The sequence below is a fragment of the Nerophis ophidion genome, linkage group LG13, assembly GCF_033978795.1.
Source record: "Nerophis ophidion isolate RoL-2023_Sa linkage group LG13, RoL_Noph_v1.0, whole genome shotgun sequence".
In the NCBI taxonomy this organism is placed as follows: domain Eukaryota; kingdom Metazoa; phylum Chordata; class Actinopteri; order Syngnathiformes; family Syngnathidae; genus Nerophis; species Nerophis ophidion.
Genome location: NC_084623.1, coordinates 40,175,137 through 40,319,315, shown reverse-complemented (window position 1 = coordinate 40,319,315; position 144,179 = coordinate 40,175,137). Strand labels below are relative to the sequence as shown.

General features: G+C 39.3%; 5 protein-coding genes across 10 annotated transcripts in view; 3 read left to right on the top strand and 2 right to left on the bottom strand.

Moving 5' to 3' along the window:
* Positions 1-12,189, top strand: part of fbxo46 (F-box protein 46) — a 21,863-nt gene extending 9,674 nt beyond the window's left edge. For all 3 annotated transcript variants that reach the window (XM_061918917.1, XM_061918916.1, XM_061918915.1), the window contains exons 2-3: positions 8,009-8,609; positions 8,721-12,189. In XM_061918917.1, the coding sequence (XP_061774901.1) occupies positions 8,130-8,609; positions 8,721-10,550 (2,310 nt within the window). In that variant the 5' untranslated portion in view covers positions 8,009-8,129 and the 3' untranslated portion in view covers positions 10,551-12,189. The remainder of the gene's footprint in view (positions 1-8,008; positions 8,610-8,720) is intronic.
* A 12,644-nt stretch (positions 12,190-24,833) lies between these two features.
* Positions 24,834-45,980, bottom strand: si:dkey-260j18.2 (uncharacterized protein LOC325231 homolog). 2 transcript variants are annotated; one of them, XM_061918910.1, is made up of 5 exons: positions 45,433-45,980; positions 42,295-42,445; positions 38,088-38,166; positions 32,006-32,233; positions 24,834-31,935 (listed from the first exon to the last, which is right to left on the bottom strand). In XM_061918910.1, the coding sequence occupies exons 2-5, from the start codon at positions 42,443-42,445 to the stop codon at positions 30,441-30,443; spliced, it is 1,953 nt and encodes a 650-aa protein (XP_061774894.1). In that variant the 5' UTR covers positions 45,433-45,980; the 3' UTR covers positions 24,834-30,440. The 2 variants fall into 2 exon arrangements, with proteins under 2 accessions (XP_061774894.1, XP_061774895.1); XM_061918911.1 differs by lacking the exon at positions 45,433-45,980 and adding an exon at positions 43,473-43,587.
* Positions 45,981-46,135: 155 nt separating this feature from the next.
* Positions 46,136-60,307, top strand: sars2 (seryl-tRNA synthetase 2, mitochondrial). 3 transcript variants are annotated; one of them, XM_061918912.1, is made up of 16 exons: positions 46,138-46,607; positions 47,320-47,415; positions 50,705-50,734; positions 50,828-50,974; positions 51,046-51,100; positions 51,194-51,257; positions 53,303-53,408; positions 53,516-53,563; positions 54,147-54,255; positions 54,386-54,431; positions 54,509-54,596; positions 54,739-54,851; positions 58,056-58,149; positions 58,229-58,321; positions 58,391-58,456; positions 59,690-60,307. In XM_061918912.1, the coding sequence occupies exons 1-16, from the start codon at positions 46,338-46,340 to the stop codon at positions 59,828-59,830; spliced, it is 1,566 nt and encodes a 521-aa protein (XP_061774896.1). In that variant the 5' UTR covers positions 46,138-46,337; the 3' UTR covers positions 59,831-60,307. The 3 variants fall into 3 exon arrangements, with proteins under 3 accessions (XP_061774898.1, XP_061774896.1, XP_061774897.1); XM_061918913.1 differs by having other exon boundaries at positions 46,141-46,607; positions 50,828-50,968; XM_061918914.1 differs by lacking the exon at positions 47,320-47,415 and having other exon boundaries at positions 46,136-46,607.
* Positions 60,308-68,889: 8,582 nt separating this feature from the next.
* On the top strand, positions 68,890-93,837 carry LOC133564539 (uncharacterized). Its single transcript, XM_061918909.1, has 6 exons — positions 68,890-69,057; positions 75,883-75,923; positions 76,014-76,083; positions 79,783-79,848; positions 79,915-80,789; positions 86,127-93,837. Exons 1-6 carry the CDS (start codon positions 69,012-69,014, stop codon positions 86,193-86,195), a joined length of 1,167 nt encoding a protein of 388 aa, XP_061774893.1. The 5' UTR covers positions 68,890-69,011; the 3' UTR covers positions 86,196-93,837.
* A 2,082-nt stretch (positions 93,838-95,919) lies between these two features.
* On the bottom strand, positions 95,920-117,469 carry LOC133564971 (inositol-tetrakisphosphate 1-kinase-like). Its single transcript, XM_061919477.1, has 10 exons — positions 117,212-117,469; positions 117,055-117,079; positions 116,541-116,663; positions 105,864-105,981; positions 105,687-105,788; positions 100,987-101,027; positions 100,737-100,902; positions 100,531-100,598; positions 98,602-98,764; positions 95,920-96,259 (listed from the first exon to the last, which is right to left on the bottom strand). The coding sequence occupies exons 1-10, from the start codon at positions 117,292-117,294 to the stop codon at positions 96,120-96,122; spliced, it is 1,029 nt and encodes a 342-aa protein (XP_061775461.1). The 5' UTR covers positions 117,295-117,469; the 3' UTR covers positions 95,920-96,119.
* Positions 117,470-144,179: the final 26,710 nt, after the last annotated feature.

The following is a 144,179-nucleotide window of genomic DNA, read 5'->3' as shown; positions in this document are numbered from 1 at the left end:
AAATCGGTAAGCAGAATCCATAGTGGAATGGGAACCAGAAAACTCTTACCAATTTCTATCTCTAGTTAGCTATCCAAATCGCTATCATTGGCCAACACCACACAATATTACTGCACGTGAACATGTTATGTACTGGCGTAGTCACGTCATTACGTGCTGAAAACCGTAAGAGTGCGAGATATATTGTCTACATTACATTGGATAGTTAGCACACCAAAGGTATCAGTGTAAAGGTTGCTAACAGTCCCTTTAATGCTGTCTCTCTCCAAGCCACAATAGCTACCACTTTGCACTGTAGACATATAAATTACTCGAGATTAGTACATTAAAGTGAGGGTGGGTAAATTGTGCCCACAGCCAGTACAATTCCAAAGACCTAGTTGTGGGTACACCCTGTATGTGCTCAATTGCAGTTTGCAGTTACATATATTTTCAAGTCATCACAGTTTGAATTTAAATTGCACCACCTGAAACAAACCTCAAGAGTAACAAAGGTAGTATGCACAATATGCATGAACTACTACACAAGTCGCAATGTCAGGCAGAAAAATAACAATAAAATAAACTACTAAAGATATCGTTTAGCTTGTTACCCCGGTGGGTTTAAATGTCGTAAAAAACCTTTATCACCCGTTCACTGGCTGCCATCCACAATTTTGTTCCTGTGCGCCTGTAATGTTCCATATTTAAACCATATTCAATGCTGTATACTTTTGCCGCAGCCTAAATTTACTGCAAGTGGACTAAATTTAAGTTTTTTTCTTTTCTAATTATTTCAGCTTCAATCCATATTTAGACTGCATATTTCACATAACTGCACTGGAGAGAAACATATTAACTCGTTTTCAACAGCAGCTTTAATCCAACATTTGTCTTTGTAAACTCACAACCAATACTCATATTGACAGCATTGATGAAGGTATAAATTCTCAGGAAGAAAAGGCCCTAAGAGACTATCCAATTTTACCATCAATACCCAGTTGTTTTTCGTTTGTCAAGCTTAGAAATGACCTCAATGTCCAAGCTGTTAACAAATGTACCTTAACGTGTTAGTCAAGTTTTGACCAACCTGTGACTAGTCTGACTTCTCGGTTTTTACTTTTACAACAAAGCATTTAGTTCTGTGCAGGCAACGTTCTCACACGTTCAGGAGAAAACTGTGTTGCATGTCTGATGCATTACTGCACAGACAAGGCTAGTCAGTTTTTCACCATCAACTTTTAAGATGCCAGAATTCACTGGCAGCCAAATGTCAGGTCACACAATTAAAATTCCAGTTTGGTCATTGAGCTTTATGTTTGGTTATTGATTAAATATTTTTAATGATACTTAATCTTCTCTTTGCAACCTTAACCTTAAAAGAAAATTGGCATTCTGCAGTCTATTGTACATTATATTCATCTGACAAAAAAAAAAAAAAACAGCTTCATTTTTAATTGAGACTCAAAATATAATTGAAAATAAGTAATTTAACAGGTTGTTACACTTGACATCATCAAGATTTTGGAGGTCTTTGTTGAGACCCATAGTATGAACACATAGCAAGCATTTTAATCTCCATTGCAAATTGCCTTTTTCATTGATCGGATCAGGAAGTCGAACATTATATTGGATTTCACTAATTCAATATTTATATTAATTATCAGCCAAGACAGTTGGTGCCGATCGGATTTATGGAAAGTGTAGTTTCCATCCATTTTGTCATGGCTGATGACAGGATGTTTGGCAATAAAATAGTCCTGAGTGAAGACAGTCTGACAGAGCAGTAAAGCAAGGTACATTAGCTGTGTGTCTCTGAACAGTACAGCCTGCTGTTCTTTGTCGAGCCTGTGCTGTTGGATTATGCCAGAAGCAATTACCTTAGTACACACTCAGTACGTGTCCATGCAGTCAATTTCTGAAATAGTTTGTCTCTAAATAAGCATCCTACAATCCATGGAAACATCCTAATTCGATCGTGTTCGGTTTTTGAGAAGCCGGACTAACACACCTGGATTATGCGATTTAGAACCAGATTTCATGGCTGATGACAGGATGTTTGGCAATAAAAGAGTCCTGAGTGGAGACAGTCTGACAGAGCAGTAAAGCAGCTACATTAGCTTTGTTGGAGGCACATGGTGTATGACCAATAGTCGCATTATCGAGTGTGCATGGACACTGGGACTTCAAGTACATGTAGGTATGAAAATGTAAAAAACTGAACTATTTAAGAAATCAGACTAATTTAGCGCATGGAAATGTAGTGACTATAAGGATCAGAGCTTTTTAACTTTAAAAAAACATTTTTTACGAATATGTTTTTACAAATAAACACCAGTTTGCAATCGTACTCCTCCTGGAATGCCTTTAACATAGGTTAAAGTCATGGATTTTTCTGAAGCCAAACTTATATAAACTTACGGATATTTGTGATTTGGTTGTAGGAATTCAACAATAAAAGTTCCATCCATCCATCTTCTTCCACTTATCCGAGGTCGGGTCGCGGGGGCAACAGCCTAAGCAGGGAAACCCAGACTTCCCTCTCCCCAGCCACTTTGTCTAGCTCTTCCCGGGGGATCCCGAGGCGTTCCCAGGCCAGCCGAGAGACATAGTCTTCACAACGTGTCCTGGGTCTTCCCCGTGGCCTCCTACCGGTTGAACGGGCCCTAAACACCTCCCTAGGGAGGCGTTCGGGTGGCATCCTGACCAGATGCCCGAACCACCTCATCTGGCTCCTCTCGATGTGGAGGAGCAGCGGCTTTACTTTGAGTTCCTCCCGGATGGCAGAGCTTCTCACCCTATCTCTAAGGGAGAGCCCCGCCACACGGCGGAGGAAACTCATTTCGGCCGCTTGTACACGTGATCTTATCCTTTCGGTCATGACCCAAAGCTCATAGGTGAGGATGGGAGCGTAGATCGACCGGTAAATTGAGAGCTTTGCCTTCCGACTCAGCTCCTTCTTCACCACAACGGATCGGTACAACGTCCGCATTACTGAAGACGCCGCACCGATCCACCTGTCGATCTCACGATCCACTCTTCCCTCACTCGTGAACAAGACTCCTAGGTACTTGAACTCCTACACTTGGGGCAGGGTCTCCTCCCCAACCCGGAGATGGCACTCCACCCTTTTTCGGGCGAGACCCATTGGCTCGGACTTGGAGGTGCTGATTCTCATTCCGGTCGCTTCACACTCTGCTGCAAACCGATCCAGTGAGAGCTGAAGATCCCGGTCAGATGACGCCATCAGGACCACATCATCTGCAAAAAGCAGAGACCTAATCCTGCGGCCACCAAACCGGAACCCCTCAACGCCTTGACTGCGCCTAGAAATTCGGTCCATAAAAGTTATGAACAGAATCGGTGACAAAAGACAGCCTTGGCGGAGTAATACCCTCACTGGAAATGTGTTCGACTTACTGCCGGCAATAAAAAACAATAAAAGTTAAAATAATAAACTGCAGTAAAACTTACCATGGTGAGCATTACCGTTTTAAAGTAAAATTATAGTAAAACCATGATTTAGAATGATTTTTCTCATTTACTGGAGAAGCAAGCTTGCGCCAGCTAGTTTAGATGCTGAATTAAAAAAGAGAGACTAACGTTTTTCTTCATTAAAAAAAAAACACAATTCCCCAATCTTAACTTGTATAAACACATTACTGCCTAAGCACTTAAGTGTGCACATTAAACTTACAGGCTGTGCTCATTTAGAGCGATCAATCGATACTCAAAGCAATATAACAACAGGAAGTGAATTTGCATGACATCCCATAAACTGAATGTGATGCAACAAACATGTTTTTTTCTTTATCACTAAAAAACCCAAAAACTTCTACAAATTAAAACAGAAGAGGATAGTAAACATATTTAAACACTCAAGACCAGAAACAATTGTGTGTGGTATATTTATTTGATTTAATTTTTTACAAATAAAAGTCTGTTATAATTAGGAATGGATATCCTTTGGATTTTATCGTTACTGATACCGATATCGATATTCTTTAACAATACCAGTACTCTTATTGGTACTATATGTAATTTGTGTAAATTAAGAATTGAAAACATGTTTTTTTATTAGATATTTTTGTTAGCACAAGAGGTTGTACACCAGCAACATCATAATATATCATATCATAGTAGGAAAGTATTTTATCAACACCTGCGTTTTCGGTCTTAAACAAGTCAACTATGTGTGCATGTGTAAGGTGCAATGCAATTATGTCATCATCTCGGAAAGGCTACAAAGATCCATCACTGTTTCTATTCATTACAATTACACTCAGTATATCCATCCATCCATTTACTACCGTTTGTTTCTACAATAACATTTAAAATAATATTAATGTATGGTATTCATGCTTATTCACAGACTTTTAATATGATGTATCAAATAAATCAATACAATCAATTAGCATGTTAGGTGGTTGTAACAAAATTACCGATCGCAGTATCATTAGTCCAAAATCTCAACAGTCTTCCATGACCGACCCAATTAGAAACCGGTACCAAAAAATATCGATACAAAGTATACATCCCTAGTTGTAAGTATGTATGAATACCTTCTGCGCACATTTTACAATACCATAGTAATAATGATAACCGTGAACATTTTGGTGACAATAACCGGCGAATATGACATTTTCATATCGTTACATCCCTATTAGGTTGTAATGACTGTTTTTCGGTGTAAGATATTTTTGAGATATATACGGTAGTATTAGAAAAGTGAATGTCAGTGAAAACTCAAGTGAAATGGCTTTTTTTTCTATAAAAGCAAGATGCATGCATTGTATGAAAATGTTAATAGTTTGTTTCTTTGCAGAATTGGACATGTAGTGCTATGGTAACTGTGTATTTTTATTGTCTAAATGTATTTAGTACATGATTTTAGGAATGCTATCCAAAAAGACACCATTCATCAGGCACATTTAAATGCACAATGAAAAAGTATATTCTATTCTATTCTAAGACCTATTATTCTAAGTCTGAGGGAATAAATAGGGATAAAGAGCGAAAATCAACAATTAGGTTAAATAGTTCTGTGTATAATAAAGATCTGGAATTTCCATAAGATGTACCTGTATATGTAATTAAAAGTATGTATGTATATATGTATATGTATATATATATATATATATATATATATATATACATATACATATATATATATATATATATATATATATATGTATGTATGTATGTATGTGTATATAAAAACAAACATCTTTAATTGTAAAAGAAAAACCTACATTGGACCTAAACATCCTAATTTCAATAAGTACTAATTAGGAATGTAGCGAAAATTTCAGTTAATTGTGACCAAAATTATCATGGTTATCGTTATTATTACAATATTGTTCGGGTTCAAAAAGTACTTGTATAGACATTGACATTTTTTAACCAAATCATTAATTTTAAAAAAAAATAGTCATATACTTTCTTGGCGGAAGAAAAAATAAATATTGTTCTAACTTCTTAAGGGGCAACTGCAATTTGTATTTGGAATTTTGCCTATAATTCACAATCCTTATGAGAGACCACTTACAATGGAGCCAGTAGGATCGATGACGTTATTGCGTCTATTCCAACTGTTACTCTTTGGGTACCACATGATTTGATTGGATTAAATTCTATAGCAATACACGAAAAGACAACGTCCGACCTCATTACAGTACAATGGGAAACAATTGTACGGTGATGATGAATACAAGTTTATCCTTTTAAGTGGTTTCTTGCATTATCATTCTGTATTATAAGTACATTACATTATAAACACTACAGTTGTATCTAATATTTCTTCAGTTAAAGAGTAATTTAGACCTAAGGTCTGAGTCTATCTACATAAAATGAAATATTTTAAATATAAGTAAACTGTTACACAGTGTTTCAATGTGTGGCACATTGAGACAAGAATATGTTGATTGACAGACTAAAAGGAAGAAACTTTTATTTTTGCATGAATAAAATAAAATACAAACATTGTAAATCGTATCGCAATTGCAATTTTGGAGAGATAAATCGCAATTAGGTTTTCCCCCTTATAAATAACCATCCAAAAAGCGCCAACAATACTACCATTTACATTTCATGGCCTGAATATTAACCGAGTATTAGCAGTATTTTTATAAGCGCTAACATTAATGTTTTCGGCATGTTGATCGGGGGAGAGGCAACTTTCTATGCTGGCTTTATTGACATCCTTAGCTGGTAAGCTGCTTACTCGCTTGTGCACTCGTGAAAGGTAATTCTAGAGTAAAAATTATGCCTCTCAACTTTATGTGAACATAAACTGAGAAGTTGGTCAAGCTTGACAGCCAATTTAGTCTCTGAGATGGTGAGAAAAGACATACAAAATACGCTGGTTTGCACCCAGCAATTAAGGGAAGTGTAAGGCTCCGCCTCACCAACAATGTTTTACCCCGCTTTTTTGTCTGCAGGCGTCTGAATGAATCGTTCGGCCACAGAGACATGGTTCGTACACAGAGGCTTTTTTGGCTTGATCTTAAAGTTTGTAAATCGAAGTTTGCATATGGAGGGGTTTGTGAATCGAAGTTACCCTGTATGTTCATCTTCTTTTGTTTTAATTTGTAAAGGTTGTAGTGTTATTTATTAATAACAAAGATCAGATTTAGATTAGGGTATAGCGTTTATTAATAAGGAAAGACGTTAATGTCTCTTGTAATCATGTTAGCACTTAAGCTAGCGCTAGCTTTCTTCTCCAGTAAATGAGCATAGTCACCGTTCTGTGAGTCTTCATCAGATATTAATCACGTTTTTTACGATAATTTAAATTTAACTGTCAGGATTTCTACCGCGGTTGGTCATTAATACCAGTATTGTTACATCCCTAATGATAAGATGTACACAGATATGTTATGGCATTAACCATAATGACAAATGCATTATTCTCTGAGAAGTTAACTAAAAACAAGCAAAACAAGTGTTTGCAATCATGCTTTCAACAATGACCATAGCCAGAAAAAACTAAAGTATTCACTTTCAAAGGTGTAATTCAGAATCTGTCAGGGGTTATTGATTTCATTGGTGGGTATATCTGCAAGTGACACACAGCAGTTTCACCGTAATTTTTCATACAAGCATTGAGCACCATTATCTCAGCTGAGGAATAGTTAATGAAAAACACACAGTTGCTCTTACATGACATAACTGAGCTATAGTTGCACGTTTTGACTTGCACATGTGGAAAAACACTGCACAGACTTGGCTACTGAGACTGGGTGTACATTCACTCACCCATTTCTTAGCATCTCCCTTTCAGACATGTTTTACTGGACACCCACCGCTTTAGGTACATATTAGAATTTAGGTCAGTGTGATTAACGGCCCGGTATTTTGTTTTCAAGTTCCAGACAGAATAGGTGCGGTTGCTGGATGAGCTGTTTATGTGGGAGTTTAATATGTTTCTAGCAGCCGAGGAAGGTCTTTTTACAGTGAGCCAAACCCGTTGCTCTAATGCAACAACATTCTGACAAGTGTGTCTGCACTTTCCTGACAGCACCTACTGCTGGTATTAATGCGAAAAACATTTTGGGTGCACTAAAGTCCCCCCTGGCATGGAGCATATTCAGAAAAAGAATGATACTACAGAAGTTTCCCTACTACCCCACGCCCTTTGACTGTTTTCTAAAAATAGGTCCAGCATTTGCCTGCATGCTACTCCCTGTGTTGCCTTCTCTTAGCAAGTCCTCTTTGGACCACAGAGATGCAGTAGAGGAGTCCATTTCACACCTTATAGTTCAATCGCAGACACAAAACCTGAAATCCCTTTAAGTTGATTTGGAGGCTTAGCTGCAGGCAGGGAATGCAATTGCAAATTGAGTATCACTATCATGTAGGAAATGGCTACGCAGTCTGATATGGTCCAGATACAAATGTGTTTTATATCTTTTGAGATATGGACTTTTCCTGAACATTTAAATAATCATGCTGTTGTACTGTTTCCTCTGAATATTTTTTCTCTGTCCTTTTCCCTTTCTTCCTACTTCTGACTGTCCTATTATTGCAGGTTGCATCCCTGTAAAGGCGAGCACGTTGCACAGGACATAGGAATTTGACAATGAAAGCACTGGCTCTGGGTGCCTGCAGGCCAGCGTAGGTGCTGGTATGTTACAGAGGTCCGCATCCTGATGGACCGAGACACCTTCTCCCACATCCGCCTTTGGTGCCCACGGCCCTTTGGCACCTACTCTCAAAATAAAGCTAAGAGTCCTGGCACAGGGAGTAATGTGATAGCTGTAAGTGGGGCAGGGTCTCCCACCCTTTGCAAAGGGGATCCCTCTCCTGGTGCCAGGAAGGCGGGAGATGGAGCAGAAGATAGTGGGATTCTAGTCGGCGTGCAGGAGGACAGTGTGGAAGTAGAGGATGTGGGCTCAGAAAACACGCCACCTGAACCTGAGCTCAGCTCAAGTTCCCTGCCCCAGAGCCAGCCCTCTATGCCTATTTCGACCCCTTCATCAGTTCCCTCTTCCGGGGCCCAAATGGAAGATGGCCGAGTGCTGCTAGACACCTGGTATGTCATTAAGCCAGGAAACACTAAGGAGAAGATTGCCTTCTTTGTGGCACACCAGTTTAGTGGAGCAGGGCAACCCAGACCGAGCGCAATGAAGGTAAGGTGCTAAACAAAATAAGAGATCTGTTTTATTTTGCTTGAAATACTATATATATATTATAGTTATTTGTGTATATATGTTAATGCTGGAGCCTTTGTTTTAACACAGGTTAAAGGTAACTGGGCGACTGACTGTAGTAAAGCAAAACGACGAAGAAGATGCTCATCCTATGACCCACCGAATCGTGCCCATGCCTCAGAATTGCATCTCAGCCATGGTTCCACCGATGCAACCAATATACCTCCTAGCCCCGATCAACCAGCACTTGATGGGGCCGATGAGACAGACCTGCTGTCAGTGGCTCAGATGGTGGCCTTGGTTGAACAGAGGACAGCCTTGGCCCACCGAGATATTGTGGCTGTTCATATGAACCACCAGCAGCACCCCTCCATTACCAGCGATGAGCAGGGACTTACCCCACACCAGCACACATTGTTCCAGGGAACAGAATCGGACCCCTCTCCTTCGGGGTTTGTGTCGGACCGTTCAAAAGGCCAACCTTCCAAAGAGGCCAAGGAATCCTCATCTCCCATTCAGACAGACCAGGAGATCGAGGAACAACAACAATCATGCTGGGTAGCACAGGCCATTGCACATTTTGAGTCTCAGAACCTGGAGAATCGCCTCCATATCGGCGCTGGCTTTTCTAATCGGGATAGGGAGCCAAGAGGAGGACCAGAGCCCAATATTGTAACACCTAGTCCACCCCCCAACCACAGCCACGGTGAGGTGAGAATAGCTTTCCGAGTGTCAAATCTGGACCCACGTTCTCAGCTAGAGCCAACAAGCCGGTCCCGCTGTATGTTTATGAGCTGTGGAAGCGGGAGTAACCAGGCGGCAGCAAGGTCCAAAGAGAAAATCACCTGTGACCTCTACCAGCTTTTTAGCCCCACTTCAAGAGACCCCAGTAGTCTGCTGCTTGCTGCCACAACTGCTGCCCCCAAACCAGACGGAGACCTACATCACTCTGATAGGCAGGCCCGTGGCAGTTCGGAAACAACTCAGGAGCCTCCTTCTGGAGAGAAAAAAACTGCGGGTGTGGGTAGGGAGCGTGTGACTGGCTTTCATGTGGAGGTGGTGGTCACAGGTGCTGTGGACCAATGTGTCTTTTATGGCAAGGACAGTACAGAGAATGTGCAGGAGGAGACTGTGTGTTTTGCTATGCCCGGTGGGGCAGGAGGTGTTGGGAGTGTATCCAGCTCTACTGACCACTCAACAGATGATCCTCCTCCGGGACAGCTCTTTTTTTTCCCATCCTCACGAGGGGCGGAAGAGGAATCAAAAACAACAGGTTCTGGCAGAGGGTCAGGATTATGCTCTCTGGACTGTGCACACAGCAGCAGCAACAGCAGCCAAGGAGCTGGAGTCGTTGTAGGCTCAGGAGACCGGGCACCTCGACCAGACTCTCCCCTAACCAGTGGAGATGAGTGTTCGGACCCATCCCTGTGTCGCCTCTACCGCCACGTCTCCCATGATTTTTTGGAAATCCGCTTTCAGATTCAGCGCTTGCTTGAACCTCGCCAGTACATGCTGCTGCTCCCCGACCACATAATGGTCAATATCTTCAGTTACCTGCCTACACGCTCCTTGGCAGCCCTCAAGTGCACCTGCCACTACTTCAAAGCGCTGATCGAGACCTACGGCGTGCGGGCAGTGGATTCTCGTTGGAACCAAGACCCTCTATATCGGGATGACCCTTGTAAGCAGTGTAAGCGCCAGTACGAGCGTGGGGATGTTTCACTTTGTCGTTGGCACCCTAAACCCTACCACCATGACCTGCCTTACGGACGTTCCTACTGGATGTGCTGCCGGCGTACTGACAAGGACACTCCAGGCTGCCGTGTAGGACTTCATGATAATAACTGGGTTCAGCAGCCTGCCGACGGCTCTCAGCCCATCCGGTCCAAGAGGGAGGACCGACGGGAGGAGGCTAGGTAGAAGAAAAACTGTATTGCCTCAAAGATACTGCTCCTCTTTTTTAGCCCATGCTATTTCTTTGAGAATGAGCATGGAAACGGAGTACAAAGAGAAAGCCCTCACTCCAGGACATTCTTGATTCCACCTCTCATCTTGTGTTTAACATCGGGAGGTGTGCAGCACTCCATGCCTTTTGTGTCAAGTCCTACAGAATTTCTCTTCTCCCACTCCAGAGTGGCACCTTTTGAAAAGTGTGCCTACCAAGGTCAGGGTGCCCTCTCACTGCTGTCAGTTTACCCTGTTTTTTTTTCAAGATTTCAGGATCACTGCTCAACTCCATACATGGTTGTCAGACACTCACCATGACAACTCTGCAGTGTATTCCATTGAGATTAGCATTAAATGACAAATAGAAATGTAACGCCCTAGAGCCTGCTCATTGTCCGAAGACTTAGTCTACATTCTGTGTTTGTGTGTTTCCACCACAAACTACCATAATAGTAACCCCATGGAATCAAACTGGGCTCAGTGCAGCTGATTTGAAGAAATAGCCTTTACCGATTCCAACATATGTAAAAGCATTCAGTGTGGAATGTTCAGCGTTTCCTTAGAAATGTGATTGTATGAGGCAAACTTGAAATTCCAACTGTTCAAGTTTGCGATGTATCTGTCCCTCGCCATGCATTTCTATTTCTCTGAATGTGCTGTATTTATTGTATGTCGATCAGTCCCCTGATAATGCTGCTGAAATCTTTGCCTGTGTCACTGATATCATGTCTGAACTAGCCATAACATCGGTGGGATACAGTCTTGCATAGATCACTTTCTTTTTTTTTCAAACCCTAACTTAGTTGACCAGCCATGAACAAAGTACTTTCTGGTTTACAGTATATTGTGGGAGATATAATTTATAGATTACGAACAGTGGGATGATGTTGCTTTGTATGGTTTGACTGACTTGCTTGTTTGCCTTTTTTGGAAGGGGGTGGCTGTTTTATTGGGGTGTGTCATAATGTTTGCTGTTCCACTACTCTCTAAATTGTATTTGGACTCCGCTACACCTTTATCAGCTGGTTCCTCTACCCAAGTTTTTACTTCATCATTGTTTATCTTCCACATCTCATTTATTCCCCTCCTTTCTCCTCCCAAACTCGGCGAAGGGCAGTTTTAGCCGAAACTGCCAATTCTCTGAGCGTAACTAACACACAGAAACTACACCAGCCTCCAGCCTTAAACTCCCCCTACCTCTTAATCCCCCTGCAGGATTGAGGCATTAGATACCTCACAGATGGTCAAGAATATTGGGAAGTTGCACAGAACCCTTTAGGGCTTTCATAGAATTTATCCATCTTGGTAGGATCCACCCATAACTCTTAATTATTTGGGTGAAAGATCAGTGCCTGGTGACAGCTCTGACTCTATTCATGCAAGGAAAAAAAAAAACACTTCACAATATTTTTCCCTGCTTTTTGAACCCCCTCCTCCCTGAACAAGCTGACTGGCCATTATAGTGATGCTGAAGCTCTGCATGAAGGTGGGGAAACAAGTTGGGTAGTCATGGGAGATATCTGTAGGTGTCCGATACAGTATGTACAACTCTAATGGGAAATATCTGCCTAAATATAAAAGAATTGATTAAAAACTGGAAATCAAAACGTGACCTGGTTTCTGTGTTTAATAATATAAGACCTCTAACAAATGACTATTGAGAGTACATAAATGATAGTAGCAGATGGGTAATACAGTACCTCCAGAAAGTATTCACAGCGCTTCACTTTCCCCACATGCTGTTTCAGCATTATCCAAAAATGGAATACATTATTTTTTTGTCCTCAAAATTCTACACACGCTACCGCATAATGACAATGTGAAAATCATACTTATAAAAAAAACATTTTGCAAAATTAATTTATAAAATTACAAGTATGCACAGCCTTTGTTGATGCACCTTTGGCAGCAAATTCTATACACAATAAATACCCCATGATGGCATTGTGAAAAGTTTTTTTTTTAACTAAAAAAATGTTTTTGTAAGAGAGGCAGAGACGTGGGCACGGTTTTGAGGCCTCGGATTGGTGCAATGTTGACATTCTATAAATATATTTTTTTACACTTGGCCAGAGATTTAGCGCTCACATCTAGGTTTAACATTTAGGTTTAGATTTAATATTTAGGACTCACATTTAAATTTAACATTTAGGTTCGGATTTCATATTTAGCGCACACATTTAGATTTAAGATTGAAAATTAACACTAAAATGGCCCTGTGTACCCCGCCTTCCGCCCGATTGTAGCTGAGATAGGCGCCAGCGACCCCAAAAGGGAATAAGCGGTAGAAATGGATGGATGGATGGAATTAACATTTAGGTTTGGATTTTAGATTCAGTTAAGATTTAACATTAAGGTTCAGATTTAACATTTAGATGTAGTTTTTGACGTTTAAGTTCAGATTTAACATTTAGCGCGCACATTTAGATTTAAGATTTAAATTTGACATTTATATTTAGATTCTAATTTTTTAAATGTATTTAACATTTAGCGATTACATTTAGATTTTAGATTTAACATTTTGGTTTATATTTAATATTTAGATTTAACATACCGATTATTTTTATGATTTAGGTTTAAATTTAACATTTAGATTTAGATTTTACATAGGTTTGGATTTTACATTTTGCGGTCAGATTTAGATTTTAGATTTAACATTTAGGTTTATATTTAATATTTAGATTTAACATACAGATTTCATTTTATGATTTAGGTTTGAATTTAACATTGAGATTTAGATTTACATTTGACATTCTGCAGTCACATTTAGATTTTAGATTTAACATTTAGGTTTATATTTAATATATAGATTTAACATACAGATTTATTTTCATGATTTAAGTTTAAATTTAAGATTTAGATTTAACATGGGTTTAGATTTGACATTTTGCAGTCACATTTAGATTTAGATTTTACATTTAAGTTTATATTTAATATTTAGATTTAACATACAGATGTATTTTTATGATTTAGGTTAAAATTTAATATTAAAATTTAGATTTAACATAGGTTTACATTTGACATTTTGCGGTCACATTTAGATTTAAGATTTAGATTTAATATCTAGGTTTACATTTAGATCCAACATTTATATTTACCATTTAGGTTTAGATTTAACATTAAGATTTAGTCTAAATATTTACATTTAAGATTTAGATTTAACATTTAGGTTTAGATTGAACATAGATTTATATTTAAGATGTAGGTTTGGATATAACATTTAGATTTAACATTTAGATATGTTTAGAGTCAACATTTGATTTAAACTTCAAGTTAAACGTAGTGAAAATGAGCTAAATGTGAGAAAAGTGAGTTAAATCTTTGAAATATATCTGCTAGGAAAGTGTGACTGAACTTTGGAGCCCCACATGTGTTGTCATCCGGTCCATGATCAGGTCAAAGCATATGCTAATGCAAAGATGAGTGGGAGACTCCGACTGTGCAAATTTCACCTTAAAACACACCCGGATGGGACATATTAAAACATTTTACTAGGTTTTTAGCAAAATAAATCCGTGCATTCAAAGAAAACCTTTAAAAATGTTCCTGTATGTCATTCTATACACGATTGCACTTATGTCTAAATATGGGGCACTTTTTTTAAAATGAATAAAAATCATACAAGTAAGTAAAACTTCTATTTATCATATTTTAATAGTATTTATTATAGTTATGTACAGATTCTATGATAACTTGCTTTGAAATCATAAGTGAGGTTGACAAGAAAAAATGTCGGTAATTTAATTTTATTTAAAATGTTGGAATATATGCTAATGTTTGTTGCGTGATTAGATATCCATCCATTTCCTACCGCTTGTCCCTCTCAAGGTTGCAGGGGTGGCTAGAGCCTATCCCAGCGACATTTGGACCCTGGATAAGTCGGCACCTGGGGATAGGTTGATTGGCAACACTAAATGGTCCCTAGTGTGTGAATGTGAGTGTGAATGTTGTCTGTCTATCTGTGTTGGCCCTGCGATGAGGTGGCGACTTGTCCAGGGTGTACGGCGCCTTCCGCCCGATTGTAGCTGAGATAGGCTCCAGCACCAGCGATATTTTTTTTTTAACTCCCCAAAAATCTCACATCATTAAATTTTAGTTGCATTTACTATGCATTAAGCATAGTAAATTAGGAATACACCCCCCAAAAAAACAACAACAAAAAACTGCAGCTGACAGCCTGATGAGATCATTAGCATCCACTCCGTCACCTACTTTGATATCTCAGGTCCTCCCCCAGACCCTGACAACCAGGTGATAGCAACCACATCCTTCTTCCTGACAAGATTGCAGGTATTTGGACAATACGACAAATGTAAATATTTTACATATATATATATATATATATATATATATATATATACATCCATTTTCTACCGCTTATTCCCTTTGGGGTCGAGGGGGGCGCTGGTGCTACAATCGGGCGAAAGGCGGGGTACACCCTGGACAAGTCGCCCCCTCATCACAGGGCCAACACAGATAGACAGACAACATTCACACTCACATTCACATACTAGGGCCAATTTAGTGTTGCCAATCAACCTATCCCCAGGTGCATGTCTTTGGAGGTGGGAGGAAGCCGGAGTACCCGGAGGGAACCCACGCATTCACGGGGAGAACATGCAAAGTCCACACGGAAAGATCCCGAGCCTGGGATTGAACCCTGACTACTCAGGACCTTCGTATTTTGAGGCAGATGCACTAACCCCTCTACCACCGTGCTGCATGGATGGACATTAATATATATATATATATATATGTGTGTGTATATATATGTATATATATATAATATATATATACATATGTATATATATATTTATATATATACTGTATACATGTATGTGGATATATACATATATAACATCCATCCTTCCATCCATTTCCCACCACTTATTCTCTTTTGGGGTCGCGGGGGGCACTGGGGCCTATCTCAGCTACAATCGGGCGGAAGGTGGGTTACACCCTGGACAAGTCGCTACCTCATCGCAGGGCCAACACAGATAGAAAGACAACATTCACACTCACATTCACACACTAGGGCCAATTTAGTGTTGCCAATATATGTATATATATATATATATATATATATATATATATATATATATATGGGAAAAGGTATGTGAAGCTCCAAGCCCTAAGTGTCAAAGTCAAGGTTTGCGAACTAATTATTTATGGCCTCCGGGATGACATTTCTTTAGTATTAGATCCAGCCCGCAGGCCACAGCCGCCTGCTGCTGTTTTGCATGCACCAATACTCCATCGGTGTTAACGCTAGGAATGTTCAAAATGGGGTCCCAGGGACCCCATTAAGTCATAAAAACTTTTGGAGTCCCACTTTTTTGTAACCGTTTTCAAAACAAATGATGAATGTAAGCATTATCCTGTTATATCTCACATTCTATGTTGTGTTTTGGAAAAAGTTTGTCATAAACATTACTTGATGCATTACAAAAAAAATAATACAAAAGAAAATATATTCATGCATATGTACATTTATTTAGTTATAAACATTCATTCACTTTCTTCTTTCCTTCATGGATCTAAACTTTACCGCTGCCTGTACTTTTTTCCTTTACTTTTATTTTAATATTTTCACATTTGTTCTATTTTTGGCCATAGTAAGACAAAGAAAACACTCTGAAGTTGTCTTTATTTTTTAGTTTTAATGCCATGATTTTAATACAGTAGATTGCCATATTTTCCTCCATGTGGCCCCTGAGTTAAAATGAGTTGAACACCCCTGCTCTAAACTGATGACTTTTCTAAGAGTCAATTGGATCCAGGAGTCAGCCAACCGAAGCGATGCGGTTGCAGATGTTGCTTGATGCCTTGTAAAAACCAACCCGTTTTGAGTTGGCCGTTCTCAAGAAGTATTGCCTGACGTGAACAAAAGCACTCTCTATAGACCTGCGATCACATTGTTAACTAACCAGGGGTCACCAACGCGGTGTCCGCGGGCACCAGGTAGCCCGTAAGGACCAGATGAGTAGCCCGCTGGCCTGTTCTAAAAATAGCTCAAATAGCAGCACTTACCAGTGAGCTGCCTCTGTTTTTTACATTGTATTTATTTACTAGCAAGCTGGTCTCGCTTTGCTTGACATTTTTAATTCTAAGAGAGACAAAACTCAAATAGAATTTGAAAATCCAAGAAAATATTTTAAAAGACTTGGTCTTCACTTGTTTAAATAAATTAATTTATTTTTTTACTTTGCTTCTTATAACTTCCAGAAAGACAATTTTAGACAAAAAATACAACCTTAAAAATGATTTTAGGATTTTTAAACACATATACCTTTTTACCTTTTAAATTCCTTCCTCTTCTTTCCTGACAATTTAAATCAATGTTGAAGTAAATTTATTTTTTTTATTGGAAAGAACAATAAATACATTTTAATTTAATTCTTCATTTTACCTTTCGTTTTTTTCGACGAAGAATATTTGTGAAATATTTCTTCAAACTTATTATGATTAAAATTCTAAAATATTATTCTGGCAAATCTAGAAAATCTTTAGAATCAAATTTAAATCTTATTTCAAAGTATTTTGAATTTCTTTTAAAATTTTTGTTCTAGAAAATCTAAAAGAAATTATTTGTCTTTGTTAGAAATATAGCTTGGTCCAATTTGTTATATATTCTAAAAACGTGCAGATTGGATTTGAACCTATTTAAAACATGTCATCAACATTCTAAAATTAATGTTAATCAGGAAAAATTACTAATGATGTTCCATAATTTTTTTGTTCTCTTTTCTTTCAAAAAGATTGGAATAAGCTAGTTTTTCCCTTCTTTTTTTCGGTTGAATTTTGAATTTTAAAGAGTCGAAATTGAAGATAAACTGTTTCAAAATTAAATGTTCTTTTTTTCCCTGTTTTCTCCTCTTTTAAACCGTTCAATGAAGTGTTTTTTCATCATTTATTCTCTACAAAAAAATATACCGTAAAAGGAAAAAAAATGTACGACGGAATGACAGAGAGAAATACCCTTTTTTTAAAATATATATATAGATGTATTTATTAAAGGTAAATGGAGCAAATTTGCTATTTCTGGCAATTTATTTAAGTGTGTATCAAACTGGTAGCCCTTCACATTAATCAGTACCCAAGAAGTAGTTCTTGGTTTCAAAACGGTTGGTGACCACTGGTCTAAATGAAGCTGGAGATGGTTACACAGAATCTTTCTTCAAGACTCCATGTGTCCATGGTAAGACAGATGGGGAAAGTTCAGCACGGCTGCAACTCTAACGAGGCGTGTTGGCCCTGTGAAGATGACTGTGGGAGCACAGCGCGGAACGCTCAGTGAAGTGAAAACAATAATCCGAGAGTGTTATCTGAAGATTTACGATAAATATTTTCTGGCACACGCTAACATTGTGTTGATTAATCAACAATAAGGAAAACATTGCACAAGGATGGAGTTCATGGGGGAGACACCACGGAGCAAGCCGCTACTGTCGAAGGAAAACATTGGTGCACGTTTGGGGCTGGCAAAACCTGCTCAGTGGCCTCACGGTAGGTCATGATTTCAAACCCCCGGCCAAGTCATACCAAAGACTATGAAAACGGGACCCATTACCTCCCTGCTTGGCAATCAGCATCAAGGGTTGGAATTGGGGGTTAAATCACCAAAAATGGTTCCCGGGCGCAGCCACCGCTGCTGCTCTCTGCTCCCCTCACCTCCCAGGGTGGTGATCAAGGGTGATGGGTCAAATGCAGAGAATAATTTCTCCACGCCTAGTGTGTGTGTGTGTCAATCAGTGGTACTTTAAAGGCCTACTGAAATGAGATTTTCTTATTTAAACGGGGATAGCAGGTCCATTCTATGTGTCATACTTGATCATTTCGCAATATTGCCATATTTTTGCTGAAAGGATTTAGTAGAGAACATCGACGGTAAAGTTCGCAACTTTTGGTCGCTAATAAAAAAGCCTTGCCTTTACCGGAAGTAGTGTGACGTCATGGGTTGTAGGGCTCCTCACATCCTCACATTGTTTACAATCATAGCCACAAGCAGCAAGAGCTATTCGGACCGAGAAAGCGACAATTTCCCCATTAATTTGAGCGAGGATGAAAGATTTGTGGATGAGGAAATTTAGAGTGAAGGACTAGAAAAAAAAAGGCGATTGCAGTAGGAGCGATTCAGATGTTATTAGACACATTTACTAGGATAATTCTGGGAAATCCCTTATCTTTCTATTGTGTTGCTAGTGTTTTAGTGAGATTATACAATACCTGAAAGTCGGAGGGGTGTGGCCACGGGTGTGTTGACGCCAGAGTGTCCGAGGGAAGTCACGCGCTGTAGCAGGACGAAGCTCCGCTGGTGTCTCTGGTAAGAGCTGACTTATTACCGCAATTTTCTCACCGAAAAATGCCAGTTGACGTTTGGTCGGGATCCATGTTCGCTTGACCGCTCTGATCCATAGTAAAGCTTCACATTCGGGAATTTTAAACAAGGAAACACCGTGTGTTTGTGTGGCTAAAGGCTAAAGCTTCCCACCTCCATCTTTCTACTTTGACTTATTTGTTATTAATTGAACAAATTGCAAAAGATTCAGCAACACAGATGTCCAGAATACTGTGTAATCGTGCGATGAAAAGAGACGACTTTTAGCCGCTAGTGGCGCTGCGCTAGTATGTCACCTCCAACTCGAGACGTCACGCGCAACGTTTCAACAAGAAACTCCGCGGGAAATTTAAAATTGTAATTTAGTAAACTAAACCGGCCGTATTGGCATGTGTTGCAATGTTAATATTTCATCATTGATATATAAACTATCAGACTGCGTGGTCGGTAGTAGTGGGTTTCAGTAGGCCTTTAACTTTAACTGTAAAAGAGCACTGAGATGTTCCACAGCACTACTGGTTAAATGTTTTGTGGGCAGATGAAACCAAAATCAAGTTTTTTTTTTGTTTGTTTTTTCCAAGATGACGCCGCTGTAGTGGCTGCTGGTGGCAGGAGCTCTGTGCTCTTGTGTCATCCTTCTCTGTTCCTGGGGTTTCCCTCTTTGTTTTTTGCGTTTTGGTTCGGGACCCTTTGGGACTGTGTAACAAGGGGCAGCACTGTCGTGACTTCTGGTGTGCTTTTTTTTGTGGACTTCTGGATCTACCTCCCGGGAGCCTTTTGGCCATGAAGACCAGATGCTGGGTCTCTGCCACACCAGAGTCTGTTTGGAGAGACTGGAGGAGATGTGGATGAAGAGACAGGGCTGCGGAGAAGGTACTGAGCGCTGGATTGGACAAGCTTCACAGTGTCTTGGCTGAATGAGCAGGTATCGGTCACCTCGGTCTCCTTGGACGCATCCTCGCTCATCCATGCGGACTGGACACTGGCCGAGAGTTAGTGGGCAGCCGAAGGTGGAGTCGGCTGTCTTGGTTGCTTTGTTGGGTCTTCTCCTGTCTCTGGCCATGCTCCCTGCACCCCAGCGGACGATGGCGTGGAACACAGCAGAGGCCACCACAGTGGATGTTTTTTTTGTTGTTGTTCTTTTGCGGCTTCTGTGTAGAAATGGCTGGTTGCATCAGCTCTGCTCTTTTAAAGGCCTACTGAAACCCACTACTACCGACCACGCAGTCTGATAGTTTATATATCAATGATGAAATATTAACATTGCAACACATGCCAATACGGCCTTTTTAGTTTACTAAATTGCAATTTTAAATTTCCCGCGAAGTGTCGTGTCGAAAACGTCGCAGAATGATGACTCGTATGATGACGCGTGCGTTTGACGTCTCGGGTTGTAGCGGACATTATTTTCCAGCCCGATCCAAGCTATAAGTAGTCTGCTTTGATCGCATAATTACACAGTATTCTGGACATCTGTGTTGCTGAATCTTTTTCAATTTGTTCAATGAATAATGGAGAAGTCAAAGTAGAAAGATGGAGGTGGGAAGCTTTTAGCCTTTAGCAACACAAACACAGCCGGTGTTTCCTTGTTTGAAATTCCCGAAGTTGAAGCTTTACTATGGAACAGAGCGGTCAAGCGAACATGGATCCCGACCACATGTCAACCGGCAGTTTTCGGTGAGAAAATTGTGGTAATAAGTCTGCTCTTACCGGAGACATCAGCGGAGCAAGCGTCCTTCTGCAGCTGCGTGACTTCCCTCAGAGACTCTGGCGTCAACACACCCCTCCAACTTTCAGGTACTATTTAACTCACTAAAACACTAGCAACACAACAGAAAGATAAGGGATTTTCAGAATTATCCTAGTAAATGTGTTTAAAAACATATGAATCGCTCCCACTGCAATCGCCTTTTTTTTTTTTTTCTAGTCCTTCACTCTAAATTTCCTCCACCATGAATCTTTCATCTTCGCTCAAATTAATGGGGAAATTGTCGCTTTTTCGGTCCAAATAGCTCTTGCTGCTGGAGACTATGATTGTAAACAATGTGAGGATGTGAGGAGCTCCACAACCCGTGACGTCACGCGCACATAGTCTGCTACTTCCGGTACAGGCAAGGGTTTTTTATTAGCGACCAAAAGTTGCGAACTTTATCGTCGATGTTCTCTACTAAATCCTTTCAGCAAAAATATGGCAATATCGCGAAATGATCAAGTATGACACACAGAATGGACCTGCTATCCCCGTTTAAAGAAGGAAATCTCATTTCAGTAGGCTTTTAATGTATTCAATGTCCTTTGATGTTTCCCTCTTACACAAATGTTTATATGGGCTATGGCCATACTTGCCAACCCTCCTGATTTTCCCGGGAGACTCCCAAATTTCAGTGCCCCTCCTGAAAATCTCCTGGGGCAACGATGCTCCCGAATTTCTCCCGACTTCCACCTTGACAACAATATTGGGGGCGTGCCTAAAAGGCTCTGCCTTTAGCATCCTCTACCCAGAATACCCAGAACCCCTTGCAGCACAAACTCTTTCGGGACGCTACAATATACATCCCCCGCTACCACCAACCCCCCACCTCAACCAATAGCAATAACCTTTTCAGCAGCATGTACGATACGTATTACACCCTGGCCTTAATACCGTGACTCTGACGATCCTGCTGGGGTCTGGTGTATCGGAGAGGGACAAGAATTGGGAGTTCTTAACGTGAACAAGACCAAGGTCATCGACTTCAAAAAGAAAATGACCCCTGTGGAGCCCACCGGCATCCAGGGCCTGGAGGTGGCAGTAGTGGAGCAGTACAAGTACCTGGGAGTCCACTTGAACAGAAGACTGGACTGGAAGGACAACAGCAAAGCTGTATACAAGAAGGGAATGAGCAGACTCTTTTTCTGAGGAAGCTTAAGTCGTTTTATGTGTACAGCAAGCGGTTGGAGAACTTTGTTCAGTATGTTGTGGCCAGTGCCCTGTACTTTGCAGTGGTTTGTTGGGGGAGCAGCATCAGCAAAATAGACGTAAACCCGATTGAAAAACTGATCCGGAAAGTTTGCCAAACTATTGGCACACAGTTGGAGGCGTTTGTGTCAGTGACGGACAGGAGGTCGCTGGACAAACTGCTCGCCGTCATGGACAATCCACCTGACAACTGAGGGTGTTGTGTACCAGGCAAAGGTTTCGAAGGTTTATTTAAACCTTTGATGAATGTGTGGAATGTGTATGCTACCCCTAGTGAGTGAATGCAGACGATGTGTGGAATTAACGTGGGATTTACCAGAGGGTGTTGTCGGTGTGTGTTGGATGTATCTTTCGTCGAATCCAAAGGGGAAGGCGAAGAGGCAGTCAGCAGGGAGGCAAGCAGCCGGGGGCTGGAGAGAGGCAACGATGTCCGGGTCCAAGCAGTGGTCGAGGATCGGGGAAGGCAAGCGAAGATCGGGGAGGAGGTCGTGAGGAAAGACACGATCACGGAAAACACTGTGAAAGACACATAGGACATCAAGATGGGATCGAGGAAGAGCACAAAGAAGGGGAGCAAGGAACGAGGGAGAGGTGCCAGGCGTGACGCTTACTCTGGCAAAGGTCTCCTGGCTTCGCTGACTCTTTATGCCGCTCCCTCTCATCAGGGCCAGGTGCGCTGATGCGTGATTGCCCGCAGCCTCGACGCTGCGTGGGCGTGCTGCGCCCAGCGCGACCGGGGGGGCGTGTCCAAGCAAGCAGCCAGAGGAGAAATTGTGACACTCAGTAGCATGAGAAACACGGGTTCAAATCAGCGCCGTGACAGAGGGACAGCGGAGCTCATACTCCGAACGGGCTCCTTCAGCTTCACTCCCACACTGAGCGATTCAAAAACTCCTTCATTCCGCGGTCCATCACTCGCCATACAGCAATAGATATCTGTCTATTACCAGACCACTTCTAAGTTAGCTACCTCTCTTCGTTTATTTTTATGCTGCCCCATTTTTAAGTTTTGCTGCAGCTGTTACATACAGGACTGTCTCAGAAAATTTGAATATTGTGATAAAGTCCTTTATTTTCTGTAATGCAACTAAAAACATGAAAATGTCATACATTCTGCATTCATTACACATCAACTGAAACATTGCCAGCCTTTTATTATTTTAATATCGCTTATTATGGCGTACAGCTTAAGAAAACTCAAAAATCATATCTCAAAAAATGTAAATATTTCCTCAGACTAAGTAAAAAAAAAAGATTTATAACAGCAAAACAAAATTAAACATTTGAAAATGTCAATTAATGCACGCAGTACTTGGTAGGGAATCCTTTTGCACGGATTACTGCAGCAATGCAGCGTGACATGGAGGCAATCAGCCTGTGGCATTGCTGAGGTGTTGTGGATGCCCAGGATGCTTCAATAGCAGCCTTTAGCTTATTTGCATTGTTGGATCTGGTGTCTTTCAGCTTCTTCTTCACAATACCCCACACATTTTCTATGGGGTTCAGGTCAGGGGAGTTGGCAGGCCAATGGAGGACAGTAATGCCATGGTCAGTACACCAGTTACTGGTGGTTTTGGCACTGTCGACAGGTGCCAGATCATGCTGGAAAATGAATTAATCATCTCCACAGAGCTTTTCAACAGATACAGCTACAATAGCCGTATTCCCATGGTCAAGCCGCTCCTGCACTCAAGACAACGGAAGAAGCGTCTCTGACTTGGGCTATGGAAAAGAAGCACTGGACAGTTGCAGAGTGGTCCAGAGTCCTGTTTTCAGACGAAAGCATGTTTTGTATTTCATTTGGAAGTCAAGGCGCTAGAGTCTGAAGGAAGGGAGAGGAGAAAAATCCAAGTTGAAATCATCTCCATAGAGCTTTTCAACAGATGGAAGCATGTAGTGCTCTAAAATGTCTTGGTACACAGCTGCATTGACTCTGAACTTGATGAAACATAGTGGACCAACATCAGCAGCTGACACGGCTCTCCAAGCCATTGCCGACTGTGGGAACTTCACACCGAATTTCAAGCAACTTGGATTTTGCTCCTCTTCATCCTTCCTCCAGACTCTAGCGCCTTGAGTTCCAAATGAAATACAAAACCTTGCTTTTGTCTGTAACGAATCCAGAATGTACGACATTTTCATGTTTTTAGTTGCATTACAGAAAATAAAGGACTTTATCACAATATTCTGGCTTACTGTTCCACTCAGGATTGAATTCAAAATCTCCCTACTAACTCACCAGTGCCTCCAAGGAAATGCCCCCGTCTACCTCAAAGAACTGCTCACCCCCAAATCCTCCACACGACACCTCTGCTCCAAACAGGCCAACCTCCTCCAACCTCCAAGGACAAAGCTACGAACTATGGGACACTGGGCTTTCTGCTCCGCTGCTCCCAGCCTGTGGAACGCTCTCCCTGACCACCTGAGGGCACCTCAGACTGTGGATGCTTTAAAAAAAACTTTTTATAGACATACATGGTGATTCTAGCTATTGGACTGTTTCTAGTTTTCTATTCTATTTATTTTTATTGTCTTTTTATAATTATTATTATTACTTTTTTTTTTTTTACACTGTGGCACTTTGAGGTTGTTTGCTCAACGTAAAGTGCTTTTTTACAAATAAAATCTATTATTATTATAATCTTCTGAGACAGTCTTGTATACTGTAATATTGTACATGGTAATTGGGATTATTAAATATTGTATATATTATAGAAATATCTATCAGTATATATTATATATTGCATATATGTGTAAATATTCCATATATATTTTATATTGCTACTATGGTACATTTTTTGTCTACTTTATACTTGCATTATCCTTTCCATACTTTTTAACTGAGCTACCGTGAGGAACAATTTCCTTTGTGGCTCAACAAAGTTTGCCTAAGTTTAAGTCACAATATCATTACTGTACATCCTTAGTAGAGTTTAGTCAGACAAAAAACACCAGCAAGAAATTATAAATATTTCATTTGATCCTTGAGCAATTCACAAACTTTATTGATGTCAAAGAGCGCATTCTTGGTGTGTGTATGCCGTGTAAAGAGCTTGTGGTTGGCAGATTTATTACCCGGCATAGAAAAACTTGCACATTTCACGCATACAGCAACTAGTATACACACACAAAAATGCATTTACACACTTTAAAATGGCATGACATCAATTTTCTGTAAGTTGAACCATGTTGATCCCACTGCAAATCAAACTAGTTGGCCTACAACTTTCATAGAAATGAGCATGAATCTACAGTTGTGCCTATTAAAAAAACCTTCAGCTATATCTAACGAGTGGATACAACAACTAATGTGTAGTAATGAACGTATCGCTTCAAACTTTCACTTCTTGCTATCGTAGCACGAGAGTGTAAAATAAACATTGTCATTCACTTCACTTAATATTGCTGTTGCTTTCTCTTTCACTTAAGTCGGGGATCACCAACACGGTGCCCGCGGGCACCAGGTAGCCCGTAAGGCCTGTTCTAAAAATCGCTCAAATAGCAGCACTTACCAGTGAGCTGCCTCTATTTTTTACATGTTATTTATTTACTAGCAAGCTGGTCTCGCTTTGCTCGATATTTTTAATTCTAAGAGAAACAAAACTCAAATAGAATTAGAAAATCCAAGAAAATATTTTAAAGACTTGGTCTTCACTTGTTTAAATAAATTCATTTATTTTTTTTTACTTTTTCATTTATTTTTTTACTTTTTAGTTATAGAGAAAAAATACAACCTTAAAAATGATTTTGGGATTTTTAAACACATATACCTTTTAAATCCCTTCCACTTCTTTTCTGACAATTTAAATCAATGTTCAAGTACATTTATTTGTTTTATTGTAAAGAATAATAAATACATTTCAATTTAATTCTTTATTTTAACTTCTGTTTTTTCGACGAAGAATATTCAAAAAAATTATTCTGGCAAATCTAGAAAATCTGTTGAATCAAATTTAAATCTTATTTCAAAGTCTTTTGAATTTATTTCAAAATGTTTGTTATGGAAAATCTAGAAGAAATAATGATTTGTCTTTGTTAGAAATATAACTTGGTCCAATTTGTTATATATTCTAACAAAGTACAGATTGGATTTTAACCTATTTAAAACATGTCATCAAAATTCTAAAATTAATCTTAATCAGGAAAAATTAATGATGTTCCATAAATTCTTTTTTAAATTTTTTCCAAAAGATTCCAATTAGCTAGTTTTTCTCTTCATTTTTTTCGGTTGAATTTTGAATTTTAAAGAGTCGAAATTGAAGATAAACTATGTTTCAAAATTTAATTTTTTTTTTTTTTTTCGTGTTTTCTCCTCTTTTAAACCGTTCAATTAAGTGTTTTTTCATCATTTATTCTCTACAAAAAAACCTACCGTAAAAGGAACAATAATGTACGACGGAATGACAGACAGAAATACCCATTTTATATATATATATATATATTTATTTACTAAAAGGTAAATTGAGCAAATTGGCTATTTCTGGCAATCTATTTAAGTGTGTATCAAACTGGTGGCCCTTCGCATTAATCAGTACCCAAGAAGTAGTTCTTGGTTTCAAAAAGGTTGGTGACCCCTGACTTAAGTCATCCCTTGAAAAATGTTGATGACATTTTATCAGGTTCAAATTTTGGGATTCTGTCTGGAAAGCGCACAAGAAAGTGACATTTTGACATTTGGGAAAAGTGTTTGAAATATTGCTCTGTCGCATCTTTATGGCATCATCACTCGTTACATTCGTTAACATGAATTGATTAACGTGGACCCTGACTTAAACAAGTTGAAAAACTTATTCGGGTGTTACCATTTAGTGGTCAATTGTACGGAATATGTACTGAACTGTGCAATCTACTAATAAAAGTCTCAATCAATCAATCAATCAAAACACCACGTCTGTGCTTTAAAAAAATTAAAAAAAGAGAGAAAAATTAAATTGAGTACGGCTGCAAACTGAGCCAGCGTGTGGTCAAAGACGGTTGCGAGCGCCAGAACTTTGATAAAGGTGGGTGAGAGGGTGAAAGTCGAGATGTTCCCCAAAAAAATAAAAAATCACGTAACTAAATATTGTAATGACTTGACTCGAGATGTTAAAGTTTATCAGCCTTCAATGGAAGTTGTCACAATCAGACGACTGTTGGCAACGCCAAAATAATGTTATTTTTAATGAATACTTAAGCCTACTGTGCTACTGTATTTTGATGCTGGTCCTAGTTTTCTGAGGCGGTACTTTTGTGTTTGGGAATCACTACACTAGACTTGTCCGCAGTTAAGTCACTCCAGACAATTCAACTGAAGATGGGCGGACCTGCTTGGATTAGACTTTTTCCTCACAAATTTTTGTGCTTATCAATACCCATCCATCCATTTCCTACCGCTTGTCCCTTTTTTGGGGGGGGGGGGGGGTGTCCCTGGAGCCTATCTCAGCTGCATTCTCACTGTTATGTTAGATCCACTATGGACTGGACTTTCACAATATCATGTTAGACCCGCTCGACATCCATTGCTTTCGGTCTCTCCACATATGCGGTCCTCTCCAAGGTTTCTCATAGTCATTGTCAACGACTCCCACTTGGGTGAGTTTTTTCCTTGCCCCTATGTGGGCTCTGTACCGCGGATGTTGTTGTGGCTTGTGCAGCCCTTTGAGACACTTGTGATTCAGGCATATATAAATAAACATTGATTGATTGATTGACTGACTGCATTCGGGCAGAAGGCGGTGTACACCCTGGACAAGTCGCCATCTCATGACAGGGCCAACACAGACAGACAATATTCACACTCTATGGCGAATTTAGTGTTGCCAATTAACCTATCCCCAGGTGCATGTATTTGGAGGTGGGAGGAAGCCGGAGTACCCGGAGAAAACCCACGCAGTGACGGGGAGGACATGCAAACTCCACACAGAAAAGTGCGGGATCAAACCCAGGACCTTCGTATTGTGAGGCAGACGCACTAACCCCTCCTTCACTGTGCTGCCCGTAACGCTTTCCACTCAGCATAATTAATTCCTGCACTGAAATGGATGAATTTTGTCAAAATTACCCCTTTACTTTAATAGTCTTTGCCACTTTGATGTGTAATTTTCAGCTCAAGAATCAAAATCAAATATTTGTTTTTTTACAACAATCAGACCTATCTTCAGCTCAAGAATCAAAATCAAATATTTGTTTTTTTACAACAATCAGACCTATCAGTTGGTGCCACCGTCTTGGGTTGTCTAGACTGGGTTTATGGCCCGTGTAGCAAAAACGACAAAAGCCTTCCAAAAAAGAAAAAGGTGCAATTGTTATATTTGAATATCTTGCATCTTGTATACATTCACATGTCTCTAGTAGGAATAAAAAATATTACGACTCTAGGTGCTATGTAAACACGCATATGAAATAATAACCGTTAGAATAGTTTGCCTAGGAAGGTTCTATTTAGGTAATGCCGAGGCTGGACTGCTTTAAGTAAGACAGCTAATGTGATTAGTCTATTCAGTGATTCTCAAACGGTGGTACGCCAAATTAGTCTGTAAATATTTACTGCATATGGATTATCACTGTTAATGTTTGTGCATTGTGTATTGCATACACATGTTAAACAAAACCTTTGCCTTGTTTTTAATGATTACTTAGGCCTACTACCCTACTGTACTTTAATGTTGGTCATTATGGTGATACTTGGAAAGCCAAAAGGTTTTCTCCGGGAATACGTGGTGAAAAATGTTTGAGAAACACTGGGTTTTGAACCAAATAACTATGTATTTTGGGGCTTACTGCTTATTTAGGGGGGATAACATCGTCACACCGTTAATTTTTTATAAGTTTAGCCTCAGAAAAAAATAATCATTAACAAATGACATTAAAGAGGAAATACTTCACTTTGTGTGTAATATTACAGTGGCCGAAAATATTGCATACACTTGTTAAACAAAACCGTTGCCTTGTTTTTAATCAATACTTAGGCCAAACTTGCCAACCCTCCCGGATTTTCCGGGAGACTCCCAAAATTCAGCGCCTCTCCCGAAAACGTCCCGGAAGAAATTTTCTCCCGAAATTCATCTGGAGCTGGAAGCCACGCCCCCTCCAGCTCAAACATGCACAGTTCAAAGCTTGAAAAGGAGGATTGCAGGCGGATCTGACGGCATTTAAAGTCATTTTTAAAATCGACTGCTAATCCTCCTCCTTTTTGACCGGATGACCGCGGAGAATTAAAGTAGGAACACTCCTGAGGCAGAAGTTCATTAAGAGGGGCGGACTCACCGGCTCTCAGCCATGTTTCCATCACACAGAGGAAGTCAATGCCGCCGCCCGCGGGAAGTAAAGAAATCCTTCAGGATAAACGTTGTTTGTCAAAGATTTTGCGTTCACAAGACTGAACCTGGCGGGGGCCAGCACGTCCAAGGGCGCAGCTAATCCAGGTCGGGCCTGACACACAGCCCGCAGGTGGTGGGGGAGAGGAGATGAATGAACAGAGCTGACAGCGAGAGACGCCAGGGTAAAGCACATACTAGTGCCATCTTCTGGAAACTCGGAAGTGACGTTACTCAAATAGTGAAAGGTACGTGTTGTTTTTTAGTACCCAGCAAGCACAGTACAGTTAGTAGAACTGTGTTTTTATTACTGTGTATTTGATAGGTGCCATCTGAAATTCAACTATTTATTTTATTTATATATGTAATGAAATATATATAGCTAGAATTAATTGAAAGTTAAGTATTTCATACATATATATATATTAATTATATAAATATATATTAATTATATATAAATATATACATATATATTAATATATATATATATATATATTAATTACAGCCATTATACAAATATTTGCTGTAAATATACTCCTCTTAACCATGCCCTCCGCCCCAACCACGCCCCAACCCCGACCACCCGAAATCGGAAGTCTCAAGGTTGGCAAGTATGACTTAAGCCTACTATGCTACTGTATTTTAATGTCGGTCATTATGGTGGAACAGAGTACTTGGTGAAAGTTTGAGAACCACTGGGTTTTGAACCAAATAACTATGTATTTTGGGGCTAACTGCTTATTTATGAGCGATAACATCGTCACACCGAGATGCCGTTCATTTTTTTTATTTTTATTTAAGTTTAGCCTCTCAGAAAAAAACAAATCATTAACAAATGACATTGAAAAGGAAATACTTCACATCATTCACTCCAGCCACACTAAAGTGTTGGGACTATAAACGGTGGGGACAGTCGGGAATTAACTCCATTAATACTTTGAAGCCCTTGTTGTAAGATGAACATTATAAATAAGAGGGAAAAAAGCTAAAATTTGAATTCATACTTGTACTACATGTAATAGTACACAGTACTACTTTGCAACGGGCTATTCAAGTTTCCAAAAGGCGAATTCAAGTACATTTTCTTGCAACATAATTATCCAGCAGGTTGAAGCTTTCTGTCACCTCTAAAAGCTTCTATCCAATGGCTTCATGATGAGAGGACATTCAGTTCGGGTAAAAACCTAATCGAGACGTTCGATCTGGACCCATTTGAATCCATCTCGCATGTAACGTTGACACCCCTGAGCGCATCTCGGGTGCTCAACTTGTTACTTGTCCACAACGCGGCTTTCTTTGGCTCTTCTCAGTCTGTACAGGATGTGTTTCTTCGGGAACTTTAGCGTGGTGCATCCAAAGCGGCTGACCCCGCCCGTGTCTCCGGGGAGCTTCTCGCGTCTCTGCACCCAGCTGCGCCAGCCGGGTTTCCAACAGTACACGCTGTCGTAGAACCGGGAGCCGTTTTCCCCCCCCAGAACGTAAATCCTCCGTCTCCACCGGGCCACACCGCCGGCCGCGATCCGCCGCGGCAGCCCTGGGAAAACCACGGGGCTAGGAGCTCTGTCGCTGCCCCCGCCTGCTCCGCCCCGCTGTTCTGCAGAAACCGCCACTCCTCCGTGGGTCACCTCCCGCTCCACGCCGAACGCCCTTCCCTCCCGGAAAAACAGCACGCGACCGGTAGCGTCTAAAGCATCCAAATTGGTGTAGTTTCCATCCAGGAACTTGCTGGTGTCCCTCATGTAGCCCCCGATAGCACAGATTCCTCCACGCACCGCCACACCACCGGCGAGGCATGTAGCGCCCGAGTCCAGAGCCACACGAGTCCAGCAGTCTGTCAGGGTGTGATATATAAGAACACCCGAGTGGACCACGGCGCGGTTTTGTTCGAGCGTGGTCCCACCTAAAAGGTAGAGTCGTCTCCTCAGGGCTGCGCAGGCAAAAGCCCGCAGAGGGACTGGTAACCGAGGACCAGGTGCCCATTTAAGAGTCGCCAGCTCCAGCATCTCGCTGGAGTCCAGAAGTGCTGAGCGATTGCTTCCGCCCAAAGCAAAGAGCAACTCTCCACAGCCCAGTAGGCCCAACATACAGCGAGGTTGGCCCATTGAAGGATGCTCTATCCAGCGGTTCAACACGGCATCGTACTCATGGACAGCAGCCGACACGGAGCCCGTCCCCAGAATGCCTCCAGCGACAAACAGTCTGTTGCCTACAGCCGCGCAGCCAGGACTTGCCAGTGAGTCCAAAGCCGCGAGCTTATCCCACTTCCCTGTCCGAGGATCAAAGCAGTCCACAGTGTAATCTTGTGCAACTAAATTCTCATCGTCTCTTGGCGTCAGGTCCATGCACACTATTTTCTTCTCGAACATCCCCTCCCTTGGACGCAGAGGGCCCCCAAGACCCTCGCCGGCCGCCGCGGGGCCCAACTCCTTGCTGAGTCGCCGACTCTCGTCCTTGGACAGCAGGCCCGGACGCAGGTGGTGAAGCAGCGTCGGCATGTGGACGTAGCGATCCAAGGGCTTGTGCTCAGCCCATCGGCGTGCGGCGTCGTACACCTGCGCCTCAGAGTCCACGCCCAAGCGGTCGGAGCTCAGGAGGCTGCCTAAGGTGCCGTGATCGAGCAGGAGGAAGTCCTTATGGCGGGACACACGAGGGAAGTGCTGGGCCACCAGCCTGAGGGAGGCACGGAGAAGCAGCTGGTCGTGGTGAGAGCGGGCTAGAGAGTACATACCCAGACAGTTGTCCACTGAGAGGTGCTCAAACAGAAACCTGCAGTGGCAGAAGAACAAGGCAACATTAAAATGCACATAAAAACAAGTGGACCCACATTGAACATCACCTGGAGCACAGGTCCTGCAGGGGCATGACCTGAAGGCGATTGGCGGCCACAAATAGATCCTCAGCAGTGTCCAGAGAAAGCCCTGCCTCTCCGGTGTACACAAACTGGATGACGGTCTCCATGATAGACGGCGTCACTTCTTCCAGTCGGATCTCGGTGAGGCGAGACTCCACGAGAGGACTGGTGAACATGGCCCGAAAGTATGGACTCACCGCTGCTAGGAGCACCCTAAACAGGCGAGGGAGAGGAAAGTTTTATCTTGTGAAGACATCGGGTTTGGAGTTCCTGCCCCAGTAAGGACCGCAATCCCAGAAAGGCAGAATACACCTTGGATTGGTCGCCAGCCAATCAATCACAGGGCGATCATGATCGGATTGCGTGGGACTTCATCTCTCTAGTGTGAAAATCAGCTATGTGAACCACTATACCAGGGGTGTCAAACTTGCCTTTAATAAGGGCCACATAGCAGCTGTGGCTATTCTCTGAGCGGAATGTTTTACAGTCATTACACTCTAGATTTATAGTTTCTAATCGCCTCAGTAGGTTATTACACAATTCCCAATGGATTTAATTTTTCTTTTCCATGTACAAATTGATGAATAACTGACTAGCTTTTGAAATCATAAGTCAGGGGGACAAGGATTGTATTCTAACAAAAAACATTTTGAATATATGTCAAAGACCTACTGAAATGAGATTTTTGGGGATAGCAGGTCCATTCTATGTATCATACTTGATCATTTCGTGATATTGCCATATTTTAGCTGAAAGGATTTAGTAGAGAACATCGACAATATAGTTCGCAACTTTTGGTCGCTAATAAAAAAGCTTTGCCTTTACCGGAAGTAGCAGACGATGACGTCACCGGTGTGAGGGCTCCCCACATCCTCACGTTGTTTATGATGTGAGCCTCCAGCAGCAAGAGCTATTCGGACCGAGAAAGCGTCAATTTCCACATTAATTTGAGCGAGGATAAAAGATTTGTGGATGAGGAAATTTAGAGTGAAGGTCTTGAGAAAAGAAAAACAAAGTTTAAAAAAAATAATTAAAAAAATAAGGATAATTCTGGGAAATCCCTTATCTGCCTATTGTGCTGCTGGTGTTTTAGAGAGTTAAAGAGTGCCTTAAAGTCGGAGGGGTGTAGCCACGTGTGTTTTGACGCCAGAGTCTCTGAGAGAAGTCACGGCAGCAGGAGGACGCTGGCTCCGCTGATCTCCGGTAAGAGGCGACTTATTTCCACTATTTTCTCACCGAAAACTGCCGGTTGACATGTAGTCGTGATCCATGTTTGCTTGACCGCTCTGATCCATAGTAAAGCTTCACCTCCGGGAAATTTTAACAAGGAAACACCGTGTGTTTGTGTGGCTAAAGGCTAAAAGCTTCCCACCTACATCTTTCTACTTTGACTTCTCCATTATTAATTGAACAAATTGCAAAAGATTCAGCAACACAGTTGTCCAAAATACTGTGTAATTGCGCGATGAAAAGAAACGACTTTTAGCCGTAAGTGGTGCTGGGCAAATATGTCCCCTCCAAACAATAACGTCACAAACACGCGTCATCATTCCGCGACGTTTTCAACAGGAAACTCTGCGGGAAATTTTAAATTGTAATTTAGTAAACTAAACCGGCCGTATTGGCATGTGTTGCAATGTTAAGATTTCATCATTGATACATAAACTATCAGACTGTGTGGTCGAAGTAGTGGGTTTCAGTAGGCCTTTGATAACACAGGGGTGTCGATACTTTTTACAATAAAGGCTGCACATAGAAAAGTCAAAAGTACTATGTGGGGGCTATTTTGATATATTTTCATGTTGCAAATAAAATTACATATATTTAAAGACAAAACTTATTGTCAGCTTTTTGTTATAGGTGAGAGAGTTTACTATTATTAAAGTGGTTAAAAAAGTAGACGTAAAAAAAAGACCAAAAAGATGTAATGTAAGGTAATGTAAGATACGAACAACTAACAATAATAATAATAATAGTCGCTTTTAACACAAGGTTTTGTCTTTAAATACTGTATATACAATAACAATTTTTGGGGGGGAATAAAAAAAATCAAAATGGCCCTCGCATACTTTAACTTTTCAGTGTCAGTGGAAGAAGTTTGGACACCCTTTAGTTATTAGTATCAAATATAATTTTTTTTCCGCTTCACATCACAAATTGCTTTTTTTTTTACATTAAAATTGGGCTGCACTTTGAACATCCATCCATCTATTTTGTACCGCTTGGCCCTTTCGGGGTCGCATGGGGGTGCTGGAGCCTATATCAGCTGCAGTTCGGGCGGAAGGCGGCGTACACCTTGGACAAGTCGCCACCTCATCACAGGGCCAACACAGATAGACATATAGGTTGATTGGCAACACTAAAGTGGCCCTAGTGTGTGAATTTTTCAAGTACAACAACTGTGATAATTTTTGGTCACATATTTCATATTGTTAGATCCCTAAATTGTCTGAATCAAATGTTAGCAATAGAATGGTAAAGCTAATATCGCACAACCATAAATCAGAAGTGATGCTTATGCCATTATTTCCACGTGTCACTTTTTAAGCTCACCCTAACCCACCTATAGCATACTACGGGTAATCTCATCTCATTGGAGCATTTTCTTTTTAATTGGTTACTGGGGATATTTTTCGATGTTAGCAAATTTATCGGTGTGACGTCATAATTGCAATAATTATTGTTTTGATGACATTGTTTCATACCTACTTAGCATGTCTCCTTCTGGGTTTGACTCTTGCAGTAGATTGCCTGGCGTTTACCATCAACGTGCGCTTGTGTTCTTTAGGAACTTTGGTTTCATCCAACAGTCCAGAAATATACAGGTTAATTGGACACTTGTATGTGCCAATCGGTGTGAATGTGATTGGCTGACAACCATTCTACGATGTACCCCAAACTAGCTGGAATTGGCTGCAGCTCGATTGTGACATAAAAGGCTACGTTCACACTGCAGGGTCATATCCCCAATTCAGATTTTTTTGGGTCAAATTCCAATCTTTTTATGTGGCCATTCACATTTAAAAAAGAACTGCGATTTCTAATGTGAATGCAACCTGACCTGTATGCAGACATGACGCCACACGCACTGCAGTGTTTACGCAAGTAAACATGGTTTTGGCTCGAGTCGGTCTCAGTACTCTCAAGGCATTCAATCGATCGGAACTGTTTGCTTTTAAAAACCAAACAGTCCAGTTGCAATCGATTGAATGCCCTGAGAATACAATGACCTGGGTGAATGAGAACATCCATAAACAGATCTCAAGTGATGGCGAATGTGGTAATTATAAGGATTTTTTTTTTGCAATTAAAGTCAACATTTTCTGAACAGAATTATTGCAGTTAGAAGATTAAGAAAGAGGGCAAGTATTTTGGCTCTCGCAGTTTTACGGGATATTTTGTTTTGATGTCTGCTTGAATAGTGTTTCTGTGGGCGAGCAGTCGGGAGACAGTAGTTGCGGAACTTTCACGTGAGTTCCTAAAACATATATTATTGTCAACTGTTTTCTAAATTAAAGTACCAATGATTGTCACACACACACTAGGTGTGGTGAAATTTGTCCTCTGCATTTGACCCACCTCCTGGGAGATGAGGGGAGCAGTGAGCTCGGGAATAATTTTGGTGATTTAACCCCCAATTCCAACCCTTGATGCTGAGTGCCAAGCAGGGAGGCAACGGGTCCCAGTTTTAGTAGTCTTTGGTATGACTTGGCCGGGGTTTGAACTCACGACCTACCGATCTCAGGGCGGACACTCTAACCACAAGGACACTGAGCCTTTCTGCAGAATGTGATTTCTGCTCTGTTGTTTACTATTTATTTTGTAATCATCTATTATGGCGAATAATTATGAAGCTCGTTGCTTTTTGATGATGTTTTGGTCGGATGAATGCGACCTGATTGTGGGAGTATTCACATTGAGGATTTGTATCTGATTTATTTCCATGTGCGTAAGAGGCCTGAGTGTGGAAGTATTCACATTGAGGATTGGTCACAAATGTATCTGATTTATTTCCATGTACACTGACATAAAAAAATCGGATAGAGATTGCATACTTATAAGGGGGGTGAGGTGGGGGCCCATTTCTTATGTGGACTTTTGAATCTACACTTTAACCACATAAATACCTGATTATGGGATGACTGAAAGTTTTTACTATCCTGCAGCGAGAGCGAAATTATTCATGTTTTTTATTTTAAAGCATTGGAGTAGGGAGGCCATGCTTTTGCTATTTCTAAACTACAATACAGCGTACTGGATCAATGTTAATTTAATTAGGTGGAAATACTGCGGGAGACCTCTGCCTTGAATTAAAATGCATTTGTGGGCTGAGCCAAACGTGTCATCACCTAAATAATGGAGACAAGACGTACAGTGCCCTCCATAATTATTGGCACCCCTGGTTGAGATGTGTTTTTTAGCTTCCAATTATTTTATTTTTTTTCTAAATAATATGGGACCTTAATGGAAAAAAAGAGAAAAATCCAACCTTCAATACAAGTGCATTTATTCAGTGGGGAAAAAATCCCACATAAAGAAATAATTATTTGACATCAAATAATGTGTGTCACAATTATTAGCACCCCTGGTGTTAATATTTTGTACAACCCCCTTTTGCCAACAAAACAGCACCTAATCTTCTCCTATAATGTTTCACAAGATGGGCAAAGACAGAAAGAGGGATTTTCAGCCATTCCTCTTTGCAGAATCTCTCTAAATCATCCAGAGACCTGGGTCCTCTCCTCTGTACTCTCCTTTTCAGCTCACCCCACAGGTTCTCAATGGGGTTGAGGTCAGGGGACTGAGATGGCCATGGGAGGAGCTTGATTTTGTGTCTGGTGAACCATTTCTGTGTAGATTTGGCCATATGTTTAGGGTCATTGTCTTGCTGAAAGACCCAGTGACGACCCAGCTTCAGCTTTCGGGCAGAGGGCAACAGATTTTGATTTAAAATGTCCTGGTATTTCAAAGCATTCATGATGCCATGCACCCTAACAAGGTTCCCAGGGCCTTTGGAAGTGAAACAGCCCCACAGCATCACTGACCCACCCCCATACTTCACAGTGGGTATGAGGTGCTTTTCAGCATGCGCATCTTTCGTGGTACGCCAGACCCACTTAGAGTGTTTGTTGCCAAAAAGCTCAATCTTGGTCTCATCTGACCAAAGCACACGGTCCCAGTTGAAGCCCCAATACCGTTTGGCGAACTCCAGACGCTTGCGTTTATGATTGTGAGTGAGGAAAGGTTTTCTCCGTGCATGCCTCCCAAACAGCTTGTTGGCGTGTAGACAGCGCCTGATGGTTGATTTGGAGACTTTGTGACCCCAGGATGCTACCATTTGTTGTAATTCTGTAACAGTGAGCTTTGGAGATCTTTTGATTTCTCTTACCATCCTCCTCACTGTGCGTGGTGGCAAAATAAACTTGGGTCCTCGTCCAGGCTTATTTACCACTGTTCCAGTTGTTTTGAACTTCTTAATTATTCCTCTCACAGTGGATATGGGCAGCTGCAGTTGAGTGGCAATCTTCTTGTAGCCTCTGCCTGACCTGTGAAGGTCGACGCACATCTGCCTCACTTGTATGCTGTGTTCCTTTGTCTTTCCCATGTTTAAGAGTGGATAAGAGAAATGGCCTCGGTGTCACGTCATATTTATACCCCAGGGAAACAGGAAGTGATGAATTACTAATTAAATGTTCTTACGTACTCTGGTAAACTTTGTAAACTACTGTAGAAATGACAGAAATGCTTCAATTATATTTATTTCCTGGGAATTGTTAAGGGTGCCAATAATTGTGGAACAGGTGATTTAATGAAAAATAATTATTTTTTAGTCAGGGATTTTTTTATTTTCTTACAATTCATTTGAGTTGAAGGCTACATTTTCCTACAATTTTCAGTGTGACAGTATTCTTCTGCAATAAACACTGAATTTATTTTAAGGCTTTTAACACATCTCAACCAGGGGTGCCAATAATTATGGAGGGCACTGTATATAAAATGGATGGATGTCTTCAAATGGTCTTTTTAGTATGTGATTACAGTTTGGCAGGTAGTACAGCCAGCTTACCTGTGACACATGAACTTCTTTCCCTCAACAAGTAGAGTCACGTCGCACAGCTGCTGAGCATCCAGGAGCTGCTTCAAACCTGAGGAGTGATCAAGAAGAAATTAAGGAAAAAAATCAGAGCAGGTAAGATCCCGAGGGGGCGCTAGGCTGTGACACTTTTCTAAATGAACTTCCGTATTTTGAATGCGTTCACACAGAAGTACGGGAACATGCTGTGCCCTGAATGTTGCACTAAAAAATGCCAAAATGGGGGTAATGGACACCACCCTCAATAGTTGCTATTTTGGCTGAAAGACTTATCTGAAATAATGAAGAGCGACCCATAGTATTGACAAGTAGAAAAAAGATGAAGAAGCAGGTAAAAAGTGTGATTTTCTGTTAAGTCTGCGACGACAATGGATTTGGGACAGCACTACAATCGTCCATCGCAACAAAGTGCTTAAAAAATATTGTGGCTTCACTATAACGCTAATCTTTGCGCTATCGACACTGCGACAATCTCAAGTTGACCAACGTTTGGCAGAACAATCTTTTTGATGGACTTCATCTTCAATAACACTGCCTCATCAATAACACTTCTCCACATTGGTGAGACATTGACATGAGCGAGGTCAAAAAACAACAGTAGCCTCGGAGTTGGTGCATTTCATTTTTGACATCAATCAAATCATCTGTATTTATAAAGCACATTTAAAATTTACCACAGGGGTAGCCAAATTGCTGTACAATTGGCAGGTTAAAAGATAACACAAGAAAGACGGGCAAACAAAACACAACACAATAAAAAAGAACAAACAAAAGGGAGATGCAAACAAAATACAAAAACTGAAACAGTTTCATAGCAGGTGCATTAGGGGACGCCATAGCAGGATGGATATCGCAGAGTGTTAAAAGCCAGGTAATACAAATGTGTTTTTAAAAGCGATTTAAAAACAGGAAGAGAGGGGGCCTGTCTAACACTAAATTGTAAGTTGTTCCAGAGCTTGGGAGCAGCGGCGGCGAAAGCTCGGTCACCTCTAAGCAATAACAGCGATGTGGAATGACAACGCATATATATAATATAAACACATGATACCACTATTTAGTACTTAAAAAATAATTAGTCAAGTAGATAGTTATAACCACTACTCAAGCCCGTTTGCCCTGCTTCTGAAAAGTTGCCTTTTATTTTAAAAAATGTTTTAAACTGCAGCACTTACGGGGTTCCTTACGAGGAAATCTTATTATGTATTAAATTCATAATCTGCTATGAGATTGTATAACATTGATAGTGTTATTGTGATGCAGGAAAATCCCCTATTTTCTATATTTTGAAATGCAAATGTTGATGCTCCCTGTGATGAGCTGGCGACTTGTCCAGGGTGTACCCCGCTTTCCGCCCGATTGTAGCTGAGATAGGCACCAGCGCCCCCCGCTACCCTAAAGGGAATAAGCAGTAGTAAATGGATGGATGGATGGATGGATGGATGGATGTTGATGCTCCTCTGAGCCGTAGTATTAGACACACACAGTAAAGATGTTTGTGAAATCCCCTGATGTTATTTGCTGCTAAATTAACCACAACGTTGGCGCTGCATTAAATGTTATGGCGCTACGAGGCCGACAAATCCTAAAAAATAAAAAAACTTATCGATTATCGGCTTTCTTGACTACTAATAATCGGTATCGGATTTGCTGTTTTTAGCGATGAGATGGCGACTTGTCCAGGGTGTACCCTGGGAGGGCTGGAGCCTATCTCAGCTGCATTCGGGCGGAAGGCTGGGTACGCTCTGGACAATTCGCCACCTCATCACAAGCCAACAAAGATAGACAGACAACATTCACACACTAGGGCCAATTTAGTGTTGCCAATCAACCTATCCCTGGGTGCATGTCTTTGGAGGTGGGAGGAACCCGGAGTACCCAGAGGGAACCCACACAGTCACATGGAGAACATGCAATCTCCACACAGAAAGATCCCGTGCGCAGGATCGAACCCAGGACCACTCAGGACCTCCGTATTGTAAGGCACATGCACCACTGCGCTGCCCCTTGTGTGCAATCAAAGTCAACATTTTTTGAACAGCGGAAAAGATTATGAAAGAAGATGTATCCTGCAGTTTCGGGGACATTCGCCTTGTTGTCTGCTCTGAAGAGCGTGTTGGCGATCCGTGATAGAACATTGATTGACATGAGTTCCTAAAAAATTATTTTGGTCTGTTTCTGCTAATTTGTCAACTATTTTGTATCAGTCTATTTGGGTGAATAATGATGACGCTTATGATAAGCGTCATCATAACACTATCTGATTGATTTGTAATATAAAACTCATAATAATTTCTATAATATTGCTGACAGAAAAATAACTTCAATACTGTATATAAGCAAAGCACACTATTACAGCTTTGCAGTATAGGTATGCTCCTTAAAACTTGATTGATGTAGTTTAATAGCCTTAGTGTTATTTTAGAGTAGTGTTTTGGGGGCTCTGAAGACTGATAGACATTGTCAAAAAGTTGAAGTCCTATGTGTTTTTCTATCTTCACTTTTGTCGTTTTCCCCTTAAATGCCAGGTTATTTTTTTAGTGCTTCACTCTAACTTTCCTCACCCACAAATCTTTCATCCTCGCTCAAAATAATGGGGAAATCGTCGTTTTCTCGGTCCGAATTGCTCTTACTGCTGGTGGCTCACTTTATAAACAATGGGAGGATGTGAGGAGCTCTCACACCGGTAACGTCACGTGCACATCGTCTGCTACTTCCGGTACAGGCAAGGCTTTTTTATTAGCGACCGAAAGTTGCGAACTGTATCATCGATGTTCTCTACTAAATCCTTTCAGCAAAAATATGGCAATATCGCGAAATGATCAAGTATGACACATAGAATGGACCTGCTATCCCCATTTGAATAAGAAAATCTCATTTTAGTAGGCCTTTAATACAGTAACAACAAGTTGTAAGCAAAAAATCTTGCATGTGTAAACATTCTGAATCAAATAGGTTGTGCACAGACACTTTATATTTGGGTGGACATGCAGCCCCTGTTTTGCAGACAAGAACATTTATTTCCACCAGAACCTCCTCTGTTTTCAAGTCTACTCGTTAGTACTGTGCAAGTTTGTTTACACTGCTTTCATCTGTGCAAGTTGCCGGCCATGTCATGCTTATTACTAAAGATGACTGTACCTGTTTTTACAATCCCACTTTCAACCATTTAGATGTGTTCAGTTTTTGTTTTTAATTCTAATACAGGGCCAAAAAGTTGTGAGCGAAAAGACCTTGCAAGTGCAAAAAAAGTTTTGTTGCGCGTTGTGCGTGCTTGCATCAAAGAACCTCCTGGGGCCTTAAAAAAACATATCGGTTGATTCATTTACAGCATGTATATAAAATGTTGGTGGAGTTGTTTTGGATGTTTATTAGAGCGCTCTATCGGCAGAAGAAAGTTAATCTTCTGTGTGCAGCAGAAATGATCATGGAAGGCCGTTTTGACCACGCTATGGATACTTTCTGAATGTTTCAAACAACACATTGTTTCCCATTGTCTATTGCTTTCTTTGGACTCATTTTGAGCTATCAAAACTAAAAAAAAATTCTACACAAAAGCTAAAAAAAACCCCTTAAAAAGCATGTGTAGATAACAGCAAAACTGCTATGAACACCTGAGAGTGGTCTGATCGCCTACAATGCATGTGCTGCCGGGTACAACGGCAGCACACAACGGGTGGATGAAACGTTTGTGCACAAAGTCATGGTTCATTTTTTGATTGATTGATTGAAACTTTTATTAGTAGATTGCACAGTTCAGTACATATTCCGTACAATTGACAACTAAATAGTAACACCCAAATAAGTTTTTCAACTTGTTTAAGTCGTGGTCCACGTTAATCAATTCATATTGTTTTATTTAGTAAATCGAAACGTTTGTTCAATGAGGGGCACATACACCGAGGTTCCACTGTATTAGATTTAATATCAACAATCCTACTTTACGAAAATCTGTTTGCCACGATCATGTCCGGTAAAAATTAACCGTGACTGCAGCTGAGATAGGCTCCAGCACCCCCTGCCATCCTGGAAGGGACAAGCGGTAGAAAATGGATGGACGGATGTACAATGTCAAAAATTGCACCCAACTAAGAACGCAGTACACTCGCTATATTGAAGTGTACGGAAGAATTTGATTGGAGACTCATGCCTAGGAAGGGACTACCTTGCGAACATGTCTCACCAAGAGTGATGTAGTCTCCCAAAGGAGTGGTGCTGTCATCAGGAAAGTCTTCTTCTTCTGAGTCGCTGTCCGACAGAGGGTCTCCTCCTCTGTCCCCGTCCTGCCATGGCTGGGGGCGCCAGGTGATTTTGCCCCCGCGCACAGCATTCATCTACGGTGTAAACATAAACACAGTTTACGAAATGTCATCAGGACAGAAGGGCTATTACAGCTACTAGCTAGCATATTTCATCCAATTCCTAGCCAAAGTTAAATGACACCTTAGGACAGTGTTTTTCAACCACTGTGCAATGGCACACTAGTGTACCGTGAGATATTGCCAAGTGTGCCGTGGGAGATTATGTAATTTCACCTAATTGGGTTAAAAATATTTTTTGCAAACAAATAATTATAATCTGCAAATGTGCCGTTGTTGAGTGTCGGTGCATTCTAGAGATCGGCAGATTAACCTTGTAATACTCTTCCATATCAGTAGGTGGCAGCAGGTAGCTAATTGCTTTGTCGATGTTGGGAACATGGTTTGTCGTGATCACGACATGCAAACGACAGCGGGAGGCAGCGTGCAGGTAAAAAGGTATCTAATACTTAAACCAAAGGAGAAAGAAAATACATTTAAGCTTAGGGATGGCTATGCAAAACAAAGCTAAAACTGAACTGGCTGAAAAGTAAACAAAAACAGAATGCTAGATTACAGCAAAGACTTGCATCGCATGGAGCAGCAGACGGCGTCCACAAAGTACATCCCAACATGACATGACAATCAACAACAAAATAGGAGCGCAAGACAAGAACTAAAACACTACACACAGGAACACCCAAAAACACCAAATAAGTCACGGCGTGATGTGAGAGGTCGTTACAGTACACCTACTTTGAGACAAGAGCTATAGTGATGCATGGTTGGTTGTGGTTTGAATTCAAATCCAACAATTGCGAGAACTACTTTTTATTGTCAATATCGGCTGCTGAGCTTAATTTTTTTTAGGTTTTCTGCTGGCGGTGTGCCTCGAGATTTTTCTAACGAAAAAAATGTGCCTTGGTTTTAGAAAAGGTTGTACAACACTGCCTTAGGAGTACTTGAAAGCATCAGGTAAGACAATTTGATGAAGACTTGACCTTAAATACTCCAACAGCTGCTTTTATGTTGTGCTATTAGTAGAGTTTGTTGCTAACACTACCTTTGCTCTTCGTCTTGTTTATACTCTGAAGGCCGGTTGTGTCTCACTTGTACAGAAATGTGAGGCAAGTCGGAGAGAGGGCTTGTTTGTAGCCGAGAGTGTCGGTGCAGTCTAGAGATCGGCAGAGTAACCGTGTAATACACTTCCATATCATTAGGTGGCAGCAGGTAGCTAATTGCTTTGTAGTTGTCGGAACATGGATTGTCGTGATCACAACATGCAAACGACTGCGGGACGCAGCGTGCAGGTAAAAAGATATCTTAATGCTTAAACCAAAGGAGAAAGAAAAGGCATTGAAGCTTAGGGATGGCTATGCAAAACAAAGCTAAAACTGAACTGGTTGCAAAGTAAACTAAAACAGAATGCTGGACAGCAAAGACTTGAAGCGCGTGGAGCAGCAGACGGCGTCCACAAAGTACATCCCTACATGACATGACAATCAACAACACAATAAGAGCGCAACAGTACACACAGGAAAAGACCCAAAAACTCAAAACAAGTTACGGCTTGATGTGACAGATTTGTGACACTACACCTACTTTGAGACAAGAGCTATAGTGATGCATGGTTGGTTTTGGTTTGAATTCAAATCCAACAATTTTGAGAACTACTTTCTATTGTCAGTATTGGCTGCTGAGTTTCATTTTTTTAATGTTTTCTGCTCGTGGTGTGCCTGGAGATTTTTTTAACGGAAAAAATGTGCCTTGGTTTTAGAAAAGGTTGTACAACACTGCCTAAGAGGCCTACTGAAACCCGCTACTACCGACCACGCAGTCTGATAGTTTATACATGAATGATGAAATCTTAACATTGCAAAACATGCCAATACGGCCGGTTTAGTTTTCTAAATTGCAATTTTTAATTTCCCGCGAGGTATCCTGTTGAAAACGTCGCGGAATGATGACGCTTATGTTGACGTGTGCTTGTGACGTTATTGGTTGGAACGAACATTTCAGCCCAGCACCACACACGGCTAAAAGTCGTCTCTTTTCATCGCATAATTACACAGTATTTTGGCCATCTGTGTTGCTGAATCTTTTGCAATTTGTTCAATTAATAATGGAGACGTCAAATACAAATGCTGTTGGTGGAAAGCGGTGGATTGCGGCTGCCTTTAGCAACCGAAACACAGCCGGTGTTTCTTTGTTTGTTGTGAAGCTTTAACACAGAGTGGTCAAGCGAACATGTTTCTCTACGTCAACCAGCAAGTTTTTGGATGGGAAAATTGTGATATTAAGTCGGCTCTTACAGGAGACTTCAGTGGATTATGGGACCTCCTCCTGCAGCTCAAAAAGGCAGCTGTGAGCTTGGCTCCTCGACTTTTCTCAGAGACACTGGCGTTCACCGCAGCCATCCGACTTTCAGGTATGACTTTATAGTCTCACTAAAACACTATTAAAAACAATAAGCGGATAAGGGATTTTCCAGAATTACCCTAGTAAATGTGTCTAATTACATCCGAAACGCTCCCACTGCCGCCGCCTGGAGCCGTCGCCTTTTCTTTTCTTTTTTAATATCACAATGCTTAATGCTTCACTCTAACTTTCCTCACCCACCCATCGTCGCTTTCTCGGTCCGAATAGCTCTTGCTGCTGGTGGCTATGATTATAAACAATGTGAGGGTGTAAGGAGCCCCACAACCGGTGACGTCACGCGCACACCATCTGCTACTTCCGGTACAGGCAATTAGGCTTTTTTATTAGCGACCAAAAGTTGCGAACTTTATCGTCAATGTTCTCTACTAAATCTTTTCAACAAAAATATGGCGATATCGCGAAATGATCAAGTATGACACGTAGAATGGAGCTGCTATCCCCGTTTAAATAAGAAAATCTCATTTCAGTAGGCCTTTAGTACTTGAAGGCGTCAGGTAAGACAATTTGATGAAGACTAGACTTTAAAAATACACCAACAGCTGCTTTTATGTCATGCTATTAGTAGAGTTTGTTGCTAACACTACCTTTGCTCTTCGTCTTGTTTCCACTTTGAAGGCCGGTTGTGTCTCACTTGTACAGAAATGTGAGGCAGGTAGGAGAGAGGGCTGCTTTGTAGCCGAATACTTTTTTTGTTGGTTTTTCACAACACCGCTTGGTCTTCGCGGTCCCCACCGGCGTGTTTAGTCGCTCCGGGCTCAGCCGACAGACTCGTCCGGCCTGCGGTGAAGACACATCCAGACGACACGCTGCTCATCCAGCCCCATACACAACATCAGCAGCGGACATAGCAAACATTAGCATTCTGCTCCTGTTCATGCCGCCTTTGGCTTTTATGTCCCTCCTCCGGTAGGTGAGGCTCAATGGTGAAATAGTTAGGATTTTTTAATGGCGCCGCATGCCTAAAACACCATCTTGTGTTGAGTTGAGGTCCAAGCGGCCGCACTTGTCATGTCCCAACCGGATCACCGCAGTGCTTACTGCTTAGTATCCGCTCGCCTGATTGGATGACCTTTAGCTGGTGACAATCGCTTGGCTTTGTGTCCACTGCTGTTAAAATATTAATAATTTCATCCTGCTTTTAAATAGAACACATTCATCATTGTTATTGAATAATTGTATATAATACATATAATTGATGAAAACAAACACAAGGAAACGGTAATAGTTTTTTTCTGCTTCCGGTGTGGCGCTGCCTTTACAAACAGCGTCCCTGTAGTTGAAAGGAGTACTCTAAGCTTTTCACAAAGGCGGACAATGACCTGCGAACGGCCTTTGTATCATTAAATTATAAAATTGCGTCATGTTTTCCAAGACGTCATAATCTGCATATTCTGTGTTAAATATGGCTTGGTCAGTCGTGAGCATCAAAACGCTTTAGTACTGCCAATTCCAATTTCTAGTGAATGCAACACCATGCCGTATCTCAAACATGGCGACGTGTTTAGTTACGAGTGCGGCAACTAGACGCATTTTTGCGTTGACGCCGGTGTTGCGGCGTTATTGTATAAAGAACATAGGCTTCGTCGTTCCTCGTCGCTTTTCTCATAGATCTGCGAGCAGCTTGTATGACCATGTCCTTGGAGGATACAGTGACAAGCCGGAGCTGGACATGAGAGCGGTGTGTGAAGACACCGACAAAGTCATCGCCAATGTAGAAAATAGGAAGGGCGAGCTACGCGGTGAAGACGTCAAACTCATTGTAGGTGTAATACACTTTTCTAAAATCCATCCATCCATTTCCTACCGCTTATTCCCTTTGGCGTCGCGGGGGGCGCTGGTGCCTATCTCAGCTACAACGGGCGGAAGGCGGCGTACACCCTGGACAAGTCGTCCACTTATCGCAGGGCCAACACAGATAGACAGACAACATTAGCACTCACATTCACACACTAGGGCCAATTTAGTGTCGCCAATCAACCTATCCCCAGGTGCATGTCTTTTCTAAAATGGTACCATAAAATACGCTTACCGTATTTCCTTGAATTGCCGCCGGGGCGCTAATTAATTTAAAACCCCTTCTCACTCCTGCGCTTACCAAAGGCATGTGGTAAAAGTAAGCATGCGCTAATTATTTTAAAACCTCTTTTCACTACGGCACTTACCAAAGGTATGCAGTGAAAATTTAAGTGTGATGTAAGCTTCGACCTTATATCCTACTGAATAGCTCTTAATCTTCTACCCTTTATGCGATTTCAAATTACCGGTATTGAAGTCAGCCTCCTCCATTTTGAAAATGATGACAGGGGAAGTGTCACTCGTGACGTCACAAGTTTGACCAGGCGGTAATATTAAGCATGCGCTAATTCTTTTTGGGAAGCGAGTTTGACTCAAGGCAGGTGCATAAAATATGCCCTGCGGAAAATCAAGGAAATACGGTAACTTTAATTTTTTTTGTGTTTCCCTTATTGCAGGTGTCTGTTTGGCAGCAGCTCCATGCAGTAAAAAAAGAAATTTTAGAGCTGGAAGAGCAGAAGCAGCAAATTAGTGGAACAGTCAAAGCTTTTGTGGTCAGTATTAATGTGATGTTTGTTATGATTATTGCATTAGAAACTGATGTCTGCAGGTTTATACATTTCCAAGTAAAGCTTAAAGGCCTACTGAAATGAGATTTTCTTATCTAAACTGGGTTAACAGGTCCATTCTATATGTCATACTTGATAATTTCACGATATTGCCATATTTTTGCTGAAAGGACTTAGTAGAGAATATCGACGATAAAGTTCGCAACTTTTGGTCGCTAATAAAAAAGCCTTGCTTGCACCGGAAGTAGTGGAGCTCCTCACATTGTTTACAATCATAGCCACCAGCAGCGAGAGCGATTCGGACTGAGAAAGCGACGAGTTCCCCATTAATTTGAGCGAGGATAAAAAATTTGTGGATGAGGATAGTGAGAGTGAAGGACTAGAAAAAAAAGGCGAGGGCCGTGGGAGCGATTCAGATGTTATTAGACACATTTACTAGGATAATTCTGTAAAATCCCTTATCTGCTTATTGTGTAATTGGTGTTTTAGTGAGATTATATGGTACCTGAAAGTCAGAAGGGTGTGGCCACGGGTGTGGCGACCGCCAGTGTCTCCGGTGGGAGGAGGTAAGAGAGTCCGCAGCTCCAGGAGTACACAAGCTCCGCTCATGTCTACGGCAAGAGCCGACTTATTACCACAATTTTCTCACCGAAACCTGCCGGTTGACATGTTTTCGGGAACCATGTTCGCTTGACCGCTCTTTTCCATAGTAAAGCTTCACCTTCGGGAATGTAAACAAGGAAACACCGGCTGTTTGTGTTGCTAAAGGCAGCTGCAATACACCGCTTCCCACCTACATCTTTCTTCTTTGACTTCTCCATTATTAATTGAACAAATTGCAAAAGATTCAGCAACACAGATGTCCAGAATACTGTGTAATTATTCGATTAAAGCAGACAACTTTTAGCCGTGAGCGGTGCTGGAAGAACATGTCCGCTACAACCGGTGATGTCACGTGCACGCGTCATCATACGCGGCGTCATTCCACGATATTTTCAATAGGGTACTTCGCGGGAAATTAAAAATTGCAATTTAGTAATCTAAACCGGGCGTATTGGCATGTGTTGCAATGTTAATATTTCATCATTGATATATAAACTGCGTGGTTGGTAGTAGTGGGTTTCAGTAGGCCTTTAAGTCATTGTAATCGCTGTTGTGAATTATGTGCGTGTGGAATTTACAGACCAACATTAGATTAGTTTATTTCAAAGGGGACAATGCAATTTCATAAAACACATGACTTCACATGGTTAAAAAAGCCAGAATTAGCCACAAGGCTAGTTTTCATCTGTAGTCCCCTGGCCATGATGTAAAAAACGCAGTAAAAATACAATTAAAAAGAAAAGAGAGATAAATAGGAAAAAAGCACTCAATATATATACAATATGATAAAAAAATAAAATACAACAGAACATTTATCGTGGCATCAACACGGGCTCATCTTTTAGTGTTGGCAGCTGTAGGTGTTGATAAGCCACATTTAAACATTTTTGTAAAGGCCATCTAGATTAGATCTGCCAATTTTTTGAAAGTCGATGCATGTTGCGATATTTATCCATCCATTTTCTACCGCTTGTCCCTTTCGGGGTCGCAGGGTGTACTGGAGCCTATGTGTTGAATAATTTGAGCCTGAGCACTAATAATGAGCTTATAATTTTTTAAATGACGTTAAAGGTCATGAATATGTACATTATATTAATAAAAAGAATGGATTTGATTTTATGTCGCACTTTTCTATTATGACATACATACTTGTAGCTAGGGATGTACCGTTAAACGGTATAATGATAAACAGCGGTAAAACTCCCCACGGTTAGTATTACCGTTTTACATTCAAACTATTGTAAAACAAATTTAAACACTTTGGTAAACTCACAAACCGGTGACAATGCTCATTTCTTAGATACACATTAAGCTACCATTATACAAGCGACATTAACTATTTTCCCATTAAAATAAAAAAATTCCCTACTCTAAACTTGTATAAACACATTACTGTGTGACAACTAAGATTTTAAATTGTGTACATTAAACCTACAGGCTGTGTTTTCTTAGACTGAGAGCTCAATTGAAACTCAACAGTTTGACAACAGGAAGTGAATTTGCGTGATGTCACATAAATCGAATGAGATACATCCAACATATATTTTTTGCTTTATAATGTAAAAAAAATTGTTCATACGAAATAAAACTGAACACTCAAATGAAAATAATATGGCCTTTAAGTAGCCAGAACAATATTATAACATATTTTTTCTGCCAATAAAGTATAATGTGTGGCTATTTGTTTATCGTATTTATTTTTTTATATAAAACTTGGTCATAATTGTGTATAATTACTATTTTAGCACATTAAACAAAACCATAATAATTATAACCATGATCATTTTGGTAACAATACCTATGACATTTTCACATCATTACATTCCTACGTACAGCATGTATATATATATATATATATATATATATATATATATATATATATATATATATATATATATATATATATATATTTATAAAATGTTGAATAGCTCATTTCCATAACTGTATTGTTAGCCACCTCTTGCTAGCAGATTTTCGGTATTTAGAATGCGCAAAAATCGAAAGATACGAGTGTTCTTGCCTTACATAAGGATTTTGAATGATGGGCAAAATTAAACAAAAGTGCAGTTCTGCTTTAAATTCTGTAGGTCACAAATTGGTGGCTGTCTATTAGGTGCTTGCGTTCGATTGACGTGCTATCTCCCCCTCTTTCTTGTCCGACCTAGTCCACTATTCCCCACTAATACACACATAGTATAAAAAAAAAATATTTTATGTTACAAAAGCAGTGTTTTGAAAAGCTTATGGTTTCACTCATTGATTCAACAATATAGAAACCTAATAAACAAACTAGACAAGTTGGCCATTTTGTTTCGGAATAGGCTTTTTACCAGGTGTCGTACTTAGAAAAACTCCTCCTAGGGATACATCAAATAAAAATCATTGATGCTAGACAATGAACTAGAATATATTGCAAACATTTTTAGCTCATGCCATGGGTAGGTGGACTTGGCGACAAGCTTCAGCGACAAAAACGTGAAAGTAAATTAACTCCACTACACCACCTGGTACCTGATTCAATGTCAATTGAGTGTGATTGATATCTGCGTACACCCTTTGATGTAATCAATTTAAGATAGTAATTTGTAATATTCACTTGTATGTGTTCAGGGTCAAAAGTCACAAAAATATGACGCTGAATCATACATTTGACAAAATCATCTCTTCTTAGGCAAAGCACCCAAAGCAAGTTCTCACCAACGTAAGTCAAACTTTCGGACTCTTGAAAATGATCTTTTACATCCTAAACACTGCTTTTATATCCATTTTGAGCTTCTTTCTGTTCATCACACAGCTTCCCGAGTACAACCAGGCTCTGCTAAAAGGTCGAGATATCCGCAGCAGACTGAACCAGCTGTATAGCAGAGAGACAGAGCTCGATCAGGAACACTATAGCCGAGCGCTTCGTCTGCCCAACACCACCCACCCTGATGTTGTGAGAGTGAATATGTGTACAGTGACCTTATTCATGTGAATTTCGTCGTTTGAAATGTCAAACTTTTCCTTTCCCAGCCCATCGGAGACGAGAGCCAGGCGAGGGTAGTGGAGCTGGTTGGACAGAAACCAGGTTAGTGTTCTGAGGAATAGGTTATTGCCAACTTCACTTGCTGTTTCTACATTAAGTAATTGTGTTTAAAAATAAGTTATTTTTTTCTTATAGAATTTGACTTCAAACCCAGAGGCCATGTTGAACTGGGGGAGGAGTTGGGTCTCATCAGACAGAGGTGACAACTCCTAGCACTTGTTCCGACTTGAAAAGCCATTCTGTACATGCTTAACATCCAGCTTGAGCTCTACTGTATGATTATTAACTGCACCACATTTTGTTTTGCTGTTCAAACATGCAAATTTGGTACAACAAATGGGGAAATCCTGCCATAGGGTTGCACGATATAGACAATATAAATTATATAAATTTGGCTGATGATAGAGCTTTTAATACTATCCTTTAGAGGTGGTAATATTTGGGCACCCTACAATTCAGGAGCTACGATTAGAATAAAAGCAATTATTGATGCATCTATAATGTATATGTATTGATGCAGTTTTACAATTCTTTTTGTTTTCCTAAATAAGCGTTTATCACTTGCAACTTTAAAAAACAATGCATTTGTAATAAGAGACAGTTAGATTAATTCTCACATTTATTAAATTAATGGAAATGTGTGCAAAATTGGACTATAAGTGCCCTATAATAAAGGAGCTGGTCGGATTTTCCGATAGGTGGCTTGCTGCAGTCAGCCAAATTTTAAAACTGTCTGCATTACTTTTATTTACAATAAATACATTGATAATCGATTATTGATGTTTACTAATCGATTTTATAATTGTCCATATCCGAATTGCGACGCATCTAAAAAGCGATTATTTCCCCCACCTCCACTAGCCTTATATCATGATAATGTATTTTGATGATACATTCTAGTTGTGTCAGCACATTTGACAGTGACAAGCCAACGACCGCGTCACCAACAAAATGTAGCATCCTCGCCGGCGGCTAACGTCTTTCCACAGTGCAAAGCCACTTATAAGTAAGTAATCCTCACCTCCATGGCGGCAAATAAACTAAGTTTTTTGAAAAATATCATCTAAGGAGCACGAGGAATAGCTAAACATGCTACATTACACACTGTAGGAAGATATGCTAACCGCTAGCTAGAGCTCTTCAATGTAAACAAGTTGGCGGCGAATTGATACAAATATCAAGAGTAATGATACACCAAGTAGTATAGTTTTAAGTTGATACCACATTGGTTAAATTAATCATTTTACTATCAAAACATCTTTTATTTTTATTTTTTTGTTGTTTACAAACTCAGGAAATAAGTGCCTTGACACAGGAGGGCTTTAAGTGCAAATATATTTATATATATATATGTGTCTTGATTGGATTATCCAGAGAATAGTGCTCGATACCGTGGTAGAGCGCTATATATATATATATATATATATATATATATATATATTTTTTTTTTTTTTAAATCAGAGCCAATAATAATTTCCAAACGTAATTGTAATTGGTAAACCGCCCTCCTGTGTTTTGTCTGATCATAATTGTGATAAAAAAATTTAATCGTTCAGTAATCTTTTATAGTGTAGATGTTCATTTGGCCTTCTGATAATACATATATATAAACATGGTTTGTGTATAAAAGCCTAAATAGTAAAATTGTTTGTACGTTACAGCAACATCATGTGACACCTCATGAAGAGGCAAGGTAGCCAAAACTTGTCTGGTACAACCCATTTTACTATTCAGGCTTTTATAGATTAACCTTGTTTCTATGAATTCAATGGTCTTGGATATGAGCGTTGGTATGACTAATACTGCCCCTGTAACTACTTGATATTGGTTCGTTACCCAAATTTGTTGTATTGCCCAAAACTAGAGTAAAGAATCCAATGAACAGAAGAATAAGTGTTTATTACTTGTTAAAACCATGTTACAACAGAAAGTAATCCAATACCAACTGTAAATCAACAAGTAAATTATAATAGTTTTGAGAAAGTAATAACCGTAATTGATTTAATTTGTTACTGCCAATGTTAGCAGGTAAATTATTATCCTTTGTGATCCATTTTAAAATTGTTTTATTATAATTTTTATGTTCCAAATGATATATTGGAATATACATCGATATTGCAGGAGGCTGCAATATGTATCGCGATGTAGATTTTGGCTGTATCACCCATCCCCTATCCTGTCATTTTGAACGCACATGGCTATACCTTCCATATAATTATAATATACATCTTTGCTTACCTGCAGGCACCTAGCTCACATCTCAGGCCACAGATCCTACTATCTGAGGGGAATGGGTGCCAGACTTCAGATTGCGCTCCAAAACTTTGCGCTTGACACACTGCAACGGCGTGTAAGCAGCATAAATCTTAGACATTGGTGGAAAAAAAATCTACAAAAATTCACATAAAAAGCAACTAAATATTAGGTTTAAATACTTATTTTTTGTGGCTGCAACAGGGCTTCATTCCCATGGTTGTACCGGACATGCTGAAAGGAGCTGTTTTTGTAAGTAACACATTTTTCTGTCAATTTGATCGGTATACTAACCTAAGCTAGCCATGGCCATGTCCACATTTGAAAAAGGCCTCTCAATCACATGCAAACAAGGTCCTTTGTCCATAAAAACTGAGCTTTTGGAAAACTCCAGCCAGGGTTCAGATTTTCAAAAACGTCACACTATAATGCGGAGGTCAGTCAGTGTATTAAAAAGATACAATATTTTCTGGATTTCCTGTCCAGATCTGCACCAACTTTGTATGCTCCTTTTTGAATATGTCACATAGGTATCCGTTGGTTAAGAGATTAATTAGTTTTCTATATAGTGGGAAAAGCTGCAAGCTATTTCTTATATTTTGTTCACCTTATTTCGCTACATGACCGCAGCATAATTACAGAAACAGTTCAAATACAGTGCAGCTCTACACATCTTCAAACTATTAGCTAATAGTGTGTCATTCAAAAGGGGCATTGTTACATTTTACAAATACATTTTCTGTGCTGCTCATGCAATGGTTTCTCTCTGTGTTTCATCTGCCCATGTCCCACCTTGCCACTCATTGTATACTCTTTATGTTTAATGCTCGTCCAGGAGGGATGCGGCATGCAACCCAACGCCCATCGCTCTCAGGTCTATTCACTGGACCCAGCTCGTTTTCCCAACTTAAGTCTGGCTGGGACGGGAGAAGTTGGAGTGGCTGGTATGACTTTTTTGCCTCTAGTGACAATCAAAGATGGGTTTTAAATAAAAAGTTGTCTTTGAAGTTGTGTTTTTGCGGGAATACAAGTTGATTTTGCTGATGCTCATTGTGCGATGCCTTTTTTCATTAGGCTATTTCATGGATCACGCAGTTAACTTCAAGGAGCTACCTGTCAGGTGACGAGCGCTACCCCCCTCACGGTTTAGTTTTCCAAATATTTCTAGCTGACCTGCTGTGTCGCTTCCTACTGCAGGACTGTGTGCAGTAGTACATGTTACAGAGCAGAGACTGACACAGGAAGAGAGACCTGGGGCCTCTATAGAGTTCATCACTTCAATAAGGTCAGTGAAGCACTAGCTAAGCCTGCAAAATATAATGAGCTGTATCAAGCCTTCTGTTACATTCTCAATCATTTTTTTTAATAATGACACAGTCACTCTTGAGTGCTTAGACACAATGTGAATGAATTGTGTTCTTTTTTAGGTCGAGATGTTTGGAGTGACCGCAGATGAGACAGGAGATGAGAGCACTCAGATGCTAGAGGAGTTTGTTTCTCTGCAAAAAGAGTTGTTTTCTTCATTAGAACTTCACTATAGGTTTGAAAACACACAAAAAAAATCACATCAGTGTTTCCCATACAATTATTTTACAAATACATTTGGACCATCACAATTAGATTTAATGCTGCCTATTACATAGCCTTTGCTCATACACACAATACAACTCTGCACAATAGATGGTGTCATAACTATGTGTCTTAACGCTTTAATTATTGCAATTAATCACAAAACACTATCACATCAATCATATATAATACCATATTAATTGCGCAGTTTATTTTGACCACACTCCTTTGAACAGTGGATGGTTACCAGAAAGGCGGACAGGTTGTTTTACGGTCAGTGATCAAATCAATGCATACGTCACTGCAGATTACTCCGACTGGTTTGTATGCTGGCAACTTTTATTTCAAAATACACCCCGACAATACTTTTGGTATAACTGTTAGCTTGTTATGAACAAATGAATGACATGCATTCAAGTAAAAAGATTCCTGCATGGCTTTCTGACAATGGAATCGCATTTGTGTCAAAATATTGGGGTTTATTTTTTTACAGTTTATTGAAAGTATGTGCGCTTGTAATTTATGTGGTTAATCAAAAAGAGAAAATAAGTAATCCAATCGTTTGAAAGCACTAGTCATAAATGAGTCATATTGTGATTTTTTTTTTTTCTCCATTTAAAACACTTCCTTGTGTGGTTTAAATAACATGTAATGGTGATTCTTTGCTCTAAATGTTGCAATGATAATTTTTACAGAACATTGTCAAACCGCTTTATGACTCTCTTCAGAATGCTTCGTTTTGTGGGCGGTCTTATTTACACGCCAAAGCCCTCCCCAAGGCCATGCTCTCTTGCCTGTCTCCATCACATTTAGCGCTTCCATATGAAGTCTATTGACAGATATAAGTTGGAACTATATGCAACTTTTTATTAGAGGCAACAGCGAAAGATTTTAGCATGCATGCGCATGTACAAGCCACTGCCTCGCAACAAGAAAATAGAGAAAAATAAGTGATTTATTTTAGGTTGATTGGCAACACTAAATGGTCCCTAATGTGTGAATGTTGTCTGTCTATCTGTGTTGGCCCTGCGATGAGGTGGCGACTTGTCCAGGGTGTACGCCGCCTTCCGCCTGATTGTAGCTCAGATAGGCAACAGTGCCCCTCGCAACCCCAAAGAGAATAAGCGGTAGAAAATGGATGGATGGATGGAAGTGATTTATTTGGAGTACAATTGAATAAAAATGGCTTACTCACTCAAATCTCTTCGGGTAAACATCTGCCATTTATGGGAGATATCTGTTGATATAACTAAGGCAAAGTACGTCACGTCTGAAATTACAAATGGCTCGTTTGGAGGAGGGCAAGATTGTTTTATCAATATTGCCGCCATATCTCCATGGTTGATTACACATTTTCCGTGTCGTCTTCCAGAGAATACTAAGCAAGGATCGACTTTGAGGCTAGATTTAGCGAGTATTCAGACACCTCATATATGGTTTTTCAAAAAGCAGCCAGCAACAAATACAGCTCCATTTTCTGGTCTTATTGAAAATGTTTGGGGACTCTTAACAAAAAAGCATGTATTGCTCTTAAAGGGGAACTTAACTTTTTGTGGAATTTAGTGTATCATTCACAATCATGAAAGACATGACGATGGATGGATTTTTTTAATGCATTCTAATTATTAAGTAAAGGTAATACTCCATTTATTGATTTGAATATTAACCAAGTATTCGTGATAGTGTTATTCACGATAACGCAGGCAAACTATTTATAGCGACGCCGTGATGAAAAACTTTTGTACACTTTTGACATGATCGACTGGTGAGGTGTTTCCTTGCTTCCTTGCTCCCTAGAATTTTATTGTAGATAAAAAATGTGCGTCTCACCTGGAAAGAAATCGTCTAAGGACGTATTCTGACAAGTTGGTACACTTTGACAACTGGTTAGTACCTGAAAATGGTGAGAATGACACGAAAAGATACTTGGGTCCACCCCACTTTTCTTCGCTAGGATTGAGTCATTCGCCATCTAAATGGGAATATATCAATCAATCAATCAATGTTTACTTATATAGCCCTAAATCACTAGTGTCTCAAAGGGCTGCACAAACCACTACGACATCCTCGGTAGGCCCACATAAGGGCAAGGAAAACTCACACCCAGTGGGACATCGGTGACAATAATGACCCAGTGGGACGTCGGTGACAAGATGACTATGAGAACCTTGGAGAGGAGGAAAGCAATGGATGTCGAGCGGGTCTAACATGATACTGTGAAAGTTCGATCCATAATGGATCCAACACAGTCGCGAGAGTCCAGTCCAAAGCGGATCCAACACAGCAGCAAGAGTCCCGTTCACAGCGGAGCCAGCAGGAAACCATCCCAAGCGGAGGCGGATCAGCAGCGCATAGATGTCCCCAGCCGATACACAGGCAAGCAGTACATGGCCACCAGATCGGACCGGACCCCCTCCACAAAGGAGAGTGGGACATAGAAGAAAAAGAAAAGAAAGGGCAGATCAACTGGTCTAAAAAGGGAGTCTATTTAAAGGCTAGAGTATACAAATGAGTTTTAAGGTGAGACTTAAAACATAAACATAAACATCCTAACCGTCAGCATCCTAATAACAGCAGACCTTGTACAGTAAGTGATGTTTGTTGGCTCTTATAATGTCTGCAGTGAGCAGTAATCAGTGATGTTTAAAAAAAAAAAAAAAAGCAAACGTGTCACGTATGCTAGAAATTATAAAAATACGCAAATATTAAATGTTATTATAAATATGCTTGTTAGTACACTACAAATATACTTACAACATGTATGTAAAACCTTAATGGAAGTGTTTAGATGTTTTTTTGAGTGCTTTATAAGCAGAATAGAGCAGACTTTTGATCGCGTTTATTTAATTTTTAGAATGTAATAAAAAAAAAAACATCCATAGTCATGTCTTTCATAATTGTGAACGATAGGCAAAATTCCACTTTAACGAGCAGCAGGTCCATTGGACACCCTCCAATCTAAAGACACTCACAGGGCAATAAAACTGGTTTATTTGTAATTCTAAACATATGTTTTGCTCTTAATGTTTTTTGATCATGTGTCATGGTCAATTATCCAAAAGACATGATGATGTCATCTACCCAAGCACACAACCCTATGTCACAAATAGATCGCAGCCTTTTAGGAAATACTATACGTATTCATTATTTTGTAATTTGTGGGTATTTCTCCCAGAGTGCTAGACATGCCAACACAGGAGTTGGGTCTTCCAGCTTACAGAAAATATGATATTGAAGCCTGGATGCCTGGAAGGAACAGTTTTGGAGAGGTCAGTGATGCTGCATTGTTGGCTGTGATGCCGTGCACAGTGCATCCTTCTTGCAACAATTCTGTTATCTGCCTGTCAGATTTCCAGTGGATCTAACTGTACTGACTACCAGAGCAGACGACTGAACATCCTGTATGAGAGAGAGGATGGCAGCCTGCAGTACGCCCACACAGTAAGAACATCACTGGTGTTTGTTCCTACAAAGCATACAGCAAAACTTCATAATGTTATTTTTTTGTAGGTTAATGCTACAGCATGCGCCATCCCAAGGACAATCATTGCTATCTTAGAGACTCACCAGACCAAAGTAAGACATGCATTCCTTATAAAAGGCTTCCCAAAGATGTGTGTTTTAATAATTATATGATAAGAGGATTTATGTATGACATGATGTGGTATGATTCTATTAAGTATAGACCTGGCCAAGAAATCAGCATTAAGCTGTTAAATTTTACATCACACGGATAAAACAATTGTAGTACCGTAATCACCGTACAAATAATCTAGCAAAATAGCTCATTGACTACCGTATTTTTCGGACTATAAGTCGCAGTCTTCTCCACAGTCCAGCGGGGGGTAAGACCCAGCCAAACCAAAAAAAAATGTTTTTATTTATTTTATTTTATTTTTTTATAGTTTGGCCAAGTCTCACCCCCGGCCAAACTACAAAAAAAAAACACGACTTATAGTCCGAAAAATACGGTACTTTCATTACAAAATCAAATGCACCCTGTGAAAATGATCTATGATAGTGTGCATTGTCCTGATGAAAACATCAAAAGATTGTACATTGTAATCAATATAAACAATTACTTCTCAAATAGTGAGATCGGCCCCCCACTGAAAAGACGGTCCGATGCCAGGGGTGGCGCGTGTGACTCCAGTTAATATGCTTTATCAGTATCATGCTGTAACAAAAATCTGCACGAATAGTTTTATTAATTTTTGTTTTGTTGGTTAAAGTGTTTTATAATTGTGTGCTCCTGAGTTGATGTTGTTGATCAATTTAAATTAAATATTTATTGAGTTAATTTAATTTGATTTTTCATGTTCAATGGTTGAAGTCGGTCAAATAATGTTTATAGTTTAAAAAAAGGATTTATTTAATTTTTTATTTCAGGCAAATTGATGCACTTTAAATCTTTCCTGTTACAGACTAAAAAGCAATGTTGACAAAGTTATTCTTTGTTGTAAGTTGATCTATACTCTATACTTTTACTTTAAGTTAAAAGAGGTACAATGTTATGCAGAGGTGTAACTACAACAATTTTATAGACAAATTATTCTATTTATAGTCACGGGTGGGGGGCGAGCAAAATATTTTCTTCTACGTCGGGGTGTAACAGAAAATAATTGAGAACAATGCAATAGACTATATTTTTACCAAGTGTTTGAAAAATGTATATGACTGGGAAATATACATCAAAATTGTCTGCATTGGCTTGTATCAACCTTTCTGGGGGAAAAAAATGAAAATTCTTAATTTGTTGTTTTAAATAATGCAAAATACAATTTTTGTGTGTATTTTTTGTCCTGGCAGGAAGGCTTTGTGCGTGTCCCTGCAGCCTTACAACCATATCTGGGCCTCCAAGTGATTGAAAAACCAGCGTACATTCCCCTGAAATACATTGGTCCTAACCAACCTTGCCGCCCACCCAGGCCTGCTCCCAAAATTAGGTGACATCAGTGTTGGGAATAACATGTGAAATCATAGTGATTCCATTTACTCAGACCGCATATATTTTTCCACTTTGTTGTGACTTGGGGGTCCTGGGTCCTGCTTTGTGCATCGGGAAATAGATGTCAATCATGGTCGTCACTTGGTGTGTGTGTGTACATGTTTGTCATTTATGACCCCTTTATTTGTTAGTTTTTTTTAGTGCCAGCCTGAAAAAATAATATTTAAAATGCAGAACAAGGGTGTCAAACTCGCTTACATTGAAGGCTTTATTTGACTTACAGGCAATCAAAGAGCTGGTTATAAATGAAATGGGTAACTGCTGCGGCTAGTCATTTCATCATATAAACAGTAATGAATAACGACTTTTGTAATCAACAATCATGGAAAAATATTGGCCTGTTTGTACACTATTGAATTTTTTTCTGAAAGTCTCGTAATAAAAAAATGCTTGAAATACATTAAATCATGTGAATTGCAGTTCAGATTCCATCCATCCTTCCATTTTCTACCCCTTGTCCCTCTCGCTATCGCCGGGCTGCTGGAGCCTGTATTGTCTTGCTAAATTGAACGATTAGTTTCTATTCTATACCCTGTGGGGCGGCATAGCTCGGTTGGTAGAGTCGCCGTGCCAGCAACTTGAGGGTTGCAGGTTCGATTCCCGCTTGTGCCATCCTAGTTACTGCCGTTGTGTCCTTGGGCAAGACACTTTACCCACCTGCTCCCAGTGCCACCCACACTGGTTTAAATGTAACTTAGATATTGGGTGTCACTATGTAAAGCGCTTTGAGTCACTTGAGAAAAGCGCTATATAAATATAATTCACTTCACTTCACCCTTCAGCCGTTAAGTGCAGTTTGCTTGCATTGAAATATACATTTAAAACTCCACATGGCCTGGTTTGTGTGGGAACTAAAGTCAAACGAATGAAACCTATTTTGTTATGTCAACTTACTGTCTTATAGTCAACCCCAAAAGGCCAATATACAGACCATTATTTAACATAATTCACTTAAAACAAAAATTAAAGTATGTGTGACTGTGCTACAGTGTGCTTTTTTTTAGTCCACCATCAGCACTAGACAATTACTTATTCATTAGCATGAAGACGTGTCTCCAAAGTTTTGACAAATACTATTCCTCATCATTAATTATGCATCCATCCCTTTTCCATACTGCTTAGCCTCATTGGGGTCGGGGGTCTCGCACTAGTTCTCGGTTCCCTCTCCCACCCTAAACCTAACGTTGCTGCCCCATACACACACTATGTATGTTTACATGCACTTTTACAACAAACTAATGTATGAATTTGGTTGAAACCAGCCTTTTAAAACATGCAAAAACACCAATTATGTTTTTGAATTTAGAAGTTGGTAATAATAGTTACACTGGGCTGTGCTGGACTTTTATTTGGTTTGGTTTGCTATCATTGTTTTTACAATGTAATTGCGCCAAAGAATTACAATTTATTTTATTGTATTTTTGATTTATTCCCATTAACGTATGCTACTTATAACCTATTGTCATGGATAGGTTGGCCCTACTAGAGCAGTGGTTCTCAACCTTTTTTCAGTGATGTACCCCCTGTTTACATTTTTTTAATTGAAGTACCCCCTAATCAGAGCAAAGCATTTTTGGTTGAGAAAAAGAGGTAAAGAAGTAAAATACAGCACTATGTCATCAATTTATGATTTACTAAATTGTAAAACAGTGCAAAATATTGCTCATTTGTAGTGGTCTTTCTTAAAATATTTGGAAAAAAAAATGAAAAAAAAACCCAACTGAAAAACTTGTTGAAAAATAAACAAGTGATTCAATTATAAAGATTTCTACACATAGAGGTAATCATCAACTTAAAGTGCCCTCTTTGGGGATTGTAACAGAGATCCATCTGGATTAATCAACTTAATTTTAAACATTTCTTCACAAAAAAATACATCTTTGACATCAATATTTATGGAACATGTCCACAAAAAATCTAGCTGTCAACACTGACATTGTTGCATTTCTTTTCACAGTTGATGAACTTACATTCATATTTTGTTGAAGTATTATTCAATAAATATATTTATAAAGGATTTTTGAATTGTTGCTATTTTTATAATATTAAAAAAAAAAAAAAAAACTACACGTACCCCTTGGCATACCTTCAAGTACCCCCAGGGGTACGCGTACCCCCATTTGAGAACCACTGTACTGGAGGACCGTGTCCACCAGTTAAAGTAATTTCGTAACATTAGATGCCACGGACTCGTTTGCTAGCTAACTTACCCAGTTTGTAGCAACCCTAAGCGGCCTACAAGCCACGGTGACCTGATTAAGACCCATTATAGATTGAGCCCTTTAGCTAGACCTACACCCCAGTATACCGGACACCACACCTTAGTGATAGGAGACTCCACCCCGAACATACAGCTTAGTAAACCAGCCATAATTAAATGTATTCCCGGGGCTAGAGATTCCCACAATGAAGCTAGTCTTAGGGAGCTGACTCGCAGCAGGCCTCGTAAACATGTGCGGCAAGCGAATCGCACCACTAGCTACGCGAACATAGTTGTTCATGTCGGCTCTAATGACACTAGGATGATACAGTCAGAGACTACAAAGAGGAACATAGCTAGGACTTGTAATCTTGCTGGAAAGATGTCTGGGCATAAAGTACTTGTCTCCGGCCACCTGCCTGCGAGAGGCAACGATGAGAGGTATAGCAGATTAGTCTGGCTATTTTTTATAGTGAACAGGGGCTAACGTTTATTGATAATTGGCCCTCTTTCTGGGGCAAACCGGGCTTGCTGATTCCAAAAATATAGACAACTATTTGAGTCACACTTGACTAACTACACAGGCAACTACAGTGTTTGTTAGCTTGGGTGAGGAGTCAGTTAAGCTAGTACTAACCAGCGCCAGGCTGGTAAATTTCTGCACACATAGCATTTCTCGTAGAATAATACACAACTCACATAATGTTTTTCTGTAGTGACTGTGCCAGAGGTGGACATGCATTCTACTGAGGTGGCAAATTATGGGGCGTGAAATCTATCGCGGCACAAAGCAAAATATCTGAAAATCCCCCTCATATCAATTCCTAGATGTGATCGAAATTATTTAAGGCACACTGGGCAAAATAAACGTAACATTATTACAATCACTACTACGGATACCATTAACAAAAATGCCTCAAAACAGCCCATTACCGATAATATGGGCTTTTTAGATATCAGATCATTTTCAAAAATATTGTTGCACAGCAGCTAAATAAACAATTGGTGTGTAAAAACCTGTAAACCCTTTCCGTCCGATTTCAGGGCAAATTACTCTACGGAGGAAGCCCTCACAAAATTGCTAACTATGGTTGTTAATGCATCATCCATGTTGATGCTACTTGACATTAGCGCTGCTCTTGATACCGTCGATGATAACATTTTTTAAAAACGTATCAAAACACGTATTGGTATGTCAGACTTAGCCTTTTGTTGGTTTAACTCCTATCTTATTGACAGGATGCAGTGTGTCTCCCATAACAATGTGACTTTGTAGTATGTTAATAACGTTTGGAGTTCCCCAGGGTTCGGTTCTTGACCCTACACTCTTCGGCATCTACATACGCAAATACGGTGTTAGCTTTCACTGTTATGCTGATGACACCCAACTCTACATGCCCCTAAAGCTGACCAACACGCCAGATTGTAGTCACCTGGAGGCGTGTCTAAATGAAATTAAACAATGGATATCCAGCAACTTTTTGCATTTTAACGCTAAAAAAACGAAATGCTGATTATCGGCCCTGCTAGACACCAGCACTTATTTAATAATACCACCTTAACAACTGACAACAAAGTATCTTTACGAATCTGGGTATTATCTTCGACCTAACTCTCGTGTGAGTCACACATTAGAAGTGTTACTAAAGCAGCCTTCCTTCATCTCCGTAATATTGCTCAAATTCGTCCCATTTTGTCCACCACCGACGCTGAAATCATTATTCATGCGTTCGTTACATCTCGTCTCGATTACTGTAACGTATTATTTTCGGGTCTCACTATGTCTAGCACTAAAAGATTACAGTTGGTACAAAATGCGGCTGCCAGACTTTTGACAAGAACAAGAAAGTTTGATCAGATTACGCCTATACAGGCTCACCTGCACTGGCTCCCTGTGCATTTATGATGGAACATTAATGTTTTACGACTTACGTATAAAATACTTAAGGGTCTGGCTGCATCCTATCTTGCTGATTGTATTGTACCATATGTCCCGGCCAGAAAACTGTTTTTAAAGACATCCGGTTTAGTAGTGATTCCCAGTGCCCAGAGACCAAAAAAAGTATGTGGCCTTTAGAGTGTTTTCTATTTGGGCCCCAGTACTCTGGAATGCCCTCCCCGTAACAGTTAGAGATTCTACCTTAGTAGAAGTATTTAAGTCCCATCTTAAACCTCATTTGTATACTCTAGCCTTTAAATGGACCCGTTTTTAGACCAGTTGATCTTCTGGCTCCCTTTTCTGCTCTGCCCCTCTCTCCTGCGTTCATAGGGTATCAGGTGACCATGGATGAGGGCGCTACCTGTTCCAAGTTAGAACCCGGGGTGGTCCACTCCTCTGTGCATCAGTTGGTGACGTCTCTTTGCTGCTGACTTGTCTCCATTCAAGATGATCGCCTTCTGGCCTCCCAATGAACTGGACTTTCACATGAAGTCGGGACCCAGAGTGGACCGCTCCTTATGCATCAGTCCGTGAAGTCTCTGCGCCCCAACTTGTCTACATGCAATAGGATCTCCAGGTGGCCCCACGATTGACTGGACTCTCACATTATTAACCGTATCCACTCGGCATCCATTGCACCGGTTACCCAAGGGTGGGTGTCTCCACATCTGCGGTCCCTTCTAGGGTTTCATGTTGGTCCCATTGGGTTGAGTTTTTTCTTGCCCTGATGTGGGATCTGAGCCGGGGATGTCGTTGTGGCTTGTGCAGCCCTTTGAAACATTTGTGATTAAGGGCTATATAAATAAACTTTGATTGTTTGATTGATATTTAGTTATGTTCATACCATTGTTCTTGTGGTGCTTCAAGGTCGACATCTGGAATTTCGGATTTAAAATATAATGCCGTCTCACATGTGCTGGTTCCTTGAATTTTTGTTTGGTTTTGCCGTGTTTAGGTTGGTAGAACGGTCGTGCCAGCAACTTGAGGGCTCCCGGTTCGATTCCCCCTTTCGCCGTCCTAGTCACTGCCGTTGTGTCCTCGGGCAACATACTACATACACACACTGGTTTAAAAGTTGCTATGTAAAGCGCTTTGAGTCACTAGAGAAAAAGCGGTACAAACACATACCTCACTAAGGTTTCTAATTTCAATTGATGGACCTTGAATGCACCACAGTTATGAACAATGAGATGCACAAGTGAAACTGGCACATAACTTTCTCCTATGCTGCCACAGGTAAATTTTCTTTACAAAAGTTAATTGGCCCCGCTGTGCTTGAGGCTCCGGTACAATAGCACCGCACCTTCCCCTCCAGTTAGAGGCCCTTGATTATGATGGCGGGTGAGCTTGAGCCTAATTCTACACAATTGGTAGTATTTAACTTGATTACAGAATATCTGTTGTGGGCAAAATATTAAATACAAATGGACATACAGTCGTAGTCATAAGTTTACATATACGTGTAAAGAACATAATGTCATGAAGAAACAAGTCCATGTCAGAAAACCAACAAATTTAGCTGAACTGCACCAATTTTGTCAAGAGGAGTGGTCGAAAATTCAACCAGAAGCTTGTGGATGGCTACCAAAAGCACCTTTTTGCAGTGAAACCTGCCAAGGGACATGTAACCAAATATTAACATTGCTGTATGTATAATTCTGACCCAGCAGATTTGGTCACACTTTTAGTAGAGCCATAATATATTCATAAAAGAACCAAACTTCATGAATGCTTTTTGTGACCAACAAGTATGGGCGCCAATATCACTATCACAAAAAATAAAGAATTGTAGAAATTATTGGAAACTCAAGACAGCCATGACATTATGTTCTTTACAAGTGTATGTAACTTATGACCACGACTGTTGGTATACAATTCAAGTTAAAACACCTTATTATTTTGACCGCTAATCCATCCATCCATTTTCTACCGCTTGTCCCTTTTGGGGGTGCCGGAGCGTATCTCAGCTGCATTCGGACGGAAGTTGTGGTACACCCTGGACTAGTCACCACCTCATCGCAGGGCCAACACAGATAGACGGACAACATTCACACTCGCATTCACACACCAGGGCCAATCAACCTATCCCCAGGTGCATGTCTTTGGAAGTGGGAGGAAGCCGGAGTACCCGGAGGGAACCCACGCAGTCACGGGGAGAACATGCAAACTCCACAAAAAAAGATCCCAACTTCTCAGGACCTCCACATTGTGAGGCACATGCACTAACCCAGTGGTTCTTAACCTGGGTTCGATCAAACCCTAGGGGTTCGGTCAGTCGGCCTCAGGGGTTCAACGAAGCCTCCGCCCAAACCTGACTAAATAACAAGTTCAATCTTTTATTATTATAATCAAATGACAGCAATCATTTCCATGAGATTATTTTCTAATATAAGTCTTTTGGCACAAACTTACAATGACAAAAAAAAACATGAGCTCTGGGGGTGGCATGGCGTAGTGGGTAGAGCGGCCGGCCAGAAACCTGAGGGTTGCAGGTTCGCTTCCCACCTATTGACATCCAAAAAATCGCTCCCGTTGTGTCCTTGGGCAGGACACTTCACCCTTTGCCCCCGGTGCCGCTCACACTGGTGAATGAATGATAGGTGATGGTCGGAGGGGCCGTAGGCGCAAACTGGCAGCCACGCTTCCGTCAGTCTACCCCAGGGCAGCTGTGGCTACAGATGTAGCTTACCACCACCAGGTGTGAATGAATGTTGAGTCCTTTTTCTCTGTGAGCGCTTTGAGTGTTTAGAAAAGCGCGATATAAATCTAAGTTATTATTATTATTACAAGGCGGGGTTGGAAATAATTTGTACCCCTGTCAGATATCGCATTTAGGTCCCACTAACACATTCACCTGTTGCGCAATGAGATGTAAACATGGGAACATGTGTACATTCCTGTAACTTTCTGTTTGTAAAATACATCTTTATTAGTATTTCTTTAATATAGTAACATCATTAAATTAAGAAAAAACATTTTGTTTTTCACTAAAGAAGGGTTCGGTGAATGCGCATATGAAACTGGCGGGGTTCGGTACCTCCAACAAGGTTAAGAACCACTGCCCTAACCCCTGTTTCACTGTGCTGCCCATGACTACTAATATATTACTAATAATTATGGCCCTGTGACGAGGTGGCGACTTGTCCAGGGTGTACGCCGCCTTCCGCCCGAATGCAGCTGAGATAGGCTCCAGCGACCCTGAACGGTACAAGTGGTAGGAAATGGATGGAAAGATTATTATTATACAGTACACATAACTTTTTAATTTTTGCATGGTTTGTCCGGATGTAGGGGCTTCACGGTGCCAGAGGGGTTAGTGCGTCTGCCTCACAATACGAAGGTCCTGAGTAGTCCTGGGTTCAATCCCGGGCTCGGGATCTTTCTCTGTGGAGTTTGCATGTTCTTCCCGTGAATGCGTGGGTTCCCTCCGGGTACTCCGGCTTCCTCCCATTTCCAAAGACATGCACCTGGTGATAGGTTGATTGGCAACACTAAATTGGCCCTAGTGTGTGAATGTTGTCCGTCTATATCAGGGGCAGGGAACCTATGGCTCTAGAGCCAAATGTGGCTCTTTTGATGAGTGCTTCTGGCTCTCAGGTAAATCTTAGCTGATATTGCTTAACACGATAAGAAATGAATATATCCGCTGGTAATCTGTCACGTTCAAACACTGATGACATCTATTAAACAGACGAGAAGCAAGGAATCATGCAGAGACAGAGTTAAACTTGTCTCAATGAGGAGATGTGTTTTGGGCTGTATTCTAGTTACAGATTCAAACTACGTTGTAAAAGTCCAGCCTGCGTGCTTCCTCTTTATTTGGGAGGTCCATTTTTAACATCACTGAAGCTGTCGCTGAGGGAAGGGGGCAAGCCCGACAACTCCAGTTAGACACAATATATGTTTATACAAAAATGCAATTGTGTTGATGCTGGTGATATCGCCTTGTCTCTCTGCTCTGTCTGCGTCACGGCGGTGTTCGGCCTTGGCAGTCAGCAGGCCGTTCCTGAACACACACTGATACCAGAATGGCTGGCAATCTTTTGGATTGCCAGCTTTGCACGGACAAAGAAAAATACCACTTCACTACAATTGACAATAATTGTAGCAACGGCCCTTAAGCATAAAAGTTGTGTGATAATAGATATACAAAATTACTATAACATAATCACAGTGTTAAAAATAACATTCAAAATATAAAAAATCCTCATGCATTTTAATCCATCCAACCGTTTTCTACCATACCTGTTCATGAAGTCGCATTAATGTTAAGAAGTACTTTAATTATTATTGGTTAACTTCAGAATAAAAATCTTATTAAAAAGAAAAAGAGACTTATTACACTTAAAGAATGTTAGTCCTACTTAAAAATGCACGCATTTTGTTGTATTCAATGTTAAAACATATTATATGGCTCTCACGGAAATACATTTGAAAATATTTGGCTTTCATGGCTCTCTCAGGCAAGAATGTTCCCGACCCCTGGTCTATATGTTGGCCCTGCGATGAGGTGGCGACTTGTCCAGGGTGTACCCCGCCTTCCGCCCGATTGTAGCTGAGATAGGCACCAGCGCCCCCCGCAACCTTAAAGGGAATACGCGGTAGTAAATGGATGGATGGATGGATGGATGTCCTGCTGTAATTATAGTAAATTATGTAATATCTCAAGGGCAAAATATTAAATGTACACGTTTTATTACCTCATGTTGAGTAGACCTTTGCATGTTGTGTTAAAAGGGGGAAAACTATGATATTTGAACTATATTGATCAATTATTATACGTTTTGTTTACTAAGTGCAGGTGACACAGTTAGGGATTCGAGCTGCTATGTCACCTGACCTAGCACACACACACTCACACACACGTTGCTCGGCTCTGCGCAACGTGGGTGTGAGTGTGTGTGCGTGTGTGTGTGTGTGTTTACAGAACATCCAGACCGCGGTTGGAAGGACATATCCTCAGGAACCTCTTTTTTTGGATCCTATGGGGATTCTTATAACCGCAGTTTGTGTGTTGGCAGCCGCGGGCGGTAAGTGTCGAATCATATTTCTATACAACGCACCGATACATCTCGATATCATTTAAACGCGATGAAAAAATAAAACATTTTTATTAGTACAACTGGCTAATAGAAAATGATGTCGATAAAATTATACACGCAAAACCATCGCAGTGTAATTTGTCATTTTACATCCTATTAGCAAATCCCAATGTCGATAGCATCGATACTATAGCGTGACGAGATGGATATTTCTCACTTTTCGTCTTATTTTGACGAATATCAAACTGCAATAGCCCACGACGTAGCTCAATCTTAATTATGTATTTTTTATTTTTTTTTGCCGAGTCATATTTTAAATAACGCTTAAAACAGGTGACGGCACGGCACGTGCGCGCGCCGCTGCTTCCGGTATGTTTTGGCTTTGGAGCCTATGTGCGCGCATACTGTGGGGGATAATCCTGCTGGGAGAACAAGCTGACATGTCTGCCACCCACAGTGGAACATTGTTCGCTGCCAGATAACCACCAGCACTGTAGTATACATCACGGCACACTGTAATAAACTGCTTATTTGGAGTACAGGAAAAACGTGAAGCACACATTTGACTTTCTCCCCGGTGCCTTGATTTCGCCACATTTCTAACATGTATTGCAGGGGTCACCAACCTTTTTGAAACCAAGAGCTACTTCTTGGGTAATGAGAAGGGCTACCAGTTTGATACACACTTAAATAAATTGCCGGAAATAGCCAATTTGCTCAATTTACCTTTAATAAATAAATCTACATATTTCAAAAAATGGGTATTTCTGTCTGTCATTCCGTCGTACATTTTTTTTCCTTTTACGGAAGGTTTTTTGTAGAGAATAAATTATGAAAAAAAACATTTAATTGAACGGTTTAAAAGAGGAGAAAACACGAAAAAAAAAGAAAATGCAATTTTGAAACATAGTTTATCTTCAATTTCGACTCTTTAAAATTCAAAATTCAACCGAAGAAAATGAAGAGAAAAACTAGCTAATTCGAATCTTTTTGAAAAAATTAAAAAAATTATTTGTGGAACATCATTAGTAATTTTTCCTGATTAAGATTAATTTTAGAATTTTGATGACATGTTTTAAATAGGTTCAAATCCAATCTGTTCTTTGTTAGAATATATAACAAATTGGACCAAGCTATATTTCTAACAAAGACAAATCATTATTTCTTCTAGATTTTCCAGAACAAAATTTTTTAAAGAAATTGAAAAGACTTTGAAATGCAATTTAAATTTGATTCTACAGATTTTCTAGATTTGCCAGAATAATATTTTTGAATTTTAATCATAAAAAGTTTGAAGAAATATTTTACAAATATTCTTTGTCGAAAAAACAGAAACTAAAATGAAGAATTAAATTAAAATGTATTATTCTTTACAATAAAAAAAATACATAAATAAAATACTTGAACATTGATTCAAATTGTCAGGAAAGAAGAGGAAGGAATTCAAAAGATAAAAAGATACATGTGTTTAAAAATCCTAAAATCATTTTTAAGGTTTTATTTTTTCTCTAAAATTGTCTTTCTGAAAGTTATAAGAAACAAAGTAAAAAAATTAATGAATTTATTTAAACAAGTGAAGACCAAGTCTTTAAATTATTTTCTTGGATTTTCAAATTATATTTGAGTTTTGTCTCTCTTAGAATTAAAAATGTCGAGCAAAGCGAGACCAGCTTGCTAGTAAATAGATACAATTTCAAAATTAGAGGCAGCTCACTGGTAAGTGCTGCTATTTTCAGAACAGGCCAGCGGGCTACTCAACTGGTCCTTACGGGCTACCTCTGTTGGTGACCCCTGATGTATACAATACAATTGCAATGTAAGGCATCACATATTCACAGTTGTTTTATTACATCACGCCTGAAAGGGAGTAGGAAGAAGCAGAACTTATTTAATCCTACCCCTCTTCATATCACAGCAGTTTTATCCCATTTCCTTTTTCTCTGTAACAGAACAGTAAATACATAAGTTTACCATATGTTAGTAAATAAATATTAAATATCCATCCATCATCTTCTTCCGCTTATCCGAGGTCGGGTCGCGGGGGCAGCAGCCTAAGTAGGGAAGCCCAGACTTCCCTCTCCCCAGCCACTTCGTTCAGCTCTCCCCGGGGGATCCCTAGGCGTTCCCAGGCCAGCCGGGAGACATAGTCTTTCCAACGTGTCCTGGGTCTTCCCCGTGTCTTCCTAACGGTTGGACCTGCCCTTAGGGAGGCGTTGTGGTGGCATCCTGACCAGATGCCCAAACCACCTCATCTGGCTCGTCTCGATGTGGAGGAGAAGCGGCTTTACTTTGAGCTTCCCCCGGATGGCAGAGCTTCTCATCCTATCTCATAAATAATTATTAACTATTTTTTTGTATACACTATATTGGCCACCCATCCAAATGATCAGAATCAGGTGTGCTAATCACAGGTGCATAAACTTAAGCACTTAGGCATGGAGACTGTTTCTACAAACATTTGTGAAGGAATGGGCCACTCTCAGGAGCTCAGTGATTTCCAACGTGGAACTGTCATAGAATGCCACCTGTGCAACAAATCCAGTCGTGAAATATAAATATTCCAAAGTCAACTGTTGGCTTTAATATAAGAAAATGGAAGAGTTTGGGAACAACAGCAACTCAGCCACAAAGTGGTAGGCCAGGTAAACTGACGGAGAGGGGTCTGCGGTTGCTGAAGCGCATAGTGAAAAGACTTTCTGCACTGTCAGTTGCTACAGAGCTCCAAACTTCATGTAACCTTCCAATTAGCCCACGTACAGTACGCAGAGAGCTTCATGGAATGGGTTTCCATTGCCGTGCAGCTGTTACTAAGCCATATATCACCAAGTCCAATGCAAACCGTGGGATGCAGTGATGTAAAGCACGTTGCCACTGGACTCTAGAGCAGTGGAGACGCCTTTACTGGGGTGATGAATCACGCTTTTCCATCTGGCAATCTGATGGACGAGTCTGGATTTGGAGATTGCCAGGAGAACGGTACTTTCAGATTGCATTGTGCCGAGTGTGAAATTTGGTGGAGGAGGAATTATGGTGTGCAGGTTGTTTTTCAGGAGTTGGGCTTGGCCCCTTAGTTCCAGTGAAAGGAACTTTGAATGTTCCTGGGTACCAAAAACATTTTGGAGAATTCCATGCTCCCAACCTTGTGGGAACAGTTTGGAGCGGGCCCCTTCCTCTTCCAACATGACTTTGCACCAGTGCACAAAGCAAGGTCCATAAAGACATGGATGACAGAGTCTGGTGTGGATGAACTTGACTGGCCTGCACAGAGTCCTGACTTGAACCCGATAGAACACCTTTGGGATGAATTAGAACGTAGACTGAGAGGCAGCCCTTCTCGACCAACATCGGTGTGTTACCTCACCAATACGCTTTTGGAAGAATGGTCGAAAATTCCTATAAACACACCCCGCAACCTTGTAGACAGCCTTCCCAGAAGAGTTGAAGCTATAATCACTGCAATAGGTGGACCGACATCACATTGAACCCTATGGGTTAGGAATGGGATGGCACATCAAGTTCATATGGAAATGTATAAGAAAAAAAAACAAAAAAAACAATGAAAGTGTCAATTGTATGTGGCTTGTAAATATGCATTTTCATGAAAGGAATAAAAATAAATGATGATGATGATGATGATATGTGAGTTAAGGCAGGTGGCCAAATACTTTGTGTATATATTGAATAGATTGTAGTGATTAACTGTAGTGCGCTACACTTACCAGTAGGGTTGGGGGATACTGCAAAATTTGGTATTAGCCATTATGTACTGTATTTGGGAAAATAATAAATACATCACATTACTTTTATTGTAAAAGTACGGCAATGCTGTGGCTTCACGATTGTATTTTTTTAAATTACTTTTGTTTTAAAAGCATAATGCCGCCTACTGTACACGAGTGTGCAACATTTGTCTACTGTACTGAACCCCTTACAGACTCATTTGTATTGAGGGCCAAATCCCAATGATGGCTGCCGTCAGAGGGCCACATCTCAGAATGTGCTTTCACTGCCATCTAGTGTCTACTTTTAGGTCTGTCAATCAATCAATCAATCAATCAATCAATCAATCAATCAATCAATCAATCAATCAATCAATCAATCAATCAATCAATCAATCAATCAATCAATCAATCAATCAATCAATCAACCAATCAATCAATCAATCAATTAATCAACCAAAGTTGATTTACATAGTCCTTAATCACAAGTGTCTCAAAGGGCTGCACAAGCAACAACGTCATCCTCTGCTCAGATCCCACATCAGGGCAAGGAAAAACTCAACCTAATGGGATACAATGAGAAAATTTGGAGGGGACCGCAAATGTGGGGGCCGCTGTATTAAAAAAAAGAAGACGTTTTTTATGTGTGTTTTATGTTGTTTTTTTATTCACATTTTGCAAATAGCCAATTCTGTAAATTTGACAAATTTCGATAACCATATTTAACTGCTATATGTTATGTTTATGTCAACAATATATTTATGCACCATTTCCCACCGGACTGAAATCTATATGTGCTGGGTGGGGGATGATGCATACATTTTTTATTTATTTATTTTTATTTTTTTTCAAGGAGTCTTAAGAGCAGGGTTGCCCATTTTTTTTTCCACTGAGGGCCACAGACTGACAAATTAAAAAATTCAAGGTCCATTTTTGGTAGTAATTGCCTTCAAAACCTATGCAATATGTAGATTTATTTCAAAGAATATGCCATTTTGGTAAAAATTGTGTCTGAATGCTGATGCTGAAGATCGAAATCCAAAGTGAAATGCTAACAGAATGCTGTCCAGATAGCGTCAAGTTACAAAAAATAGGGTCAAAATGCGCTCAAAAAGCTAGCATGCTAACAGTACTATGTTAAAATGTAACAATAGCGTGCTTACAGTTAGCATTAGTTAAATGCCAAAATGACACTGAGGAGTATACCTACTAAATTATTTTAAAAAGCTAGCTTGCTAATGTTACCATGCTAAAATGCTAACTGTAACGTGTTGAGTACCAAAATATATTACTCCGAGGTGTGTACAGTACCAAAAAATAATGTTTAAAATGCTAGTATGCTAACATTAGCAATCATCATCTACCAAAATATGACTGAAGTGTATACCCACAAAATTACCTATAAAAAAAAAGCTAGCATACTAACATTACATTTTAACAGGTATCATTTGTCAAGTAACATAAAATCTAACGCTGAGGTGCATACCGGCAACATTCGCAAAAAAGCTAGCATGCTAATGTAAGAATGCTATTGATTGTGCCCCAAACCGTTAAAAAAATAGCTACAGGCCGCAAATGACCCCCAGGCCGCACCTTGGATACCCTTACTCTAGAGGGGGCTGATTGCTCGCTAAATATAACTTAGCAACACTGATTCCTCCTGCAGGTCTTCTTATGCTCTGGCAGACCACCAATGTTATTATGTGTTTATGAGCAAGGGCGAACCTGTTGCGCCAAAGTAACACAAATTGTAAGAGAAATGTGGTAAAAAAGCTAGCATGTTAAAAGTACTATGTTGAAATGTAACAATAGTGTGCTTACAGTTAGCATTAGTTGATTACCAAAATGACACCGAGGAGTGTACCTACTAAATTATTGTAAAAAGCTAGCGTGCTAATGTTAAAAGGCTAAAATACTAACTGTAACATGTTAAGTACCAAAATATTTTACTCCAAGGTAAGTCCAGAACCAGAAAAAACATGCTTAAAATGCTAGTATGCTAACATTAGCAACCAAAATATGACTGAGGTGTATACCTACAAAATTAGCACAAAAAATAGCTAGCATACTAACGTTAACATGTTAACAGATATCATTTGTCATGTAATAAAACATTTAACTCTGAGGTGCATACCGACAACATTCGCCAAAAAAAAATAATATGCTAATGTTAGAATGCTAAAATGCTAACTGTAACATGTGTTGAGTACCAAAATATTTTACTCTGAGGTAAGTCCAGAACCAGAAAAAAATTGTTTGAAATGCTAGCATGCTAACATTAGCAATCATCATCCACCAAAATGTGACTGAAGTGTATACCTACAAAATTAGCACAAAAAAAAGCTGGCATACTAACATTAACATGTTAACAGGTATCATTTGTCACGTAATAAAATATGTAACGATGAGGTGCATCGCAAAAAAGTTAGTATGCTAATGTTAGAATGCTATTGATTGTGCTCCAGACCGTTAAAAAAAAAGCCAAAGGCCACAAATGACCCCCAGGCCGCACCTCGGACACCCCTGCTCTAGAGGGGGCTGATTGCTCGCTAAAGATAACTTAGCAACACTGATTCCTCCTGCAGGTCTTCTTATGCTCTGGCAGACCACCAATCTTATGATGTTTTTGAGCAAGGGCGAACCTGAAAGCGCCAAATCTAGGAATGGCGGTCCAAATGTATTGGTGGTGGGACTGACTGGTATAGGTTTTTCCCTCAAATGTAGTTTGCAGAGAAGGGCTGCACTGCTTTGGGTGCCTTTAATGATATGTCAGGAAGGGATTTGAGACAGATTTAGCCGCAGGTGGAAACTACCTGTAAGCTTATGCTCCCGGGAGGAGTGTGTGTGCATGCGTGTGTGCGGGGGTGTGTAGGTGTGTGTTTGTGTGTGTGTGTGTGGGCGTGTGAGAGAGAAAGATCCATAAGCCTCTTTGCTGTGTCACTTCACCAAGGTAACAGTGCTTGCCTAAAAACAAGTCCTGCCTCCCTCCCGCACGAGGAACGGACCGCCGCTTGTGCATTTTTCTTCCTGCTCTGTTCGTTTGAGGCAGAAATGAAAAATATAGTTATTCTAATTATTTTTATGTGTGTTTCAGTGGGATGTCGGCCAGTAGTCTCGCCTCTTAATGATGCAAAGGTCAGAAAAAATACACATTTTATGATATGTAAAGGTATATGTAACTTTTTAAAAAATCAATAATTGTGTGTTTTTGTGCTTTGTCTGAAGGTGGAATGTATTGTTCAGGAGACGCTGAATGGAGGTGGGGCGCCACGTGGCTGTGCCCCACTGCTAGCAGGTGACATTTATTAAATATTCACATCACCCATAGAGTATCATATCATTTAATACGCCACTTTCACTTAAAGGGGAACATTATCACAATTTCTGAAGGGTTAAAACCAATAAAAATCAGTTCCCAGTGGCTTATTTTATTTTTCGAAGTTTTTCTCAAAATTTTACCCATCACGCAATATCCCGAAAAACGGTTTCAAAGTGCCTGATTTACATCATCGCTATATCCACCCGTCTATTTGTCATTGCGTGAAGCCACCAGAAACAAACATGGCGGATAGCACAGAAAGGTATAGCAGAGTAGCTCGGATGCAGACTCGGATTTCAGCGGCGTAAGCGATTCAACAGATTACGCATATATTGAAACGGATGGTTGGAGTGTGGAGGCAGGTACCGAAAACGAAATTAAAAAAGAAACAGAAGCTTTTGAGCCATATCACGACAGACAGCGGCACGGGAGGAAGCGCGGACAAATTCGGCGATCGCCTTCTAACCAATGATTGGTATGTGTTTGTTTGGCATTAAATGTGGGTGGAGAGAAAGGCTGGATGCAAATATAGCTACAAATGAGGCATAATGATGCAATATGTACATAGCATGTTAGCATCGATTAGCTTGCAGTCATGCCGTGACCAAATATGTCTGATTAGCACACTCCACATAAGTCGATAACATCAACAAAACTCACCTTTGTGATTTCGTTGACTTTGAGTGTCGCATGATATCCGCACATTCTTGCCATCTCTGTCGTAGCATAGCTGTCGTCGGTAAAGTGTGCGTAATAAACGAGGGACTTTCGCATCTTTTGACCACTGTTGCAACTTGAATCCGTCCCTGTTCGTGTTGTTACACCCTCCGACAACACACCGACGAGGCATGATGTCTCCAAGGTATGGGAAAACAGTCGAAAAAACGGAAAATAACAGAGCTGATTTGACTTGGTGTGTGTAATGTGTTTGAAAAATGGCAAGTCGCTTCACGATGTGACGTCACGGGTGAAAGGTCATTGCTCCGACAGCGAACAATTGAAAGGCGTTTAAATCGCCAAATTCCCCCTTTTAGAGTTCGGAAATCGGTTAAAAAAACATATGGTCTTTTTTCTGTAACATCCATCCATCCATCCATTTTCTACCGCTTATTCCCTTTCGGGGTCGCGGGGGGGCGCTGGCGCCTATCTCAGCTACAATCGGGCGGAAGGCAGGGTACACCCTGGACAAGTCGCCACCTCATCGCAGGGCCCTTTTTCTGTAACATCAAGGTATATATTGACGCTTACACAGGTCTGGTGATAATGTTCCCCTTTAATGGTAGCATATGACCCAGCCCAAACGTATTTTATTTTTTAGTATAATAACCACTTGCAGGGTCAAAATGTTGCTATCCTAAAACCTTTACCTTATAATAGATACTATATACAACAATACATTATAACTGCCATACAAGAAGCCAAGCATGAATTAATGCAGTACCAGTACGGTATTTGAAAACATTGATGCACTCTTTTTGAATAAAAGTTGTCCTTAATTATTATTATTTTTTTGTAATGAGAAAATAAAATAATAATTTCAATATATATATAAAAAAAATAAAAATAAATAGTGTACTTTAATAAAAAAATAAAAGTAAACGCTTGAAAACTACGCTGTATAAAAATACTACCTAGGTAAAACATTATTTAGTATATGCTTTTAAAATGTATAATTTGATTATAATGCACTGTACATAAAAATAATGATAATAATTTAATAAGCCCTGAAAATAATTTTAAAATCCATCAATCCATCCATCCATTTTCTACCGCTTATTCCCTTTTGGGGTTGCGGGGGGCACTGGCGCCTATCTCAGCTACAATCGGGCGGAAGGTGGGGTACACCCTGGACAAGTCGCCACCTCATCGCAGGGCCAAAACAGATAGACGGACAACATTCATGCTTACCTTCACACACTAGGGCCAATTTAGTGTTGCCAATCAACCTATCCCCAATTTTAAAATCATTTTAACAAAAAATCTCCACACGCTTAAACAAATATTCATTTTTAAACACTTGAAAAATAATTCAAAATAAACAGTATACTTTAATAAAAAAAGAAAATAATCGCTTAAGAACAATAACTGTATAAAAATGCTAACTTGGTAAACCATTATTTACCATATTTTTTTAGCTTCAATCCATCGAAACTGAAAGTCAACACGCACACACACCTGGCCTTTCGCTCCATGTTTCTCTCACCATCAAAACGACGGAGTATGTTATCAGTATGAGAGCAGCCGTTTCCAGAGCAACAGGGTGGACTGACTGGTCGTAGTTCCTTAAGCCAAACAGGAGTGCCCAAAGAATGACTCCCTACACCATGGGTGTCAAACTCTGGCCCGCGAGCCAAATTTGGCCCGCCGTTTAATTTAATTTGGCCTTTGAGGCAATATCAAATTAACATTAGAGCTGGCCCGCCGGTAACACCACATTCACCGCTAATACTCATACTTGCCAACCCTCACGATTTTCCCGGGAGACTCCCGAAGATTAGTGCCCTTCCCGAAAATCTCCCTGGGCAACCATTCTCCCGATTTCCACCCGGACAACAATATTGGGAGCGCGCCTTAAAGGCACTGTCCTCTAAAACATGCCGTCACGTCCTCTTTTCCTCCATATAAACAGCGTGATGGCTAAGTCACATAACATATGCGGCTTTCACACACACATACTTGGTCAACAGCCATACAGGTCACACTGAGGGTGGCTGTCTAAACAACTTTAACATTGTTACAAATATGCGCCAGAATGTGAACCCACACCAAACAAGAATGACAAAACACATTTCTGGAGAACACCCGCACTGTAACACAACATAAACACAACAGAACAAATACCCAGAACTCCTTGCAGCACTAACTCTTCCGGAATGCTACAATATACACTCCCCGCTACCACCAAACCCCGCCCACCTAATTTTTTATTTTATTTTCAGATTTATTAGCCTGTGGAAAAAGTTAATGTTGATATTTACCTCAGAAGACTGCAAATCGAAAATAGTTTTTTTTTTTTAAATTACATTTTATTTAATATACCACTGATGTTTTTTCGTTTGTTTTTTGAAAGTTGATTTTGCACTATTACGTTATATAAGCTCTGCCTGTTCCATGGGAGGAAGCCGAAGTACTCGGAGGGAACCCACGCAGTCACGGGGAGAACATGCAAACTCCACACAGAAAGATCCCGAGCCCGGGATTAAACTCAGGATTACTCAGGACCTTCGTATTGTGAGGCAGATGCACTAACCCCTCCACCATCGTGTTGTCCTATTTAAGCCTTGCTTGTGCTTGTTCAATATTCATTGCAAAACTTGTTTTGGTCCCTATTTCAAGGTCAATTTATTCAACTTTGGCCCGCGGCTTTGTTCAGTTTTAAATTTTGGCCCACTCTGTATTTGAGTTTGACACCACTGCCCTACACACTCCAGTCTAGTCGAAGAAGAAATACGTTTACACTCATCCGGTCAGGCTATGTGGGTCAAATGTGCGACAATGGAAGATTAGCATCACAAGTTGACATCTTTGTCAGTGTGTGCAAGGAAGTAAGGAAGTGTCATCCATCCATTTTCTACCGCGCCATCCATTTTCTACCGCTTGTCCCTTTTGGGTTCGAGGGTGTTGCTGGAGCCGTGAAGCTGTAAAATGTCTCTTTTTTTTGTTTGTTTTTTGCAGCCGAACTTGATGAAGTGCAGAGACACCAGGGACTCCTCCGGGAGCTGCAGAGGCTTGCTGATGACGGTACGCACACGTATTCACGTCTTTAAAGTGACACTTCCATGTGGACAATGACCATTATGCTTGCAGAGAAGGACGAAGCGAGGGAGAGGTATGAGTACAATCTGGCTGATGAGGAGAGCGACCTGCAGCTCAAGGATGGAGAGAGAGACAAAACGACCGAGGAAGACGAGCCCAAGAAGAGGGAGATGGAGGAGCCGAGGGTTGATGATACGGGGATTCATGATGAAGAAGAACGAGCAAAGGAACTCGAGGAGCTTCTAGCTGAAGAAATCAGCAAGAAGGAGAAGGAGGAGAGAAATGATGAGGAGCTGAAAGAGCTGCTGAGAGAGTTGAAGAAGAAGCGTTACGAGATGAAGGAAAGAGGGAGCCAGAAAGGTTCTGGAAGTGGTCCGAAGGAGGAAGAAACCAAGGAAAAAATGGCGAGAGACAAAGAGGAAGTTCAGAAGCAGATGGACCAGAGGAGGAACGAGGTGGAGCTGAGCGTGGAAAAAGAGAAGGTAGAGAAAGAACTGAAGGAGCTGAAGACTAAGAACAAGCCAGAAGAGGAGAAGGAGAGGAAGGAGAAGCAGGAGGAGCTGGACGAGCTGCTCAGGAAGATGGAGCAAGTGCAGGAGGAAGCGCAGGCGGAGAAGAGTGAGGATGATGGCGTGCAGCGGCAGGAGGAAGGGGCGGAGGAGCCTCGAGAGGCGGGCGAGAAGGAAGTGAAAAGCAAAGAGGAGGAGGGAGCGGTGGGGGTGAAGGAGCCGCCGCAGAAGAGAGTGATGGAGAAAGCCAGCGATGAAGCCACTCGGCAGTTTGAGCGGGAGAGACTAAAGGAGGAGGAGGAGGAGGAGAATGAAGACGACGAGGACGAGTATGTCAGAGAAGATGACGACGGGAGGGTGGACGGTGATGATGATGATGATGATGATGAAGGTGACTTGGACGACGATCAAGGGGAGGTATGTTTTGAAATCGTGCAGATCAGGGGTCTCAAACTATATTCATCTGGGGGCTGTCCAGAAAACTCATGTTTTGTCGTTATAAATTACTTATTTCCTCTATTTCAATTTCCATTTCAAAAAGTTCCAGTCTGCTGTGGAAACACATTCTGTAGCGTTCAAAGTCAGTCACAGTAGGCGGTTCACTCATTCCATGATGGTGCAGCACAACACCAGTCTGCTGGAAAGAGCAGAATTTCAGTCGTTTTCCCGGAAATGTCCTTTATTTTTCGGGAAATGTTCCATAAAAAAAACAACTCTTTTTTTTTTTTTTTCCCCCAGAAGATTTTTGGGGAAAATTCTGCCCATTTTTCAGAAAGAAATCAATATAAAATGTTGGCTTTTTTTTTTTTTTTTTAATCTAATTTGCCCTTATTTTTTGGACAATTCTTTAGATTTTTTTCAATGTCACTTATTTTTCAGAAATGTTCCCTTAATTTCCCTCAGCATCCCTTATTTTCCAGAAAATGTCCCTTAATTTCCAATGAAAAAAAAACCACTTTTTTCCCGGAAATTTACTAAGAAATGTCACCTTATTTCCAAGAAAATACCTTGTTTTTAAAAAAAAAAGTTCCTTTATTTCCAGGATATTCTCCTAATTTGTCCAGAAAAAAGGCCCCTTATTTTATGTAATTCTCCCGTGTTTTTTGAACAATTTTTCAAATTTCTCTCTTTTTTCAGAAAATGTTCCTTAATTTCCAGAAAAAAAAAAATCACTTATTTTTCGGAAATGTCATCTATTTTCCAGAAAGTCTTTTTTCTTTTTTTTTTAAAATTCCCTTTTATTTACAGAAAATATGCCAGACAAATTCCTTATATTTATCTAGAAATGTTCCTTTATATTTTTGAAAATTCCCTTTATTTCCTAAAACTTTTTACAGTGCCATTTTCCCCTATTTTTTTAATTTTTTAATTATAATTTTCCCTTATTTCTTTTATTTTTCAGAAAACATTCCTTATTTTCCAGACCATGTGCCTTAATTTCCAGGGCAAAAAAACAACTTTGTTTTAAGGAAATGTTGTTTATTTCCCAAAAATTCCCCTGGCTCAAATGGTATGGCCGCCGTGCCATCAACTTCCTCCACCCCAGTCACCGGTTTTGTGTCTTTGAGCAAGACATTTTACCCCCATGCTCCCAGTGCCACCCACACTGGTTTAAATGTAGCTTAAAAATGTAGATAATTGGTTTCACTTTGTAAAGCGTTTGAAGTCACTAGTGTAAATACGCCATACAAATATAATTCAATTTACTTATTTTTCAGAGAATTTACATAAAATATCCTAGAGTGTCGGTAGGTCCTGAGTTCAAACCCTGGCCGAGTCATACCAAAGACTAAAAAATGGGACCCATTACCTCCCTGCTTGGCGTTTAGCATTAAGGGTTGGAATTGGGGGTTAAATCACCAAAATGATTCCCGAGCGCGGCCACCGCTGCTGCTCACTGCTCCTCTCACCTCCCAGAGGGTGGAATAAGGGGATGGGTCAAATGCAGAGAATAATTTTGCCACACCTAGTGTTTGTTTGTGTGTGTGACTATCAGTGCTACTTTAAATTTAACTTATTTTCCTTAATTTTTCATTTTCACCCCGCCCCCAATTCCCCAAATATCTAGAAAAAAATATATTTTCTAGAAAATGTAATTTATTTTTCCACAAAGTTTACCCATTTTTTTCGAACAAAAATTTCCTTATTTTCTCACATGTTCCATCATTTCCAGAAAAGTTCCCTTTTGTTCATTCCCATACAATCAATGGTCTATAATTAGTTTTAAAACCGGTCCGCAGGCCCCAGCCGCCTGCTGCTGTTTTGCACGCACCAAAACTGCATCAGTGTTGGCGCTAGGCGCTTCAAAATGGGATCTGAGGGACCCCATCTTGAAAATGGGGTCAAAGGAAACCCATCAAATCATAAAAATGGGGTCCCACAGTAAATTTTTGGATTCCCACTTTTTTGTAACCGTTTTGAAAACTGATAAATATATGCATTGTCCTGTTATATCTCACATTCTATATTGTGTTTTGGAAAAAGGTTGTCTTAAATGTTACTTAATTCATTACAAAAACTAATACAAATGAAAACTAATTTGTATGCATATTTAAATGTATTCAGTTATAAACAGTCATTCACTTTCTTCTTTTCTTCTTTACGGCTGCCGGTATTTTTTTTCTGTATTTTTATTGTAATATTTTCAGAATATGTTTGTGCTTTTTTGGCCAAAGTAAGACAAAGAAAATAATCTGAAGTTGTCTTTATTTTGTACTTTTAATGCCATAATTTTAATAGTGCGGCCCGCGTGTGCACAGACTTTCTTCCATGTGGCCCCTGAGCTAAATTGAGTCTGACGCCCCTGACATAGAGTATCTTTCAGAAAATTTCCCTAAATTTCCAGAAAACAATTTGATTTCCAGAAAATGTTCCTTTTTCCCCAGAATATGATCTTTATTTTCCACAAAATTTCCTGCCTTTTTTTTTTTTTTTTCCCCAGAAAATCATTATTATAATTTTTGTTTTTCATGAAATTTCCACGTTAGTTTATTAGTTAGTTTATTATTTCTTCGGTCAGTGGTCAACAAAATAAACAAACAGTTTTACATTAAAAATCAGGTTTACATTCATAAATTGAGAATGGTGCACACCGAATAGGTTTAGGCTGAAGTTGAACACTTATTGCGCATAACCCTATAAACGATGTCAAATACACGATCAGCTTCCAAAAATTATTAAATTTCCTTTGCACAGCATATTATAAATACACTTTGTACACAAGATAAACAATGTTCAGTTATAAACACAGTAAAGACATGTGAAATATTCTTGTACACGTGTTAATTAAACCTCTGTACCGATTATATACTGTACTATATACAAACAATTTTACTCCCATGATTATTTATATCCCACATTTAGTTTGTAATTAACATTGATCATAGTATTAACTACTGTGTTGATTCAAGAGTGATATATTTTTCCAAGACATTGGTCTTAAAGTGTTTTTTATTTTTCAGGAAGTTTACCAAGAAATGTCACCTTATTTCCTGGAAAATACCTTGTTTTCTATAAAAAAAGAAAGTCCCTTTATTTCCGTAATATTCTCCTAATTTTTCCAGAAAAATTGCCCCTTATTTTATGTAATTCTCCCTTGTTTTTTGAAAAAAAAATTCTAATTGCCCTCATTTTTCAGAAAATGTTCCTTATTTTCCAGAAGAAAAAAAAAAATCACTTATTTTTATTTGTTTTTTAGAAAAATTACCTTTATTTCCACAAAAAATGCCAGACAAATTCCTTATATTTATCTAGAAATGTTCCTTAATATTTTAGAAATCCCTTTACTTTCTAAAACTTTTTCCAGCGCCTTGTTCCCTTATTTTGGGGATTTTTTTCTCATTTTCCCTCATTTCCTTCATTTTTCATAAAACATTCCTTATTTTCCAGACCATGTCCATTAATTTCCAAGGGAAAAAACAACAACTTTGTTTTAAGGAAATGTTGTTTATTTTCCCCAAAAATGGCTCGGTTGGCTCAGTTGATATAGCTGCCGTGCCATCAATTTCCTCCACCCTAGTCACTGGTTTTGTGGAACATTTTAAGGAATCATCCAAGCCGTTCTACAGATGATCCCCCCCTGACAGAAACACATCTACTTTTTAATCCCGTTCTTATGTTTGCTTTCTGTAAAACATCTGAACATCTGAGGTCATAAGGACTCTCCCGAGGTTTGAACCTCTCCTGTAGACACCCAGGCAGCATGTGGTTATGAGTGTTGCACGTCACAATAGCAGCGTTGAGGTCAACAAGAGGACGTATTCCAACTCATTGGACTTTATACCAAATTTCCCTCATATGTCAGAAAATGTCCCCGTATTCCGCTTCATTTGACCTTCATTTCTGGTAAATGTAGCATGTTTTCAAATGGAAATGTTGAGCGGTGTATTTGGCATGTGGAGGCTGTAAAACAGCGGTCCCCAAACTACGGCCCGCGGGCCAGGTCCGACCCGCCAGCGTTCGAGATCTGGCCCGCGGGAAGTCCCAAGTTAAATATTGTTTTTAAATTTTATTTTATTTATTTATTTATTTTTAAAATCGGTCCTTTATAATCAATTTTTTACCGCTTCTTGCTTGTTACTCTCAGAATCTCCTAGCCGCACAGGCAAATCACCTTGTCTAAAAATGCATTTTCCAATTGATGACGTGATATCATATATATACATATATATATATATATATATATATATGCATATAGATATATATATATATATATTAGGGTAGCGAATCTTTGGGTGTCCCACGATTCGATTTAATATCGATTCTTGGGTCGCGATTCGATATTATATCGATTTTTTCGATTCAACGCAATTCTCGATTCAATAACGATATTTTTCCGATTCAAAACGATTCTGTATTCATTCAATACATAGGATTTCAGCAGGATCTACCCCAGTCTGCCGACATGCTAGCAGAGTCGTAGATTTTTTTAAAAAGCTTTTATAATTGTAAAGAACAATGTTTTATCAACTGATTACGATAATGTAAATTTGTTTTAACTATTAAACGAACCAAAAACATGACTTATTTTATCTTTGTGAAAATATTGGACACAGTGTGTTGTCAAGCTTATGAGATGCGATGCAAATGTAAGCCACTGTGACACTATTGTTCTTTTTTAAACATTTTTATAAATGTCTTATGATGATGTAACTGAGGGATTTTTAATCAATGCTATGCTGAAATTATAACTAATTTTGATACTGTTTTTGATAATATTCACTTTTGTTTCACTACTTTTGGTTTGTTCTGTGTCGTGTTTGTGTCTCCTCTCAATTGCTCTGTTTATTGCAGTTCTGAGTGTTGCTGGGTCAGGTTTGGTTTTGGAATTGGATTGCATTGTTATGGTATTGCTGTGTAGTGGTTTGTTGGATTGATTAAAAAAAAACAAAAAAAACAACGATTAAAAAAAAAAGAGAATCGATTCTGAACCGCACAATGTATTCGATTCGATTCGTATTCGAATCGATTTTTTCCCACACCCCTAATATATATATATATACAGTATATATGTATGTATATATAAATAGCCCTGCCCCCGGACAAATTATTTAAAACCAATGCGGTCCCCGGGTCAAAAAGTTTGGGGATCCCTGCTGTAAAAGAATGCGTTTTTGCCTACAGTTTAGTCAGCAGGTGTAATGTGTTCTATTCAATATATCAAATAGATGTACAGTAGGTCATAATTAGAGTCACTACTTTGCATTGCTGTGTGGAACCTTACCGGGTCGTGTTTTCTGGTGTTTACATCTGCAGGAGCTGCTGGAGATTGAAGCCCAGTTACGCGAAGTTGCTGCAGAGCTGAGGGAGCTGCGCAGAGGATAAACACACACATTCACATCCGTAAACTGACAAAATGCATTGTGGCATTTTTGTTAAAGCATTCAGATTAGGGCTGGGCGATATGGCCTTTTTTTTTAATATCGCAATATTTTTAGGCCATATAACGATATACGATATATATCTCGGCATTTTGCCTTAGCCTTGAATGAATACTTGATGCGTATAATCACAGCAGTATGATGATTCTATGTGTCTACATTGAAACATTCTTGTTCATACTGCATTAATATATGCTCATTTTAAACTTCCATGCAGAGAAGGAAATCACAATTAAGTCAATTTACCAAAACGTATTTATTAAAGTTATTAGCAGGTGACTTTTCAAACGATGCTACATATTAGCAGTAATGCTACTTATGGTAGCGACGTTTGTGCCCCACACTTGACAAATTAAAATGGTCTATTCGACATATTCCCGCTTGAAGCCGAACCACCGCCAGACGATGGACCCCCTGCTGTTTTTCTTGCGAATTAATTCTTCCTTTCTTTGTTACCAGATTTGCACCTTCTTTCTCTCATATTACCACTCGCACAGCTTCGCTAGCATCACAGCTAATGTTACCCATGCTGCTACCTCTCCGCTGGGCGAGGGCGTATACGTATGTGACGTATGACGTGACAGTATGTGACGTATGTAAGAAGGTGCACTTAAACTCTGTGAGAAGGAGACACAAGAAGGAGTGGGAAGAGCCTGTAGAGCAGGGGTCACCAACGCGCTGCCCGCGGGCACCAGGTAGCCCGTAAGGACCAGATGAGTAGCCCGCTGGCCTGTTCTAAAAATAGCTCAAATAGCAGCACTTACCAGTGAGCTGCCTCTATTTTTTTAAATTGTATTTATTTACTAGCAAGCTGGTCTGGCTTTGTTCGACACTTTTAATTCTAAGAGAGACAAAACTCAAATAGAATTTGAAAATCCAAGAAAATATTTTAAAGACTTGGTCTTCACTTGTTTAAATAAATTCATTTATTTTATTAATTTGCTTCTTATAACTTTCAGAAAGACAATTTTAGAGAAAAAATACAACCTTAAAAATGATTTTAGGATTTTTAAACACATATACCTTTTTACCTTTTAAATTCCTTCCTCTTCTTTCCTGACAATTTAAATCAATGTTCAAGTATTTTTTTGTTGTTGTAAAGAATAATAAATACATTTTAATTTCATTCTTCATTTTAGCCTCTGTTTTTTTTCGATGAAGAATATTTGTGAAATATTTCTTCAAACGTATTATGATTAAAATAAAAAAAAATAATTCTGGCAAATCTAGAAAATCTGTAGAATCAAATTTAAATCTTATTTCAAAGTCTTTTGAATTTCTTTTACATTTTTTGTTCTGGAAAATCTAGAAGAAATAATGATTTGTCTTTGTTAGAAATATAGCTTGGTCCAATTTGTTATATATTCTAACAAAGTGCAGATTGGATTTTAACCTATTTAAAACATGTCATCAAAATTCTAAAATTAATTTTAATCAGGAAAAATTACTAATGATGTTCCATAAATTCTTTTTTCAATTTTTTCTGAAAGATTCGAATTAGCTAGTTTTTCTCTTCATTTTTTCTGGTTGAATTTTGAATTTCAAAGAGTCGAAATTGAAGATAAACTATGTTTCAAAATTTAATTAAAATTTTTTTTTCGTGTTTTCTCCTCTTTTAAAGCGTTAAATTAAGTGTTTTTTTTATCATGTTTTATTCTCTACAAAAAAACTTCTGTAAAAGGAAAAAAAAATGTACCACGGAAATACCCATTTTTCTATACATATAGATTTATTTATTAAAGGTAAATTGAGCAAATTGGCTATTTCTGGCAATTTATTAAGTGTGTATCAAACTGATCGCCCTTCGCATTAATCAGTACCCAAGAAGTAGCTCTTGGTTTCAAAAAGGTTGGTGACCACTGCTGTAGTGTAATGCCCGCAGCTAAAAGCAACTGCGTGAGAACGTATACTCGAATATCACGATATAGTCATTTTCTATATTGCACAAACCCGCGATATATCGCGTGTATCGATATATCGCCCAGCCCTAATTCAGATCATTTATTACTTTTTTCCCCATTTCAAATTGCATTGGAAAATGTTCACTCTCACATTTTGATATGTGTCGCTTCCTAGCTGTTGATTTTATTCGATGTTTTTTGTGTGGCGCTCTGTAACCTGTACAGTAATTGTATGATTGCCAGGTGAAGTTTACTAACTGCCACAGAAGCAACACATGCAACACTTTTCAACACACCTGTAAGTCACGTGTCTAATTCCCTACAAGCAATCAGTGTCAATGTCTATTCTGTGCAATAATTGATAGCTATGTGTACAATGTTACGACTGTTATGTATAATTGATATTTCTACCAGTAGATATGTCATTTATTCTTTAGTAAATGAGGAATGTGCTACATTTGGCTCATGCACTGTTAAAATCAGACTGTTTTTAGGGACTTTCTACCAAATCAATGGCTTTTGCTCGTCATAACGATCTTAGAATAACCTGGATTTCTGTTTTAGATAAAGGGACTGTGCTGAGATTTTAACCCCCCAAGTCATAGAAAAATCATGAAATTAGTCCCACGTCTGGCAGGGAATCCCAATAATACTACTTCCTGTGAAGCATGTGATTTATGCATGGGATATTCCACATTGTTTAGCAGGGGTGTGCTAGTGTAACAGGACTGAGTGGAAACCCAGGTACACAACCAATGTGTCACCTTTCTGTGGCTTTTAAATGATTATATGGACAAGCGGTAGAAAATGGATGGATGGATGGAACGTTAAAGGCCTACTGAAATGAGATTTTCTTATTTAAACGGGGATAGCAGGTCCATTCTATGTGTCATTCTTGATCATTTTGCGATATTGCCATATTTTTGCTGAAAGGATTTAGTAGACAACATCCACGATAAAGTTCGCAACTTTCGGTGCTATGAGAAAAGCCCTGCCTCTACCGGAAGTCGCAGACGATGACGTCGCAAGTGTGGGGGCTCCTCACATATTTACATTGATTTTAATGGGAGCCTCCAACAAAAAGTGCTATTCGGACCGAGAAAACGACAATTTCCCCATTAATTTGAGCGAGAATGAAAGATTCGTGTTTGAGGATATTGATAGTGACGGACTAGAAAGAAAAAAAAAAACGCGATTGCATTGGGACGGATTCCGATGTTTTTAGACACATTTACTAGGATAATTCTGGGAAATCCCTTATTTTTCTCTTGTGTTGCTAGAGTTTTAGTGAGTTAAATATTACCTGATAGTCGGAAGGGTGTGTCCACGGGTGTCTTGACGCCGCAGTGTCTCAGGGGAGTCGACGGCAGCTATGGACGGCTCAAGCTCAGCTTTTCTCCGGTAAGAAGCGACTTTTTAACCACAATTTTCTCACCGAAACCTGCTGGTTGACATTCCGTCGCGTTTCATGTTCGCTTGACCGCGCTCTGATCCATAGTAAAGTTTCACCTCCAGGAATTTTAAACAAGGAATCACCCTTTGTTTGTGTGGCTAAAGGCTAAAGCTTCCCAACTCCATCTTTCTACTGTGACTTCTCCAATATTAATTGAACAAAATGCAAAAGATTCAGCAACACAGTTCTCCAAAAATACTGTGTAATTATGCCGTTAAAGCAGACGACTTTTAGCTGTGTGTGTGCGTAGCGCTCATACTTCCTAAAAACCCGTGACGTCTTGAGTACACGTCATCATTACACGACGTTTTCAAGACGAAACTCCCGGGAAATTTAAAATTGCAATTTAGTAAACTAAAAAGGCCATATTTGCATGTGTTGCAATGTTAATATTTCATCATTGATATATAAACTATCAGACTGCGTGGTGGGTAGTAGTGGGTTTCAGTAGGCCTTTAAAGTTGATATTTAGGTAGCGGGGACACAAAACAAATAGTTTGGATGAGTCTTTTCAATTCTAATGACAATCATATTCACATGCAGGGCATGTTGCTTACTAGAAACAAATATTTTACATTTTGTTTTGTATGGGGGGGCCAAATGTAAAAATTCAATCACACTTTTTTTAGCTGATATATTTTTAATATTTATCTAACTTTTCCCACATTTAGTGACTCATCAGGAATACTGATGAGTCGCTACCTAGCGGCGCCACTTGTCTCACATTTACCTTTAATTCTTTTTATTTCCATTTCAAGTAAAAAATTAAGTATTAAATTCAAATTAAAAAATTGAAATATTAAATCTAAATGTTAAATGTAAATCTAAATGTTCAATTTAATTTTAAATATAAATGTGAAGTCTAAATGTACTGTAGGTGTTTAATCTAAATGTTAAATCTGAATGTTGAATCTGAGAATTAAATCTAAATCTAAATGTTAAAGCTAAATGTCAAATCGAAATCGAAATGTTAAATATAAATGTCTAATCTAAATGGCTTGCCGATGAAAAGCTAAATATTAAAACAATAATATAAGTTAAATATTTACTTTCACACTTGTTGAGCCATTTAGATTTTGATTCAATATTTAGAATTTACATTTATTTTTGACATTTATATCAACGTATAAATGTATATTAAAACATTTATATCAAACGTTATTCAATATTTTTATTCAGTTTTAAGATTTAGAAATACAATCCGGAACATTTCAAATTTATATTCAACATATACATCAACATTTAAATTTCGATTTAACATTTACATTTAACATTTAATATTTTCGTTTAAGATTGTAATATTAGTAGATTAAAGATTTAAATTTAAAATTTGAATTTGGATTCAATATTTAGATGTAATAACTTAAATTTAGATTTAACATTTATATCAAACATTACTCAATATTTTGATTCAGTTTTAAGATTTCGAAATACAATTCGGGAACACTTACATTTATAATCAACATTTATATCAACATTTACATTTAGATTAAACATTTATATCTAACATTTACTATTTACATTTAAGATTTTAATAATATTAGATTCAAGATTTAGATTTAACGTTTAGAATTAGATCCAAGATTTACATTTAACATTTAGATTTGGATTCAACATTTAGATGTAACATCTTAAATTTAGATTTAACATTTATATCAAACTTTATTCAATAATTAGATTCAGTTTTAAGATTAAGAAATACAATTCTGGAACGTTTATATCAACATTTAAATTTAGATTTAACATTTATATCTAACATTCTTAATATTTACGTTTAAGATTTTAATAATAATAGATTCAATATTTAGATTTAACGTTTGGATTTAGATTCAACATTTAGATGTAACATCTTCAATTTAGATTTAACATTTACATCAAACGTTATTCAATATTTAGATTCAGTTTCAAGATTTAGAAATACAATTCCGAACATTTATATATGAATACAATAAGTATAAATTTATATAGACATACAATTCGGAACATATATATATATAAATGTTTCAGAATTGTATTTCTAAATTTTGAAACGGAATCTAAATATTGAATAACGTCTGATATAAATGTAAAATCAAAATTTAAGAACTTTCATCTAAATGTTGAATCTAAATCTAAATGTAAATATTGATATAAATGTTAAATATATTTAACATTTAAATGTTGATATAAATGTTAAATATGTTTAGCATTTATATCAACATTTAAATTTAGATTTGACATTTATATCTAACATTTTTTATATTTACATTTAAGATTTTTAATAATATAGATTCAAGATTTAGATTTAACATTTAGATCATTTAGATTTAGATTCAACATTTAGATTTAACATCTTAAATTTAGATTTAAAATTTATATCAGACCTTATTCAATATTTATATTCAGTTTTAAGATTTAGAAATACAATTCGGAACATTTATATTTAACATTTAAAATTAAATTTGACATTTATTTCCATTTAACATTACATTTCGATTCGACATTTATATCCAACATTTTCAGTATTTACATTTAAGATTTTAATAATAATAGATTCAAGATTTCAATTCAACATTTAGATTTTGATTCAACATTTCGATTTAACATCTTTAATTTCGATTTAACATTTACATCAAACGTTATTCAATATTTGGATTCAGTTTCAAGATTTAGAAATACAATTCGGGACATTTATTTATAAACGTCCCAAATTGAATAACGTTTGATGTAAATGTTAAATCGAAATTTAAGATGTCACATCTAAATGTTGAATCAAAATTTAAATGTTGATATAAATGTTAAATATATTTAACATTTAAATGTTGATATAAATGTAAATATATTTAACATTTATATCAACATTTAAATTTAGATTTGATATTTATATCTAACATTTTTATTATTTACATTTAAGATTTTTAATAATATAGATTCAAGATTTGGATTTAACATTTAGATCATTTAGATTTAGATCCAATATATATAGTGTTGGATCCGCTTTGGACTGGACTCTCGCGACTGTGTTGGATCCATTGTGGATTGAACTTTCACAGTATCATGTTAGACCCGCTCGACATCCATTGCTTTCCTCCTCTCTAAGGTTCTCAAAGTCATTATTGTCACCGACGTCCCACTGGGTCATTATTGTCACCGATGTCCCACTGGCTGTGAGTTTTCCTTGCCCTTATGTGGGCCTACCGAGGATGTCGTGGTGGTTTGTGCAGCCCTTTGAGACACTAGTGATTTAGGGCTATATAAGTAAACATTGATTGATTGATATAGATTTAACATAAATTTAGATTTAACATTTATATTAAACGTTATTCAATATTTAGATTCAGTTTTAAGATTTTGGAACACAATTTGGAAGTGAGTTAGATGTGAGAAAAGTGAGCTGAATATATACAAAATATATTATTAAGCTATGCAGTGTTACTGATTTTTTACATTCGACACCCACTAATTTTATCGGACAGTTGATTTACCAGGGATGCAAATGGCGTTGATTTGGTGGAATGGCCCTGATAGCGTTGAAAAGTGACACAAAACAACACAAATGGCATTTGTCAGCCGCTGAGATGCACTTGTATGTTGAAGCGATGTACTTAAAGCTTACCAGGTTTCAAAGTGTCACTTCAGGTTCAGACAGCTTTGCACTCTTAACAAGGCCAAGGATGAGGCGGGGGAGTAAAGAGACACTCAAGCCATTTTTTTTCACAACAAACACTAAATATTGTGACGTCACCGTTGCAGTTCTTGCTGTTTTGACATTGTCCCAATGTGAATATCCCAGCGCCAAGGTCACACAAAGTGTGCACCAACGGCGCCCCCAAGAGGACATTGCTGACATTGCACACACGAATAAACAGGGTTACCAACTGAGATGCACTTATTTGCAATAGCACAATGTAGACCGCAATAATAATTAGTAAGCGGGTACTTCAATAAGTCATTTAAGTGCACTGGCTGTGCTAACTTATCTTTTTTTTCCCTACAAAGCCAGGACACAGTAGTGATGATCCATTCCAAAGATGAGATGCTTGTTCATTTCACAACTAAACTACTATTATGTACTTGTTGTTTTGTATTGAAGTGCAAAGTTGTATATTAAAAACCAGCAAGATAGAAATGACGCTTAAGATTAAGGAGAAAAGATATTTGTAATATTACTGGTCACTAAAAGTGCTGTATTTTGTGACTGCTGTGTCTTCAATGCTACCTGTCAATCAATAAAAGTATATGAAACACGTTTAGCGCCAGTTGTTTATTTTCCACAAAAGTCTGTCATAATACATTTATCAAAAAAATATATAACAAAAATGTTGAATAATGTATTTCATTTTACTTTAAAATGTAATATATATATATATATATATATATATATATGTATATGTATTTATGTATATATATATATATATATATATATATATATATATATATATATATATCAATACAGAAGGTTTATATATATAAATACATATATATATATATATATATATATCAATACAGAAGATTTATATATATATATATATATATATATATATATATATGTATATATATATATCAATACAGAAGGTTTATACGTATAAATACATATATATGTATATATATATATATATATACACATATATATACACATATATATACGTATAAGCATGTGTGTGTATACATCAATACATATGATATATATATATATATTTACATACATCAATGTGTTTATATATATATATATATATATATATATATGTGTATGTATATATGTATGTATGTATATATATATATATATATATATATATATATATATATCATAATTAATGCATTTACAAAAAATGTATATATATATAATAAAAAAACAAATCACATTAAAAATGAGATTTTTATTTCATATATAAATGATATTTTATTTTTTTAAATAATAATTAAAAAAATTCAGCTGCACATTAAAGCTTGGCGCGCCACGTAATGAGTTGCCCTTATCACAAAGCTTTTCCTGGAATTGATAGGAAGTTTAATCGACGTTTAGACACTTTGACACTTGTGATTTGGGGCTATATAAATTGATTGATTGATGGTTGATTAGAAAAGTGCAAGACATTTTTCTGTGGTATTTAGTTTTTTTCTAGCACAGTTGGACCAAAAGTAATGTGCAGTGTTGTTATTGTGAAGGCCGAAAAGTTTGTGACTGGTGGGAAAAAGAGAGCTCTTAAAAGTTGATGGTATAACCTTGTTTGAACAAAAAAGTGCCTCTCGAGTTCCCGAGCTGGCACTACATCATACCAGACCCAAATATTAAATATATACATATATATATATATATATATATATATATATATATATATATATATATATATATATATATATATATATATATATATATATATATATATATATATATATATATATATATATATATATTTATCGGATGTATGACACCGAAAGATTTACAAAGTTTGCAAGTAAATAGATATGATCAAAATAGTGTCAATCTCATGGAGATTCCGAAGTCATTTTGAGAAATAATGAGGAACCAGACACGTGATCGCGTGACGTAGTGGTAAAGACCACAGATCCCTTCCCCACCAACAACAATGCAAATTGTGCAGACTTTGTGAGAGCCAACAACGATTACTTTAGGAAAATTTTGATCCAGAAACGTATATTGTTGATCCTGATAATAAGGAGGATGAACTACAAGTTTTAGAAGCTATGCTAAACAAATTCAGTTTTAGTGAAACACCATATCAGCATGTAGCAGTATTGTTAAGTGCTAAACAAGAAATAGACACTAAAAACATAATAATTACTGTACAATGTCTGCTTTTACTTTGATGACGACTGATAGGATGTCCATATCTTCCCTTTTATATGAAGAATTAATCATGGTGCCCACAAAGGGTTAACACGGAAGTCTCCCTGCAGACATTTTCTTCGGATGTGTTGGTTTGTCTCCATCCCCAGGTATGAATTGAATGTCACAGATGAACAACTTCTATATTAAGGGCTAAATCCTCCTAATATCCAAATGAGAGGCATGATTCATAATCTAGAATAATTTTGACGAGCCGAGGAGCAGGACTTTGCTGCCAGCTCACAGTAATGTAATAAAATAAGTTGTCTGCGTTAGCTCTTATAATAACAATATCCTAATATTGGTTAATATTCAGTTCACCATATGTATATGGTAGGGCTGATTGATTCAGCATGTATTTAGAAGTTTACAATTTAAGACCCCCCCCTCCAAAATTAAACCTTGATTCAATTAGAAAACTTTAATAATCCTTTTTTATGAAACATTTCAGGGCCCAAAGTGTTTATTACCATGTTAAGTGCATATTTTATTATTAAACAACTACTACAGATACAAGCAAATATGATGATTGAAAAAATTTATCCACAGCAACCATGTGATTAATCGGACTGAAAAGTTGAATTGTTTGACAGCAATACTTCCATATCAAAATCAATTTTTTTTGTCATTTAAATCTGTTTTTTTTTTTCAAGATTGTATGAAATGTGAGGAAAATGTCTAGTGAAGTTATGCTGGACGTTTTGTGTTCTGCTCCTCAGTCGTGGAGGGAAGTCCTGATGCTGCCTTGTCATCAGAAGCTTTTTTGTCCAACACTGACTCGATATGGCTTAACAGGCAGGAGAAAAACTGTGGCACACCCTCATAACCTGACAGGAGAGAAGTCAGTGTCAGACACTGATTTTATATCGTCATAAAAAATGTTAAAGGGAGCTGGAAAAGCACAAAGTGTCAAGAAACAATGGAACACTGATTAGAACAACCTCAAATAACCCAACTGAATCAACCACGTTAATATTTGGTAATACCATCATTACAATATAATTGCATTAATACCACAGTGTCTGATATCATTTATCCTAATTTTGAAAACTATATTGAACATATAACAAAATGTCTTAAGCTGTATCATTTATCTTGGATTGAAATACTTCTAGGGACGGCGTGGCGCAGTGGCAGAGTGGCCGTGCGCAACCCGAGGGTCACTGGTTCAAATCCCACCTAGAACCACCCTCATCACGTCCGTTGTGTCCTGAGCAAGACACTTCACCCTTGCTCCTGATGGGCGCCTTGCATGGCAGCTCCCTCCATCAGTGTGTGAATGTATGTGTGAATGGGTAAATGTGGAAGTAGTGTCAAAGCGCTTTGAGTACCTTGAAGGTAGAAAAGCGCTATACAAGTACAACCCATTTATCATTTATTTTACTACTAGGCAATTGATCGTGTCCGATAGGAATCATTATACAGATCATTTGAGTCTCAACTATTGCTGTTTGTTTGATAGTATGCCTCCAATCGGTGTGGTCTTCAGCAAGGGTCTCCCAGGTGCCTGGGTCAATGTTGCAGCGGAGGAGAGTGGCCTTCAGTTGGTCGCGGAATCTTCATTTGCTTTGTCTTGCCGCCAGAGGCTCCGCATTTCTCGGAGCCTTCCCTGGAACTTGTGCTTTGCTTCCTGGAAGTGTGGCAAGCAAGCGCGATTAGGGTGGTTCTCCCATGCCAGGGCAGCTCTCTTCTGATTGATCAGTTGTTGGTTATTGGCGTTGTTTTGATCAAACCAGTCTTGATGGGAGTGTCTGGAGTGGCCGACTATTTCCTTTGTTCGTTTTCAGCACGTAGTCCAACGAGGAGGAGCTTGTTTCAGTTACAAGATTCAAGGCCCTGCCTGCCCAGAATGCTCTCCCAGAGATTGTGGTCGCATCAGACTCCGGCGTTGAAATCCCTAAGCACAAGAAGCTTGGATGGTCCGGTTAAGGGCATTATAGAAAGACTCTTTCACATCATCCTCGGACCCAAGGGTTAGTGCATACACAGAGATCAGGATCAGGTAGTTGCTGTTAGGGAGCGGCACCCAAAGGGTCATGAGACGTTCACTTATAGGTGTTGGGACTAGGTTATAGCGATTCGTGATTGACGTCTTGATTGCAAAACCAACAATGTGGATCCGCCAATCTTCAGCATCTTTCCCTTTCCTGAAGAAGGTGAAGTTGACACCATCTTTGGCAAGACTTTCCCCTCTGGCAAGTCTTGTTTCTTAGAAGGCAGCAATGTCAATATTGAAGTGGTCCAGTTCCTGACTCTCAAGAGCAGTGAGTTGGTGTGGTCTTTCTGTGTCTGTGTTGTCGTTTTCTATGAGGGTCCTTACATTCCACGCTCCCACCGTGAAAGGTATTAGTTTTGGTTTTCTTTTTGTCTTTTGACCGCATGAGTAGGTCCCCACTGGCCGCAGTATGCCAGTCGGGGGGATTTTGTGGTGACCAATGAATTACCCACCTTTTCTAGGAGTCTTTCCATTCGAATTGGGCTGCGGTACTCCCAAATAGGTCAGCTGAGTCGCGCCTGTAGCTGCCGAACTACCACGTCACCACAACTTCGTGGATAGAACGACCTTCACTTTCAGATTTGGGAATTCATGCTGACCAAGCCTGTCTCTGTCGTCCAAAATACCATCGCCTTGGGGCTTTAATGGGGCAATGGGGGTGGGGGGTGCGTTGTTCTGCTACAGATAGCCTTCGTGCAAGTATGTTAAGGGTGGATCGTATGTTGTGAGCCTGAGACCCACGCACTTTGGGTACTTGCCTCCTCCAGTAGGTTAGGGTGCTTACACTGAGCCGCTGGATGACTCAATTACTGTCAAAGTCCGCCTTAAAATACAACAGCGCAACGGCCGCTGCTCTCAACCTCCACTTGTGAGTGTTGACGTGTTTTTATGTACTGGTGGGACCAATACCCTAACCATTGAAATCAATAGAAAATGTCCCCCTAAATATCCCTATGTGGATTATTTTATTGAAAAAAAGTTGTTCCCTGGAGGTACATTTTTATGACTTTGGTGTGTGAAGTGTGTATGACAAGTGGTCAAACATAGGTACTGTAGTGTGTATTGGTCCACAACGGGAAATTCCTGACGCAAGCAAGGGTGTGTGTGTGTGTGTGTGTGTGTGTGTGTGTGTGTGTGTGTGTGTGTGTGTGTGAGTGTGTTTACTAGCCATACCTGGGAAGATGTTGATGTCAATGACAGTGAGTGTGTGCGTGTGTATGTTGATGATGACATCCACACCAAACAATGCCATGCCCAGCTGGACCCGGAGCTCTTTGACCAGGGCGGCTACAGCCTCCGAGCTGGGGGGAGGAAGATACGGCATCTGCTCATCCATCTTGGAGGACAGAAGGAAGAAATGTAGTTTATTTACAAACCCAAAACCGGCGTAGTCGGCACATTTTTTAATTTGTAAACAAAACCAGAATACAATGATTTGCAAAACCTTTTCAACTTATGTTCTATTGAATGGACTGCAAAGACAAGATATTTAATATTCAAACTGAGAAACTATTTTTTGTTTTTTTGCAAATAATCATTAACTTAGAATTTAATGGCAGCAACACCTTTCAAAAAAGTAGGAACAGGGGTATTTTTTACCACTGTGTTCCATGGCCTTTCCTTTTAACAACACTCAGTAAACGTTTGGGAACCGAGGAGACCAATTTTTGAAGCTTTTCAGGTGGAATTCTTTCCCATTCTTGCTTGATGTACTTAAGTTGTTCAACAGTCCAGAGTCTCCGTTGTGGTCTTTTAGGCTTCATATTGCACCATACATTTTCAATAGGAAACAGGTCTGGACTACAGGCAGGCCAGTCTACGACCCGCACTCTTTTACTTGCTGTTGTAACACTTGGCTTGACATTGTCTTGCTGAAATAAGCAGGGGCGTCCATGATAACGTTGCTTGGATGGAAACATATGTTGCTCCAAAACCTGTATGTACCTTTCAGCATTAACGGTGCCTTCACAGATGTGTAAGTTACCCATGCCTAGGGCATTAACACACCTCCATACCATTTCATTGCTGGCTTTTGAACTTTGCGCCTATAACAATCCGTATAGTTCTTTTCTTCTTTGGTCCGGAACACACAACGTCCACAGTTTCCAAAAACCATTTGAAATGTGGACTTGTGGGACCACAGAACACTTTCCACTTCGCATCAGTCCATCATAGATGAGCTCGGGCCCAGCGAAGCCGGCGGGGTTTCTGGGTGTTGTTGATAAATGGCTTTCGCTTTGCATAGTAGTTTTAACTTGCACTTACAGATGTAGCGACAAACTGTAGTTACTGACAGTGGTTTTCTGAAGTGTTCCCGATCCCATGTAGTGATATCCTTTACACACTGATGTCGGTTTTTGATGCAGTACCGCCTGAGGGATCGAAGGTCCGTAATATCCTCACTTACGTGCAGTGATTTCTCCAGCTTCTCTGAACCTTTTGATGATATTACAGACCGTAGATGGTGAAATCCTTAAATTCCTTGCAATAGCTGGTTGAGAAAGGTTGTTCTTAAACTGTTCGAAAATTTGCTCACGCATTTGTTCACCAAGTGGTGACCCTCGCCCCATCCTTGTTTGTGAATGACTGAGCATTTCATGATGCGGCTTTTATACCTAATCATGACACCTACCTGTTCCCAATTAGGCTGTTCACCTGTGGGATGTTCCGAATAAGTGTTTGATGACTATTCCTCAAAATTCTCAGTCTTTTTTGCCACTTGTGCCAGCTTTGCAGGCATCAAATTCCAAATGAGCAAAAATTTGCTAAAAAATAACAAACTTTTCCAGTTTAAACGTAAGTATCTTGTCTTTGCAGTCTATTCAATTGAATATAGGTTGAAAGGGATTTGCAAATCATTGTATTTTGTTTTAATTTACCATTTACACAACGTGCGAACATCACTGGTTTTGGTTTTATGTATATTTTAAGGTGTCCAGTGACATGAGACAGGCCAAATGAGGCACCGACAGCTACTTTTTGTGAATGGAACCGTGTTCCATCCACAAAAAGTCGCTTTGTTCTTCGCACAAAGCGACTTTGTGTTTAAATCCCAGACTTTTGATTGAAGAGTAACATAAAAAACATTACAAAAATACTCACAGCTGTGAGGTCAGAGCTTGACTCTGGTTTGGACACCTGATGGCTGTTGAAGAAGATGGTCTTTCTATCTGCAGGCAGAAAGAAACCACAGCTGCATTTCACATCGGTAACACAAGCAAACAGCAATAAAACACAACTTGATGTGAAAGACTTAAACATTGAAATAGCCTGCAAAGATCCAAAACGTGGAGGATTTACAGACTGACCACACGGGCCGGAGGGGAAGTTCTTGAGCGAGGGTCTCTCCACGCAGAAGTGTCTGTCCCCGACCACAAACACCTTGTGCAGGACGGCCCCGTGGCTGACAAAACTCTGGAGCACGCACGGCGGCTGGATCTCCCCCAGACTCTCCGCACTGAAGATCAGCGACATCTGCGCGCAAAACCAAACGCACGAAGACAAGTAGCAAACGCGGCAGGAAAGGCGGATAGTGAAAAATAAACAGACAGCACTTACCTCATGGGACAGAGAGCCATGTGCAACTCTTGTTTTGCAAACTGCCCAACAGACAAGGAAGTTGTGTTAGTCACAAGAAAACACCAAGCGTCACTTCCATAAAGACCTTACATTGTAAGGAAGAGTTAGTGCTGCAAGGGCTTCTGGGTATTTGTTAGGGGTGTGGGGAAAAATTGATTCGAATTTGAATCACGATTGTCACGTTGTGCGATTCAGAATCAATTCTCATTAAAAAAAAAAAAAAAAAAAAATATATATATATATATATGTATATATATATATATAAGACATATATATATATATATATATATATATATATATATATATATAAGACATATATATATATATATATATATATATATATGTATATATATATATATATATATATATATATATAGGGCTTCACGGTGGCAGAGGGGTTAGTGCGTCTGCCTCACAATACGAAGTTCCTGCAGTCCTGGGTTCAAATCCAGGCTTGGGATCTTTCTGTGTGGAGTTTGCATGTTCTCCCCGTGAATGCGTGGGTTCCCTCCGGGTATTCCGGCTTCCTCCCACTTCCAAAGACATGCACCTGGGGATAGGTTGATTGGCAACACTAAATTGGCCCTAGTGTGTGAATGTGAGTGTGAATGTTGTCTGTCTATCTGTGTTAGCCCTGCGATGAGGTGACGACTTGTCCAGGGTGTACCCTGCCTTCCGCCCGATTGTAGCTGAGATAGGCGCCAGCGCCCCCCGCGACCCCGAAAGGGAATAAGCGGTAGAAAATGGATGGATATATATATATATATGTCTTGATTGGATTATCCAGAGAAAAGTGCTCGATACCGTGGTAGAGCGCAATATGTAAGTGTGGGAAAGGTAACACGCAAGGACATTAGCACATCCGACACGTACGTAGGATTAACCAAAGGAGCGTTTAAAACCAGATGGAATAATCACAAGGCCTCCTTTAGAAACCAGACTTTGCAGAATTCTACAGAACTCAGCAAGCACATTTGGAACCTCAAAGACAAAAATGTTGAACATTCAATAACATGGCAAATTCTTGCATCCAGCACACCTTACAACAGTGGTAATGAAAGATGCAACCTATGCTTAAAAGAAAAACTGTTTATTATATATCATCCAGACCTGTCATCCCTCAACAAGCGCAGTGAAATAATTTCAACATGCCGCCACAGACGGAAACACCTCCTAGGTAACACATGAGCCAATCACCACACCCTACGCCTGCCTGTACCCACCTACTCTGTGCCCTATATAAACAATTCTATGTGAATGCTTCCATTAAAATCTCCTGATGATTGAGGGAACCCCTCATGAAACAGTTCTCTGGAGATGAAGTAGTCTTGTGATTTTTCCCACACATACATATACATAAATATATATATATATATATATATATTTATAAATCAATCCAACAAAACAATACACAGCAATACCATAACAATGCAATCCAATTCCAAAACCAAACCTGACCCAGCAACACTGCAGTAAAAACACAAACACGACACAGAACAAACCGAAAGTAGTGAAACAAAAATGAATATTATCAACAACAGTATCAATATTAGTTATAATTTCAGCATAGCAGTGATTAAAAATCCCTCACTGACATTATCATTAGACATTTATAAAAATAAAAAAAAGAACAATAGTGTCACAGTGGCTTACACTTGCATCGCATCTCATAAGCTTGACAACACACTGTGTCCAATATTTTCACAAAGATAAAATAAGTCATATTTTTGGTTTGTTTAATAGTTAAAACAAATTTACATTATTGCAATCAGTTGATAAAACATTGTCCTTTACAATTATAAAAGCTTTTTACAAACATCTACTACTCTGCTTGTCAGCAGACTGGGGTAGATCCTGCTGAAATCCTATGTATTGAATGAATACAGAATCTTTTTAAATCGGGAAAAAAAATGTTTTTGAATCGAGAATCGTGTTGAATTGAAAAAAAAATAAACGATTTTGAATCGAATCGTGGGACACCCAAAGATTCGCAGCCCTAGTATTTGTTCTGTTGTGTTTATGTTGTGTTACGGTGCGGATGTTCTCCCGAAATGTGTTTAAAATTCTTGTTTGGTATGGGTTCACAGTGTGGCGCATATTTGTAACACTGTTAAAGTAGTTCACATGGCCACCCTCAGTGTGATCTGCATGGCTGTTGACCAAGTATGCTTAGCATTCACTCATGTCTGTCTGTAAAAGCCCACGTATATTTTGTAACTCGGTCGACAGGCTTTGTATGAAGGAAAAAACGGACGTGACTACGGGTTGTAAAGGCAGCTAAAGGCAGTGCCTTTAAGACACGCCCCTGATATTGTTGTCCGGGTGGAAATCGGTAGAATGGTTGCCCCGGGAGATTTTTGGGAGGGGCACTGAAATTCAGGAGTCTCCCGGAAAAATCGTGAGGTTTGGCAAGTAAGCCTTACATACAATAGGTCAGTGTTTTTCACCCACTGTGTCGTGAAATACAGTCTGGTGTGCCTTCGGAGATGATCTAATTTCACCTATTTGGGTGTAAAAATAATTTTTGCAAACCAGTAATGATAGAAAAAAAATTGTCTAATTTTAATTTTTTTTTTTTTTTTGAAACCCATTTAAGAATTTGCAATAGAATGAACAGAAGGTATGCGGATCCAAAATACTGCTTACGGTTCAATTTGTCACCACACAGATAACCATATGTAACATATATTCGATTTTTGTGTTTATCTGGAAAAAAAAAACATAAAACAAAACAGCACGAATTAAAATCTGCCATATATAATAAAAAGATAAAAATGGCCCTGTTTTTTTTTATTTTTTATTTGCGTTTCAGGATTGCAAATAGAATGAACGGAAGGTACACGGACCCTATTCAGTCTTGGAACGCTCTCCTGCAATGATTCTCAAACTGTGGTAGTGGCTCTATCTAGTGGTACACTAAGGAATCACTCGATTAAAGTGTTTTATTTTCCTATATTCAAACACAGTGATGCTGTTCTTACTGTGTGTAATGTCACAGTGGCCAAAAATATTAAATATAATTATCAAATAAAACCTCAACCTAGTTTTTAACGAATACTTATATATTTTAATGTCGACCATTATGGAGGTGCGTGGAGGGCCAAGTGATTTCTAAGGTGGTACTTGGTGAAAAAAGTATGTTTTATTACCTATCTATATAAATATAATGCTCACATTTTTCTGCAATTCTGAGTGTTACTATCTGCTTTTTTTTTGGCTTGGGACACAAACTACATATTCTAAAAAATTCTGCCTAGCATCACACTTTAAAAGTGAGACATAAACATTACAACAGATATCAGTAGGATTATTGATTTCAATTCGTATTCCCAATGGGTTAATTATGGTATCGCTGAGCCGCAGCCTACCCCAGCTGGTACACCCAGGACTGATTACCAGTCAGTCACAGGGATGGCTGTGAGACAGGTGTGCTAATGGAGGTCATATTAATGTATCATATTTTCCGGACCATAGGGCGCACCGGATTACAAGGCGCACTGCCGATTAATGGTCTATTTCTGATCTTTTTTCATATACAAGACTTATAGGGCTCATTAAAGGAGTCATATTATTAATATTATTTTTCTAAATTGAAAACACTTCATTGTGGTCTACATAACATATAAAGGTGGTTCTTTGGTCAAAATGTTGCATAGATTATGTTTTACGGATCATCTTCAAGCTGCTTTCTAACGGTCGCTTCTGGATGCGCTGTTTTATGGGTGGTCTTATTTACCTGGCTCACCTTCGACAGCGTCTTTTCTCCGTCATCTTTGTCGTAGCGGTGTAGCGTGCAAGGACAGGAGTGGAAGAAGTGTCAAAAGATGGAGCTAACTCTTTTAATGACATTCTGACTTTACTTAAATCAATAACGGAGCAGCATCTCCTCATCCGGAAACAACAACACAGGAAATGTGTCCCGTAAAAAAACGTTGGACCGGAACTCTCTAAGAACTAAAGTTTCTTGGGTGAATAATGTAAACTCACTACACCGGTATGTTTTAGCGCTTTCATGGCGAGTTTACTGACAGATATAAGTAAGAACTTCACACTACTTTATATTACAAATGGCAACAGCGGAGGATGAATGTCCCATAACAAGAAGATAGAGACAAAGAAGAAAGGCAGACGCGTGCAATTTTTCAGGATTTATGCAGATCCCAAACACAGATCAGCAGGTACCAGAAGGTAAGAAATGTGGCTTTTGCATAATATTGCGAAACAAAACGCCAGCTTATGTGTCTTACCTTATACACACACCATAATAATATGTGTATGTTAAAGCACATCAAGCGGTGCGGCTTCATAGTTTACCAAAGTCATACTAAAATATTTCGATGGATTTTTGAGCGCCGTGTGTAATGTTCTATATTTTCAATGGAACATATAAAATGTTGGTGTTGTTTACTTGAGTCATATTGCCATCATAGTGCAGTCTATACATATCTCTCATGTGTGACTGCTATCTACTGGACAAATTTATCATTGCACCATGTACCAAGTAAAATTTTTTCGAGGTCGGTAAGCAAAACCAGAATTATTCCTTACATTAGGCAAACCGGATGGTAAGGCGCACTGTCGAGTTTTGAGGGGGAAAAAAGGATTTTAAGTGCGCCTTATAGTCCGGAAAATATGGTAGCTACAGAAATATTATAACAAGTGAGGGCATGGAAACTGACTGAGAGGAAAGCTCAAGTTCTGGGTCGTCACTTCCTGTTGAATGGACGCCATGTCTTGGGAGCTGTGGACGTCGAGGTACGGAGGACTGCAAATGCGCCAATCTGACACGCAGAAAACACAAAACTCTTTTGCACAAAGTTTTATTGTACACAAATGCAGTATTACTACTGAAATACCTCGGAGGGAATTGTGCAGCTCGCTCATGATCCGGTACGAGGCGAAGCGGTCTAGAAGCCGGGTCATGGCAGACAGGGGGTCCAGAAGAACTGTGCTGCTGTGGGCTGACACATAGCTCTGCATGGGACGTCACACAAAGGGAGAGCTCACTTTCACGTTCTTACAGCTGGGGTCATACATACTTGCCAACCCTCCCGGATTTTCCCGGAGACTCCCGAAATTCAGCGCCTCTCCCGAAAACCTCCCAGGACAAATTTTCTCTCAAAAATCTCCCGAAATTCAGTCGGCGCTGGAGGTCACGCCCCCTCAAGCTCCATGAGAACAGACTCAGCAATGTTGTGACCCTCTTAAACAGGACAATACTGCCATCTACTCTACATAGAATAGAATAGAATGTACTTTATTGATCCCTGGGGGATATTCAGCACCACAGTTCGCTCACAATAAACAATGATAATAATAAATAATATATATAATATATTATATATACAATATATAATATATGAATAATATAAATATATTCTACATTTAAGTGCAGTCAAGGAACATATGCATTATACAGTCTGATCTGTTGCCCAGAGTAAAGAGACGTAACTTCATCACGTCGCCTGGTTATTGACTCCAACCCAATATATATTACACTGTCGACTGTGTTTTTATTACTGTGTATTTGATAGGTGCCGTCGGAAATTCAACTATTTATTTTATTTATATATACAGTAAAATAAACATATATAGCTAGAATTCACTGAAAGTCAAGTATTTCATACACACACACATACATATATATATATATATATATAGTATATATATGAAATATATATAAAATACTCGCGTTGGTGAATTATACTACTCCCCTCTTAACCACGCCCCCCGCCCCGACCACGCCTCCGCCCGCCCCACCTCCTATCCCCCACCTCTCGAAATCGGAGGTCTCAAGGTTGGCAAGTATGGCTGGGGTACTTGAATCTTGTGTCACCAGCATACTTGCCAACCTTCCCGATTTTTCCGGGAGACTCCCGAATTTCAGTGCCCCTCCCGAAAATCTACCGGGGCAACCATTTTCCCGAATTTCTATTGAGGGCATGCCTTAAAGGCACTGCCTTTAGCGTCCTCTACAACCTGTCGTCTCGTCCGCTTTTCCTCTTTACAAACAGCGTGCTGGCCGAGTCACATAACATAGGCGGCTTTTGCACACAAATAAGTGAATGCAAGGCATACTTGGTCAGCAGCCATACAGTTCGCACTGAGGGTGGCTGTATAAACAACTTTAACGCTGTTACAAATATGCGCCACACTGTGAACCCACACCAAACAAGAATGACAAATACATTTCGGGAGAACATCCGCACCGTAACACAACATAAACACAACAGAAGAAATACCCAGAATCCCTTGCAGCACTAACTCTACCAGGACGCTACAATATACACCCCCGCTACCACCAATGCCCCCCTTCAACAAACCCATCTCCCGAATTCGGAGTTCTCAAGGTTGGCAAGTATGGTCACCAGGCAGAATTCAAATCCCGCCCCGCCCCACTCTGCGCACCTCGCTGATAGTCCCTTCTAGTGTGCTTTTTTCTGGAAAAGCACTAAACCCCGCATAAGAGCAGTAGGTGCACACGCGTAGGTTGTTGACAGTTTGAAGTTGCATCAAAGGATCCCTTAGTTGGTATTTAGTTGCAGACTACGGGTAACACATGTCGCCACGCAAAAGGATACACACAAAATATAGGAACCTTAGATGACATGTCTAGAAGGAAAATATCCACAAAGTTAGTCCAAGACTTGTCCAGGATGCCGGACCAATAATTAAATGTTTTATTTCATTTTTAAATGGGTTTTTTTTGCAGTACATGCTGAAAAGGCAAGCACAGGTATTGCGATCTTTCCGAGTGGGTGTTTGGCAGCCATGCTTTACTTAAAACAAGTTTGCACAGTGCACGCGCTTCGCTATATATCGCCTCAGCCAATGAGGCTCCTTCATGGGTTCTGCTCACCCCTACTTTCTCTAAATCCAGTGACTGGTTTTGGAGGTTAAGAGAAATGTCTTTGTCTTCTGGGGGTTTCTTTACTAAAATACTTGAATATAAGGAACAGACCGCATGCAGACGTAGGATTTTGTTCAAAAATGATTATGATGCAAATATCCATCCATCCATTTTCTACCGCTTATTCCCTTTCGGGGTCGTGGGGGGTGCTGGTGCCTATCTCAGCTACAATTGGGCGGAAGGCAGGGTACACCCTGGACAAGTCGCCACCTCATCGCAGGGCCAACACAGATAGACAGACAACATTCACACTCACATTCACACACTAGGGCCAATTTAGTGTTGCCAATCAACCTATCCCCAGGTGCATGTCTTTGGAAGTGGGAGGACGCCGGAGTACCCGGAGGGAACCCACGCATTCACGGGGAGAACATGCAAACCCCACACAGAAAGATCCCGAGCCTGGATTTGAACCCAGGACTGCAGGAACTTCGTATTGTGAGGCAGACACACTAACCCCTCTGCCACCGTGAAGCCCTGATGCAAATATGATTTTATTATTTTTTAATTAAAGAACATATAGGTACCCCAGCTTTTTTGGCCCTCAGTTGACAGAGGCGGCTTGCAGCTTACTGTGTATGTCTATACACAGTGTGGAGCCGCTTCCCTAAGTTTATAATGATCACCTCGATTGCGGCAAAATTAATCTGCATTTTTTTTTCATCTTTAAGGGGAACTGCATTTCTTTTGGAAGTTTGCCTGTCATTCCCAACCCCCATGTAAGACTAGACCAAGACTAGAATACATGTGTTTTTCTTTTTTTTTAATGCATTCTACAAACCTCGTTTCCATATGAGTTGGGAAATTGTGTTGGATGTAAATATAAAAGGAATATAATGATTTGCAAATCCTTTTCAACCCATATTCAGTTGAATATGCTCAAAGACAACATATTTGATGTTAAAACTGATAAACATTTTTTTGTTGTTGCAAATAATCATTAACCTTAGAATTTGATGCCAGCAACACATGTTAAAAAAGTTGGGAAAGGTGGCAATAAATACTGATAAAGTTGAGGAATGCTCATCAAACACTTATTTGGAACACCCACAGTTGTGCAGGCTAATTGGAAACAGGTGGGTGCCATGATTGGGCATAAAAACAGCTTCCCAAAAAATGCTCAGTCTTTCACAAGAAAGGATGGGGCAAGGTCTGCCATCTAAGCGCCGTCTTTTTCATGGACGCCCCTGCTTATTTCAGCAAGATTGAGGCAAACCACATTCAGCACGTGTTACAACAGTGTGGCTTCATAAAAAAAAGAGTGCGGGTACTTTCCTGGCCCCACTGCAGTCCAGACCTTTTTCCCATCGAAAATGTGTGGCGCATTATGAAGCGTAAAATACGACAGCGGAGACCCCAGACTGTTGAACGACTGAAGCTCTACATAAAACAAGAATGAGAAATAATTCCACTTTCAAAGCTTCAACAATTAGTTTCCTCAGTTCCCAAACATTTATTAAATGTTGTTAAAAGAAAAGGTGATGTAACACAATGGTGAACATGCCACCTCCCAACTACTTTGGCACGTGTCACAGCCATGAAATTCTAAGTTAAGTATTATTTGCAGAAAAAAAAAAAGTTTATGAGATTGAACATCAAATATCTTGTCTTTGTAGTGCATTCAATTGAATATGGGCTGAAAAGGATTTGCAAATCATTGTATTCTGTTTTTATTTACCTTTAACACAATTTCCCAACTCAAATGGAAACAGGTTTTGTAGTCTTCCCAATGTGTCCTGGGTCTTCCCCGTGGCCTACTACCGGTTGGACGTGCCCTAAACACCTCCCTAGGGAGGCGTTCGGATAACATCCTGACCAGATGCATGAACCACCTCATTTGGCTCTTCTCGATGTGGAGGAGCAGCGGCTTTAAGGGAGCGACCCGCCACCCGGCGGAGGAAACTGATTTCGTCCGCTTGTACCGCTTGTGATCTTGTCTTTTCGGTCATAACCCAAAGCTCATAACCACAGGTGAGGATGGGAACGAAGATCTAACGATAAATTGAGAACTTTGCCTTCTGGCTCAGCTCCTTCTTCACCACAACGGACTGATACAGAATCCACGTTCCTGAAGACGCTGCACCGATCAGCCTGTCGTTCTCACGATCCACTCTTCCCTCACTCATGAACAAGACTCTAGGTCAGGGGTGCCCACACTTTTTCTGCAGGCGAGCTACTTTTCAATTGACCAACTCGAGGGGATCTACCTCATTTATATATATCATTTATATTTATTTATTTATGAAAGAGACATTTTTGTAAACAAGTTAATTGTGTTTAATGATAATACAAGCATGTGTAACACATATAGATAGATGTCTTTCTTTCACAAAGACAAGAATATAAGTTGGTGTATTACCTGATTCTGATGACTTGTATTGATTGGAATCAGACAGTAATGATGATAACGCCCACATTTTCAAATGGAGGAGGATAAAAGTTGTCATTTCTGTACAATACCACATGAAAGTGGTTGGTTTTTGGCATCTAATTCATCCAGCTTCCATACACTTTACAAGAAAAACATTGGCGGCAAATTCCGTAGCTTGCTTGATTGACATTCACGGCACCCGAGGGTCTTGTGAGATGACGCTGGCTGCTGCCAGTTCATTATTATGAAAAAATGACAGAGACGAAGGCGAGAAACACTTTTTATTTCAACAGACTTTCGCGCCGTCCCTTCCGTCAAAATTCTAAAGGCCGACTGCACATTTCCTATCTTCACAATAAAAGCCCTGCTTCATGCTGCCTGCGCTAACAAAATAAGAGTCTCGGAAAGCTGGCGTGCACAAGTGATGTGCACGCCAGCTTTCTGAGGGATCGCTTGTGCACGCCAGTTTTCCGAGACTCTGTATTTAGTTAGCGCAGGCAGCATGAAGCAGGGCTTTTATTGTGAAGATAGGAAATGTGCAGTCGGCCTTTAAAGTTTTGACGGAAGGTACGGCGCGAGAGTCTGTTGAAATAAAAAGTGTTTCTCGCCTTCCTCTCGGACATATTTTCATAATAATGATCTTGCAGCAGCCAGCGTCATCTCACAAGACCCTCCGGTACCGTGAATGTCATTTAAGTGACGTCTTGGTGAAGATTGATGATCACTAATTTTTAGGTCTATTTTTTTTAAAAGCCTGGCTGGAGATCGACTGACACACCCCCCGCGGTCGACTGGTAGCTCGCGATCGACGTAATGGGCACCCCTGCTCTAGGTACTTGAACTCCTTCACTTGGGGTAGGGTCTCCTCCCAAACCCGGAGGTGGCACTTCACCCTTTTCCGGGCGCTAACCATGGACTCGGACTTGGAGGTGGTGATTCTCATCCCGGTCGCTTCACACTCGGCTGCGAACCGATCAATGAGAGCTGAAGATCCCGGCCAGACGAAGCCATCAGGACCATCATCTGCCGTACCCCGCCATATGGTTAAAATGAAAAAATTTTGTAAATACTAGTTATTATGAAGATACCTGCTACAACATTACATATATACTTACAGCGTGTAAATAAAACAATACTGGGTGAATAATAATAATGGGTTTTTTCAGAGCACTTTACAGGCAAAATAGAGCGACTCCCACTGCCTTCCTTGTTAGCTGCCTTTTGATAACAGTTTTATACGAGTTAGAATGCATAAAAAAGAAACATATGTGTTCTTGTCTTACATTAAGATTGTTAATGATTGCCAATATTCATAAAAAGTGCAGTTCCCCTTCAAGTATCATTAACAAGTATTATTTTTTAACTGGGAGACGACGCTAAACATGTTGCACAACATGAAAAAGCAAGCCATGAGCAGGCATGCTAATCGTTAAGCGAGCCGTTAAGCTACCTTGAAACAACAGTAGAAATAAGTGCTTGGTAAACTTTAAGAAGTGTTTCTGGATGCAGAAAGTAAGCAGAAATTGACAACAAATCAACAAGTAGATGAATGATAAAATACATTGGTAGTGTCGATACCAGTTAATATCAGTGTATAAGCGATACTAGAATGATTACGTAGACATTTTTAATGTCACAATTTTTTTTACAAACTGAAGGACTCATTTTCTGGACACTGGCAAAAACTAAAGGATTTAAAACAGCAGTAGAGAGTAGTTTTAGTTTTTGTTTAGTTATTGTGCACTAGTTACTTTGTTTTAATCAAACACTTGTATGTAATAAAAGAGAACAAAGAAACTGGCTTGAATATTATGTTAAAATTGTCAAATTGTCAATAGTACTTACCATTAATACATTTAAAAAAATTACAGGTAATACATATGATCGGTATCGGTCGATATCACTAATGGATGATCTGTATCAAAATCGACATTCCGAGTCTGTATCGCTGAAAACTGCATTATTTTATTTAGTGAACTTACACTATCTATGATATATGTCAGTCATTCTCCAACTGTGATAGTGGTACACGGCCTCCATTTAGTGGTATGACAAATAATCACGTGTTTAAAGTACACTTTTGTTTTCCTAAATTCAAACATGCAATATTAAATAAAACCCCTGCCTTGTTTTTAATGAATGCTTCGGCCTACTACGCTACTGTATTTTAATGCAGGTCCTTATGGTAGTACTTGGAGAGCAAAGTGTTTTCTGAGGTGCTACATCATACTTGCCAACCCTCCCGATTTTCCCGGGAGACCCCCGGATTTTAGTGCCCCTCCTGAAAATCTCCCGGGGTAACCATTCTCCCGAATTTCTCCCGATTTCCACCCGGTCAACAATATTGGGGGCGACTGCCTTTAGCGTCCTCTCTCATCTGAAAAGGAGACTATTATATATGACTCCGTTATCCATAGGTTTATCTATAACCCATAAAGTAGCAGGCACGAAGCTTTTTCTCAGCGTGTTTATTCCGGCCAGCACGTTAATACACTAACACAACATCCCGATTCCCATCATGCATTGCTTCAAAACTACGGCAAGGAGTTATATCCAAAAACATAATGGAGACGACGCAGAAGAACGAAGGGACATGGCGAGGACGAGTGAGAAGAAGAAGTACGCTTGCAAGTTCCAAAATGATTGGAAACAATAATTTCCGTTCATCCAGGACAGCTCGAAGGGGAAGGGGTATGCTGCCTGCAAATTTTGTAGATCAGATTTCTCCATTGAACACGGTGGCCGAACGGATATACTCATTAATGAACGGATAGATACGATGAGATCCGCCCGGAGTTCCTTAAGGCTCTGGATGCTGTGGGGCTGTCTTGGTTGACAAGACTCTGCAGCATCGCGTGGACATCAAAGGGCGGTACCTCTGGATTGGCAGACCGGGGTGGTGGTCCCTCTCTTTGAGAAGGGGGACCGGAGGGTGTGTTCCAACTATGGTGGGATCACACTCCTCAGCCTTTCCGGTAAGGTTTATTCAGGTGTACCGGAGAGGAGGCTACGCCGGATAGTCGAACCTCAGATTCAGGAGGAACAGTGTGGTTTTGGTCCTAGTCGTGGAACTGTGGACCAGCTCTATACTCTCAGCAGGGTTCTTGAGGGTGCATGGGAGTTTGCCCAACCAGCCTACATGTGCTTTGTGGACTTGGAGAAGGCATTCGACCGTGTCTTTCGGGAAGTCCTGGGGGGAGTGCTCAGAGAGTATGGGGTATCGGACTGTCTTACTGTGGCGGTCCGCTCCCTGTACGATCAGTGTCAGAGCTTGGTCCGCATTGCCGGCAGTAAGTCGAACACATTTCCAGTGAGGGTTGGACTCCGCCAAGGCTGTCCTTTGTCACCGATTCTGTTCATAACTTTTATGGACAGAATTTCTAGGCGCAGTCAAGGCGTTGAGGGGTTCCGGTTTGGTGGCCGCGGGATTAGGTCTCTGCTTTTTGCCGATGATGTGGTCCTGATGGCTTTATTTGACCGGGATCTTCCACTCTCCCTGTATAGGTTCGCAGCCCAGTGTGAACCGACAGGAATGAGAATCAGCACCTCAAAGTCCGAGTCCATGGTTCTCGCCCGGAAAAGGGTGGAGTGCCATCTCCGGGTTGGGGAGGAGACCCTGCCCCAAGTGGAGGAGTTCAAGTACCTAGGAGTCTTGATCATGAGTGAGGGAAGAGTGGATCGTGAGATCGACAGGCGGATCGGTGCGGCGTCTTCAGTAATGCGGACGTTGTACCGATCCGTTGTGGTGAAGAAGGAGCTGAGCCGGAAGGCAAAGCTCTCAATTTACCGGTCGATCTACGTTCCCATCCTCACCTATGCTCATGAGCTTTGGGTCATGACCGAAAGGATGAGATCACGGGTACAAGCGGCCGGAATGAGTTTCCTCCGCCGGGTGGCGGGGCTCTCCCTTAGAGATAGGGTGAGATGCTCTGTCATCCGGGAGGAGCTCAAAGTAAAGCCGCTGCTCCTCCACATCGAGAGGATCCAGATGAGGTGGCTCGGGCATCTGGTCAGGATGCCACCCGAACGCCTCCCAAGGGAGGTGTTTAGGGCACGTCTAACCAGTAGGAGGCCACGGGGAAGACCCAGGACACGTTGGGAAGACTATGTCTCCCGGTTGTCCTGGGAACGCCTCGGGAACCCCCGGGAAGAGCTAGACGAAGTGGCTGGGGAGAGGGAAGTCTGGTCTCCCCTACTTAGGCTGCTGCCCCCGCAACCCGATCTCGGATAAGCGGAAGAAGATGGATGGATGGATGGTATATGCATATGTGTAGCTGAGATAGGCGCCAGCGCCCCCCGCTACCCTAAAAGGGAATAAGCGGTTGAAAATGGATGGATATATATATATATATATATATATATATATATATATATATATATATATATATATATATATATATATATATAAGAAATACTAAAAAATATTTACACCCCCCCGCCACCACCATCCCCCTCACCCCCCCATCTCCCGAATTTGCTGAAAAAAGTTTTAGAACCACTGCTACTGTATATGTTTTAAGATGTATATATTTTTTAGAATTTTTATGTGCATACTCTAGCGAATGTATTCACCTACACTGGGGGTCAGCAACCCGTGGCTCTCGAGCCGCATGCGGCTCTTTAGCACCGCCCTAGTGGCTCCCTGGAGCTTTTTGAAAAATGGAAAAAGATGGGGGGGGAAATGTATTTGTTGTTTTAATAATGTTTCTGTAGGAGGACAAACATAACACAAACCTTCCTAATTGTTAGAAAGCCTACTGATTAATATGTTTATATCAATATGTTAGTGTTTATGCTTCGCTGATGACAGTATTTGGCCAGCGTCGTTTTGTCCTACTAATTTTGGCGGTTCTTGAACGCACCGTAGTGGGTTTATGTGTACAACTTTACCCGTCGCTGCCACAGAAAGACATGTTTTATGCCACTCCTTCTGTGTCTCATTTTGTCCACCAAACGTTTTATGCTTTGCGTGAATGCACCAAAATAAGCTGTGTTGATGTTATTGACTTGCGCTGAGTGCTAATAATCCATGCTAACATGCCATTTAGGCTAGCTGTGTGTACATATTGCATCATTATGCCTCCTTTGTAGGTATATTTGAGTTCATTTGATTTCCTTTACGTATGTCCTCTGTGTATTTAATTTATGTTTGCATGTCTCATGACACATTATATGTATGTAACAATGGCTGCATTTCTGATTGTGTGCCATGTTTTTCCAGACCACAGAAAACGTTACCCAGCTTGCAAAGATGGTAATAAATCCATTAGAAGAAGACAGCCTGTCCTTTCCTCTAACTTGGACACACACCTTTGGCAGTTTTAAGCCAGTAATTTCCAGGAGTTATTTTACCCTCTGAGACACTTACTTAATGCGTCGCCTTCATTATAACTGTTACGGCTCAGACTACTGCCAACGCCGGTCATCCATCTCTGCGCACCTCGGGACACGCCTACGGGCGCGCACAACCAGGGACAAGCCGCGCGCGTCTCCGCCCTGCAGCAGCCGCCAGCTGCAATCATTCACAGACAATCACCACACCTGCCCGTAATGAAGGACTTGCCTTCATAAGCCTGGACGACCTGGCATACCAGCGCCGGAGTATAATCAGCTTTACCTTCCCTGTGTTCCATCCCTAGGTCAAGCTGTGCGCCTTGTGCTTCCGGATCTTCCCCGTTTCCCCCGCGCTTCTTGGTTTTTTCGACTGTTTCACTCATTCCTCGACGCCTTTCTCTCACCTCCCGATCCTGCCTGCCCCATGGACTTCCTAGTTCCTTCGCTCTCGTCAACACTTTGGTAAGACACACTTCTTTTAAATTCTACACATAGTCTTACACCATACACTCTTGAGTTTTTGTCACACTTTATTTCCTTGGTTTATTCATTAGCATTGTTTATTATTCTTAATATATTTTTTTACTACATATAAAATAAATCTTTGGACATAACTCCCACCTGGTGTCCGTTTGCCGTCATCTCCCCTTGCAAACATAACAATTACCGTTACATCAGGCTTTTAAGTTTTTGCGGCTCCAGACAAATTAGTTTTTTGTATGTTTCTTTCAACATATTGGGTTGCCGACCCCTGACCTTCATTAATAAATATTGTTTAATCTTTACAATGTATCTGTTAGGGCTGGAACTGCGGAAAATTACTTCACCAGATTACAACCACTTAAAAAAAATAAAACAGTTGTTGGTTGAGGGTCAGGTTTGTATAACAAAAAGACCCGGTTGCACAGGTAGGTCCACCTGAAAGTTGTCCAGGAGCTCCTGAGATTGGCTGTCGTGCTCCGCCTCCACGATGACATCAGACAGCTTGTGAACAATGACATGGAAGGGTCCCTGGGGGCCCAGTGGCTGAGTAAGATCAATCTGCAACAGGACAAAAACTAATAAATAAACAACCCATTTTTTCCCCCCCTCATCCCGGCGGCGTCCTTTTCAGAATGGGGAATTCCTAATTTGTCATAAAACATCTGATTGCCTACTGAACATCCATTTTTGCCATGTTTTTTTTAGGAAGAAAACCACAAAGGCCTTTTTTTGAATGGAGGTTGTGGGAGAGCTGCAGGTGGCTGTGACATGGATTACTAAAGTTGTGCACATATGTGTATGACACCTGTGGCACTGGGCTAAACTATTTGTACTAACACGGGGGAGGGAGAGTCAGTCTCTGCGTCTTTTATCAGAAAATCTCCTCATGCAAAAACATACCTAGACATGAAAGAAAACATACAAAGTAGTACAAAACAAGACATTTTACCTCCACCACCTCCACTCCATGGCCCCTAAATAGAAAATAATATGTTGGTTCATGTTCTATTCTAGTTTTAACATCGCTTATTGCATGTATTGTTAGAAGACAGACACCTGACCTGACCCAAGTAAAACAAAAAGGAAAATATTGTTATCAAACTTACGCACAAAGCTCCGCAAAGGCGTCCAGATTCATTCTTCGGCGTTTCTTATCGCTCAGATAGAAGCCAACTCTGCGGCGCGACATTTGGCTTTGCTCACTTGTGGCTCACTGACATGTCCATGCTCTTATTCAGCCACACACACACACACACACACACACACACACACACACACACACACACACACACACACACACACACACACACACACACACACACACACACACACACACACACACACACACACACACACACACACACACACATTCCTGTAATTGTTCCCTTCTTGAGACGTCCGAAAAATGCCTACCTCTTTAGGACCACCCTTTCTAGATATGTAAATATTTGTATTTACCACATTAATAATATCTACATACTATGCAAATATGAAGCATGTTGTGAAAAATGAGTTGGAATTTCACAAGAAAAACTTAGAATTTTGGCAGTATTATTATAAAAGTCGTGATTTTACTCAACGCAAGTAAAAATTGTGCAAGAAAAACTGAACATTTGTGCAATATTATGATAGGAGTTGGAATTTTTACTCAATAACAGTCGCAATTTTACAAGAAACGCTTAAAATGTTGGCAATTTTATGAAAAGAGTCATAATCATTCTCAACAAAAGTCACAATTTTATAAAAAAAAAAAAACGTAAACGTTTTGGCAATATGATAATAATAATTGGAATTTTGATTGGCAAAATTATGAAAAAGGTCATAATTTTACTCGAAAAATTTCACTATTTTAAAACCACAAAAATTGGCAATCATTTTATAAGTCAGAATTTTATATGCAAATGTCACCATTTTGCATTAAAAATAAATTATTTTACATCAAAAAGACATAATTTTACGAGAAAATATTGCAAAATTACAGAAATCAAACAATGTACTAATATGATCCACTTCAAGAAACTCTTTAAACTTAAAGTGTTTACAAAGTACAAAGAAGAAAAACCATGATAAAAATTCTGAATTTATTTCATCCATCCATTCTTTAATTCTCAAAATAATCTTACTTATCTCATCATATGAAATATGACTTACTTCACCAATTATTTATTTATTTATTTATTTTTTATTGTGATTACTTATGGAGTATATTGTGAATAAATTGAGAACAGGAAGTGAACAAAAGTTTAAGCAACTGTTATGTTAACGAAAAGGGGTAGGACTAAAGAAGATCTGCTTTGTGAGTCTTGTGTGGCATTGCCGGATTTGTTCCTCTGTGGATGCGTCGGGCAAGAACACAGCGAAAGGTAAGAAATGAAGTATTTATTAAACTAATAAAAAGGCTAGGAACAAAAATACTGGAGCTAAGCAAAATAGACAAACAAAAAGCGCTAGCATGGAAGCTAGGAAAACAAACAGATACACTAATACTTGGCACAAAGGCACAACAAGGGAAAACAAAACAACTAGCACGAAAGCTAGGAATAAAATAAAGCGTAGCGTGAGAGCTAGCGAGTAATAGCATGGAAAGCAAGTTGTCAACTGTTGCGTGAAAGCAAATTAGGCTCCGACAATGAACTAACAAAAGGGGCAGTCTTAAATAAGGCAGGTGATTAGCAAAACAAGTGTGTGTAAACCGAGAGTAACAGGTGGAACTAATAAACTACCAATGTGACACAAAAATGGAACAAAACAAGAAATATGGTATGATCCGGCCATTGGTTCATAACATGTTTCTTCTTACTCCTTTTGAACATGTTGAAAAGAGAAAGTGGAATTGTGATGTATCATGTTGTTTCCTTGCATGTTCGAAATAAACTCAAACTCAAACTCAAACTCATACATGTGCATATCAAATCAACAAAAAAAGCCTGACTTTGGAGCAATGTTCACGGACTCTAGCATTTGACTCTCTATTAGATGCAATGGTTTTCCGTATTGGGACCATGATTTAGGTCTTAACTTGTTCACAGGTCCTCATATGGAAGATACTTTTACTTGTTGATGTCTCAGGAAGGGTAGAAATACAAGAACACACACACACACACACACACACACACACACACACACACACACACACACACACACACACACACACACACACACACACGCACACACACACACACACACACACACACACACACACACACACACACACACACACACACACACACACACACACACACACACACACGCACACACACACCGACATAGCGTGACAGTAGACCAACATAAGTGCTTTATTGCTGCATGGAAGTACGCTTAGTGAGCAAGAGAAAGAGAAACATCTCAAAAAACCCACAACATAGCTTGCAAACAGTCAATCAGACAAACAAGGTCAAGGTGTTTTTTTAAACTCAGTTTTAATGGCACCCTGGCCGAGACCCACTTTGGTCTACAATCCGTGCAGAGTGAAAACTAAAGACTGTCAAGGTATTCTGGAGCCCTTTAAAAGTAGCTAAGAACGAGACGGTGTGGCTTGGCTAATAGAGTGACCGTGCCAGCTACTTGAGGATTCCTGGTTCGATCCCCAGCTTCCGCCATCACGTCCGTTGTGTCCTTGCTCCTGATCAGTGTGTGAATGTGTGTGTAAATGGGTGATGGTGAAAATGGTTGGAAAGCGTATCCAAGTATAACCCATTTATCATCTAAGAACCAAACCGTGGACCATTCTGAAGAGCGGAAAGAGCTGAAACATGGAGCCTGGAGGAGATAGCCATCAAACCTGAGAGAGACTGAAAAAAAAAATCTGGTGCAGGAGTTTTATTGAGAGTTACAGGGAGTACTTGATTGCAGAAATTGCATCAAAAGTTTGTACAATCTGAGGCTCTTTTTTTTTCTTTTCTGTAACACCTCCCATGGGGAACAGACATTTTTCCCCAAAAAATAAATACTATGGAGAACTTGAAAAAAGTTTTTATTACTTTTGATGTATGTATCGAGCGCTCGTGTGTGAATGTGAGTGTGAATGTTGTGTATGTATGTATGTATATACATATATGTATGTATATATATATATACATACACACACACACACATATATATACATATATATATACATACATACACACACACATATATATATATATGTATGTATGTGTATATATATATATAAATATATATATATATATGTGTATATGTATATGTATGTATATATATATACATATATATGTATATATGTGTGTGTATATATGTATACATATATATATGTATATGTATACAGTATACATGTGAATATACTGTAGGTAAATAGGATATAAATATATATATGATAGGCGCCAGCGCCCCCCGCGACCCCGAAAGGGAATAAGCGGTAGAAAATGGATGGATGGATATATATATATATATATATATATATATATATATATATAAAGTATATGTATATATACATCCCATTGGTTTGAGTTTTTTATATACATATATATGTATATGTATGTATATATGTATATGTATGTATACATATACATATATAATACATATATATGTATTATATATTATATATATATACATATATATATATGCAATATATATATATATGCAATATATATATGCTATATATACATATACATATATATATATGTATATATATATATATATATATATATATATATGTATATAAAAAACTCAAACCAATGGGATATATATATATATATATACTTTATATATATATATGTATATATATATATATATATATATATACTTTATATGTATATATATATATATATATATATATATCCATCCATCCATTTTCTACTGCTTATTCCCTTTCGGGGTCGCGGGGGGCGCTGGCGCCTATCCTATATATATTTATATCCTATTTACCTACAGTATATTCACTTTAATGTGAACCTCTTGAGTAATTTAAGGGTCCCCATATACAAGACTCCTAAAAGGCCCCCATCCCAATATAGACCCCTCACCCCCATACACACTACAAAATATAAGATAAAAAGACTAGATTTTACGAAAAAACAAAAACAAAACAAAAAACTTAAGAACTAATGAAATGATTTGTCCATGCAGCTAATTAATTTTACTTGATAAGACACCCTAAATCAAGATTTTTATATTCAGACTTTTTAGATAGAAATGGGAATTTAATTCTGAAAACAAACATTATCCATTTTGCAGTTTTTGAATTAAGCCTCCCCTGGGTGTTGCAGAATCTTCAAAAAAATTTCTACATGAGGAAAACCCCCATATTTTATTTGTACACTTTTCCCCCTCAAATTATATATTTTGAACTTGAATAGGCAAAATATAATTATTAATGATAAAATTAAGATGATGATGGGACGTCAATGACTGCAAATACGCAAACAACTCTTAAACTCAGGACATTTCTAAAAATAACATCGAACATTTTGACAAGTGGCAAACAATTTGCAGTGCACTACAAATGTATTCCTGCATGGATTTGGTTGAAACCAGCTTTTTAGAATACATGTGAGAAACTCAAATGTACAACTTTTTAAAATATATGTACATATGTAGAGAATATCCAGATAAACTTCCCTACATAATGTGGGGTTTGTTTTAAAACAAAGACAATGTCTGTTATTATTTTTTTTGGGACAAAAAAGTACCAACAAATTAAATATTAAGCGGGCAGAATATTGATTCAAATCAATCGTCCATCCATCCATTTTCTACCGCTTATTCCCTTTCGGGGTTGCTGGGGGCGCTGGCGCCTATCTCAGCTACAATCGGGCAGAAGGCGGGGTACACCCTGGACAAGTCGCCACCTCATCGCAGGGCCAACACAGATAGACAGACAACATTCACACTCACATTCACACTCACATTCACACACTAGGGCCAATCAATCAAAGTTTATTTTTATATAGCCCTTAATCAAAAGTGTCTTAAAGGGCTGCACAAAACAAAACGATGACCTCGGTTCAGATCCTTCATCAGGGCAAGAAAAAACTCAAACAAATGGGATACAATGAGAAACCTTGGAGGGGACCGGTGTAATGGACGTCGAGTGGATTGAGTTACTAGTGTGAGAGTCCAGTCCATAGTGATTGGAGACAAGTCAGCAGCGCAGAGACGTCCCCAACCGATGCACAGATGAGTGGTCCACCCCGGGTCCTGACTTTGAACAGCTAGCGCGTCCTCTGTGGTCACCTAATAACCTCACACCGTAGGAGAGGGGGGCAGAGCAGAAAAGAGACGGGAGATCAACTAGTCTAAAAGGGGGATCTATTTAAAAGCTAACGTATACAAATTAGTTTTAAGATGGGAAATAATCATATACAAGCTGTCATTTTTCACTAAATAATATATCCGCCAACTTTCCGTTTACTAATCGTAGCAATACATAATTATTATTATTATTATTATTATTATTATCCATCCATCCATTTTTCTATCGCTTATTCCCTTTGGAGTTATTATCATTATTATTATTATTATTATTATTATCATTGTTATAAAAGCCTTTCCCGGGTGTGGCCACCGCTGCTGCTCACTGCTCCCCTCACCTCATAGGGGGTGATCCAGGGTGATGGGTCAAATGCAAAGAATAATTTCGCCACACCTAGATTTAACTAGTTTTAACCACAGATTTAACTTTTTAACTTTAATTCGGTCTCCCCTGTCTTTAAAAACTAGTGACGCCTCTGTAACTTTAATCGAAGGTCTTTGAACACACCACAATTATGTGAAATGAGAAAAGTATTTTTTTAAATTTGTCTTTTACATAACTTTTATGCTGCCACGAATAGATTAATCCTATTTCACCTTTTGTCTCTCATATATCCATGGTGCTGTGTGTGACTGCCAGAAGATGATGTGTTTGATGCCATGTTCGCTGCTATCCAGGTGGCATGAAAAATGTTGTATTTTCAATAATGGGGTGTAAGTAGCAAACTTTCATATTAGTTTCAAGCAACCATATTGTTGAACTTTCACTATATATTTATGTTGGATTAACATTTATGACGTAATTAAAAAAAAACAACTTCCATAAATAAATGACAGTAACACAAGGACATACTGCACTTGAAATCACTGCTTTGAATATGATAGAACACTAAGTGGACACAAGTTGCTCAGTACGAGCTAACTAACATCACTGCTATGTGTTTAAAAGATGAGATGACTATTAATCATGCATTACTAGAAAAGCGTGACGAGCAAGTGAAGCCTTGAAGCGTTGTTGCAGTGCAACAATGTTCTGCTGACTCTGCAGTACTTCCATCATTAGGTTACCAGGATAGAATATCTTGTATTACAAGGTTTTCATTGTATACACTTGATCGATAATAATGCTAATAATAATGCTAATAGTAATAATAATAATAATAATAATAACAATAAAAATGATAATAATAATAATACCCATAATGTCCATAATAATAACAATAATAATCAAAATGATAATAATAATGATACCCCCCGCCACCCCAAAAGGGACAAGCGGTAGGAAATGGATGGATGGATGGATGGATAATAATAATAATAATAATAATAATTGTTATTATTATTGTGCCCTGCGATGAGATGGCGACTTGTCCAGGGTGTACCTGGTCTTTCGCCCGATTGTAGCTGAGATAGGCACCAGCGCCCCCGCGACCCCAAAGGGAATAATCGGTAGGAAATGGATGGATGGATGAATTATTATTATTATTATTATTGTTGTTGTTATTAATAATAATAGTTATTATTATTAGTATTAATAATAATAATAATAATGATAATATATATGTATTACATAATAATAATACAAATATTATTACTATTACTATTATTATTACTATTATTAATAATAATGATAATAATAAAAATTATTAGTAGTAGTATTATCCTTCCATCCATTTCCGACCGCATGTCCCTTATGGGGTTGTGGGGGGTGTATTATTATTATTATTATTATTATTATTATTAATATAATAATACTAGTAATAATAATAATAATCATCATAATAATAATCATAATAATAATTATTATTATGATTAGTATTATTATTTTTAATTATTAGAATTATTAGCGTAGACCTTTTTAAGGTCGAATTATACTAAAATGTTGTCTGGTTTTGACCCATCCATCCATTTTCTTTATTTCTTTATTCCCTTTGGGGTTGCAGGGGGTGTATAATAATAATAATAATTATTATTATTATTATTATTATTAAAACAATACTACTACTACTAATAATAATAATAATTATTATTATGATAATTTATTATTATTATTATTATTATTATTATTATTAGCGTAGATATTTAAGGCCGAATTATACTAAAATGTCTGGTTTTGACCCTTTGATTTGTTTTGACTGGCAATTCTCTGTCTAAACGCTAGAGGGCAGTGTTTTGCCGAGAGTGACTCGTTGACTTGATACTCGAGATGAGATTTATGGCCCTATGAAGGAAGCTTGTTAATATATTTTCTTTAGTAATTGAAATACCAAGGAAAAAACTACAGAATGATAAAAAAAGTGTATCAGTATGATTCCAACCTATAAGCTCCTCCAATGTTTACTCTACTGGGGGGAATATTCGGAAATATTTATATTATTTAGTTTGCCTTGTATTTTTTTTAATTGTATGCATTGGACAGGGATGTGCCATATGCCCATACTTTGACAGTGAGTTTGACAGTGAGCTCACTATTTTGCAATTTCTCCACATAAAAAAATGTCGATAAAACTATGCCTGCCACAGATAAAGAATACAGGAAATGTGTACACTGCATGAAAAAAAATATTGGCGCTGGCTTCCAACTAGCATTTAGCGCTCTAGTTGCCAGCTAGCTATTAGCGAGGCCGTTCTGTATTCGTTTAATTGCAGCATAGCAAGTTACCTAATTTTATACAAGATCTACTGTATAAGTATCGCTCTATCAGTTTCGGGGTCCTTTGGGGTGACTTTACACTATGTTAATGTGACTTAAAGCATAACAATTAGTTGAGAGACAGCTCTTTCGTCAAAAGTTGAGGTACCACCTCAAGAGCAAGACATAAAAACAACAATAAGAATGTGTTAAATTCGGTCCTGATGTTGAGCAACTCAAACATAACGTTGGAACAACATGCTTTTTGACAGCCTTTATGTTATGATCCGCCGCCCGGATCATACATTGTTTTGGTTTTTGAGTCCGTTTGTGTTTCCTGATTATTTTTGGACTCTTCCGATCCCTGGTTTGTGCACTTTCTTGTTTTGTCTTGTTACCATGGTTTCTCATTTGTTCCACCTGCACTGGTTTTTTGACGCACACCTGTTTATAATTACTGTCTCCTTGTATTTAAGCCTGCCTTCTCCCGTTGTTCAGTCTTGGTTGGTGGTTTGCCCCACGCAACAATCACGTTGGTATGTTTTATGTCTTTACTATTGCTAAGTCTCGCCTTAGCTGCGCGTGCGCTCGGCACGTCTATTTGGACTCTATGCTAAGTTTAGCTCTCGCTTCCCGTGTGTCGGCATGCCTTTTCTTTTGCCCGTTTTGCACCAGTGTTCTTTTATTTGTTGTATTAAACCAAGCTCCTACCTGCAATCCCTGCTTGTCCTGGTCCTCGTGCATCTTGGGGTGACTCAACACGCGCACAATATGCGCTCCAAACGTGACACTTTATTCAATGTCAGGTTGTGACGTTAATTTGACCTTTGAAATTTTATCATTTCCCAACCAACAACGTGAATCCAACGTTAGACATCAACGTTGTCTCAATTTACAAATACAACTATTTTGCACTATCGTTTCAAAGTCGGTTTTATAGGAAGTGTATGTATAATCAACGTTGTATCAATGTCTGGTGCTTGCTGGGACTGTAAATGGAAAAATGGTACCACAGTTATTTTTACAATATTTTTATAGGGCTTTTCTCTAGTGACTCAAAGCGCTCTTACATAGTGATACCCAAAATCTAAGTTACATTTAAAGCAGTGTGGGTCGCACTTCGGTAAAGTAATTGCCCAAGGACACAACAGCAGTGACTAGGATGGCGGAAGCAGGGATCGAACCTGGAACCCTTAGGTTGCTGACATGGCCACTCTACCGACCGAGCCATACCGCCCCATTTTAAAAACTGAGCGGCCAGTTTGTTAGTTTTTTTATCGAAAAATCTACACTGTTTTTTTTTAACGGTATATACAAAAAATACTTAAATGTACAGTATATATGTTTATATTATAATATAAATATAAATGGAAGAGATATCAGGGTTTGATTAAAATGTGAAAATAAAACTGCACTACCCTACCTGCTGAACTAATATTGTTGGAGTTTTTTTCATCTAAAAATGGCTGGCAAAAAACATCCTTGTTTACTTAAATTAGGCGACCGAAGCGACATCCGCATTGTTGTTGCAGCTGGAACTAATCATTCGCTTTTACTGTACATATTGTCAGGGGTGGACTTACCATTAGGCCCAGGGATTTCCAGGGACCCCAAAACACATAAAAAAACAAATTTTCATTCAAACACAACCACTGTTAAGAGTTCTCTTTTTCCCACCAGTCACACACGTTTATGGCCTTCATAATAATAACACTACGTGTCAGATCCGGTCATTTTTTTTTGGATAAAGCAGATAGTGAGACAATGCATGCTGATGTCCATGCCACACCCTTGTCCATGCTTCCTATGGTCAATAGATGGTGTTGTTGTGTACCATTGTTGTTTCTGTGTGTACTTTGTACAGCCACGAACTGTACATCTATTTTTACTCTCGAGACAATTGTACTTCCGTATTTAGTGTGTGTGTTAGCTCAAACATGACCTATTATGTGAGTCCGTCACTCTTGAGTTTCCACTGTGACCCGGCAGGATTTGGGGTTACGGATGACTGTCCAACTCAATTAATGTGGACCACCAACATGTACTCTATTTCTGTACGCAAAACAACACAACCCGGCCCAATCATGAACTCAAAAAATGCGCAGATAACAACAGATTGAGAAAAATGTTGTACTTTAATCATAAAAAGCACGTACATGTCCTTATCAAATACACATAAAAAACATCCATCCATCTACTTTCTACCCCTTATTCCCTTTGGGGTCGCGTGGGGCGCTCGTACCTATCTCAGCTACAATCGGGCGGAAGGCGGGGTACACTCTGGACAAGTCGCCACCTCATCGCAGGGCTACATAAAAAACAGTTGAGTGTTTTTTGACCTGCCAGTACAGTAGTTGTCACAGGAGTACTAAATGTACAAAAGTATTAGGTCACTAGGTAGGGACACTTGCGTTAAGTCAAGGGGGTCACGGATGCTGATATTTCTTTTATTTTTTTTATTTTGTTAAAAAAAAGAATCATATAATTTTAAAGACAAATATTTGTGTTGTTTACAGTATTATTGTGCCTTCATTACGTTTGCAATCACGGAAATAGTCCAAAGGTAAAAACACATCAACGTAATGAAAGAAATGCAACGGGAAAATGCTGCAGGATAATAAAAACAAACACAAATAATGCACACAAAAATAAAAATAAAAATGAAAAAATTCTGCATTTCCCCTAATCACGCCAAAAACAACTGTAGGAGAGAAATGCTGCAAGTTGACAGAACGTTGCTGCATGGTTGGTCCATTTTTTGCTACATTTTTATTTTATGTATTTATTTCTCAAAAAAAAAAAGAAACAAATAAATAAATGATAAATGGGTTGTACTTTAGCGCTTTTCTACCTTCAAGGTACTCAAAGCGCTTTGACACTACTTCCACATTTACCCATTCACACACACATTCACACACTGATGGAGGGAGCTGCCATGCAAGGCGCTAACCAGGACACCATCAGGAGCAAGGGTGAAGAGTCTTGCTCAGGACACAACGGACATGATGAGGTTGGTACTAGGTGGGGATTGAACCAGGGACCCTCGGGTTGCGCACGGCCACTCTTCCACTGCGCCACGCTGTCCCTTTGTCCATACCAAATAGCATAATTCCTTTGTGTCCTTGACAGAAACTATACGTATTTTATTCATTATACTATTTTACACTATCACATTTTATTTTGTATCATATTTGATTAGTATAGTTACTTTTTTTTGTGTTCACGTTGTTATTATTCAAAATAATTAAATAACAACACAACTATAACAATCCAAAACTAAATATAAGAAAGTCGTTTAATAACAATGAATTAAGAAGCACAAAATCAATAAATATGAAATTATAGTCGTCCCTTGTTTGTCACAGCCAATTGGTTCCAGGCTTGACTGTAGTAAACACATTACTGCAAAGTAGGATTACTATTAATTTATACATACATATATAGGACAACAATGATCAAAAATAAATGTATTAAAAAAACCCAAGCCAAAACACTGACAGTGGGTTTTAAGCTTTGTGCTATGGCACCATCTTTTGGTCAAATTTGCTTACTGCAGGTGCTGCAGTGTCCTTCCATATATTGATAGTGCTTTTATTTTTGTTTCAACCAAATAAATCTTCTAGCCTTTGCGTAGCATTTCTACCTGTATGGATTCTTCATTCATCACTCCAAGCAACGTTTGTAAGTTTGACAGTATAACTAAAACTATTCATTCTTACTAAACCCTCCCATGTGTGATGTCTGTAGAAGTGTTTTCATGCATTATTGTATGTGCTATTGCAATGGAATTTCCGCTAGCGTCGTTACATTAGCTAATATGTTAACGCCTTGATGAGTGTCTGTGTTATTAACTTACAACGGCAGTATTTTTTATTGTTTCGGTATCACAAATTCCTCAGTAAACTCACCGGGGCGTTATTGAGTCTGTTTAGCTGATTGGTGAGCAAGCTTCCGAAGCTACACGATGACTTCTGGTTTGTTTGATCAGCCGTTTTACTGCCGTTTTACAGGCACCGTTTGGAAACAATTAAGGTATGTAAATAAATATTTATAGAATCGTACTGTAGTAGCTAAGCCGGTATGTTTTAAAGTTGTCATTTGCCTGCATGTCGTAAAAACAACCGTCCAACATTTTACAACTAATTGTAAACTTAAGGTGCCGACCATCAGGGCCGAGTTGCAACGAGAGAGTGTGTGGATGTTAAGATATTAAGCCGAGTTGGTAATTCTGTCCGTTTGCTAATAGTAGATCCTATCCATCCATCTTCTAACACTTATCCGGGCTTGGGTCTCTGGGGCAGCAGCCAAAGCGGTCCCATCCATTGCTGCTTGCAGCTCTAATTACTTATTGTATCTTTGTCTCCTCCATTGCCCTAAGTAGTAGGCACCGACTACGCCATCAAATGTAGCTTTTGGTAAAATCAATTTTTATATTGCTGCAGGTTTGTGAATCAGGAATCTTTGACGGGGTTGACAAAAACGAAAAGATACTTATTTCCATTTGAAGGCACATTGCCGTAGAATGAAAAAGTTAGCCAGGCGTTTGTAGTTCTTCAGATGTGTGTTTAGATCCGTGCTGATTTACACAACCAATAAGAGCATTTCGTTCTTCGGGTCATACTTTGTGCATGTTGCCCTACGCTTGTACATCATTTGAAAATGGCCGATTTACGCAATGATCTTCGAGCAAATTTCTGCCTCATATGAATAATCCGCAGACGTCAAAGGTCAGAAAACTTCACAAGTCAGCAAATTCCTAACGACTCGTTTGGAGGAAGTATGAATGAGGGCCGGATTATTTTATAAATATCTCCCCAAGGTGTTATGTCAAATTGTCAGGACTTATGGGGACCCCAAATACACAAAAGCAGGTACCAACTAGGGAGGAAAATGTTGGTTTGGCACCATAGGTGTAATTTACCACTTAAATTAGATATGGGAAATATGCTTTTTAATGCTTTTTTTAAATACCGGAAAATAAAATGTCTTTCCTAAAAAGAGTAAAAAAAAATTTAAAAAAAAATACAAGTTATATTTGCTTGTAATGAGCAAAAAAATCTGCCAATTGATCAAATCAAAATTGTCTTAAGAGTACTTCTTGAAATAAAACCTTTTATTTAAGCTTTAAAAATGCAAAAAGGATCTTGAAATGAACATTTAAAACTCATTATTAGCTGTGCGTATAGGTTTGTGAAGTATTGTGTCTAATAACAAACTTGTCATGTTCAAAAGTAATATTTGTCCTTAGAAGATCAAATGCCTAAAAACAAGTTCTTCCATCCATTTCCTACCGCTTATTCCCTTTTGGGGTCGCCTATCTCAGCTACTCAGCTACAATCGGGCGGAAGGCGGGGTACACCCTGGACAAGTTGCCACCTCATCGCAGGGCCATTTTTTGTCTCCCTAAAAGGTAATAATCACGGAAGTGTGACTTGTATTAAGTTTGTATATAATACCGGGATAGAGCGGTTCGGAAAAAACACAGAGGCAATTTTTCCTCCCTACAAGCCTGTTTCGCAGGTTTCCCTGCACTTCAGGGGATTTTATCGAATAATAAATAATACAATAAAATAATATAATATAATATGATAAAAAATAAATAATATATAATACGTAATAACATTAAATAATAATAATAATAATAATAATGGTTAATATTAATAATGAATAAATAATAATACTACATTAAAACCCCTGAAGAGCAGGGAAACCTGCGAAACAGGCTTTTAGGGATGAAATAGCCTCTGTGTTTTTTTTCATACATACATACAGTATATATATATATATATATATATATATATATATATATATACATATATATATATATATATATATATATATATATATATATATATATATATATATATATATATATATATATATATATATATATATATATATATAAATATATTAATCTGCGATTTTGATGCAGCGGCGATACAGCGAGGGACGACTATATGGACAAATAATTGGAGTGCGGACTGTATTCATCTGTGGATGGAGGGATGTTGGATCCTCTCCTCAGACACAAAGAGGAATTAGTCTGAGAGTATCAATGGCAGAGTGAGAGCAGCAAAAAGCCCTGCTAGTCTCCTTAAAGCTACTACAAGATGCTCCAAGGGACATGAATAGACCTCCTAACTTAATGCGCTACTCAATCCACTTTATGCTTGCAGGGTCAGAGGGTCAACAAGGTGTAGATGTACATGGAATCTTGACGCAAATTAAAATAAAAGTGGACATAGGGTGGTCATATGCTATTTTTTTCTTGCATCTTCTATCTTTGTTGAATGATGTGTGTGTCTGTTGTTTCCTCATTCTTGTGTCTCGCACTGCATGTCCAAGGATTACCTGCGAAAACACAACACAAATATTTGCTTAGCATGACAGGTGGCGAGTTGTCCAGGGTGTACACCGCCTTCCGCCTGAATGCAGCTGAGATAGGCCGCAGCACCCCCCCGCGACCCTGTAAGGCAGTGGTCCCAAACCACCGGTTCGGGGACCATTGGCCCCTGCGCTGCACAGAAAAATTTATTAATTCATAAACTACCGCATTTTCTCAGACTTAACTTTCGCCTCTCCCACTAAACACACCAATGAGCCTGGTTAATAGTTGTATATTACAACTCCATTGTTATAGTACAAACCCCGTTTCCATATGAGTTGGGAAATTGTGTTAAATGTACATATAAACAGACTACAAGGATTTGCAAATCATTTTCAACGCATATTCAGTTGAATTTGCTACAAAGACAACATATTTGATGTTCAAACTGATAAACATTTTTTTTTTTGCATATAATCATTAACTTTAGAAATTGATGCCAGCAACACGTGACAAAGAAGTTGGGAAAGGTGGCAATACATACTGATAAAGTTGAGGAATGCTCATCAAACACTTATTTGGAACATCCCACAGGTGTGCAGGCTAATTGGGAACAGGTGGGTGCCATGATTGGGTATAAAATCAGCTTCCCAAAAAATGCTCTGTCTTTCACAAGAAAGGATGGGGTGAGGTACACCCCTTTGTCCACAACTGCATGAGCAAATAGTCAAACAGTTTAACAACAACGTTTCTCAAAGTGCAATTGCAAAAAATTTATGGATTTCAACATCTACGGTCCATAATATCATCAAAAGGTTCAGAGAATCTGGAGAAATCACTCCACGTAAGCGGCATGGCCGGAAACCAACATTGAATGACCGTGACCTTCGATCCCTCAGACGGCACTGTATCAAAAACCGACATCAATCTCTAAAGGATATCACCACATGGGCTCAGGAGCACTTCACAAAACCACTGTCACTAAATACAGTTCGTCGCTACATCTGTAAGTGCAAGTTAAAGCTCTACTATGCAAAGCGAAAGCCATTTATCAACAAAATCCAGAAACGCCACCGGCTTCTCTGGGCCTGAGATCATCTAAGATGGACTGATGCAAAGTGGAAAAGTGTTCTGTGGTCTGACGAGTCCACATTTCAAATTGTTTTTGGAAATATTCGACAACGTGTCATCCGGACCAAAGGGGAAGCGAACCATCCAGACTGTTATCGACGCAAAGGTGAAAAGCCAGCATCTGTGATGGTATGGGGGTGCATTAGTGCCCAAGGCATGGGTAACTTACACATCTGTGAAGGCACCATTAATGCTGAAAGGTACATACAGGTTTTGGAACAACATATGCTGCCATCTAAGCGCCGTCTTTTTCATGGACACCCCTGCTAATTTCACAAAATCAATGCCAAGCCACATTCAGCACGTGTTACAACAGCGTGGCTTCGTAAAAAAAGAGTGCGGGTACTTTCCTGGCCCGCCTGCACTCCAGACCTGTCTCCCATCAAAAATGTGTGACGCATTATGAAACGTAAAATACGACAGCGGAGACCCCGGACTGTTGAACGACTGAAGCTCTACATAAAACAAGAATGGGAAAGAATTCCACTTTTAAAGCTTTAACAATTAGTTTCCTCAGTTCCCAAACGTTTATTGAGTGTTGTTAAAAAAAAAGGTGATGTAACACAGTGGTGAACATGCCCTTTCCCAACTACTTTGGCACGTGTTGCAGCCATGAAATTCTGTTATTATTTGCAACAAAAAAAGTAAAGTTTATGAGTTTGAGCATTAAATATCTTGTCTTTGTAGTGCATTCAATTCAATATGGATTGAAAATGATTTGCAAATCATTGTATTCCGTTTATATTTACATCTAACACAATTTCCCAACTCATATGGAAACGGGGTTTGTAATGAAAACGAAAGAAGAGTGGTATCGACTTGATACGCACCTGTACTAGGTATCATTACTTAGTTTTTAAGCCAAAATGCGTCTGTTCTCCCTTTTCTGTCTACACACTGTGTCTGCTTGTAAGTACTCCGTGATTGTGCACATGCTCATCTTCTCGTAAACCAGCAATGTCACGACGTGATAATGACGATGGAGGGGTGGGTGGGGGACCAGTATTTTTCAGAGGCGGTATAGTACCAAATATGCTTCATTAGTATCGTGGAACTATACTAATACCGGTACCACTCAGTGGCCGACTGGTTAGAGTGTGTTCAAACCCCAGCCGAGACATTCCAAAGACTACAAAATTGTGACCCTTTACCTCCCTGCTTGGCACTCAGCATCAAGGGTTGGAATTGGGGGTTAAATCACCAAAAATGATTTCACCTGCCACCGCTGCTGCTCACTGCTCCCCTCACTTCCCAGGGGGTGAACAAGGGGATGGGTCAAATGCAGAGGACACATTTCACCACACCTCCTGTGTGTGTGACAATCATTGGTACTTTAAGTCAGTGGTTCTCAACCTTTTTTCAGTGATGTACCCCCTGTGATTTTTTTTTTAAATTCGAGTACCCCCTAAACAGAGCAAAGCATTTTTGGTTGAAAAAAAGAGATAAAACAGTAAAATACAGCACTATGTCATCAGTTTGTAGTGGTCTTTTTTTGGACTATTGGGAAAAAAAAAGATATAAAAATAATTAAAAACTTGTTAAAAATAAACAAGTGATTCAATTATAAATAAAGATTTCTACACATAGAAGTAATCATCAACTTAAAGTGCCCTCTTTGGGGATTGTAATAGAGATCCATCTTGATTCATGAACTAATTCTAAACATTTCTTCACAAAAAAAAAAAAAGACATCTTTAAAATCAATATTTATGGAACATGTCCCAAAAAAATCTAGCCGTCAACACTGAATATTGCATTGTTGCATTAATTTTCACAGTTTATGAACTTACATCCATATTTTGTTGAAGTATTATTCAATAAATGTATTTATAAAGGATTTTTTAATTGTTGCTATTTTTAGAATATTTAAAAAAAATCTCACGTACCCCTTGGCATACCTTCAAGTACCCCCAGGGGTACGCGTACCCCTATTCGAGAACCACTGCTTTAACTTAACTTACTTAAGTATACCGTACAACCCTCGAGAGGACTTCAAATGGAACCTTGAGGAACACCACTAGTATAGCTAGAAAACAAATGACTACTGACTGCATCTGAAGTAAACGAGCTACAGTAACATCTTGGTTAAATAAATCATATTACAGGAAAAAAAAACTTAACTGCCAAAAAGGAGAGGACTTAAAGGCTTACTGAAACCCACTACTACCGACCACGCAGTCTGATAGTTTATATATCAATGATGAAATATTAACATTGCAACACATGCCAATATGGCTTTTCTAGTTTACTAAATTACAATTTTAAATTTCCCGGGAGTTTCGTCTTGAAAACGTCGTGTACTGATGAGCTGTACGCAAGACGTCACGCGTTTTTAGGAAGTATGAGCGCTGCGCACACACAGCTAAATGTCGTCTGCTTTAACGGCATAATTACACAGTATTTTGGACATCTGTGTTGCTGAATCTTTTGCAATCTGTTCAATTAATATTGGAGAAGTCACAGTACAAAGATGGAGTTGGGAAGCTTTAGCCTTTAGCCACACAAACACACGGTGATTCCTTGTTTAAAATTCCCGGAGGTGAAAATGTATTATGGATCCCGACCACATGTCAACCAGCAGGTTTTGGTGAGAAAATTATGGTTAAAAAGTCGCTTCTTACCGGAGAAAAGCTGAGCATGCCTCGTCCATAGCTGCCATCGACTCCTCTGAGACATTGGCGTCAAGACACCCGTGGGGACACCCTTCCGACTATCAGGTACTACTAAACTCACTAAAACACTAGCAACACAATAGAAAGATAAGGGATTTCCCAGAATTATCCTAGTAAATGTGTCTAAAAACATCGGAATCCGTCCCAATGCATTTGCGTTTTTTTTTTTCTAGTCCGTCACTATCAATATCGTCAAACACAAATCTTTCATCTTTGCTCAAATTAATGGTGAAATTGTCGTTTTCTCGGTCCGAATAGCACTTTTTGTTGGAGGCTCCCATTATAAACAATGTGAATATGTGAGGAGCCCCCACACTTGCGACGTCATTGTCTGCAACTTCCGGTAGAGGCAGAACATTTCTCTTAACACCGACAGTTGCGAACTTTATCGTGGATGTTCTCTACTAAATCCTTTCAGCAAAAATATGGCAATATCGCAAAATGATCAAGTATGACACATAGAATGGACTTGCTATCCCCGTTTAAATAAGAAAATCTCATTTCAGTAGGCCTTTAAACTGGTGCCTTGAGGAACGCCTCAGTTATGTAAATCACAAATTTAGACCCCAATGTTCTACATGCCAATTTGTTAACAGTGGTCCAAGTTCCTGTATACAACAGGAGCACTTTTTTAGGAATTTGCTGCGAAAATGTTTATCTCCTAAGTTTTAAACTGCACCCGGGGTCAGGTTTGGTGTCATCCCTGGATTTGGCCCCGGGTTGCCAGTTCAATGGCCCCGATTTACCGTCTACAATGAATTGAGCAATTGTACATTAATTAAATTATTAGTTTTTGGACTGTGGGAGTAATTCAACATTTCTTGTGTGGCCCCCCCACCTCAAACTCCTCTACATCACACAGTCCTCCATGCTTCCTTCTCCCCCCCCCTGTCAAAGGGTGAAAAATTGACCCTGTGGCTGGTCTGGCCTGGTACCGGGTCTGCCTGCCAAGCTGAATAGGTTCAGAGCATCGAGTAGTCAGGTTGTGTGCCTGTGTGTGTTGGGTCACGGCGTGGGGATTAGGTGTGTGTGAGTGATTGAGGGTGACAGCGGTCCCAGCATTAGGGGCCCTGTGGCAGATTTGGAAGGCCTGTTTTAGACACACTAAGCTGGATTAACCAGCAGCAGTGTGTCAGCAGTGATGCAGGCTGCCGGGACCTCCTACAGGACGTACACACCAGTACATCTATTAAATCACACACCTTTGTCACCTCTGACCCCATCTATTTCTATCTTTTAAGTGTACGCTTTAAAAAAATGTTTTTACATTCTTATTAAAAAATTACCAGGTCCTAAATCAGGGGTGTCAAACTCATTTTAGATCGGGGGCCACGTTGAGAAAAATGTACTCCCAAGTGTGCCGGACTGGTAAAATCACGGCAGGATCACTTAAAAATAAAGACAACTTCCAATTGTTTTCTTTGTTTAAAAATAGATTAAGCACATTCTGAAATCGTACAAATCATAATGTTGTTTTTTACACTTACATGTTGCAGTTGATAGTGTTCTATCTTTATTTGTCTGAATAAAATATGTGATAATGTTCATCAGTTGACTCATTGGTGTTAATTTTCAATCTATCAAGATAAAAAAAAAATTATATCCATTTTTGTTTTTCTACCGCTTGTCCCTTTTGGGGTTACGGGGGGTTGCTGGAGCTTATCCCAGCTGCATTCGGGATAAGTCGCCAACTCATCGCAGGGCCAACACAGATAGACAGACAACATTCACACTCACATTCACACACTAGGGCCAATTTAGTGTTGCCAATCAACCTATCCCCAGGTGCATGTCTTTGGCGGTGGAAGGAAGCCGTAGTACCCAAAGGGAACCCACGCAGTCACGGGAAGAACATGTAAAATCCACACGGAAAGATCCCGAGCCCAGGATTGAACACAGGACTACTCAGGACCTTCCTTTTGTGAGGCACATGTTAAAACACCGTTATAAAAAATTATATATCAAAATCAAATTACAGTATGTTATTTATGTAGTTTGATCATTTTCCTCGACTGATGTACTAACATCATGTGCTTCATTTTATACATATGTAGCATCATCTACAAAGATACAAAGAATTGCTATTGCGACATCCAGTGGACACATTTAGAACAGCAGTTTCTTTCATTCAAAAATTTCAAGTTAATTTTTATACCGAGTTAACTCTTCCCGCGGGCCAGATAAAACCTGTTCGCGGCCCTGATCCGGCCCTCGGGCCGTACGTTTGGCACCCCTGTCCTAAATCATTCATTCCCAGGCTTAACTAGCCTTGGAGACGTCTAGTTCTCAGAATTCTTTAGACCAGGGTTTTGCAAAAATGGGCCGTTTTTACTATGACACTCATTATCTGAGTAAAGTCTGTTCGTAGCCATACCTAATCTTATTTTCATGTAAAATATAAAATCTAATTTTTCTCGAGACCTTAAAGACAAAACAACATTTGACACAATTAATCATAACATCTGAATGAACAAATTAGAACGGTATGGAATCAGAAGGTTGAACTGTGTAAGAAGGTACTTAACTAACAGGAAGCAATACGTGACATTCAAAACAAACATAAGTGTAGAGCGTTAAACATACCTTGTGGTGTACCCCAGGGGTCAATACTAGGACCAAAATTGTTGAATTTCTTTTGTAAGATTATAAAGGACCTAAAGTTGGTAATATTTACAGACAACACATACTATTTTTTTGGGGAGCACAGGAGCTAATTATAATAACAGATAAAATTAACAAATTAAAGAGATGGTTGGACAAAAACTGACACAGCAACCGAGGTGTGTCGTCTACAGGATTGCTATAAAAACACCATAAAAACATTACTAAGTGACAAAGATGTAACCATGGCAACAATGAGTTCAACAGCCGAACGCTCTAAGAACAGAAATGACCGAAAAACAACACAAAACAATGCAACGGGAAAATCCTGCAAGTTAAAGAAAATCTGTAATCACAAAAACAATGCAGGATCAAAATCAAATGGGAAAAAATCTGAAAATGCCAAAAAACCACACACACAAGACTTGTGCGATATAGGGAACATATTTGTCAGAATAATTATATCGAAGTTATCACAAATCTATGTGTTTCCATGAGTTCCCGGCGAGCAGACAAAAGCTGTCTTTGATCTTACCAAGCAAAAGGCTTGTTAAACTCCACTGTGTACCATGGGAAACGACATGAAGGTGTCAGTTTCTTTGATCTATTGTAATCCACAGGAAAATTTTGTCTTGACCCGAGATCTACAAAGCGGATATGAAGCAGGACCTGACGCAAGCTCCAGGCATCTTTTCTTTGAACTGTTTTGTGACCAAGGGCGACGGCTGTTTACGACTCCACTCCCTTTAGAAACAGCTGTTGCCATGTAATCAGGGAAAGTCCAAATAAAAGAGGATGCGTATAATTGTCTTGCCAGAGCGTGGTGGAAGACTGTACAAGGAGTACAGTCCAGACGTTTCTCCTCATTGAGCTAAATTGAATCCTGTCTCTGTTTGATTCCTTGCTTCTTGTCAGTTCAATAGATGTCATTAGTGTTTGAACCAGACAATATTATTAACTATATGAATTTGGCTGACAATAGAGCATTTAATACTATCGTTATATCCTGATAATGGATGTGGACGACATGTTCTAATTTGACAGCGCCAAGCAAACGAACGCGCCCTTAAAGCAATGCAGCAATTAACGTCCCTCCACAGTGCAAAGTTTTTTCTAGGTAACTAATCCTCAGCTCTATGGTGATAAAATAAACTGTTGCCCACAAGTTTTATCCCTGGATGACGAGGAATAGCTAAACACGCTGCACTGCACACCATAGAAGGATAGAAAAGACCATGCTAACCGCTAAGCTATATCTCGTGAATGTAAACAATGGTGGGCAGATCAATTCATATATTGACAGTAACAACATCAAATATGGTATTGATACAACAGTGATCAGATCGATAATTTTTATTATCACAAAATATTTTTTTGTCATTTTTGTTGTTGTTTAAAAACTCAGAATTAAGGACTTTTAGGGCAAAAGCCTAAGGATTTAAGTTAGGAAAATATATTAAAAATAAAAATATTTAATTGATATTGTTACTTCCTGTGTTTATGTCTGATTACATTTGTAAAAACTTAATGATGTTTAACATTTGAAAAGATATAAGTAGTATTTTTATCCTTTTTAACAGCGCTTGTAATCCGTTTTGAAATGTTTCTATTATCACTTCCATAAAAGATATATATTTATATAAAATGTTATATATACTTATATAATTATCTGCAGTTTATAATGTAATGTAGATTTTAGGCGACCTTCCCCAACACAAACCCAGGAAAAAAAACTGCATGACAGAAATGCTGCCGGTTGAAGAAAGGAGAAGGGTTACCATGGGAGAGAGACCTGACGGATGTCCATCTTTATGCTAATGTTAATTATTATGGCCGTTACAACAAAAGTGTGAAGAAAAATGTGCTTACTCCTTGCGTCTTTTTTATTTATTTATTAAAAAACATTCTGCCAATGTCATTAGCGATGGGTTTGTCTCAGGTCTGACTAAAGGTCTGCAATGTTCTGTCAACTTGCAGTATTTCAGCTGTTTTTGGCATTTGCAGCATTTTTCACTTATTTTTGATCCCACAGCTTTTATGTGATGTAAATGTTATCATGCAATGGTTCTGAAACTTATTTCACCGAGTACCTCCTCAGATAAAACTTAGCTCTCCAAGTTCCACCATGATTAAAATTCAGTAGCGTATTAGGTCCACATGTTTATTAAAAAACAAGGCAGAGGTTTTATTTATCAAGTATATTTGAAAAATGTTGGCCACTGTAATATTACACACAGTTTGAACAGTAACACCCTGTTGGAATATTTAATTAATTGATTTTCTGGCATACCACTAGATGGAGACGCAGTTTGAGGATACCTGTTGCAATGTAGCCAACCAAATTTGAAACTTTGCTCTCAAATTGGGTAACCCTGCTCTAGATTTTTGCTGGACGTTGCCAGGATCCTTTAGAATTGTCCAAAAGATTGCATGAAAATTGTAATTTCCCCTCAGGGATTAATAAAGTATTTCTGATTCTGATTCTGATCAGATCAGGAATATTTAGCAAAATGTACAAAGCAATGAGAATGACAAAACATGTTCATTCATATGATGCAACTTTTTTAACATTCTTTTTTAACATACACACATACTGTACATATACATTCACTGTACAAACATACATATACACAAGTACATATACATATATACACTCATGCACATAATTACGTTTCATCAAACATATATTAACGTTGCCCTAGGGGAAAATGGGTAACACATGGCACACTGACAAAGCTTAACCTATTGTTACTATAACGATCTACAAGGTTAATATAGGTTGGTTCTCTTTCTTGCCCTCCATTTTTCGGTATTAATTTGTTATCTCTCGTTATCATTACATATATATATTTATTGTTGTATTTGAACAACTGTATTGTTGATAATAGAGAAAAAATACTGGTATTGTTCATTATCTATAGTGCTATTTCTATTGGTATTTGTAATGCTCCATTTGTGGTGTAAAAATGCTCATTGTCATTTCTGTATTGTTATTTATTTCGCTAACTGCTTCTTTGCTATCACTTTTACCATCATATTTGTATATATCTATGTGCTGATGTTGCCCTATTGTTGTTTTTGTTGTTGATGTTATTGTTGTGTTTGCTGTTGTTGTTTTTGTCTCTCTGTCTAATCCCCCTCTTGTCACCACAATTTCCCCCTCTGTCCTCCTTTTTTCTCTTTCTATCCCCTCCTACTCCGGCCCGGCTGCACCAAATGATAATATACATACATTTGATAAAGTCAAATACAAATAAGGCAACAAGAGAATTATCCTAAACTTCTCTTTTGTAAATTAAATCTGAACTGCCGATATGGGCTCAACTATATGATTTGCCTGAGAAGCTGGACAGGACAAAATACAAACCAAACAAACAACAACAAAAAACAAACAAACAAAAAAACATTTTTTTTTAACATTCGGTAAATGAAAGTCCCTTGAACTCCACATTTGTGCAGAGTTTGAATATTTTCAGACTTTAGTGCATGTATGTAAATTGTAAAGCAGAATATGTGTTTACGTCCAGAGTCTATTATAGCAAACAAACAAGTTGATCTATTTCCACAGCTTGTCTAGGCATCTTATTAGGTTCAGGAAAACTTCATTTATAAAACGTATTTACTGTTTTCAAGGCGGCTTTTTACATCACGAGTGGTCATCGCGTTCTAGCTTTCTGGTAACACTAATACGTTACTGTGGAGAGGCGGAGCCAACGGGCCGACGCTGCCCTGCCCGAGATGGCGGCAAGGAGGCGGAGGATGCGGTGGAGTGGAGAGGCGGGGCTTGCTGGGAGCAATGCCTCCACAAACTAAATCAGGTGCGTGGCACACCCACCTGCACACCATTAACTCATCTCCTCCTGCTGTATAAAAGGGGAGAAGGAGGAGAGATCAGAGAAGGAGTTGGAGTGTCCACAGCAGATGCAGTGCGTGAAGAGCAAGAGCGACAGAAAGCAGACGACGACAACGACGACGGCGGCTGAAAAGCGACCGGCAAACGAGCAGTGGAGGAAGGAGCTGAAAAGCGATCCAAACTGCAGCCAAGCTTTATTGCAAAATAAAGAAGTCAAACCTGCTAAAGAGATGTCCTTCCTTGGTGGTCCACTGAACCCGAGCGACGACAGTAAGAGACTGTCACAGTTACTATGGCAACGGAAACAAAACAGGAAGAGCCACCAGGAACTAAGGAAGTCAAATAACAAACAGGATGTGATATACAAAGAGAACAAAACCAGAATATGCCATGATCCAAGCACCGGCTCATTGCATATTGTCTGGACATTCAATCTTAAGCTTAATTGTTACGTGCAATGTTTGGTGACGGAGACAATATACAAAAACTGGCATACCTTTGGCGATTATTTTCGTGGAAAACTCAAATCTTGCGGAAAGTGGAGCGTACAAAAACCAAGGTACCACTGTATAACTTTCTTTCACGCTTCAACAAATAAATTTTTCCCTCTCTTCTCCATCGTTGTTACCAAATGCTGATCTGTAAGGAGACATGTCATGTCAAATTTTTTTTTGTCCCCCTCATCCTTGCGGTGCCCCCTTACGGAAGGCCCCCCCCAATGTGGCCCCTATTGAAAACGCCACTGGATGCTAACTCCAATTTATGGAAACACCTGACACATACTGACGCTCCATTGTGTTTTTTGTGTTTGTGCACCTTAATGTGTGTGTGTGTCATGGAGTATGCAGCCACGCGTGTGTGTGTGGCTGTGTATGTGTGTGTGTGTGTATGCGCCTGCTCCCAGATCTCTCTTACAGCCCGTCCATTGTGAGGCGATTGTGAGCGTTGAGCAAGACCCCGACCCACCGGCGTGTACTAATCAGACGCATTCCTCGGGATTAAACGGCCAATTAACAATAAGAGAACCATTGTTGCCTTGTCTCCTTTTGCGTCACACTTAAAGGGGTTTTGTGTGTATGGCCTACGTGTTGTGTGTTTGACTCTTTGTGCGGCATGGGTGAGAAGGAATGCTTTTGGTGTACGGGGTGATTTTTCTCATTAAAAAGAAAAAACACAATTAATGAAGTTTGGATGAATGTGCACAATATTGTTGAAGGGAATGGAACACACTTGGTGGCGACCGTGGTGGCAAGTCAGTGTGAATAATGCTTAAAAAGAGTGTGTGCATTAGCTGGTCATTGTGTACATGTAGATACTCATGCAAAAAATACAATATTCCATTTTAAATGTATTGCATTTGTGTTTTGTTTATCGTCAGCCCTTGCAGTGTGTGTGTGTGTGTGTGCGTGCGGTTTGCATCAGTGTGGCACGTGTCGGAGTGAGGCTGGGGATTAGCGAAGCTCAAGGCCTGTTGCTCCACTTCCATGATTACTACTGCTGTCTACTGCCATATGGGCTGATGGGGGTGCAGGTGCAGGTGTGTGTGTGTGTGTGTGTGTGTGTGCAAGAGACGGGTATGGTGCACTCACACTTCACCCAGCGCTGCACACACACTAGCGGAACACATGCATACCAGTGCTTCTTTAACGCAGTCATTAAATGCCATAATTAACACAAACTATTACAATTATATTGTAAATCCCTAGTTTTCTTATAAACTCAATTGTTGTTGTACCTAATGTCGTGGCCAATGTGTGTAATTAAAATTAGTTAAAAAAAAAAAAAAGTCAATTACTTCTTTTAAGTGTATAAGAATGGAGACATGAACAGGTGTTCTTTGCCAAAGCCGTAGACATTGGTCAGGAGGGGGCTAAATGATGTGCGCCCCCCCTCCCACACACACACACACACACACACACACACATTGACCCCCACCTGCTGCTGTCTGCAGTGGATTAGAGATCTGTCTACCCCCAGCAGGCAGCAGGACACACACAAGCACACAACAGGGGGGCTACACTCTGTGAAATTGATCAAAATGCTACGCTCGCATTTTGTGAGGATCCTCCCTGAGGGCACTGACGCAAGAACTAACATAACTCCGAAGTCAAAAAAATAACAGGTGTGTGTGTGTGTGTGTGTGTGTGTGTGTGTGTGTGTGTGTGTGCGTGCGTGTGTGTGCGTGTGTGTGGGTGTGTGTGAGTGTGTACAAGCAACTTGTTGCAGTTGAGGAGGAATAATGTAAATAAAAAATATTAGATATATATACATATCTATCATATCTAACATTTATCATAACATATCTATATATATATATATATATAGATAGATATATAGATATACATATGTATCTATATATACATATACACATGTCTATATATATATAAACATATATATACATGTCTATATATGTATACATGTGTATATGTATATATATATATATATATACATACATACACATGTGTATGTATATAAACATAAATATATACATATATACATATGTATATCTATAAATATATACATATGTATATATACATATATATATATATATATATATATATATATATACACACATGTGTATGTATATAAACATATATATATATATATATATATATATATATATATACATGTCTATATATAGGTATACATGAGTGTG

What these genes read in the sequence shown, in the direction of transcription:
- si:dkey-260j18.2 (XM_061918910.1), bottom strand. Translation starts at nt 42,445, where the DNA reads ATGAATGCTGTGCGCGGGGGCAAAATCACCTGGCGCCCCCAGCCATGG. An exon ending in GGGAGACTACATCACTCTTG is followed by an intron (nt 38,167 to 42,294) that starts GTGAGACATGTT and finishes ATCACTCCTCAG; the next exon opens with GTTTGAAGCAGCTCCTGGAT. An exon ending in AAGAAGTTCATGTGTCACAG is followed by an intron (nt 32,234 to 38,087) that starts GTAAGCTGGCTG and finishes TCGCCTGTTTAG; the next exon opens with GGTGCTCCTAGCAGCGGTGA.
- sars2 (XM_061918912.1), top strand. Translation starts at nt 46,338, where the DNA reads ATGGCGACGTGTTTAGTTACGAGTGCGGCAACTAGACGCATTTTTGCG. An exon ending in GTGAAGACGTCAAACTCATT is followed by an intron (nt 46,608 to 47,319) that starts GTAGGTGTAATA and finishes CCCTTATTGCAG; the next exon opens with GTGTCTGTTTGGCAGCAGCT. An exon ending in GGGAGAAGTTGGAGTGGCTG is followed by an intron (nt 54,256 to 54,385) that starts GTATGACTTTTT and finishes TTTTTTCATTAG; the next exon opens with GCTATTTCATGGATCACGCA.
- LOC133564539 (XM_061918909.1), top strand. Translation starts at nt 69,012, where the DNA reads ATGGGGATTCTTATAACCGCAGTTTGTGTGTTGGCAGCCGCGGGCG. An exon ending in CTGTGCCCCACTGCTAGCAG is followed by an intron (nt 76,084 to 79,782) that starts GTGACATTTATT and finishes TGTTTTTTGCAG; the next exon opens with CCGAACTTGATGAAGTGCAG. An exon ending in TGGACGACGATCAAGGGGAG is followed by an intron (nt 80,790 to 86,126) that starts GTATGTTTTGAA and finishes TTACATCTGCAG; the next exon opens with GAGCTGCTGGAGATTGAAGC.
- LOC133564971 (XM_061919477.1), bottom strand. Translation starts at nt 117,294, where the DNA reads ATGTCGCGCCGCAGAGTTGGCTTCTATCTGAGCGATAAGAAACGCCGA. An exon ending in CTTCCCCTCCGGCCCGTGTG is followed by an intron (nt 100,599 to 100,736) that starts GTCAGTCTGTAA and finishes TTCTGCCTGCAG; the next exon opens with ATAGAAAGACCATCTTCTTC. An exon ending in TGACATCAACATCTTCCCAG is followed by an intron (nt 96,260 to 98,601) that starts GTATGGCTAGTA and finishes CTCTCCTGTCAG; the next exon opens with GTTATGAGGGTGTGCCACAG.